Below are 121,896 nucleotides of genomic sequence, written 5' to 3' on the forward strand. Positions count from 1 at the left end.
ATGGTCAGTGACCTCTCTGGTTACTTCTCTTTGGTCTTGCTGACAACCATGGCTATAAGAAGAAGTAACCACACAGGGCAGTCTGTTCTCACGGCCAGTACTGGCCTTGTCTTATCCATTGCTACTCTATGAAACTCTCTGATCCCCTTTCCTCTGAAAGGTTTTCAGTGAAAAAAATAAACTTGCAAGCAAAGGTCAATTAGAAAGACAACATGCCAGGAAACAATAGACTACTTTTTTTCTCATTGTATATTTCTCCAAAACTTTCTTTCTCCCCCTATGATTATATGTCAAAGGAAAAAATGCCTGTTTTTAATATGAAAAAGATGGGGCTTGCATTGAAACAACTGTTTCCCAAAGTCCTAAGAATAAACCCAAATGGAATTTTTTGTTTATCAATTTAATTTATTATTATTATTATTATTTTGAGACAGAGTCTTGCTTGCTCTGTCACCCAGGCTGGAGTGCAGCAGTGTAATCTCCACTCACTGCAACCTCCACCTCCTGAGTTCAAGCCATTCTCCTGCCTCAGCCTCCTGAGCAGCTGGGACTACAGGTGCGTGCGCTACTGTGCCTGGCTAATTTTTGAATTTTTAGTAGAGACAGGGTTTCACCATGTTGGCCAGGCTGGTTTCAAACTCCTGACCTCAGGTGATCCACCCACCTCAGCCTCCCAAACTGCTGGAATTACAGGTGTGAGCCACCGTACCCAGCCCCAAATAGGATTTAAATTCAAATAAATTTAAAATGTGCTTACCTTAAATTTTGAAAAATCTAAATAATATCACTGAAGAACATAAAACCAGATGAAAAGCTATACTATGTTCTGTGATAGAAATAACTTAATATTATAAAAATACCAATCTCCTCCAAATGAATATACCAATGCAATGTAGTTTCAATTAGAATGTCAGCCAACATGGCAGACATGCATACTGTGCATATCTCCTCTGCTTGCTTACATTCTTCATTGTCCCATCAGATTTCATTTAGCAGAACACAATTTCAAAGATAAAATTATCAAGAATTGCAAGACGGTGACAGCAGGGCATTAAACCAAATATAGACTCTTCTGGAGGCTAGTGAGCCCTGGGCAACTGCACAGGTCACACAAATATAAAGCTTACCCTGCCATTCTGGCCACCATATTTAAAACTGAAACTCTTTCTCATCAACTCTTCTTTTTCTCTGTTCCTTGATCTATTTTCCCCTCCCAAAACACTTATCACTTTCTAATGTATTGTATAACTGGTTTATTAATTATGTTGATTGTCTGCTTTCAGCTGCTAGGATGTAAGCTCAGCAATGTCTGGAGTCTTGTTCATTGATGTACCTCACATGCCTAGGACAGTGCATAGTAGGTGCTCAATAAATATTTACTGAATTGAACAAATGACAAGATAAACCCTTGAATGCTAATTGGGCATCTATCCTAGGATAATAAGAACTTGTGCGGTAGAGTCTTGTGGTGATGGTTAACTGGAAATGTGTGCATTGACTTCTGAACTTTGGGCACCCTTCCATGGAGAGCAAAGGAGACACTGGGGGCTCTACACACACACACACACACACACACACACACACACACACACACTTGTTCTGTTGCTCATTTGCTGGTTTGTCAGATAACTGAGTAAAAGCAACCTTATACTAGGGCCATGTTGTCATTATCACTCATCTTTAAACTTGGACCAAGCTTGAGGGTCTGGCAAACTAATAAAGCAAACTTCAGATCAGGCTCTGGGGCTGGCCTAGTCCAACATTCAGGCAACATTATTACCTACTAGCCCATTAATTCTTACCCACTAGCTCAGAAAGTGTGTACTCTCTAAGTAAGGAAAGGATTACTCCCTAAACTCTACATGTTTGTGCAGGTGTTTCTAACCTCTGCTCATGCTATGAAGGGCCAACATTGGTATTAAACATGCTGCATATTTAAGCATGAAAAGTATGGATTTTCCAAGAGTAAGGAAGAGTTTTGGAAGCTATGTCAATCAAAATTTGTGGCACGACTATTAACAGGGTTCAGCTCTGAGGGGCAGGATTATTGGGATTTTTCACTTCTAAAATTTTGTTTAAGTGATCTGCTTTTTAGGGGATTGCTGGATAGTTTGGGCTTCTGATAGTAGATACATCCATTATATTCTGAGAAGTTCAGTTTGTTTGAGGAAACTTATCCAGAATAGGCTCTTTTGTCATACAAAATAAATTTATTAATTTTATCAGTTGATCTTGAAGGAATATGTGAAGTCACAGAAAATCCAAATCCCAAAATTACAATCTGAGCAACTGATTTTGCAAATGCAGCGAAGTGTTCAATAGAACAGGTGCCAATGTTTGACTGCCCATGTTCAATCCTCTACCTGGGTGGATTCGCATTGGGTTTTACCTTCTTGTACCTGGGTGGATTTGCATTGGGTTTCTCCATGCCTCAACTGATGATAATAATGTTTGCATCTACCTCATAGAATTTTTGTGTAGATAGAATATGAAATCATTAAAATAGCATCTGGCACAGAGTAAATGCTCCATGAGTGTTAGCTGTCCTCATTAGGAGTTCCGTTTAGTACCTGGATATGGAGTTGGCTGTGCTGGGCTCTTGAAGCTCTGGAGATGTGCTTTCCTATGTGTAGATTTAGATAGTGTTCCTATGTGGTGATATTAAAATGAACTAACTTGAGATATGAGAAACCCACTCTACTGTGACTGACCTTCTGGTCCCATCTCAATCATTTTAAGGCAGAAAAATGAACGGGTCTTGAAATCAGGACTAATGGGGTAGGGCAGAAAGAGCTTCTCTGAGTCTGGATTTGGAGCATAAAAGTTCTCAGAGAGTTTTATTGGTGGGCATTAAGTTGACCTCAACATGTGGAGCCTGACAGAAACTCCAGAGGGTCCCTGATATTAAATTTGGGGCTGTTGAACCTAAGAAAAATCATTGCCAATGGCAAAGTAAATCACTTTGGAGGTATACTGTGGTTATCCCCCAAGCATGCAGTAAAACTTTATTAACCACTAAAACCTCAGATTTAGGGGGAATTCAAGGTGTTGGATTGGAGTTGTTACAGTTTTAATATTTGTTTAAAAATTGACCTTTTATAGCCCAAGCCAATAAAGCAGGAATACACTACACTATCTATTTCTGGTTATACTATACTGCATATTTCTATAATGTTTGGAGTATTTATAGCATGTATAATGAAAGGATAACAGGAAAAAATATATTATTAATACAAAAATATTATATATACATATGTTTTAACCCATCTACAGGAATTACTACAATAGTTTTTATGCTTTGAGGTCAAATTATGTTAATTATTAACAAGTAGTACAAGCTAGAAGTTGTATTATATCCAGAAAGTTCTAGAAAATGTGACTTTAGGTTCTATAGTATTTTTTACAGCACCATTAATGGCTATGAATAAAAAACTGAAGTAGTTATGTTTCAGTTACTTTTTTAAAATAACCCTTTTATTAGAATGTAACTTAAATTAATAAGTGAACAAATTGTAAATGTATTATCAATGAATTATTATCAAGTGAACACACTCATGTAACTCTGCTCAGATCAACAAATAAAACATCCTAGAAGCTACCATCTTGCCATCCTCAGACACCATCCTTCTTTTCAAAGGAAAGAGTGGAATTGCTGGGTAGGCATATGCAGTAGAAACAAACATAGTTATCCAAATAGCAATATATCTATCTATTCTCACCAGAAACATACATGAGTTTCACTTGCTTCACATTTACAAACACGTGGAATTGTTAGGGCTTATTTTTTGCCATTCTGGGGATGTGTAATGGCATCTCACTGTGGTTTTAATTTGTAATTCTCTGGTGACCAGTGAGGTTGAGGACCTTTTCATATGTCCATTGGGCATTGGATATTCTCTTTTGTGGATCAAGTCTCAAATGTTTTGCCCATTTTCTATTGGATTATATTTTTCTTAATGACATATACATTTTTCATATGTTTTGGATATGAATCTTTTGGCAACTATATTTTATATTGCAAATACTTGTTTTGCCTTTCAATTCTTAAACTCCTATCAACAAAACTTTTCAAGAGTCTTTATACCTCTAAATCCAGTTACCCAACCTCTTGGCCCCAAAGATTCAGAGGCTCTTTTGCTCCTACTTCTTCACTCTTAATTCCAAAGTCTATTCATTTTCTGCCTTAGGATAACTGGTAGTGGGAATATTTTTTTCCTTCCAGATGAAAGCTTCTGTCCTACCCACCCAGAGGGGGATCTGATTCCCACAGTCCAAACGGTAAAATTCTACCATAGCAGAAGGGATTTCTCAAAGCCCAGATAAGTCCACAAATTGATTTAAGCAGAAGTTCCTAATTTTAATTTAATTTAGTTTTGTTGTTTTTGTTACCTATAAAGATATCTTTGCTTACACCATCATGAAGATATTTGCCTATGTCATCTTCTAGAAGCTTTATTGTTTCATCTTTCATATTTAAGTGCATTATTCACCTAGAATTTATTTTTGTGTATGCTATTAAGAGGGGTCAAGATCTAGAGTGAGAGACAGTAGACCATTTTTTAAAAACTGCCTCTCCCCCACTACTCTGCAGTGCCAATTATGTCATAAATCAAGTATCTGTGCATTTGTCAGTCTATTTCTGGACTTCCTATTTTGCTCTATAGTTTTATTTCTTTTTCCTTGGCCAACATCAAATTGTTTTAATTATTGTAACTTTTAAATAAGTGTTGGTATCCAGTGGCTATTATTGGACCTTTGCATTTTCATATGAATTTTAGAATCAGCTTGCCAATTCCCATGACGAATCTGCTGATTTTAATCAGGATTTTATTAAATGTTTGGGTCACTTGGTGGAGAACTGATTTATAATATTGAGTCTTTCAATTCATGAATATGGCCTTTCACTCCCTTAATTTCTCTCAACGATATTTTACAGTTTTTCACAAACCTATATATTTGATGTTTTGGTGCTTTTGTAATTGGTATTTTTTAAATTTTATTTTCAAATTGTTTATTGCTGGTGTAAAGAAATAATTAGTTTCTTGTATATTGATTCTGTATCCAGCAACCTTGCTAAATTCATTTAATAGTTTATCTTATATGAACTTCCTATGTACACAATCATACCTGCAAATAATGAGTTTTATTTCTTACTTTCTGCCTTATTGCATTGGCGAGGATCTCCAGTACATTGCTAAGCAGAGGTGATAGCAAGGATCCTTGCTTCATTACTGACTTCTGGAAGAAAGCTTTCAATATTTCACCATTATAATAATGTTTGCCATATATTTTTTGCAGATACTTTGGCATATTAAAGAAATTCCTTTTAATTCCTAATTTGCTATGTTTCTTTAAAATAATAAATGGATATTGAACTTCACTACCTGCTTTTTTCCTGCTTCTATTGAGATGATTTTTTCCTAATTCTTTAAATATGGTAAATTTCATTGACTTTCAAGTGTCTAATCAACCTACTTTTGAAGTAAGTCTGATATGGTTGCAATGTATTCTCTATTTTACATACTACTGGGTTTGGGTTGCTAATATTTTGTTCAGGATGTTTACATCTATGTTCACGAGAGAGACTGCTCTGTAATTTTCGTTTCTTGTAATGTCTTTGTTAATTTTTCACATCAAGGTTATGCTGGTTTCATAAAATGTGTTGGGATGTTCTCTCTCCTTTACTACTTTCTGAAAGAGTTTAACAATATTGGTATTATTTTTCCCTTTAATGTTTGGAGGAATTTATCAGGAAAGTCATTGGAGCCTAAGTATTCTTCATAGGAAAGTCTTTAATTATGGATTCACTATTTTTGACATAGACTGTTAATATTTTCTAGTTTTATCTTATATCGATGTTGGTAAATTAAACCTTTTTTTGAAATAAAATAACCACTTAATCTATTATTTATGTTTGGTGGCAAGAGTTGGCGATAACCTTTTTTCTTTTTAATATCTGTAGAACAAATGGAAGCTTCCATTCTTATTCCTGAGGTTGGTTGTGCTTTCTCTTTTTTTTCTTGGTCAGTCTTGCCAGAGGTTTATCAGTTTTATTAGTCTTCACCAAAATAATAATAATAATAACCTTTGGTTTCTCCTTTCTATTTGTTTTTGTTTATATTTTATATTTGTTTATATTTTATTATTTTGTTCTAGTTTTTGTTTCCTTCCTTCTTTCCTTCCTTAATGTTTAATTTGAAAGTTTAATATTGAAGTGGATATTTAAATAATTGCTTTCAGCTTTCCTTTTTTCCTAATATATGCATTTTGCATCCCACAAGTTTTGATAAATTGCATTTTATAATTTTTTCAAATTTTTTAAAATTGAAATTGAAATTGAAATTGAAATTCAATTTAAAATTGAAAAATTCAAATATTTTAAAATTTCCATTGTAATTTCTTCACTCCTAGGTTAAAATTGCATTAATTCCCTAATGTATAAAAAACTTCGGTAAGCTTTTTGTTATTTTTGGCTTAATTCCATTGCAGTCACTGGAACACTCTGAATAATTTCAAATTTTTAAAAACTGTTAGGACACTATGGTCCAGCACATAATTTTGTAAATTTCCATGTACACTTGAAATGAATGTGTATTCTGTGGATATGTGTGACATTTTTAGTTTTATATAATCTCCATCACAGAAAAATAAAAAATTAAAATCTAAACATGTTTCTGTTTACTAACAAAAGTTATACATTAAAATTAAAATATTGACTAAATTTTCAGAATTTTAATGAAGTTTGTATCTATAACTTTTAGCTATTAAAATATTCAACATTCTGTAAATGCTCTTTTGGTCAAAGCCATTAGTAATCACACCAAAAATTATTTCATTTTGTTGTATTAATATAATTCTTAAAGTAGAATAGAAACCATAGGCAATGTAAGAATGACAATGTGGGATATTTTCCAACTAGATCTGAAAATAAAATTACCTCCAGAGTAATCTGGTAATCCTTTGGTTAACTAGCAGCCTGCTTTAAATAACCTGATTATGTTAAACCTCTAAAGGATTTTTTTTTTTTTTTAGACAGAGTCTTGCTCTGTTGCCCAGGCTGGAGTGCAGTGGCGTGATCTCACCTCACTCCAACCTCTACCTCCCAGATTCAAGTGATTTTCCTGCCTCAGCCTCTGGAGTAGCTGGGATTACAAGTGCCCACCACCATGCCCGGCTAATTTTTGTATTTTTAGTAGAGGTGGGGTTACACCATCTTGGCCAGGTTGGTCTTGAACTCCTGACCTCGTGGTCCACCCGCCTCGGCCTCCCAAAGTGCTGGGATTACAGGCGTGATAAATGATTTTTTTTTAAGTGTACTTTCAAAACCCCTATCTGAAATCCATGAAGTCAAAGGAAATGAGTTTGTGGTATATCCATAATGTGTCATTACACTTCCCACATAATATTGCCAAGGAGTCATTTTGTTGACCTTACTGAGATAAACATGCAACCTATGGAATCATAGTTAAAATATAATGGCTGATAATTGTGTTCTAGATCTGCAGGGTCTCAAGGTCTGCAGTATCTTCCTGGAAGAGACTACTTGATGTCCTAAGTGATAAAGTGGAAGATTTTGGCTTAGAATTTGAATCAGAATGTAAAGCATTCCTAGCATGTGAATAATCCAACCAGAGAAAATCATATTTAGACCTTCCAGTGTACACTCTCTAAAGGACTGACATCAAAAAGGGCAACCGGTGTTATTCCATTTGAGTCTACCCATTATATTCGAGCACTAAAATGTTGGAAAGCTTTTTAATTCCTTTTTTTTTTTTTTTTGGCTTTAAGTAAAAAACAATGCAAACAATTATATATAAAAATCAAATTATATACCATTAAAATTTAAAAATCATTCTCCTATTTTCAAAGCCATAGATGGAGTTTTTTTTCTCCTGCCACAACTTCTAGCAGATTATGAAGTTTAAATTTTTTGCATGACCTGAACCAAGTTCTGGCAAAAGAGATGTTCTTTCAGTAGTCAGTGGCATTCCTCCTAGACCTACTTTTCCTAAGGTATATATTTTAAGTCCATAGTGTTGGTATTCACCAAGATATGTAAACTAAGAATCTCGGAATCATCTTTGATTCCTTTTCTTGCTTACCCCCCACATCTAATAAAGCAACAATTAATAAGTCCTATTGGTTTAATCTTCCAAATATTCCCTGAATCCATCACCTCCTCTTCATTCCTGTGCTACTCCCCCAGTTCAGGCTTTCACCAGATTAATGCAGTAGCCTGGTTTCTGCCCTCTCTTCTCCTTTAGTCCACTGCATACATTCTGACCAGTTATCTTTTTCTAAAACACAGAATTGTTCATGTCATTCACTTACTTAATTCTCAATAGTTTTCTGGTTTTATGATAAAGCCTAAATTAATTGGGATACCATTTTAAAGACTTTGTTTGTTTTTGAGACTAAGTTTTGCTCTGTCACCCAGGCTGGAGTGCAATGGCACAATCTCGGCTCACTGCAACCTCCGCCTCCTGGGTTCAAGCGATTCTCCCACCTCAGCCTTCCGAGTAGCTGGGATTACAGGCACCCGCCATTTGTATTTTTGTAGAGACGGGGTTTCACCATGTTGGCCAGGCTGGTCTCGAACTCCTGACCTCAGGTGATCCACCCGCCTTGGCCTCTCAAAGTGCTCGGATTATAGGCATGAGCGACCACGCCCGGCCTAAAGGCTCTAAATAAGCTAACCCCAATCCAAATATTCGTTTTAACTTGCCCTTTTTGATGGACCCCACACATTGAGCTCTACTCACACAGCAGTTTTTCCATTCAGTGATATACCAGTGACTCATGCCTCCACACCCTGCAAGTATAAGTTACTTCTGCCTAGAATTCCCCTTCTCCTCCACCACTGATGAAATGCTACTTGCCTTTTTAAAGCTCAGCTGAAATGTGACCTCTTTTATGAAATCTTCTTAGAGGTAACAGAGCAAAGTGGTTAAAACATAGGCTATAGAAGCCTAAGGATGTAAGTTTGAATTCTATTACTTTTTAGATATATAATTTTGGTGAAGTTATTTAACTTCTTTGTGCCTCCATTTGACTCCTATTTCACATTAAGTTTATTGTAACATCTATTATAATAGATCCAGCCCAGAGACTCCTTTCTCACATGAAGTCTATCCTTCTTAGCATATATATTTTTAATGGCCTACAAAAACAACAATTGTATGATCATTTTTCCTTTGAACTTTATTAGTAAAAATATCCTATTGGTATTCAGTGCTTAATGGTCAGGTTTCCATTCATACAGTTTCTCTGATGCACTCTTATTAAATAGCAATTACAGTAGCAAGGAGATTGTATAATAGAAAAACATACGGTATGCATTTCAAATTTAATTCTTTCAAAATGTAAGTTCTGTGTCTTGGGCATAACACTTTACCCCCTCCTCAATTCAGCTTTACTAATTTGCTCACTACATTAAAAAAAAAAAAAAAAAACTTCCACCAAAAATATAGTTGTTTCTGCGTGATAAAATTGTAATTTTTAAATTTAATATTTTAAAATTTTTACAGGATTTCTGCAATGACCATTCTTATTCCCTCAATTTGGTCCTAAAGCCAAAACTTCAAGAGCTATGTGAGATGAGGATGGTCTCCTCCAGAGAGAGGGGAAGCCCAGTATGGAGTATGGAAGCTCAAGTGAGGTGAGGAAGATGTTGCAGAGGGGCGCATGGGTGTGGGTGTATATTTAAAATATGCGTGAGTGTGTGTGTGTGTATGCACACATAAAGCCCCCTAGCATTATCTATTGAGAAAGAGTAGGGTGAGACATCTCAATAATAATAAGCACATCTCATGCACAAATCTTGATTTCTAACTGCCAATTTCACTAAAAGGTGGAGGAATGGCTGATTCCAGAGCTGGGGCAAGGCAAGTACAAGATGACCTTGGAAAATCCTGTTGTGCCCAGAATAAATTGCTGTAAAAATGATGGGAACATGCCAAAACGACACAGGAGACAACCTGAAGAGGCTACTTCTGACCAAATTTGGGATAATTTGAGATTTGGTAAAATGACAGATTATAATTAGTTGAACAGAAAACTATGAATACATAGTGATATCAAGAGAATTCTGATTAGTATATATATATACACACACACACGTGTGTATATATACACACGCGTGTATATGTACACACACGTGTATAAACACACGTGTATATACACACACATATGTATATATATACACACACACCACACATATACATATATTTTTATATATATTAATATTATATATATATATATATATATATATATAAAGGATGGCTGGTTAAGGTGGCTCACACCTGTAATCCCAGGACTTTGGGAGGTTGAGGTGGGCAGATCACTTAAGGCTAGGAGTTTGACACCAGCCTGACCAACACGGCAAAACCCCATTTCTACTACAAATAGAAAAATTGGCCAGGCATGGTGGCATGTGCCTGTAGTCCTAGCTACTTGGGAGGCTGAGGTGGGAGAATCGCTTGAACCCAGGAGGTAGAGGTTGCAGTGAGCTGAGATCACGCCACCGCACTCCAGCTTGGGCAACAGAGCGAGACTCTGTCTGCAAATAAATAAATAAGGGGGACCTATATATGTCTGTATCTATTAATATATATCTACCTCCAAAATATTTACAAAGGGAAAAGTAATAGTTTTAAAGTGGAGAAGCCTGGTAAATAGTACCTTAAGAAAGTGATAAAAATGAACATCATCAGAAATGGGGCAAATTGAAATTGTGTACTATGTGATAGGATGCAACAATAACACAGAGTTGCATCCGTGGTATGTCTGCCAAAAAGCACAAACAGAATCTAATTACGTGGAAACAGAAATCCAAATGTAGGGGTGTTTTACAAAGTAACTACCCTATAATCTATAAAAATGTCCAGAGTCAAAAAAGTCAAGGAAAGACTGTGGAACTGTGTCAGAATGAATGAGACTAGAGCCACTACAACCTAAAGCAATACATGATTTTGAACTGAGATCCTTAAAAGGAATTAGGACAGCTAGTAAAATGATTGGTGTCTGAGGATTAGATAGTAGTAATATGTCAATGTTAACTTCCCAATTTTCATGTATTGTAGTTATACTGAAGCATTCTTTCTTCTTGGAAATACAAAAGTATTGGAGGGTGGTGCAGCATCATGACAGCGACTTATTCTCAAAAGGGAAAAATTTTATTTGTACAGTATTTACAACCCTTCTGTTAAGTCTGATTGTTTCAAAAATTTTTCTTTAAAAAGCAGAATGTAGAACACTAATCAGTAGATTCTTATTAGAGTTGATAAAGGAATTCAATGTGATATATAACTAAGAAAACATAATGTTAATCATGGTAAACTTTGTTCAATTCCTGTGTCCACTGTGCACATGTTCTTCAAAACTGTTTTGGTTTTGTTATTAATTTCCTTTGAAATTTTTCTCATGCAAGACTTTCAGAATCTTGTTTACACACATGCACACACACACATAATTGGGATAGCAAAATGTTCATAGATGCTGTAAAGTTGTGTGAATTCTATTTTTAAAATAAAAAAATGTACATATTACTATAAAAATAACTTCTCCCCCTTGTGGCAAAAATTGAAAATACATTCTACTGGAGAACTTAAGAGAGGCACTTAGGTATTATTCCTTATAAAATATTTTCACATAACTTCATGTGAATCCCCCATGTTATCCTCTAAATGGTACACAGTATTCACAAACAATATGCTTAGAGGTAGCTTCACAGTTTTCTTTACATCCAGCATTGTCCAGACTCTATTTGGATATTTTCTATAGCAAAAACCTAAAGGTTATTTATTTTTCTAAAAACAGGGACTCACTATGTTGCCCAGAGTGGTCTTGAACTCCTAGCTTCAAGTGTTCTTCCCACCTCAGCCTCCCAAGTAGCTGGGAAGCTGCAGACTTGATAAAAGTGCTACAATAAAAGGCCAGAGTTGAAAGGAACCAGTTACAGTATAAAGATTAAAATGATAGGCAGGCAAAGAGGGATGGCCTCACTTAGAGGCACCTGCCAATTTAAGATTACAGGGGCATCAGGAAGGCTTCTCACCTCTCAAAGTTTAATCTCAAAACTCTGGAAGTCCACCAATGGAGACTAATTCCTTTGTTAGTTCTATCCAAACTTCACTTAGTTTATTAACATAAAGATAACTGGAAGGGATACGACACTTTCTTCATTTAAGATTCCCAGTGGTGAAAACAAAGAAAGTCACTCATTGGAACTATAAATGAAACTTAGCTTTCTTATTCCAGGTTCCTACTTCCTTCCTTAACCCTCCATATTTCCTCCTATTAAGTCACTAGGCACTTATAATTCTACATTTTACTGACCTTTCACTGATTATAAAGTAATTTAAGTGATTTTTGAAAGTAAACTTAATTCCAGTTTCAGACTTTTAAATTAAAAGTGGCTCAGTTGGATACTGTCTCTTAAACACAGTAATATAAATATTAGTATCTTGGCTAAAATGAATTATTGACAATTTTAATACATGTTGCACAGTACATATTAATATAGAAAAATACATGTTATCAGCAGCATGATGTTGACCATGTTCTAATCCATTCCACCTGCTCAAATATTAGTGCAAATAATTATATATTTGTAATGCATCACTGCTGTCTAGCAAAATCTATGCCTTCTGAATAAATGACTTTCCTCTGAGGTTGACTGCTATGTGAAGTATGATGTGATATATTCCTATTTAAACTGGCTTTGTATGGTGAGGCAGACTGCAACCTTCTAAACCACTTAGAAAATGGGCGAGTGTGTTTAATTACTCATCTTTCCCCCCAAAAGTCGATAATCACAAAACAAAGGTTAATGGTACCTATCAAATAATAATGATAAAATACCTCGGGTCTAGTTCAAAAATAGGAATTTTGTTAAGCCCAGGGGCAGCCTAGCTGCTTTAATTTGGCAATTAAAATTTCTGTTCTCTAAATGTCAGGTTTCTGTCCCCTATACATTTGAACAGTTGTTTCCTCCCTAAATTTGTAAAGAGAAATGATTGATCACTGGTAGAAATAAAAGGTAAGAGTTATGACAGCTTTTAAAACCCTTAACATGCAATTCTGATTACATGAAAATGACTATCTACTGTTAATATACTAAATATTTTGCCTTACATTTTCACTCCAGCATTAGTCATTTAAAAACTACCAATGTACTAAATAGTTAACACAATTGGCAAGCCTATGACATTTAAAATAGTTTTTGAACATAAAAACACTGATTTCTTCATATCTTCCAAGGTAGAGTTGTCATTTACTTCTATGTCACAAAATATAGTACAAAATATTTGGTCTCTTTCTATTGTGAAAATTATCAAGCTGGAAAAGTATATAAAATAATACCAATAAAGATTTGTGATAGACATATTTCTATTAGGTACAAACTTAACATTAAAATTTCATGACCACTTATAATATTTAAAAAATCAAATTTAAAAAGTATGACCATACATTGAACATATTAAGAAAAACACAACAGTAAATTAGATATTGACCCTGTATGCCAACTTTGTAATATAAATACTACAATAAGAATCATATTGGAAGCAACGATTAAGCAAAACTAATGAACCTATCAAACTAAAGGATCTATTTAACGTTACGTAAGGAGAATAGCATATAGAACCTAAAAGTGAGTGAGAAAAGATTTAGGTTTCAATCTGAGCATTTTACTAGCTGTAGACCTTGACTGGTCTACTTATCTTTCTATGCATTAGGTTTTTCATCTGTCAAATGGAAATAATAGTACCCAAATCCTAGGGTTGCTCTAGAATCCAATAATATGTGCAAAGGACTTATTAGCACAGTGTGTGAGACTTAAATCAATACATGTAACTATAATTATCTTTATTATGCAGCAAAATTTTTTAAATTGCTAACTTTTAACTTCATGTAGAATTATTCAGTCTAACAATATGAACTGATCTTTTCTTCTAAAGTATAGAATAATTACAGGATAGATCAGAGAGAAATAATACAGAAACTGAATATAGTTAAACTAATTGAATGAAAGCACAAAATGCTTTGTATGTAAAATTCAACAATATATGGGTAATGTGCAGAATATTTTTGCGTTAAAAAAAGTTAATCTCCCAGATGTGAGCTTTGTTAGTCACCAACAAATTATGTACTGACTGAACTGCTGTCTCTCAAACACAGTTCAAGCATGCCTTAGCCACTACCTTAGGTACTTGACCACTTTAAGGGGTTTTGTGGCATTTCAAAAATCAAAATCTCTTTATCCAGATCCTTGTAAATATTCACCATTACAGGTAAGAAAAACGCATTTTAGGGAAGCAGTGAATTCTCCACTTGGAATCAATCTACTGATTGATAATTAAATTATTTCACTGTGAACCAGAAGGCTAGTATTTAGAAAGCAAAATATTTAGAAGTGAAAGAGGGGGGAAAAAAGAATGATCTACAATGTAATATAAATTAACCTAATTTAAATTAGATTTTAATTTAACCTACTTTGATAGTTTTTTAAAACAAGGAAGATCCTAAGGACTTGCAACTATGGCAATCCTCAAAATGGGACCAAAAATTGTCCTGGAATGGTCAGGTGGTCATCCATCTAAAGATCCATCCAGCTACTATTTAATAATTCTTCATAAGGACACTTCATCTACTCTGGTTGACTGTCATTTTCAACATCATAATTTACATAAGGTAGGCTTCCTTTATTAAATTCGTATTCTGTATTTCAGATATTTCTCAATTTTAGAAAAACAATGCACAGTGTGTTAAGAGCATATTTTCAACTTCATTCAATGCATTACCTAAATACTGCATATTAGCTCATGCGGTATTGTGTAATACTGCAAAGACCGTACTTACGTAAATGTTGGTTAAAGTTACCAATTATACAAAGCTCCACTCTCTACCTAAAATTTTACCATGTGCAAAACGAAAAACATTTTAGTTATTGATCATCTCTTCTGAGCCATACACTTTGGGCAAAATTTTGTGATGGCTATAAATATGAAAACACTTAAAAAATCAGAATACAAAGAATGCATATTGCCTCACATGACACATTTTTTTTTTTCCCTCAGAGAAAGACCATCTGTTTAGGATAAATTTCTAGTCTTGTTTATATAGTCAAGTATTTTTTGCTAAAAAAGAAAATGAGAAGACCTGTGCTGTGAAAAATTTTAAAAATCTCAAATTTTTAAATAAAAAATCATTTATAAAATTCAGGATGGATGGCTCTAAAATATAAAAAGAGTGAAATAAAAAAAACAACTGCAGGGAATTTGTTTATTGAGCATTAATGTTAACACTTTTAAATTAAGTATTCACTTACGAATTTTGTCACTGTCCTATCAACGGACATAATAGAAAATATTGCACAGAACTCAAACATGAAAATAATAAACAAAATAACTAAGCAACAAGTATATGCTTTACATTTTAAAAATTAATCCAAACAAAATAATTTGAAGCACTTCTCTGATTTGGAAGTCTTAAAATGTTATCTCATGTTTTATTTGAGATTTTTTTTCGTTTTTTCTTTTTTACAAATTGACACTGTACAAAGAGCTTAAATGGCCAGTAAAACTACTGCCTTAAAATTGTTGGCTTTAAGTAACAGAGGTAAAATTTGAATTCACATCAGAGCTTTCTAAAATGGCAATAGTACAAGCAAATGACTTTCTCTAGTATCCAAAACCTGCGCTGGCTCTCCCTTGGCTAGAAACAAGACAGCCTTCTAAAGCTGCCATAATGTCCTAAAATGCTCTGAAAGAAGTTGGTATACTTCATTCCCCAGCTTACCTTGGTAACACTGGACTAAACAGAAAATGAAGAAAATTCAGTCAATAGTAACTTAAACAGTACTAAGTTAGCTCTGGACTTAGAAGGTTTGGTAAAGTTGATGACATTCAGAATAAGGTTCTCAGAAGAAAAGCAGTTTTCCAAAAATAGGCTAAAAAGCCTATATTAAAGAAAAAATGCCAAGAGTGAATTGAATACTTAAGTTTATCTGTTCCTAGAAGACTATGAACACCACAATGGGAGCTGAAACACTATATATAATTTAGAATGCATTCTCCCAGAGCAAGTTTATAAGGTTTATAGAATAGTAATGGCCTTTCTAAATTTTCACTTGATATTTAAAATTTTATAAGTGATTTATTATGTCATCAAATTAAGCCAATTCCATTAACTATATCCAAGTAGGAATAACTTCAGAAATGCTTTGAAAAAGGACAATGACAGACCTATAGACATGAAAAGCAAACAGCCTTTGCAAAGCTCATCTCCAAATCTATCAATTCTCAATTCTTCTTAAAATAAAAGACTAACCACATGTTCAGCCATTCCATCTTATTCAAGTTTAGCATTACGACAGAAATCTCAAAGGGCTGCATGTTGCTAAACACTGTCAGTATTTCCTATATGCACCATTTAGACTATACCTCACTTTTTTTTACTTCCCTTATAATATTAAAATAATGAATAAATATGGTCCTTTAGTTAAGGTCCTCCACCTTAAGTGAAATACAAAATAAGGTAGTTTTATTAATTTCTTACTAGAATTGGCTTAAAATCTATTTACCAAATAAGAAATAGTAAACTTTTAAGTTTTACCCAGAAAGCAGAAGTATTCCGATCCACTCCTAATGTCTACATAAAATAGTTCATCATTTTAGTTCAGTTTATGACATTTTTTGGACTAGTATTAATGCTGTACCTCAGAAAAAAATCCAATCAACCAACTGCAGAAAGTATGCTTAATTGTTAACCTTTTGAAAGAGGCAAAAAAATTATTTACGAAAACCTAAAATAATCTGATTAACAATTGATGCTGAAAAGGTCATTAAAAACTGAGGAATAACAAATGTAGTTTTCCTGTATTTCACCTATTATTAATGGAAAACAGAATGGCAAAATTTCTAAATGGAATATGTTAAAAGTACAAGAACCGAAAACACTGGTAACATTTCCTTTGCCTTCTGACAGCAACATTTTCTAGGATAAAAACAGTGACATGTAGTTTTAGAGAATCTGAAATTTCTACATTCAAGAATGGAATTAAAATTCAATGTGAGGGGAAAAAAGCAAAATATAGCTAGTGGTATCCAAACTTTAAATAAAACCTCAAAGGTAAGTATGGCTGCTGTTTTGTTCCAGTCATTGTTTCACAAAATGTTGGCTGTGTCATAAGGTATCTCCTGTGCTTTCTATCAACCGAGGGCTGCTGAAGTATAAGACATTCCTCTGTAAAGGAACTGACACTGAATTCCTTTGTAAATTCAATCTCAGCTGAAGTGTCGAGCAAGGCGGGCAGATCTATAATCAGCACGAAGTTGTACGAAGGAGTGAAGTATATTCTTGTCCAGATTAGCAAGTTGTTCTCCTGAGCAGACTTGCTTTAAATTATCTGGGGCAACTACCAGAAGATTGCAAAGAGCATGCAGAGTATCAAAAAGATGTAATACCATTGGAATCTGAATTGAGAGAAGAAAAAAAGTAACATTGAAACAAAACAATTTCCAGTTTTACAATTAGCTTGTAACTTTTTACATACTGTCAGGTGGGACTTACTAGTGTGGGTGAAGTTCAACATATTAGAATTTTTTAAAGATCACAATGCATTAAAACTTAAAGATTTCAGTAGTTAAATAAACTTGCTATAATATTTCAAAAAGATTCATGTGTCAATTCTCTTCAATAGTAACAATCATATATACTTCAGAGGACTAAAACTAGTTATTAACATACAGCATTTTTCATAATTTAAATGTTACAGAAATATTCAGGGGGACATAAATGAAGACAACATTTTTTTCCTAATGTGTGACATATATAACATTAGTCATGGATGTCAATAAGTCAAAGACTGTGGAACTGAAAATACACCATAAAGCAAAAATGGGTTTAATATTAAATATATGGGCCAGATGTGGTGGCTCATTCCTGTAAACCCAGCACTTTGGGAAGCTGAGGCAGCAGATCACTTGAGCCCAGGAGTAAGAGACCAGCCTGGGCAACATCATGAAACTCTTTGGAAAAAAAATAAATAAAAATTTAAAATTTAAAATAAAAAAAAATAATAATTGGAACAACACTGTTTCAGGTAGAATGTGATAATCTATCTCATACAATATCAACAAAAGTTATAAACCTTTCACTAATTATAAGTAAATAGTGATTTTTAATAATCTGACTTATGCTCCTGGGCCTATTTGCAAGTTTGATGTTTTTGTGTACACATACCTTGAAGTCTTTGGCACACTTCCTATATTCGGCTACATCACAAATGGCCAACATGCCACCCATACAACTGTAGGAATATTGTTGAAGATGCTCATAGATAAGTCGATGAAAACGTACTCCAAGTTCCATCAAAACTGTATCCACATTCTTCCCATCCATGGAATTTTTAATCTTCTCCACTTGTTTTCTTACGTAAGCACAGACTTTTACACAGGCCTATAAAAGTTTTTCTACACTCATTACACAGGAATGTATACCAGCTTAGCTAAAGAGGAAATACAGTTTCTCATTAATCTTTAAGTATAAAAGAAAAAAATCTAGGGCACAGTAGGATACACCAATGAAAATGTTAACAAAGTATTAACAAACTGAATGATTTTACTCACATTAGTATATTGAATCAAAACATTGTTTTCATCTTCTGGCTTAAAATCTGTTTTCTTCTGTTCTGCAGCCAAAATATGCTTCATCTGTCCAATCATACAATTTAATGTCCTAGAGAATTGAGAATACAACATTCTTTAACCCATCTAACTTACTCTATGTTTATGTTTAATTATATTATTTATGCTAAATTAAATCAGTTATTTAATTTCCTATCACCATGAAACTCTTTTACTATTGGTAAACTTTAGATATTAGAAAAAGTCAGCTCTAGGTCTTAATATGAAAGAGCTCTTGGTTTTATTATCTGTCTGCTCAAAACAGAGGGCAAAAATTCTTTGTGCAATACTTCAAGATTCAAAGATCTCAGAAGTCTGTCATTAATTTAATTCCTTAACAACTAAGGATTTTCAAAGGCAAAACCATATACAAGTTGAGTATCCCTTTCTCAAAATTCTTGGGACCAGAAGTGTTTTGGATTTTGAAATTTTTCAGATTTTGGAATATTTGTACATACATAATAAGATATCTTGGGGACGGGACCCATTCTAAACACAAAATTCATCTATGTTTCATATATATCTTATACATGTAGACTGACGGTAATTTTATAAAATATTTTAATAGTTTTGTACATGAAACGTTTATGTTCATTGAGCCATCAGAAAGCAAAGATGTCACTATCTCAGACACCCATGTGGACAATCCGTGGCTGTCTGGCATTACCATCACTCCTGACTCTGAATTTATATGCTACCAATAAGCAATCATTTTCTTATACTCACTCACACATAAGTACTTAACAGTAAAAAAGATGACATGTCATTCATACAGAGAAAAAATAAGATATTTAAGGTAACCAAACAGCACAGTAACATAACCACAATACCTGTTTGCCTGTTAAACAACAACAATGTAGCAGGTTTTCAGTCTCCACCTACCATGCTGTGCTTTCATGAAAAGGTTACTCTATCCTATATTTTATTTTTTTAGGTGACAAGAAACAACAGAAGCAATTGAGAGACCAGAAAGCAGGACCTCTTTGGATGAGGAGATATTCTGCTGGATGGCTTCTTAAAAGTTTCCTCTGGAATTATCTGCCTCATTAATAATGGTTTTTGTCTTAGAAGTCTCTGTTTGATTTTGTAAACTGATATGACTTATTGTTCTGTTATGAATGTACACTGCTGTACCTTTAATAAGTCCATTGCACATTTTCACCATGTAATCTATAGGCATTTTTTCTGCAGTGTTAGCAACGTCACCTTGTCACTATTATCACAATCACCTTGATTTGGAACCATTTTGGCTATTTCACTACCAGTCCATGAATGAGCAACTGGAGTCTCACTGATGTTAAAAAATTCTTTTGATATTCACTTCATCCAACTTACTGATGGACTCTAAATGTATTATTTTTTGTATATGTAAGAAGTCAGACGTCACTTTTTTCTCACTTGAAATATGGAAATCTTCAAAGTCACCACCTTGTTCATCCTCTTCACTGAACATAGTTGAAGGCCAGAGGTTGTGCCAGGCATGCATAACTGTCTTTAGTTACTGTGTTCCAAGCACTGGCAACAGCATATACAGCATCTTTCATGCTCAGCTCATTTTGAAAACCTTCCATACTCCTGCCTCTGTTCACCGTTGCTAGTATGCTGTTCAAGAAAGTGTTCTAAGAGGCCGAGGTGGGAGGATCACTTGAGGGCAGGAGTTCGAGACCAGACTGGCCAACATGGTGAAACCCCGTCTCTACTAAAAATACAAAAATTAGCCAGCCATGGTGGTGGGTGCCAGTAGTCCCAGCTACTCAGGAGGCTGAGGCAGAAGAATTGCTTGACCCGGGAAGATGAAGTTGCAGTGAGCTGAGATGGCATCACTGCACTCCAGCCTGGGGCAAGACTCTGTCTCCAAAAAAAAAGTGTTCTGAGACAGGGTCTCACTCCATCACCAGGCTGGAATGCAGTGTGATGATTGCTCACTGCAGCCTGGACCTACCAGGCTCAAGTGATCCACCTACCTCAGCCTCCTGAGTAGCTGGGACTACAGGCACATGCCAGAACACCTGTCTAATTCTTAAATTTTTTGTGTGTAGAGACAGGGTCTCACTATGTTGCCTCAGGCTGGTCCCAAACTCCCGGGCTCAAGTGATCCTCCTGCCTCAGCCTCCCAAAGTGTTGGGATTATAGGCCTGAGCCACCATGCCCACCCAAGAAAGTGTTTCTATATTTACTCTTCATTGATCTAAAGAAACCTTGGTCAGAAGACTGAATAAAGTCACATTGGGAAAGAGTATGACACGAACAGTTGTCAAGGAATAACAAAATCTTGTAGTTGTTATCCAGTCCAGCTTCCCTGCAGTATGTGTAAGCCACTAGTACAAAATGTTTGTAAAACCAATCAGAAAAGACATCCCTGGTTATCCATGCCTTTTTGTTAGCATAACGGTGGACCCAACAAGAAATTCCCTCCTTTGAAACAATGAAGATGCAAGCTTTAGCCTATTACAGCAAGCTTACACTTATACATGCCTGCTGCATTAGCACACTCTAGCACAGTTACTCTGTCCTTGGCATCCTCAATTTCTGTAGGAGCCATCTTATCACCTGTATTGTCAGTGTCTTCTTGGGGCAGTAATGCCAACATAGTGGTGTTTCATCAACATTATAGACTTATTCTCACACCAGATTTTCATCAGCAACAACCCTGGCAAACTCATTAAGGAATTTCTCTGCTGCTTCATGACCAGCAGATGCTTTATCACAACAAACCTTTAAAAACATAACGCTGTGTCTGTTCTTAACTTTTGGCAAACGGCCCATTGAACAGCCACGATTCCCTTCCATTTTCAATTCATCATGATAGATCTTTGCTTGTTTCATGATCACCATACCATTAAGTAGCAATGTATTCATTGCAATGCTGATAGATCCACTCTTTCGATACATAATCAAGACCTTCACTTTTAACTTTATGCAGTGTTTTTATATTTTTCATTAACTTCTGTTCATCACTTTCAGCACAGAGTTTCTCCTTCTGTTTCTTCAGGTAATATATGGTGGTCATTCCAATACCATACTCTTCTGTAAGACATTTCACACTTACACCGCCATCCTGTTTGTCCAGCAGCTTTGATAAACGTAAGTGCTGCTAGGCATGGTGACTCACACCTGTAATCCCAGCACTTTGTGAGGCTGAAGTGGAGGATCACTTGAGCCCAGGAATTCAAGAACAGCCTGGGCAACATAATGAGACCCTATCTCTACATATAAAAAAAAAATGGCTGGGTATGGTGGTGTGCAGCTGTGGTCCTAGCTACTCAAGAAGCTGAGGTGGGAGGACTGTGTGAACCCAGGAGTTCAAAGTTGCAGTGAACTATGATTGCGCCACTGCACACCAGCCTGGGTGACAGAGCAAGATCATATCTCTAAACAAATTTTTTTTTATTTTTATATATTTATTTATTTTTTTGAGACACAGTTCTGCTCCTGTTACCCAGTCTGGAGTGCAGTGGCGTGATCTTGGCTCACTGCAACCTCTGACTGCCAGGTTCAAGCAACTCCCCTGCCTCAGCCTCCCGAGTAGCTGGGATTACAGGCTCCTGCCACCATGCCCGACCAATTTTTGTATTTTTAGTAGAGATGGGGTTTCACCATGTTGGCCAGGGTGGTCTCAGTTCGAGACTGAGCCACTGTGCCTGGCCACAAAAAAAATTTTTTTTTAAAGATAAACAGGCTGAGTGCAGTAGTTCACGCCTGTAATCCCAGCACTTTGGGAGGCTGAGGTGGGTGGATCACTTGAGGCCAGGAGTTTGAGACCAGCCTGGCCAACATGGCAAAACCCTGTCTCCACTAAACATACAAAAAATTAGCTGGGCATGGTGGTGCGCACCTGTAGTCCCAGCTACTCGGGAGGCTGAGGCAGGAGAATCACTTGAACCCAGGAGGCATGGGTTGAAGAGAGCCAAGATCACACCAATGCACTCCAGCCTGGGAGACAGTGAGACTCCACCTCAAAAAACAAAAACAAACAAAAAGATAAACATAAAGTTTCCTCTTGTTCTTATCACTGTTAACCTCAGGGGTATCTGTAGGCCTTTTTGAGATTCCACAACATCTTTATACCACAGAGCACAGAATAAGGAGAAAAAAAAGCACACACACAGGTCTTGGCTGCACGTGGGGCATTGTGAGCCACCTACCATTGGCATGTCCAGCCTACACACATGCCATTTTATTATTCTTTGTAGGCATGCTTGTTGTAGGGGGGGATTTGGACATGCACAGAAAATATTTATCACAGCTGAAGAGGGTTGGGTGGGTCTTTTTTCCCTTGTGGATACTCAAATAAACCGTGTGCTGTGCATCTGTATTTTGACTGTGCCCTGTCACATGAGGTCAGGTGTAAAATTTTCCACTTGTAGGGTAATGTCAGCACTCAAAAAATTTCAAGTTTCAAATTTTGAAGCATTTTTATTTCGGATTTTTGGATTGGGGTGCTGAATGTGTACAGAATGCTGCCGGTGGAGATAGGGAACTTATGAAGAATGGCCAAGGTTGGGAAAAACAGGTAGGAGCAACACTGAGTCTCACAGTACAAGGACAATCAGAAGGATGGATAAGCGGTACTAAAGATCCAACTGAGAAATGAGAGCATAGATTTGCAGTGGTACCAATAACGTACATGTTATGTGATATTCTCCAACAGTGAGGAGTCAACCAGTTATGGGAATAAAAGAGACTGCATCTATCAGAGGTTAGGGTCTGTAAGACAGTTGTGATTGAAGGAAATGTACTTTAGGGTATTTCAAGAAAGTAATTCAAAAGATGGACCAAGTGATATAAGCACAATAACTAAAGAAATAAAGCTAGGAAAAGGATAATAGATTGGCATAAGATGAAGAGATTAAGAGACAGAGGTCCTGCTGAAGTCAGAAAAATCCCAGGACCAGATGGCCTTACTAGTGAATTCTACCCAACATGAAGAGAAGAATCGGCTGGGCGCAGTGACTCATACCTGTAAGCCCAGCACTTTTGGAGGCTGAGGCGGGTGGACTGCCTGAGGTCAGGAGTTCAAGACCAGTCTGGCTAACACAGTAAAACCATGTCTCTACTAAAAATACAAAAAAATTAGCAGGGTGTGGTGGTGTGTGCCTGTAATTCCAGCTATTTGGGAGGGTGAGGCAGGGGAGCTGCTTGAACCAGGGAGGTGGAGGTTGCAGTGAGCCAAGATCGTGCCACTGGACTCCAGCCTGGGCAACAGAGGGAGACTCCGTCTCAAAAAAAAAAAAGAAGAAGAAGAATTAACACCAATCGTTCTCAAACTTTTTCAAACAATGGAAGAACTGATTACACTTTCAAACTCATTTTACAAAGACAGCATTACAGTGATACCAAAGCCAGAGAAGGACAATATAGGAAAGAAAATTACAGGCCAATATCCCTGATGAATAAAGATGTAAAAAAAAAAAATAGCAAACTGAATTCAATAGCACACTGAAAGGATCATACACCATAACCAAACAGAGTTTATCCCTGAGATTCAAGGATGGTTCAGCATATGCAGATCTATAAATGTGACAGACCACATTAACAGAATGAAGGATAAAAATCACATAATTGTCTGATGATGTGAAAAAAAAAACGCTTCTGGTAAAATTCAACACTCTTTCATGACAAAGACTTACAAACAAATTAGGTTTGAAGGAATATACCTAAAGATAATAAAGATCATATATGACAAGCCCACAACTAATATCAAAGTGTGAAAAGCTCAAAGTGAAAAGCTCAAAGCTTTTCCTCTAACATCAGGAACAAGAACAAGGATGTCCACTCTCACTACTTCTATTCAACACAGTAGTGGATGTCCTAGCCAGAGCAGTTAGGCAAGAAAAAGAAATAAAAGACATCTAAATTGGAAAGAAAGAAGTAAAACTGTCTCTTTGCAGATGATATGATCTTAGATAGAGAAAACTCTAAAGACTCCATCAAAAAATAGAACTAATAAACAAATTCAGTAAAGTTGCAAGACAGAAAATCATCATACAAAAATCAGTTGTTTTTATACATTATCAGCAAACTATCCAAAAAAGAAAGAAAAAAAATCCCATTTACAATAGCATGAAAAAGAATAAAATATTTAGGAATTAACCAAGGAAGTAAAAGACTTATACACTGAAAACCATAGAACATTGCCAAAAGAAACAAGTAAATGGAAACATATCCCGTGTTTAGAGCTTGAAAGAATATTGTTAACCTGTCCATACTACTCAAAGCAATTCAATGCATTCCCAATCAAAATTCCAAAGGCATTTTTCACAGAAATAGAAAAAAAAAAAACACTAAAATTCTTATGGAACCAGAAAAAATCCTGAATAGCCACAGCAATTTTGAGAAAGAACAAAACTGGAAGCATCGTACTTCTTGGTTAGAAAATATATCATACAGCTACAGTAATTAATGCAGTATGGTACTGGCATAAAAACAGATACACAGCCCAATGGAACAGGATACAGAGCCCAGAAATAAATCCATCCATTTATGGTCAACTGCTCTTTAACAAGGGTGCCAAGAACACACAATAGGGAAAGGATAGTCTCCTCTATAAATGGTTCTGGAAAACTGGATATCTACACACAGGAAAATGAAATGACACCCTTATCTTATACTCTACACAAAAAAACCCAACTCAAAATGGATTAAATTTAATATAAGACCCACAACTATAAAACTAGTAGAAGAAAACGTAAGAAAAAAGTTTCTTGACATTGATGTTGGCAATGACCTTTTGGATATGGCCTCAAAAGCACAGGCAACAGAAACAAAGACAAATGAGACTGCATCAAACTAAAGAGCTTCCGCACAGCAAAGAAAACCATCAACAGCCTATGAAATGGAAGGAAATATTTGTAAACCATACATCTCAGAGGTGTTTAACACTCCAAACATATAAGGAACTCAAACAACTCAATAGCAAAAAAATAAATGATCCAATGATTAAAGGCAAAGAACCTGAATAAAAATTTTTGAAAGAAGACATACAGATGGCTAACAGGTATATGAAAAGGTGCTCAACATCACTAGTCATCAGGAAAACGCAATCAGTTATCACTTCACACCCGTTAGGATGGCTCTTTTCAAAAAGGCAATAGATAACAAGCGTTGTCAAGAATGCAGGTAAAAGAGGACATTTGTACACTGTTGATGGGGATGTAAATTGGTACAGCCATTAAGGAAAAGTACAGAAATTCCTCAAAAACTTAAAAACAGAGCTACTATATGATCCAACAACCCCATTTCTGAATATCCAGGCATACCTTGTTTTATTCTGCTTTGTTTGACTGTGTTTCACAGATACTGTGGTTTGTTTTGTTTTTTTACAAGTTGCAGGCTTATGGCAACGCAAGTCTATCCGTGCCACTTTTCCAACAGCATGTGTTCACTTTGTGTTTCTGTGTCACATTTTGGTAATCCTTACAATATTTCAAACTTTTTCATTACTGCTAAATCTGTTATGGTGATCTGTGATCAGTGATCTTTGATGTTACTATTTTAATTGTTTTGGGGTACCATACCCATATAAGACAGTGAACCTAATTGACAAATGTAGTGTGTGTTCTGACTACTCCAGATAATGGCTGTTTCCCTGTCTCTCTGCCTCTCCGTGGGCCTCCCTATTCCTTGAAACACAGTAACATTGCAATTAGGACAATCAATAATCCTACAATGGCCTCTAAGTGTTCAACTGAAAAACGTCACATATTTCTCACTTTAAATCAAAAGCTAGAAATGATTAAGCTTAGTGAGGAAGGCATGTTAAATGCCAAGATAGTCCAAAGTAAAAAACTTCAGGATCCAATAAAAACAACACTCTAATAAGGATGAAGGCAATATGTAAAAATAAAATCAAATGTAGCAATATGGTGGAATTAAGATAAATATTTTTCTTCTCTACAAAGTATTTTCATGCTGCTATAATATGGTGTTTTTATAATTTAAAAAAATGCAAGAGACAAAACCAACAACTTGCCTATCAATGCCAGTATCCAATTTCATCTCCATTTGTTCAATTATTTCTTTTTTCTTCTGAAGGCATTCAGATAACTTAGGAGAAGAGCTATTGTATATTTAAAATGGAAAAAGAATCATATTAATAGTCTAATATTTTCTAAAAGTTTTTCATACACCTATGTGTATTACATTATATACATTTATAAATATATCCATATATACACATTAATATTGTTAACAAATCCAAGAAGCATATAAGAAGCAAAGTAATTATTTAGCATTCACTATGCCCAATTCATTATAATAGACTAAAAACAACCGATTAAAAGGGAAGGAAGAGGACCACTTAAATTTGTTATTTTGATCTCTGAGGAGACATCTCTCAAGAATATAAATGTGACTTTAAAATTTTGGAATTATTTGGTTTTCTTTATAAACAAATATCTAGTGTAATACCAAGAAAAGTTATAGACTATCATCACCAGAGTTTTAAGAATACAGTAAATCATACTATAAAATTTGGAGGGTAACAGCCAATCCAGTTGTACTTTTAAAAACCAGACAACCATATTTGCCTTCTGAATGCTATCAGAATGTCAAAACATTCAAAATATTAAGAAATAGGCAACCCTAATAATTGTGTGAATTCTCTGCTTTGTGGCATAACAGCTCTTAAAAAGTAAATTTCCTTTCAAAGTATGATTCAGGGATTACAAGTGACTGTTATCTTTGAGACTGTTTCTGGACTAGTCTCGGCATATCAATGTTTACAACAAAATGTCAAAAAATTTTATATGAGTATTTTTCCTCTTACATAATAGTGTTAAACAGATAATTCTGTAAAGCATGTTCACATATACACCATCTTATTTAATTCTCAAATGCTTTATAAGTTCACATAAATTGATATGAAGATATAAACCAAACCTTACTCTAATGCCTCATTAAAATCTGTCCCATTAATCTCACAAAATTTTTTGTATGTATCTTTACATTATAACAAGTGGGTACATGGACTTTGTCTATCGGATCTTTTAAAAGATGTCAAATTTGCTGAGTTTCACTAAGCTGGAGGTCCTCTTTCACATGAGATTTCAGTTTTAGGTTTGTGACAGATTAAATCTTTTGAAATACACCAAAATTAATAATATAGTGGAAAGAGAAAACAGAAATGCAAGAAGAAACAATATCTAATGTTTTATTTCCTAAGAACTTTTATATTTTTATTTCATTTCACTTGTCCAGTTTGACATTTTTTGTGAAAATGTACTTTTTAAATTTAATGAAAATATATATAGATTATGTAGAATGCTATAATAGTCACTGAAATATCAATGAAAATCAGATAATTTGACTAACCTTATTAGTGGCATAAGGTGATCATTAAACTGTTTGTCAAAAAGATGAAAAATAGTATTGGCCTGTTGCACAACGTCCAAAAAATAAAGATTTGCATTCCTAGAATCTGAAGAGGGAATTCCTAAAACCAGAAAGCATACATATGTTAGAATCATCCTTGAAGAAATTCATCTTGGCAACAGAAAAAAAGAATGTGGTTTTTTAATCTGTAACATAAAATAAATGACACCGCTATTTTAATACATCAATAATGACTTCTGTGGACAGAAGAGGAAAATCAAGCTTAAACTTATACTAGTAAAACTCATCCAAAGTTATTTTTATGCCCAATGTTCACCATCTACTTAGCCTTCATGATTCACGTGAGCCATGAATACACCTCCACATATTTCTTATAACCAGGCCTCTTTATCTCTGATAACAGTTCGAATAATTTTCTCATTGGTCTTCCTCATTCAAGTCTCTTTACCTTTTATCCTAGATACTGCTGCCATAGTAATATCCCTAAACTGACACATTTCACTTACTGTGCTCTACACTATCTCCTCAAAAATACTCAAAATGTCCTATCTACAGATTACATTCCTGATTTTATTCTGGAATTTATTCAGAATAAAATAAAAAGGGAATCAAGCCACTCCATATTCTGACCTCAAAATGTCAGCTGACCTCTCTGGATTTCCATTTCCTCCTTTTTGTAAAGAATAACAGATGAACTCTAAGGTCCTAGATGTTTATGTTTCTAGCTAAAAGTAAAAGACTTAAGAGACTAAAGAAAATATGCATAGCTAATGAGAAAATACAGGCTTGACACATAGAGTTCTTTTTAGAACAATGATTTTTTTTTTCTCTTAATAATGGAAAACAAAGGTGTTTCCCTCCGCCCCCCCTGCCCCCGCAAGTAAAAGACAAGATTACCAACTGGTAAGAAAATTGAAGGCTTGAATAACAAATGAACTTTACAAGAGAAAAAAACAAAATCAATACATATGTAGAAAATATGAATCATTGTTATTAATGAAAGACATAAAAATTAAGGCAATATTGATGTACTTTTTTTCTTTATAGGCATCAGAACTCAGCTACAGTGTAAGTTTTTAACCACGAAATTAAAATTTTTAAAGAATATTCAATAATTACAGAAAAACTGGCACACACAAACAGTCCAGCAGCGGCATAAGTTACTGGGAAAAGAAACCTTTAGGAAAATAGCTTAAATCAAAACAAAAAATTCTTGGGAGGCTGAGGAGGGAGGATCGCTTGGAGCCAAGAGTTCAAAAACAGTCTAGGCAACAAAGTAAGACCCCAACTCTACAAAAAAAGAAAAAATTAGCTAGGTGCAGTGGCATGCACCTGTAGTTATAGCTACTCAGGAGGCTGAGGTAGGAGTATTGCTTGAGCCCAGGAGTTCAAAGTTGCCATGAGCCATGACTATGCCACTGCACTCTGGCCTGGGTGACAGAGCGAGATTCTGTCTCAAAAATAAAAATAAAAATAAGGGCATATCAAAATTATTATATATACACACTTTTTTTAATTTTTTAGTCCCTTACTCAGTTTTACTTTTCTTCATTGCACTTTCTAATCATTTGTCTATCTTCTCCATAAGAATATAAACTCCACAAGTACAGGAGTAGGCATTTAATAAGCATGTGTTAAATGAATGAATTCTGATGAGTGGTGGCAGACATTAACAGATAAAAATTTCATTGTGATAAGTGCTATAAAAAATTTAATGCAATGAGAAGATAATAAGGATAACTGGGCTGGGAGAAGAGGGCTACTTTAGCTAGGGTGATGATCAGCAATGCCTCTCTGAGAAGATAACATCTTAGTTGAGATCAGATGATTGAAAAGCCAGCCATGAGAAAAGCTGAGGCAAAAGGATTTTGGGGATAGGGAAACACCAAGTGCAAAGAGACTAAGCAAGGAAAAACAATAAGGGTCAGAGTGACTGAGCAGTGAGAAGAAATGCAATGAGAGATGATCAATACATACCAGGCCAGATAAAAAGTCATGCTTCTCTACAGTTTGCTGTTGTTTTCCCCTTAAGAGTAATAGGAAACCACCACAGAGTTTTAAATAAGGAAATAATTAAACTGGCTGTTAAATGAAGTCAGTAATGTGGAGAGGCAAGAATGTACACAGGGAGACCAGTTACAAGTAGACAGAGATAATGGTGTTTAAATTAGGGTGGCATCAGTGAAGATGGAGAAGAGTACATGAATTTGACTTATGCCTGGAAGTATACTGACAGGATTTGCTGATGGATTGGCTATCAGGATTGATTTCTGAAAAGGAGGAATTGAGGAACTCCTGGGTTTTGTTGGGGATTGAGCAAGTGGGAAATGGTAATGCCTTTTAAAAAACTGACATACAATAATCACGCATATTGGTAACGCCTTTTAATGACAAGGGAAGAATGGGAAAGGAACAGGTTTAGAGGGAAGATAAAGAGTTTCATTTTGGATATGTTAAGTTTGAGATGACCATTGAACAGGTGAAGTAGACAACTGAATTAATGAGACGGGACTCAGGTCATTATTATGCTACCAATACTAACTACTAAGACCAAAAGACCAAAAGCAAAATAAGAATTTTAATTTGAATCTATTTTTTTCCAGACTTAGTTTTTAATACTTCTCTTTCTAAATTTTACATTACTCAATTCCCCAATCAGAATTGTTTTCGCCTTCATTTTGCTCCTCGACATTTTCTAACTTACAGCATTGTAAGACATTGTGTCATACATTGTAGTGACTTAAGTAGCTTATTATTCTATTATGCCATATGTAAACAATATGAGAGAACCATTCAGTATAGCTTTCAGCACCTGGCAAATCCTTGCATTATAAAAGCTCAAACTTCATTGCACCGAACTGAATTTGAGACACAGAGATGATTATAAGCAAAACAACATTATGCATATAGTTTAACCAAGCAGAATCAAAAGAATTTAACACAAGTGTAACACAAATATACTTACCAGCAAGTCCTGTTTCCAAAGCATAATCAATATGCTCAATACATAAAAATTCCACAAGAATGGTAAAAATTCTGAAGGCATTCCTTGGTAAGTCAGAAGGATCAGAGAGCTTAAAAACAAAAATCAAACAATATCACTCCTCAAGTCTACCTTTTGAAAATGCCAATTTTTTTTAAGCAATCAATTTTTTATAGGATGTAGTCAGTGTTTCAGGTATGAAAATAACTCACAGCTCCCCCCATACTGCGTGTGCATGCACAAATACACACACACACAATTACAATGCTCCATATTTATCTACAACTCTCCTGACTTAGAGTAATGTTTTTCAAACTTGGATTGCAATCCATTAGTGAAATCCAAGTATACTTTCATAAAATGTATACCCCCATATATATATATATATACCCCCATATATTATATACACACACATATATATATACACACACACACACATATATATATATATATATGTATACACACACACACATACACACACACATACATACATACACAGGGCTAACATGTAAAATGCATTTCTTACTGTGGGCCAAAGAGGTTTGAGAGCCACTGACTGAGCAAAGAACAGTCTAGTAAAACTCAGAACAAAAAGAATTCTTTGTTTTACTGGGGAGTAAAGATGGAGAAATTAATAACAGATGCACCATAAAATATAACTGGTTCAAATAATGGTTTTACCATTTCCTGATTAAGTGAACCTTTGAGATGTTATTTAACCCCACCATGCCTCAATTTCTTCATTTGTAAGATGGGAATAGTATTAACAGTACTTACATTCTAGCCTTGAGGTAAGAATAAATACGAAAATAAGCATAAAGTGTTTTTAGCACAGTATTTGCACATAGTGAGCTTACAATATTCATTTTGGCGCTGCTGTTGCTGTTAAACTAGCTATTTAGTAAAATTATTAGTTATGCTGGGAAAATAAAATCCTTTTTTAACAGTCAAAAAATTACTCCTGACTTCTTATAATTGCTTTCTATATTATTTATACATTGATTTCTGCTTCTGTCAAACCTATTTGTAGTCTTAATTCATGTGTCCTCTTGGGGTTAATACTTATTATCTGATGTATTAAATTAGAAGTTGATAGGAATTCTATAACCCCCTTTGAATTCCCACTGATTATAAATACTGATTTGGTATTACTCAGCTTCCTTCCTGGTCTTATTAATACTACCCAACCTTTACCCCTCCCTCATCAGTCTCTCTACTCCAATATTCACCCTCCTCCTCTAATCACTGATGCTCAAAAAATGCTCTTACCTTCTTCACAAGCTATTCTTACATTCCTCCTATTTACATCCAAACATCCATGAATAATAGACAGAAGAGGCAGATGGAAAATTGGTAAGGATATAGAAGACTTGAACAACATAATCAACTAAGCCTAACTGACATTATACAATACTCCATCCAACAACATCAGGATATATATTTTTTTCAAGTGCATACAAAAAAGATGGACCATATTCTGGGCTAAAAAAACCACAAGTCTTAATAAATTTAAAATGGGTTCACATCATACAAAGTAAATTCTCTGACCACAACGGAATCAAATTTAAAATCAGTAACAGAAAGACATCTAATAAATTCCTAAATATTTGGAAACTAAATAACATATTTCTAAATCACGTTTGGGCCAGAACAAATCAAAAGCAACATTAAAAGGATTTGAACTGAATAAAAATAAAACACAACATACAAAAATTCTGGGGATGCAGCTAAAGTAGTATTTACAGGGAAATTTGTAAGACAAAACACCCGCATTAGATTAGGAAAGAAGAAAGTTCTCAAATCAATGACCTCAGCTTCCACCTTAGAAAACTAAAAAAACAGGGGGTTTGGGGTGAGGGGTGGGGATAAAACCCAAGTAAGCAGAATAACAGAAGTAATAAAGAGTAGAAATTGATGAATACAAAACAGAAAAACAACAGGGAAAAATTAATGAAACCAAAAGCTGGTTCTTCGGGGGGAAATAAATCAGTAAAATGAATAAATCTCTAGCCAGATTGATCAGAAAAAAAAATAACACAAATTACTAATATTAGGAAAGTGGTGACATCACTGTACGCATTCTACAGCTATTAAAAGGATAAGAAAATATCATGAATATAATTTTATTCCAACAAATTCAACAACTTATGTGAACTACACAAATGCTTAAAACATACAAACTACCAAAGTGGACTTAAAAAGAAGTGGATAACCTGAATTGTTCTGTATCTACTAAAGAAGTTGAATTTGTAGTTTAAAATCCTCACACACAAAAAAATTCAGGCCCAAATGACTTCACTTGTGACTTTTACCAAAGAAAGAAAGAAAGAATACCAATTCTACTCAAACTCTTCCAGAAAATTGAGAGGGGTGGTGGAAATATTTCCCAACACATCCTATGAGGCCAACATTACCCTGATACTAAAACCAGACAAAGACATAAAAAGGAAAAAAAGCTGGGCGTGGTGGCTCACACCTGTAATCTCAGCACTTTGGGAAGCCGAGGCGGGCGGATCACCTGAGGTCAGAGGTTCAAGACCACCCTGGCCAACATGGCGAAACCCTGTCTCTACTAAAAATACAAAACTCAGCCGGGCATGGTGGTGGGCGCCTGTAGTCCCAGCTACTTGGGAGGCTGAGGCAGGAGAATCGCTTGGACTGAAGAGGAGGAGGTTGCAGTGAGCCGAGATCGTGCCACTGCACTCCAGCCTGGGCGTCAGAGTGAGACTCCGTCTCCAAAAAAAAAAGGCCAATATCCCTCATGAACACAGATGTTAAAATTCTTTACAAAAGTTTAGCAAACTTAATCCAACAATATATAAATATGACAAAAGGTCAAAGGTCAATTGATGACCAACTGGAGTTTATCAAAGAAGAAATGCAAGGCCAACATTTGAAAATCAATCACTATAATTTACCATATTAACAGAATAACAAAGTTTTGCATAACATCTAACATCTAATCCTCATAAAACCACTCAGCTAAGTAGGATAAAATAATTTTCTCAATCTGAAAAAGAACATCTATGAAAAACCCAATTAGTATCATACTTAATGGTGAACGATTAAATAATTTATTCTTAAGATCAGAAATAATGCAAAGTGTTCACTCTCATCACTTCTATTCAGCACTGTACTAGAAGTCTGGCCAGTACAATAAGGCAAAATAACAAATAAAAGACATCTATATTGGAAAAAATAAGTAAAACTGTATTTATGGGCTGATAATATGATAATCTACACAGAAAAGCCAGTGGAATCTACAAAAAAAAAAAAAAGGCAAATAGAACTAATAAGTGAGTTTAGTTAGGTTGCAGGTCTGAACCCAAAAGTATCTGAGACAAGTCTCAATCAATTTGGAAAGTTTATTTTGCTAAGGTTAAGGACATTCCTATGACACAGTCTCAGGAGGTCCCGCCAACACATGCCCACCTAAGTTGGTAGGGGCACAGCTTGGTTTTACACATTTTAGGGAGACATGAGACATCAATCAATAGGTGTTATGTACAGTGGTTCTGTCCGGAAAGGCGGGACAACTTGAAGGGGTGAGAAGGTGCTTCCAGGTTACAGGCAGATAAGAGACAAACAGTCGTATTCTTTTGAGTCTTTGACCACCCTTTCACTGAATATACAATTTGCATGTCAGAGGTGGGTAGAGGAATAATCACTTGTGCCTTAATCTGGCTCGGTGAATCTACATTTTTACATAAACAATAGGACAGAGGAAGCAATCAGATACGCATTTCTCTCAGGTGAGCTGAGGGATGACTTGAGTTCTCTCCTTTGTCCTGCAACTGTGAAGATAAGTTATCAATTTACATTGCCAAGGTGAAATTCAATAAAACTGTTTTAGGGGAAAGATCTTGAGGCCCACAAGGAATTCCTATCTTACTTAGGAATAAAATGGGAGGCAGGTTTGCCTGATGCATTTCCCAACTTGAGTTTTCCCTTTGGCTTAGTGATTTGGGGGTCCAGAGATTTATTTTCCGTTCTCACAGGATATAAGAGCAATATATAGAAATCAACTGTATTTCTATAGACTAAGTAAGTTAAACTAGAAATTAAATATAAATCTTAAAAAGACCATTTACATATGCTTATAATGGCATCAAAATATGTGAATTCTCCCCAAATAGAACTACAGAGTCAATGTAATTCCAATCAAAATCTCAGACTTTTTCAGAAACAGACAAGCTATTATAAGACATAATACAAAATGATTTATATAAAAATGTTAGAGGACTTAGGACTTACACTACCCGATTCAAGACTTATTATAAAGTTACAGCAATCAAGACAGTACAGTACAGGCATAAAGACAGACCAATGGAACACAAGAGTCCAGAAACAGACCCACATATAAATGGTCCATTGATTTTTGACAAAGGTTCTACAGTAATTCAGTGCGGAAAGGATAGTCTTTTCAATAAATGAAACTGAAACAACTGGATGCCTAATTGTAAAATTATGAACTTTGATCCACAATACTGTATAACTTAACTCAAAATTGATTATACATCTTAACATAAAGCCTCAAACTATAAAAGAAGAAAACATAGGAGGAAAACTTTGTAACCTTTGGTTAGGCAAAGACTTCTTATATATGACACCAAAATCACCATCCAGAACAGAAAAGTATTATTAAATTGGATGTCATCAAAATTAAGAACAGCTATCCTTAGAAATACTGATGAGAATAAAAAGATAAGCCACAGGCAGAAAAAAAATGTGCAAATCATATCTGATAAATTGTAACAATATAGAGTGCTCCAAAAATAAAACACACGATTGATTTAAAAATGCACAAAAGATCTGAACAAACACTTCACCAGAGAGTATATATTGACGGCAAATAAGCACATGAAAAGATGCTCAACATGAATCATCACTGCATTAGGAAAATGAAAACTAAAACTATAATCAAATATCACTACACACTATTAGTTTGGCAGCTTCCTAAAAAAAAACCATATGATTCAGTCATATCAATACTAAGTATTTTTCAGATTTATTCATGTTGACACATGTAACTCTACTTCACTCATTTAAATTGTTGTATAGTTTTCTACTGTATGAAAAACACCAGTTTAACAATTCTCTTTTTCATGGACACTGAGAGTTTGCTTTTAATTTTTCACCATGAAAAAAATGCTGTTATGATGTTATACATATCACATGAACCTATGAGTTTCTCTAAGAAACTGCCAAATTAATCCTCAAAATAACGGTACCAATTTCACTCCCATTGGCGGTGTGTGACAACTGCTTATTGCTCCACTTCCTTAACAACACTTGGTCATCAGACTTCTTAATTTATCCCAACCTAATGAATAAGTTGCATTTCCCTATTAGTGAGACTGAGTATTGTACTAGTGATTTACATTTTCTTTTTGTAAACTGCGTATGCGTATTCTTTGACTTGTTTTCTATTGATTTATATTCACATGTATAATTTACTGTCTCAATATAAATACAGATTATATACATCAACATAAATAATTAAGACTGCCTCAACTCTCAATCCACTACCTAAAAGCCAAGTATCTCAGTTCTTTATTTGCAAACTAACAACCTCACAGGGTGGTTATATGATGAAATAAGTTTACATACATATATATATACACACACACACACACACACACACACACACGTATGTAAACTACATACAAACAAGATATATATACATACACACACACACACACACACACACTTAAAATGCTTAGAAGAGTGGCACTTCTCAAAAGAAGACATTTATGCAGTTAACAAACATGAAAAAAAGCTCATCATCACTGGTCATGAGAGAAATGCAAATCAAAACCACAATGAGATACCATCTCACGCCAGTTAGAATGGCAATCATTAAACAGTCAGGAAACAACAAATGCTGGAGAGGATGTGGAGAAATAGGAATGCTTCTACACTGCTGGTGGGAGTGTAAACTAGTACAACCATTGTGGAAGACAGTGTGATGATTCCTCAAGGATCTAGAACCAGAATTACCATTTGACCCAGCAATCTCATTACTGGGGTATATACCCAAAGGATTACAAATCATTCTACTATTAAGACACATGCACACGTATGTTTACTGCAGCACTATTCACGATAGCAAAGACTTGGAACCAACCCAAATGCCCATCAATGATAGACTGGATAAAGAAAATGTGGCACATATATGCCATGGAATACTATGCAGCCATCAAAAAGGATGAGTTCATGTCCTTTGCAGGGACACAGATGAAGCTAGAAACCATTATTCTCAGCAAACTAGCACAGGAAGAGAAAATCAAACACCACATGTTCTCACTCATTAAGTGGGAGTTGAACAATGAGAACACATGGACACAGGGAGGGGAACATCACACAGTGGGGCCTGTTGGGGGGGTGGGGGACTAAGGGAGGAATAGCATTAGGAGAAATACCTAATGTAGATGAGGAGTTGATGGGTGCAGCAAACCACCATGGCACGTGTATACCTATGTAACAAACCTGCATGCTCTGCACACGTATCCCAGAACTTAAAGTATAAAAAAAAAAAAAAAAAAGGAGTGTCTGGAACATATTATGTACTATAAAATTATTAGCTACTATTATTTGTTTCATACAATCTTTTGCTAGTAGTATCATTTACAAATACTTTATCACTCTGACTTATCTGTTTATTTTGCTAAACTGTGTTTATTAGAGAGGAAAATCTAAGTTTTAATGGAGCCAAATCTTCACTCTTTCCCTTTGATGTTGATGCTCTTAAAACATTGTTCTTTCCCTGATGCACCATTTCTTCATGAGAAAAGTCTAACTGTCCCTTTCACATCTTCATTTAATCCTACATAACAAAAATTTGATCTGCTCAACTTTAATTTAAAGTTATATTCACATTTATTCCTAATTTTAAAATTATTCTGTTCTCCAAAATAAAAATCCTATCTTTTATTACAAAAAATAGTTGTTCCTAATCAGAGTAAATTTATATCTTAGTAAAACAAGGTAAGACTTAAAATACAACTACATAGTCAGTTCTCTCTAACTGTAAGTTCTGTATCTGTGGGTTCTGCATCAGCAGATTCAACCAGCCACAGATCAAAAAATATTCAAGAAAAAAAAAGAGAATGGTTGCATCTGTACTGAATATGTACTGTCATCATCCCCTAAACACTAAAGTTACAACTATTTACAGAGATTTACGTTGCACTAGGTAATGTAATAATATATATAAATAATTATAAGTAATCTACAGACTAATTAAAGTATAAATGAGGATGTGCATAGAATATATGCAAATACTACACACTTTATATAGCAGACTTGAGCATCCACGATTTTGGTATCCTCGGAGGTTCTGGAATCAATTCCCCACAGATATCAAGGAACAACTGTATATGTAAAATACATTTACAATCACTCTTACCCTATGACATCTTTCAAAGGCTTGTTTGGTTTCTTGTAAAAGATTAACCACCACTTCTTGGGATAGAAAAGTCTCCCCATGAGTATCGATACTTGGCCCAAGTGGTAAGTTGGTACGCTGTCTAATTCTTTCCTTCAAATCTTGAATACTAGTACATCATAAAGACAAATGAAAAAAAGAAAACATTTTACTTAGATTTCAACTTTGAGTACTTCCAAACTTAGTATATATCAACAACAAAAATGGACCAATAGCCAAGAGACCTAATTTCTAATTCCAATAACTAGTTTTGTGAAATAAAGTTAGCCCTGATATCTAAACGGAAGATTTTCATCTGATAAATGAGTAGATTTGGACTTCTAATTTCTGAAGTTGCTTTACAATTCAGCCTTACAATTCTGACTCAATAGTAAAACTTGCTGGGTTTCCTTAGAAAGTGAGCTATTCCAAATAGGTTGGCATTCTAAATAACGAAATAGTCCTGTTTAAAAAGAAACCTTTAAAAGTTTAACAATTTTAAAATATAGTCATTTTAAGATTATGCACATTTATTCATGATATTAAAGAAGATATATTAAACATAATTTAGCTATTCTTAATTACTGAGGGTCACCTGAAACACTTATATGGGGTATCTTTGGAAGGTTAAACTTTTTTTGCTCTTAGGATATGTAACTTGAGACTACCGTAAACACACACACACACACACACAAACACACACACAAATTCCTATTATTCATTAGTTTTCCTCTTCCCTTCCTTGCTACTACCTTTCAGGTATTACCTCTTACTACTAATTTTAACTCTCTCTAATCATTATTTAATACACAACAAAATGGGAAATAAGAAAACTGGTTTCGATATATACATGTGGGGATTCTGGACTTTGAGTCCACCAATGTCATTCTGTCTCTTTTTAGAATCTGGGTTCCAGGCAGTTAAAGCCTGGTAGCTAAGATGCCAACTATTCTTGGAGCAAGTTATTTTCTTCTAGTCTGTAAATAATTGTAGGCATTAAGGTATTAATTTAATAGTTTTTTATGCTAAAGTCTCTGAACAAAACTCATCAATTCAAGGTACTTAAACTACAAACTATTTTCTATTTTTTTCACACCTGCAACAGTAACAAAAAAAAGATGCGTTTCCTGGTCAATAACCTGGAACTTATTCTATCGAGAAAAAAAAAAATGAAAGAAACTATGGAACTTTTTATATTACTAGTGTTCTGCTCGATAGTTTTAAAACATTATTTTTTAATTGACAAATATCTACTTTACTTTTTTTTTTTTTTTTGACACGGAGTCTTGCTGTGTCGCCCAGGCTGGAGTGCAGTGGCGTAATCTTGGCTCACTGCAACCTCCGTCTCCCAGGTTCAAGTGATTCTCCTGCTTCAGCCTCCTTAATGGCTGGGATTACAGGTGTCTGCCACCACGCCCAGCTAATTTTTGTGTTTTTAGTAGAGATGGGGTTTCACCACGTTGGCCAGGCTGGTCTCGAACTCCAGACCTCAGGTGATCAGCCCATCTCGGCCTCCCAAAGTGCTGCGATTACAGGAGTGAGTTACCACGCCCGGCTTACATTTCAATCATGTTATGTTAGGTCATTTCAACATGTGGTTTAAGAACAAGATTTGATCAATAATATAACAATCTGGATTAAAAGAACTCTTCACAGAAAATTCTAATGATAGTCAACATTTGATAATTTGCCCAAATATAATGAAGTTATTAATGTCTTCAGTTTTAACAGAAGTATTTAACAAAAATACTCACCCTCCTGTGCCAATGGATCTCTTTTGATGGTTTTTCGAATCATAATAGCGCTGTAGGATCATAGCACTTCTGCTTTTCAAATATCCAGTCTCCACCTCAATATAGTTCTCCAAATAGGAAATGAAAATGGATTTGATAAGCTTAGACAAGAAAGTCTGTTTATCAGTACCTAAATTAAACTCCATCAGCTTGCTGGAAAGATTGGTGGTTCTTTTCATGAAAAAGGGGGAGAAAAAGATTAATATACATTTTAGGTATAGTAACAATATTAAGGAATACAAATTTTTACAACGTGACTTTCATGACTTATGTTAAGCCACCATTTCTTAAACTCTGGGAGAGTACTTATGATGCAGAGATCAACTCTACAGGGTTACATATAAATACAGTGAAATATTACGAACAACTTTACGGTTTTGAGAACTGTTATAAATTCCTAGGAAAAGAACTTGTGAGGCAATTAACTAGTCCAGAAATGGCGACAGTGGCAGATTGGCCTCAAGTATGTCTAATGCCATTCATCACATGGGACCCAAAACAGAGTACTGAAAGATCTACTGTCTGTTCACCCTCTTTTGTTTTGTCCTTGTGGACTTTCCCTCTAATTTTCTATTTCCCATTGCTGAAGATAGGGTCATAACAGTGTTGTTGTTGAGATGGACTTCCTCATTACGGTAACTTTGGAAAAACCTTCTCCCAAAATGAAGACACTGAAGAAGAGTAATAGGGTTGGGAAAAGTCAAGGAAAAAAAAAACCCCACAAGACTCCATATGAAGCTTCTGAGACAATCTCTAAGAGTAACACTGACATTTACAAAAGCACAAGACAAATTCCTACAGAAGATTTAGAGCTGAAATTGTCATTTGTTAAGATTACATCACTTCCTTTTGCAGTTTCTAAAGTTTTGACTGCAGATAAATGTAATTACACTAATGCTTAGAGAAAAAATAAAGCATAACATCCAATTCCTGACGTTAATGTATTAAGAATGTTGTACAATACAGTCTTGTACAATATAACTAGTCTATACAGCTAAGCATTTAATGCTAAAAGGTAAACTGGTGACAAACTTATTCAAAAATACCTGAATACTTCCTTGTTTTTATCAAAAAAATTTAAAAAATCTGTTATCTATTATTTTCTAATCATTAAAAATTTACCTTGTATACAGATCATAGAGATTTTTGAGATATTGCTCTGCATCGGACTTCCTACATTCTTCTAACTGCTCTTTCACAAAACTCTAAAAGAAAAAGGTTAACATTCTGTTAATTAGGTAAATATTAAATTCTACAACTTCTCAAGATATTTTTCTTTTAAAATTCACTCCACAGTTTTGAACCTTTCTGACTTACAATCCAATCAAAAAGGCAATTACAGAAAACAAACCAATCATAAAATATTTTAAAACAGGTTTTTACATTTTACCACTTCTCATATTTACCTGTAGAGGATCTTTATCAGTCTTAGGAATAATACCTTTTCTGTTAAATTGGCCTATTCTGCTCTGTGAGGTGCATCAAAAAAACAAAACTGAGAGTACAAACAATAGAGTCAATTCCTTAAGGCAGCATCTCCCAAACTGAGTTCCAGGTAACACTAGTGTTCCTTCAGATGTCTATAGGCATTACTCCAAAACAGGGTTTCTTAGACAGTAAATGTGTGAAATGCTGTACATTACATCCCCACTTCTAGAGAATGACAATACTATCAAAATTCCTGAATTGTGTTAAAAAAAAAAAAAAGCAAACATTTATTGAATGTTGTTTAATCCAGTTGTAAACAGCTTAGGAAATGTTATCTGAAAGTACAGTGATATGGGGGTAAATTAAATTTCTGTGTTTTCCCTTTTCAGGTTAGTACCATATTATTAAAAATTCTACAGACTGCTCTTGTAATTCTTGTTCAGTTTCACAAATGACATCTATTGGTGAAGGCAGGGACCAAAAAAAAAGAAAAATCTTCAAGGCTATCTTACCACAATATATTATACTACTACTACGAATACTACACAAATTTCAAGCATGTTCTCTGATGATACTTATTGATTAGCACTTTCTTCTTGGTGAATACAAAACATTTTTTAAAAAGCATGAGGATTCCTTTCTCCTTAACTAGATTACTATTTCTAAGGTCATTACATAAGTAAACTAAATTTTAAAAATACTTTTAAAATATAGGGAAAAAATTACATATTGCTTTAAGAACTATTTAATTTGTTACTATTTAAAATTACCTGTAGTTTGATTTCAAATACATTTTGAATAAGTTTAGCCAGGACTGTTTCTGGATTACTGAAGATATCTCCAACTTGTTTGTTCACTCTTTGACAGAGTATTCCAGCGTCTTCAAATATATCATTTCTCAAATAAGCACCCTAAACAGCAGAGACATTTTATACAGTGAACATATAATTTCTACATGATTTTAAAACAACAATTAGCATAAAATAATATCCAACAAAGTGTACTGTTATGTTACCTCCTGGCACTGCTTTATATAAACATCAACACAATGGGAATAACCCTACAAGGAAGAAACACATTGTTATTATTCTGATTCAATTATAATAATTATTATTTCAAAAAAAGAAGTGTTATATGTCATAAAGCTATGACTATTTACCAGTAAATGGCCAATAGCAACACCTGTTGGACTTAAATAAAATTAACTGCAGAAAACCAGTAACTTGATAAAGGTATCGTCTCCCTAGTCACTTTCTATGATAAAATTTATCAGTTGGTACATATCCTTGTTGAACTTTAGACTAAAACAAGAAAGATGAAGTATGTAACTGAGTTCTTTAGAGTAATTTTTGTCCTATGATCATCTAGCCATCTCCTTCAACTCCAAAACACACCCACTCACACCCACCCACACACATACACACAAACACACACATACACAGAGAGTCAAGGTCTTGGGAAAAGGTTTTACATATATATATGTATGTGTTTTATATACATATAAATATATTTATATATATTAAAGTGTGTATATATACGTGTGTGTGTGTGTGTGTGTGTGTGTGTATATATATATATATGTGTATATATATATTTCTTTTTTTTTTTTTGAGACAGGATTTCACTCCTGTCACCCAGGCTGGAATGCAATGGTGTCATCTTGGCTAACTACAACCTCTGCCTCCCAGGCTCATGCGATCCTCCTGCTGTAGCCTCCCGAGTAGCTGGGACTACAGGCACATGCCTCCCCTCCGGCTAATTTTTGTATTTTCTGTAGAGACAGGGTCTCACCATGTTGCCTAAGCTGATCTCGAACTCCTGAGCTAAACTGATCCACCCGCCTCGGCCTCCCAAAATACTAGGATTACAGGAGTGAGCCATTGCGCCTGGCCTTCTCTAGCATTTGGTTTTCCTTGCAAGAATCTGGACAGTTGTATTCAGCTGGTAGTTTGGAAATTTACTTTTTAAACTAAATGTATTTTAATAAAATGTGTTTAAAACAAACTGATTTGTCATTAAGCTCACCATAATGAGATTTTTGCCTATTAATAAATCATACATAAAAACCAGTAAGGAAAGCAATATAAAGTGCACTACTGTCTCAAGAGCCATTCTCAATACTCATTCAGATTTTACCAAAATGAAAAGTCCAACAAATAGCTTCCCCTTCCCTAATCTGATACAAATCAAAGAAACAGATTGAAGGAAGAACCATTTCTTTAAGCACTTTCTTTGCAGAAATATACTCCTACACAGGGATTCTCTCCCGAGTTCAAATTCTAGGTAAACAATTCCGTAATACAAAATTCTTTTGTATTACCTCCTGAGGTCCCCTGGATTTAAGTCTCTTACTAGTCATGTTCCATCTACTCTCTGGTTCCTATATCCTACAGATATTTACGGTCACGTTTTCTTTCTTTTCACCTATATTATAATATGTGGAAGCAAAAAGGCAGACAATATGATTTTCTTTATCAAAGTATAAAAATTCATCAATATTTAATTGATCAATTAATTTTAATTCAATATTAATATTATTGAATATAAAACCTTAAATATTAAATATATAACATTCAATACCATTTACAGAGTATCAAATGTACAAATTACTCAAAACAGTGAAAATTATCACTGTGATAGTTACATAATGAATGGGGGAAATCAGAGACTATAATATATAGAACTTACGTAATTTCCATAGCCTTGAACACTATTCATTTTTAATTCCTACTATTTACCTTAAAATGAAGTAAAACTGCTGCTACTTCTCTCATTCTGGAGATTTCACCTCTTCTTTGAGCACTGGTAAACTCCTGAATCAGCTGGCATTCTAAATCATGGTATTTACCTAAAAATAAAGTCATTCAGCTACACTGAGGCATACAAGGCATCCACGTTATTTAAGAGTATCTACATTATTTACAAATATAATGACTATGAATATAGCTTTCTTTTGAAGGAATTACAAAAACAAATGAGATTATAGGCCGTGAACCCAGCCCCTGTAATATACTGTGGCATATAAATCTATATTTTCAAGACAAAAAACTTCCAAACTGGCAAAATTACTGAGCTTTCCAGGGTCTGACTGTCATATGCCATTGTTACTTAAACCAGTAGCTGACTGGAAAAAATCCTCCAGATGCTATTTCTGATAGCAACACACATGAAAAATCCTACACATGGAAAGGGTGAAGAGGACTACAGAACTCTTTACTAGAGTTCTGATGCCTCTACCTAGAACAATAGTGGACTGATGACTGAACACCAAATCTCATCCTGATAATATGCAGTATTTATATTTTTTTCATTTTCTTTTTTTTTTTTTTTTCGAGACAGAGTTTCTCTGTGTCACCCAGTCAAAGTGCAGTGGCGCGATCTCGGCTCACTGCAACCTCCACCTGCTGGGTTCAAGCGATTCTCCTGCCTCAGCCTCCTGAGTAGCTAGGATTATAGACACCCATTACCACACCCAGCTAATTTTTGTATTTTTAATAGAGACGGGGTTTCACTATGTTGGCCAAGCTGGTCTCGAACTCCTGACCTCAGGTGATCCACCCGCCTCGGCCTCCCAAAGTGCTGGGATTACAGGTGCGAACCACCATGTCCGGCCCTATTCACTATATTCTTGAGGCTAGTATGGTTCTTAACGAACACCTGAACTTCAGACCAATCTATTGTGATCAAAAATATTCCCAGGAAGTCTAACTAGCTGTGTCATCCTTATTCTAAGACTTTTTGGGAATATAGATGAATCTTTGAATCTTCTATGCAGTGGCCTACTCTAAATAGTGACCCCAGCTACCACAGAACCTGCAAATTTAGTGGTCTTTTCAAAAACCTAGAATGATCTAACCTAAACTAAAATCCAAGACTGGCAAGAACCAAACTAATCATGTAAGGAGTTAAATAGATACTGAAATGCTTATATAATCTTAAAAAAAAAAAGAGAGAATCTTATTCAGAGATAGATGTATGGAAAGCACAGGATTTCCAAAATGCACTATTAAATTAAAAATGCAAGGTATAAAGCTATTTATATAGTATGGTAGCAATTATTTAAAAATAAATGAGGATAGAAGTACATATAAATATCTATACATACACATACATATGTACACACACACATATATAGAATTTATGTCTTATGCTTGTATATCCATAGATTATTCTGCAAGAATATCCAAAAAAACTGGTAATGGTTGTTTTGAGGGAAGAGAAATCAAACTCAGGGATCTTCTATGCAGTAGCCTACTAGGGTAGGAAGATGACATTGTTCCTGCTTTTTCTCCTTTTGCTGTTTTATTTTTACACAAGTAGTTTTTTTACTTATTAAAAAAAAGGTAAAATAAATACATCACTTACTTGCAATTTTGGATTTAACTTCTGAAAATCTGAAAGACAAAAACCAACCATGAGGTTTGTTAGTTGTGATAAACATCCTATGGCAATGTAAGATGCTAACCAAATGGGAAACTGGGTGCAGGAGATACGAGAACCATCTGTACTATCTTTGCAACTTTTCTGTAAATCCAAAACCATTATAAAGTTAAAAGGTTATTGTAAAAAGAAAAAAGACAAAATCAGAGGAGAGAATTCTGATAGGAAGCATGCCAGGTGATAAAACTTAATGTAGGTAGGTAGCTGGTTCTCATTTAGGAAATTCACATTGAAAATCAATTCTCTTTTTAAAGAATCAACTGCTCTGCATAAGACACTAACAACCCAGCCAGTCCCAAAACTGACTTACTGTTCTTACTTTTATTTGCTGGCATTTTAAATACACTTGATTATTTGTCTCCCTCCCCATTCCCATGGTTGGTATTTTTAAAAATAAAGTTCCATCATTATTATTCAAAAGAAAAAGATGATCAAATAATATATTATATGATGATATATTAATGACAAATGATAAGACCCAGCAATGTGCCTAGCAGAGTAGCCATTCAATCTTTACAAATTAAAAAACTAAAATACCACGCAGTAGAATTTTTTCAAATCTCAAATATCTAAGTGAAATGCATAGCATGAAAAAGAAATATTTTAAGATTGTGTGCAATTGTTTGAAGAGAGAGGAGAGTGGCTGGCAAAAGAGATGCCAAAGACAAATGAAGAAGGAAACAAAAATCTAGAGTGTTATACAAAAATGATGTATCAAAGTCACAGTAGATCAGATCACATATAAGGCCATATTAATCTGTGTGAAAAAATTGAATCTATTTAGGATATATATTCAACTCCACATATATATACACACACACACACACACACACACACACACACTCATATTCACCACCACTCAGGTACATACTTCTCTTATGGTTTTGTTTTGGCCTCTTCACCAAGCCTTGGAGTTGAATATATATCCTAATTAGACATATATATATATATATATATATATATACACACACACACACACACACACACACACACACACATATTCATATTCATATATATATGTATATATGCATGTGTGTTCTGGAGTGGAAAAATAGGATGAAGACAGGGTAGGGGGATGCAGTCAATAATTATTATGAGCCTATTTTGAGCTAGACATTTTACCCATTTAAGTAAATAGTCCAATTCTGAAATGACATAAAGTTAAAGAGAAGTTTTGGTGGGTGACTTTAAAAAGTATTACAGTAAGTTAAATCATAATGCTGGGCAACTACCAGATTATTATTAAGAATGATAGATGATCATTATTGCTAATTCTTCATGATAATCAGAGTTGAGAATAAAATAGATACATTTTTAGGGGGAATTCATTACATGTTTGGGAGATAATGGTTAAGCTAAGTATAGCAATATATCCATATTTTACCTGTTCCTGAAGATCTTCAAGTATGAACAAAAATAACATATTATATGTCTATTACTATGTATCATTTATAATATATTAAATCATATTTCTTTCAAATATTCACATGGAGGAAGTACTATTTTACCAACAGTTTATTAAAGAGTCTGACATTCCATACACTAGAAGAAATCATGAAAAAATTTCCTTCTCAGTGGATAGTTTATTTTAGGATGAAATCTAACTTAGTAATGGCTCTGGGGCCTTGCATTTTAAAAAAAAGGGGTTCTTAACCTGAAGTCCCTAGGAAGAGTTCTGTGGATAGGCTAGAGTCTAAAACTCCATGAAATTGTATACAATAATCTGTGTGTATCTTAATTTCCTGAAGAAAGGTGATAGCGTTCATCAGCTTTTCAAAGGTGTCCAAGGCCTCCAAAAGCCTAAGAACCTTCATCAGGAAATAGGAAAAGTGTTCTCTCTATCCCCTACCTGGTTCTCAAAGTCCAAAGTATGAAAATCCAAATTTAACCTCAGTCGATTTCAAAATTCTCCTTCATCAAATTTTTTTTCAGGAGACAGGGACTGAAATTATTTCAAGGCCTATCATTAAATTTAGATATTAAGAAGAGACTGTATTTTTTCAATAAACTATTTTACACTGCATCTTGTACAAAGTGAATAAACTAGCAAGTAAATGAACCAGCAAGTGCTCAATAAATTTCCGTTTAATTAATGGGCAAAGAAAATCATACAGGAAAAGATACTATTTTATTTTATAAATTATACCACATATTCAAATTAGCTCTTGAGAAATGAACTTGCCTATCAAAAGGTAACTCTTGGGCAATTAGGTGCAACTTCTGAATGATGTCTGCTGCTTCCTTTATCTATGAAAAAATAAATAAAAGCAATAATTTAAAAAACTTTTAGGCATATCAAAAAATAATTATATATCTGAAATTAGTAATATCTCCCTGCATGTGCCCACAGTCCCTTCCCTAAAAAAATTTCCTTTAAAAATCCACAACAAATAAAACTTTATGAGCAACAAGAATACATTTGGGGTGTTACCAATAATGAGTCAATAATAACATAAACATTTAGCTTTCTGGTACTGAAATTCTGTGATTTTTTTGATGCCACAATCCCTTCCCAATGAAACCTGTAGTTCAAGTTTATTCCAAAGAAATTTAAATCATTGCTTGCTGAAAGCCAGGTGTAAATCTCAGAATTCTAAGTTTATGAACCCGAAAAGGATAAACGAGATTTATAAAAATAATTTAGAGCATACTGCCACATATATCCTACTGTAAGTTAAATGCCTGTCATTACTGATCATATGAATTTATAACACTTGTTCTAAAAGAAAATATAAAGTTTAATGTAAAGCCCCATGATGAAATATAATATAGAAATGTGTATATTTCTTTTCTTTCTGTCTTTTTTTTTTTTTTTGAGACAGAGTTTCACTCTTGTGGCCCAGATATCTCTTAAGGCCACAGATATCTTGTGGCCTAGATATCTCTTGTGTGTAAAGCACAGATATCTCTTAAGGCTGGAGTGCAATGGCGCGATATCTGCTCACTGCAACCTCCGCCTCCTGGGTTCAAGTGATTCTCCTGTCTCAGCCTCCCGAGTAGCTGGGATTACAGGCGCATGCCACCATGCCCGGCTAATTTTTGTATTTTTAGTAGACACGGGGTTTCTTTATATTGGTCAGGCTGGTCTTGAACTCCTGACCTTAGGTGATCCGCCCACCTCGGCCTCCCAAAGTGCTGGGATTACAGGCGTGAGCCACCGAGCCCAGCCAGAAATGTGTAAATTTATTCAAGTTGTGGAACTAAGGAACTTAGGCAAGAGTTCTAAAATTCTTTAATGCAGATATCTGTGCTTATTTACACAACAGTTCAGGGGAGTTTACAATGTTCATTTATTCTTTAAATCTCAAACTAGTTCTCAGTTTTACTTTGGCACAATTTTAATAATTCATTTTATGAAGATTCATTTTCTTTTACATTTGAAAAAACAGTGAGACTCATAAATACGAAGGAAGAGCTAAGAACATCAATATAGATTTTTTTTATTTTCTCTTTTTTTTGAGACAGAGTCTTGCTCGGTCACTCAGACTGGAGTGCGGTGGCATGATCTTGGCTCACTACAATCTCCACCTCCTGGGTTCAAGCAATGCTCATGCCTCAGCCTCCCAAGTAGCTGGGATTATAGGCATGCACCACCACACCCGCTAATTTTGGTATTTTTTTAGTAGAGACGGGGTTTCGCCATGTTAGCCAGGCTGGTCTTGAACACCTGGCCTCAAGTGATCTGCCCATCTTGGCTTTCCAAAGTGCTGGGATTACAGGCTTGAGACACCACGCCCTGCCCAATATAGATTTTTCTAAGTAGGCATGTGAACTCTGACAAGCAACTGTGAATAACAACAGCAGAGCCTCTTCTCCCTTCTTGCTCCAAATTATAGTGAATATAGCATTTCTGCTTCAGTCATCCCTTTTCTCCTAGTCAGCAGGTCACTATCATTTTCAACTACCAAACACTCACTCTGTCCTGTTGTATATGGGCACAAATATCACTGCAGTATCTGTCCTCACCATGCCATTTAGTTGTATTAGCAAAATCCATCATTTTCTCCTCACCAATACCCCCTTAATACCCACTTCAGAAATAATATACTTGGCACACAGCCTGCTCTATGCTTCCATAAGGAGTTTTTGTTCTTTTAAGAAGTCATCATCATCATTGTGCTATTGCAAACTTTGTTTAATGTACTAACTAGTATAGGGGTAAATGGCACTTGTTTATATTGAATTTCCATAGCAAATTATTTTATAAAAATTGTGTAAAGCACAGATATCTCTTAAGGTTACAATATACAACATTTAGTCAGTTAAAACATACTACAACAATAAGTAACAAAAGCTGGCAAAACTATATTCTAATAGTTATTGACATTTGGGTGAGGTGAGAGACTACCCTTGCTAATAGTGTTAAAGATAATCACAGTCATCAAGTATTATCCACATGAGGAACAATAAGCTGCCATTCTAGGTAAAAAAGAAAAACAGACCAGGTGCGGTGGCTCATGCCTGTAATCCCAGCACTTTGGGAGGCCGAGGTGGGCGGATCACAAGGTCAGTAGATGGAGACCATCCTGGCTAACATGGTGAAACCCCATCTCTACTAAAAATACAAAAAATTAGCCGGGTATGGTGGCAGGCGCCTGTGGTCCCAGCTACTCAGGAGGCTGAGGCAGGAGAATGGCATGAACCCAGGAGGCGGAGGTTGCAGTGAGCCGAGATTGCGCCACTGCACTCCAGCCTGGGGGACAGAGCGAGACTCCGTCTGAAAAAAAAAAAAAAGAAAAAAAAGAAAAAAAAACAAAACCAACATATGTGTAAGGACAGAGGTAAACACATAATAGGGTTTTTTTTGTTTTTGTTTTTGTTTTCAGAATATGAGAAGATTCTTTTTTTTCTTGAGACAGGGTCTGTCTGTCACCCAGGCTGGAGTGCAGTGTGGCAGTCACAGCTCACTGCAGCCTCAACCTCTGGGGCTCAAGCAATCCTCCTGCCTCAGCCTCCTGAGTGCTAGGATCTATGGACATGTGCCACAACGGTCAGCTAATTTTTTTTTTTTGGTAGAGATGCGGTTTCACCATGTTGCCCGGGCTGGTTTCAAACTCCTAAGCCCAAGCAATCATCCTGCCTTGGCCTCCTAAAGTGCTGGGATTGCAGGCCTGAGCCACCACACCCAGCCAAGATGCCAAAAAAGAACAATTAAAAAAACAAAAATGACTAGGGGGAAAGAAGGAAAAGAATATGATGTGTTGATATCTTATCCCATTCTAATTCCTCCCACAATCACACACTGGTCTAGCTCTGTGGGTGCTTTTTCCTTTTCTTTCCATTGGGAAGGTGATTGGTACAGAGTCCAGAAATTGAGACAGCTAGGAGTTTATCTAATAATTGGCAATCTAATACTATATGAGTTCTTAAGGATGGCTAACTGGTAGAACTAGGCCAAAAATTAATTCAACTGCAAAGATATGGAACCAACCTAAGTGCCCATCAACCAACGAGCAGATAAAGATAAATATGGTACGTTTACACCATGGAAAACTACTCAGCCACAAAAAGGAACAAAATAATGTCTTTTGCAGCAACTTGGATAGAGCGGGAGGCCATTACTCTAAATGAAGTTACTCAGGAATGGAAAACCAAATACCATATGCTCTCATTTATAAGCGGGAGCTAAGCTATGAGGACACAAAAACATACACAGTGATATAATGGACTTTGGGGGCTCTAAAGGCGGAAGTTGAGAGGGGAATAAGGGGTACAAGACTACATATTGGATACAGTGTACAATGTTTGGGTGACAGGTACACTAAAATCTCAGAATTTAACACTAAAGAACTCATTCTTATAACCAAAAAACCACCTGTACTTGAAAAACTAAATTTTTCAAAAACACCTTTTCTTTAGAGGAATTATCTGTACACACATAACTATTTTCCAAAGAACTCTAAAAATTATAAATTCTATAACCCTATAGAGTTCTATTAAAAAAAAGTGTTGCTTAATTCAAAGTGAGTGTCAATAATACTTAGCTTTTACATTCCACTATCTGAAATATTCTATGGAGTAAATCTGGAATAATTCAGGAAGACTGTATTCAATATGAGTGGACAATGTTGCTATGTACATACAAGATCCATAAGAATGTCCATTTTCTTGCACATTTTGATTTTTTTTCCCCTGAGGGGAAGAAAGTGAGCTAAATTACCTTCTTTCAAGATTGTAGAGCAGCCAATACCATGTACCCTTAGACCAGGAGTAAGTGACTAGTGCTATGAAAAGGATTAACATAAACAATTAATTCAGAATTTTTTTCAGCTCTCCTTGGTCCAAACTGCTTTAATTCTTTATAAGAGATCTTTATTCAAGTAATAAAAACCAGAAGTTCTGAATTCCTTATTGCTTTACAGAAAAGCATCTCAGCTTATCAATGATTTAGGTCAGACCACCCCACCACCACCCAATGGACTGTCACTATTTAAAAACTATAGAAATTCTGTTAATATTGAAAGAAATCTATGGTAAAGAGATATTTATGAACACAGCTACCACAGCATTTTTAAGCCACAAAAAATTTCATTAAAAAAATGCCAGGAAACCCAATTAAACATCTCAATATTAACACTTCATCAGCAATCTACAAGAAACTGTATTAGTTTACATTTCAGAACAATAAAAACTTTTAATAAGTCAGCTACTCAGTGATTTGAAGTCTAACTCTGGAAAGCAATTATTGCAGCTCATAATTAGGGCACTGTTATTAATGCTGTGATTTGGTTTTATCCTCTGACAGCACTTACCTTTTCAGAATTTGTAAAAACATCAGATTTCAATTCTCCATCTAGAAACTCATTAAAGTATTTCATCAATTTCTGAGCCTCCACTGCCCGTTGTCTGGGTGTGTTTACCCCCTCTAACTGGTCTCCAAGGTGACAGACTTTAGTTGCTACATAGCTAATGTGCTCATCTAGTTCTTGGAAATGTTGGAAGGCAACCTAGGAAAAATGTGCATAAGCATAAAATACAATCAGTGTGCTCAGTTTATAATCTAAACTACTACTCTTATTGCTACTAACTAAAGATAACAGAAGTTATATACGAGATGATCTACAAAATTCATGCTCATTAGTGTGACATGATCTGAAAATCTGTTAACCAAACTGCAAACTTTTATACCATTAACTATTAAAATAATATTTATCGTGAGTACATTAATCAACAAAAAAGCAAACAAAAAAAGCTGTTTACTCCTCATCCTGTTTTAAAAAAACACTCAACACCATTTAGCCCCAAATGATGATTCTGAAAACAATTAGCTAAGTATGAAAAGGACCAGACATCTAAAGAGCTCTCTTGCTACTAAACTGAAAAGAATAAAAAATATGTCAGTAGGAGGCCGAGGGAGGCAGATCACTTGAGGTCAGGAGTTCAAGACCAGCCTGGACAACATGGTAAAACCCAATCTCTACTAAAAATACAAATATTAGCTGGGTTTGGTGGTGGGCCCTGCAACCCCAGCTAGCTGGGAGGCTGAGGCAGGAGAATCGCTTGAACTCAGGAGGCAGAGGTTGCAGTGAGCTGAGATTGCACCACTGCAGTCCAGCCTAGGTAACAGAGTAAAACTCTGCCTCAAAAAAAAAAAAAAAAAGTCAGTGGTAAAATATACCAATTTATTTTAAATATTTAAAAAGTGATGTTTATATATAAAGTAAAATAGTTCTTTCCCAGTTTTGAAAACAGAAAAGTAGCAATTATTCTACTAAGGCAAAGGTATATTACTTTCTAGAATATTCTTTCCCTTCTCCCAGGGTACACTGATTGTCCTGTGGCATATGGAAATTGAATGCAATGAATGCCTTGTAATTGCCAACAGTGGAATTGCTGATAATCTAGTGTGGGACGTTTTTCCAACCTTAAACTGAGGTGGGGAAGAGCTGTAAACATTTATTAAGGACTTTCTCTGTGCTAGACTAGACACTGTTCTAAGCATATTACATGTATTTACTTATATAATTCTCTCAACAACACACTTTACAGATTAAAAAAAAACCTGAGCCATGAAAAGGTTAAATTGCTTGAGATTACACAGTTCATAAGCGGCAGAGCTGAAACTCAAACTCAGGCAGACTTGTCCCAGAGTTTATTAGCTTAACTATTATTATTATTACCAAGGGAAAACTGCATTAAAAGTATTTAGAAACTGTCACCTTAACTCTTAAAAATGCATTCCTTATCTTAAATTACTGACTTCCTTATTTCTCATAGCCACATATGTTTAAGAAAAGGAATCTAAAAAATTGAAACTTTAGCAGCAATCAGTTTGCTAATCCCTAACACTAAAGAACTAATGATCCCTGAGAGGCAGCAAAGCTAAACAATATTCCAAACTACACTAAGGGAAATCAAGGCCAGGAGCAGTAGCTCACACCTGTAATCCTAGCACTTTGGGAGGCCGAGGCAGGCGGATCACCTGAGGTCAGGAGTTCAAGACAAACCTGGCCAACATAGCAAAATCTCTACTAAAAATACAAAAAAATTAGCTGGGTGTGGTAGCATGTGCATGTAATCCTACCTACTCGGGAGGCTGAGACAGGAGAATCACTTGAACTTGGGAGGTGGAGGTTGCAGTGAGCCAAGAACACACCACTGCACTCCAGCCTGGGCGACAGAGTAAAACTCTGTCTTAAAAAAAAAAGGGGGGAATCAAATTCCAGATAAGGCCCAGCCTGTGAATGGGATTCAGAGGTTCCAGATTAAGTCTAGGACCTAAGAGTGACTAAGAAGTTTGGCCTGCTGAGCCCCAGGACCAATCTAGTGATTTGGTTTTACTCCAAAACAGATCAAGGCAGTTTTTCCTACAGTTACACTAGAATTCTCATTGGAGCATACCCTCATGACTTTTGTGAAACTTCCCAGACCAGGTTTTCTCAAGGGAAAACCTAATTCAGACAATAGCTGCTTTCATATTACTTTGTTTTACGATTAAAGAGAAAGCAAATGACTACCTAAATATCCAAGCTAATAAAGAGTTCCTAAAACTAGGGGTCTACTGAAGTGTCATTCTTCAAAGTTCGCATTGTTAGAGGAGAATCAAGGACCACACTAAACTGGATACCACTCTATCCTAAGAAGAGTACTGTGATCCTAAACCAACACTCTGTGGAAAGCCAATGCCAAGAGTACTTGATAACAATTCATTAACATTTTACCCCATGGGACTAAAGCAGTAGAAAGAAATCTTGACAGTTACTATCATCTGACTAGACTTTTTTAAGAGCTTAAAACTGGAAGAAAATAAAGATATTATAGCCTATATAAAATACCCATTTCTTAACAAAACGTTTACCTGATTGCTTTTCTGCAGCTCTTGTACCTTCTTGGCAAATTCCTTGGCTTCTTTCTGACATTGTTGCTCTAGTTTCTCTACTTTCCTCTGAATCCTTTCATCCATTATCTGGAGTTCCTGAATATGATTTACAAATTCTTCTAATAATCTAACAGAGGAAAGTTTGAATATGTATCAATCTACCTATTATTAATCCTTAGGAACTGACCAGTTAACTTATAATCATAGTCTTAATAAGAAGAGTTCCTTGAGCTTGAAATGATCATGTTAATTTTTTCTATAGCATCTTGTTAGAAATTTCTTCATCAAAAGATAAAGTCTTTCTGTAATTTCATAACTTCCTCATAGTTTTGTCCAGGCCACATGGCTTTAAAGCAAACATGACATTTGAAAATATAGCCAGGCTTTAACTATTGACTTTTTCGTGGATCATCTCAGAGGTGAATGAAAACCTCACCCAGAATCCCCAATAAACCCCTAGAATAGAAATACACTTTATAGCCTACTTAAAATAGTCAAGAAGGCAAATGTACTATATAAAAATAATAATATACATTCCAGAGTTCAGTGACTTTGTTCCCCCAATTTACAAATATATTTAAAACAATGTATTTAATGTTTTTATTTTAGAAGTATAATCATTTCTAGTTTATGACTCATTAGAAGAAATGTCAAATTCTTATACTCAATAAAATTACTTCCTGCATACCAGTTAAATTGCTTCTTTAAAAGAACGTCAAAGAAAAAATCTCAAACTTTTAATGCTCTGTTGTATTGTCTTTTATTGGCCAAATGTTAACTAAAATCCTTGTAGAGGAATGCTGAAAGCAATCTCAACAGTCATCTCTATTCTAACACTAATGTGTACCAGATTAGATCTGTGGGGAAAAAAATTTTTTTATTTCACCTTTTAGGATCAAAAGCTTCAGGTCCACCTCTAGAGCCTCCTCCTGGGGTTCTCCATACAAGACGTTCAATATATTCATCTGCCACAAAAGGCTCCTAGTTTACAAAAAAATACGCTTTAACAAAGTTTCATATACAAGTACTTAATATTACTTATAAAATTAAAACAGCTTCTACTAGGTAAAAACTTAAAATGAAATTACTAATTGTTTAAATACATCTATATTATTAAAATGTACAGATTTTTTCAATTAAAAAATCTTCAATAAACAAAACAAATTACTTAATGAAAATTAGGATATTAAAATACTAGAACAGTATTAATGACCAACTGGAACAACTCAACAGAAAAATGAGCAAAGTAAACAAACAAGTAATTTGTAGAAGAAATAAAATGGTCAAAAAAATTATTTTTAATGTACAGCCTTACTAGTAATCAAATAAGATCAAATTATCCTTTTTTAAAAATCTCACAAAGTTTTTTTTTTTTTTAATTATAATGAGCAAGGCAAGAAAGGATAAACTGAAATTTATACTCTCAGTATTGTTAGAAATGTCAACAGGTACAATCTTTTTGGAGGCCAGCGGGTAAGTATTAGGTAACATCAGTGTGTTACAAATGCTCGTATACCCTAACAGTAATTCCATTTTTAAAATCTAAGGGAAAAGCATATATGAATGCAAAAATCTCTGCAGAATGTTCATTGAGCATTATGTATATTACTAAGAAATTGTTTACATAAATATTCACAAAGCCATAGTTGACAAATTAGGGTAAACTTACAGGATGAAAAACAATGTTCCTTTTAAAATCATGATAATGTAAAAAGTTTAGAAATGAGAAAAAAGTCTAACATATGATAGCTGATGAAAAAAGCAGGATACAAAATCTTTTAATTTTCTTAAAAAAAAATTGTTTAAAAAAGGATATTAGAGAAGGCTCAATCAAGAAAATAAAATTTCAAATGTTCACCATCAACAGATAATACATTTTTTAGACTAATACACACTAATTTACATACTTTTCATACTACCCTCTTTCATGTAAATGGATACCACATATTGCCTCCTACCTAGCATGTAACTTAAACTAGTTGGTGATTACAATTTGAACTTTTATATCTGCAAAGTTTTTTCTTAAACCTTTAAAGATATAAAGTGCTGACATGTTTGAGAATTAAGTCCCAAGGATGAATTAATATCCTTCAAAGTAAAAAATATGCCACCCTGAAATACAATGAACTCATTTAGCAACATATTTAGATAATCAGCCTCTAGTCTGCCTCACTTCTGTCGAAACAAGAGTGGATGCGAATCTAAAGATTTTTAACGTCATCTAAAATTGAGAAATATTGACTCAAGATGAACTTATATTTAGAGCTACTTAGAACTTTAGAAACTAAGCTACTTAAAAATTTTAGAAAACTTGACCATCACATGAAATACCCCTATATAATGAAATGGTGATGACAGCTAAAATTTTTTAAGTACTTACTATGTGCCAGGCATTGCCTAGTATTTTACATACTTTATCATATTCAATATGTACTATGGTAAGTAGTAAGTCTACAAGGTAGGTTCTATTAATACCAATTCAATTTACAGTTGTGAAATTAGGAAGTAGTCAGCCCTTTCAAAAATCTACAGTACTTCCATTAAAAAACTTCATATAGTAATCATATCCCTTTCCCTATCATTTTCTTGGCATACACATTAGTATACTTAATAATCTTAGTTCTTATGTGTTATTAATTTTATGTGTTAAGTAATCATAGTTTTCAATTAAACACGTTATACTGTTCATCAATTTTAATATATTTTTATTAAATGACATACACTAAAGACTTATAAATAGCAGGTATTTACTGACAAAAAATTAAGGATTTTTTCATACAAAATATTTTCAATTACCTGAAAATATAGTATTCCTTCATTCAGCAAATATTAATTGAGGACCTACTACGTGCTAGAGACTATTCTAAATATCCAGGAAATAGTAAAAAAAGGAGGGAAAAATCTCTGCTCCTCTGGATCTAGTGGAGGAGAGTGACAGATAAACGAGCACAAAAAATGATACAGCAAGAAGAACCATGAAGAAAATGAAAGAGGATACAGAATGATGGATAAGAGTGGGATGATGATGATGATGATGATTTACTTATTTATTTTTTTGAGACTGAGTTTCGCTCTTGTTGCCCAGGCTGGAGTGCAGTGGCATGATCTCGGCTCACCTCAACCTCCACCTCCTGGGTTCAAGCAATTCTCCTGCCTCAGCCTTCCTGAGTAGCTGGGATTATAGGCATGCACCACTATGCTTGGCTAATTTTGTAGTTTTAGTAGAAACGGGGTTTCTCCATGTTGGTCAGGCTGGTCTCAAACTCCCAACCTCAGATGATCCGCCCGCCTCAGCCTCCCAAAGTGCTGAGATTACAGGCATGAGCCACCAGGCCTGGCCAGAGTGAGATTATCTTTGAAAGAAGTCACCAGGCAAGGCCTTTCTAAGAAAATAAATTTTGAGCAAAGATCTGTATGCAGCTAAGTAATAAGCCATCTGCGGGAGGTAGACTCTAAGCACAGGGAACACTCTTGGTATACAATCCATGAAAAGAGGCCAGTGTGACTAAAAGAGAGTGAATGCAGGGGAGAATAATTGTGGATGAGGTCAAGAGAGGTAATGAGACTCCAGAGTTTATACCAAAGTCTTATAGGATGTACTATGATATATTCCCTGTTATTGACTGAAGAAAAGGCCAGGTTCTCAAGAAGATAAGGTATTACCTTCTTCTTGGGAATGCCTATACACAATAATAATTCTCCTATTCCTTCTCCCAAAAGGAGCTACCACCATTTACTTTAGTACACTAAGGAAAGAAAAATATGCAAATATTTTGAAGTCTATTGGATATACGGTGCTAGTTGGCACTGGCACCTGATTGACCCAAAGCATCATGGACCGTGTCAGAGTGAGAACACATGGGGGCTGGGTAATAGATTCCTGGCCAAGATCTGGCAGAGTCAAACCAATATGTCCATGAGCATACCTAGTGGTCATTTCTGCAGTCTACAAATGTTTAACAGGTATAGACACACTTAGGGGCTGATATGGGTCTACAGAATAAGAACTATTATAATGAGGAAGCCCAGGTAAAAATCCTAAAGTCGCCCCTGTCCAGTTGAGGTAGCTAATCATGCAGGATGGCAAAAATTAATGCTACCCTTAAGAATATAAAGTAGAGATCTACAATGTTTTTCTTAAAAGACCAGATAGCTAGTATTTTAGGTTTGCAGACCGTACAGTCTCTGTTACAACCATTCAACTCTGCCACTGTGGTGCAAATGCAAACATACACAACACATGAATGAGCATGGTTGTGTATCAATAAAACAGACAGGATTCTGGGAAGATGGTGGAGTAAATCTGTCTCTCCATCTAGGTAACAACTGCACTCGCAGAATCTTTCTATTTTGGAACTCTGTAGGCTAGTGAAGGCTTATATCTTCCCAGGGGAAGGCTTAGACAAGAAAATGTGGTAATTTTGGTCAATTTCAGCTCTTAGCACAATAGCAGCTACCCAGGTCCCACCCTAGCCCTGTGGCAGAGTGCTGTCCAAAAATTCCTGGAACAACCTGCACACAGCTTGTAGGGGCCAGCATGTCCAAAAAGGACCCTGTCCTCCAAATATCTGAGATCCCTGCTCTGAGGGCTAATTGCTGCTTCAGACCACAGAGGCATAAAGAGGCTGGTGGCCTTTCTTGTTGCACCTTCCCCATTTTTGCAAGCTCCTCTCCCTCTGGATAAAGTGACTGTCAGAGGATTTAAGTAAATGGATCAAAGAAGAAATTACAAGGGAAATTGTAAAATACTTATGAATGAAAATAAAAACACAACATACAAAAACATAGGACACAGTGAAGGCAGTGCTAAGGAGTAAATTTGCAACTAGAAACATTTATATTAAAAAATAAAGATCTCAAATCAACACAACTTTAAAACTTAAGTTATTAGAAAAAGAAGTATAAACTTAAGTAACAAGAAAAAAAAGAAAAACTAAAGCCAAAGCTAACAGAAGGAAGGAAATAATAAAAACTGGAGCAGAAATTAACAAATTAGAGAATAAAGAAACAATAGGAAAAAAATTAATGAAACCAGAAGTTGGTTTTCCGAAAAGATCAACAAAATTGAAAAGCCTTTAGCTAAACAGACTAAGAAAAAAAGGGAGAAGGCTCAAATTACTAAAATCACAAATGAAAATGAAGACATTACTACCAATTTTATAGAAACAAAAAGGATTATAAGACAGCATTACAAACAATTGTATACCAATGAATTTGATAACCTAGATGAAATAGAAAAACTCCTAGAAACACAAAATCTACCAAGGCTAAATCCTGAAAAAACAGATAATATGAATACACCTATAGCCAGTAAGGGGACTGAATCAGTAATCAAAAATCTCCCAACAGAGAAAAGCCCTGGAACTCATGCCTTCACTGTTGAATTTTGCTAAACATTTTACAAAACTAACACCAAGCCTTCTCAAACTTTTCCAAAAAACTGAGGAAGAGGAAACACTTCCTAATTCACTGTATGAGGCCAGCATTACCCTGATACACGAAAGCCATACAAAGACTGTACAAGGAAACTACAGACTAATATCCCTTTATAAACATTCATGCAGAAATCCTCAACGAAGTATCAGCAAGCCAAATTCCATAGCATTATTAACATGATTACATACAACCCACAGAACAGGAGAAAATATCTACAAACTATACATCTGATAAGGGGTTTATCTAAAATACATAAGGAACTCAACTCAATAGGAAGAAAACAACCTGGATTTTAAAAATGTGTGAAGGGCAGAAACAGACATTTCTCAAAAGAAGACACATAAATGGCCAACAAGTATACGAAAAAATGCTCAACACCATTAATCATCAAGGAAATGCAAATTAAAACCTCAGTAAGGTATCACCTCACACCTATTAGAATGTCTATTATCAAAAAGACAAAAGATAAGTGTTGGTGAAAATGTGGAGAAAAAGGGAACCCTTGCACACTGTTGGTGGGAATGTAAATTACCACAGCCATTACGAAAAATGTTATGGCGGTTCCTGAAAAAATTAAAAACAGAAATACCATAATGATCCAGCAATCATACTACTAAATATATATCCAAAGGAAATGAAATCAGTATGTCAGAGATATCTGCACCACCATGTTTACTGCAGCATTATTCACAAAAGCTGAGATATGGAATCAATCTAAGTGTCCATCAATGGATGAATGGATAAAGAAAATACAGCATATATTCACAAGGGAATACTACTCAGCCATTAAAAAGAAGGAAATCCCGTCATTTGCAAAAATATGGATGAACCAGGAGAACATTATATTAAGTAAAATAAGCCAGGAATAGAAAGACAAATGCCACATGACCTCACTCATATGTGGAATTTTAAAAATTTGATCTCATAGAAGTAAGAGTAGATTGGTGGTTACCAAAGGCTGGGAAGGCTAAAGCGGAGGCAGGGAGCAAGAAGAGAGCCTGATTAACAGACACAAATATGTAGTTAGATAAAAGAAAAACTGAAAAATTAGTTGCCATTTCTATATACTAACAATGAACAATCTAAAAAGGAAATTATAAAAACAATTCCATTTACAACAGCACCAAAAAGAACAAAGTATTTAGGAATAAAATAAGAATTAACAAAGGAGGCTAAAGACTTGTACAGTGCAAACTATAATACTTCGAAAGAAATCAAAGAAGTCACAAATAAATGGAAACACATCCTATGTTTACAAACTGGAAGACTTAATATTGTTACAACGTCAATACTACCCAAAGTGATCTACAGATTCAACTCAATCCTTGTGAATATCCCAATGACTTTGTTTTATTCAAAAATAGACAAACCCCGAAGAGCACAAAACAATCTTGAAAAAGAACAGAGCAGCAGGACTCACACCTTCTAATTTCAAAACTTACTACAAAGCTACACTGATCAAGACAGTATATGGTACTGGCATAAAGACAGACATACAGAACAAGTGAACAGAATAGAAAGCCTAGAAAAAAAACCCTCACATATTTGGTCAAACAATTTTTGACAAGGGTGCCAAGAACATTCAAAACAGAAAGGACAGTCTTTTCAGCAAATAATGCTGGGAAAACTGGGTATTCAAATGCAAAAGCATCCTTACCTAACACCAAACAAAAATTAACTAAAAATGTCTCAAAGACTTACTTGTAATACCTAAAACTATAAAACCCTTAGAAGAAAATACAGGGTAAAGCTTCTAGATACTGGATTTGGCAATGATTTCTTGAATATGATACCAAAGCACAGGCAACAAAAGAAAAAAATAGACCAATCAGACTTAATGAAAAATTTTAAATTCTGGACTACATAGAACTCCTAAAATTTAATAAAAACAAGTAATCCAATTCAAAAATGGGCTAAGGACTGAACAGATGTTTCTCCAAAGATATATAAATGGCCAATAAGCACATGAAAAGATGCCTAACACTGGCTGGGCGCAGTGGCTCACACCTGTAATCCCAGCACTTTGGGAGGCAGAGGCAGGCAGATCTCTTGAGGTCAGGAGTTCGAGACCAGGATGGCAAACACAGCAAAGCCCTGTCTCTACTAAAAACACAAAAATTAGCTCGGTGTGGTGGCGAGTGCCTGTAGTCCCAGCTCTTTGGGAGTCTGAGGCAGGAGAATCACTTGAACTCGTGAGGCAGAGGTTGCAGTGAGCCCAGATCACTCTACTGCACTCCAGCCTGGGTAACAGAGTGAGTGAATCTGTTCCAAAAAAAAAAAAAATGCCCAACATTACTAATATTTAGGGAAATGCAAATCAAAACTACCATGAGATGCCACCTTACACAGGAAATGGCAAAGGGCCTAGCTATCAGAGAAGTAAGTTAAGATTGGAAGACCAAGGACAAGAAAGTCTGGAGTAGAGAGGCATATGGACTATACAATGAAAGAACTGTCCTCCCAAAATTCATAGGTTGAAGACTTAACTCCCAATGTGATGGTATTTGGAGATGGGACCTTTGGGGAGGTAATCAGTGTTAGATGAGGTCACAAGGTACAGGCACTCATTATGGGATTAATGTTCTTACAGGAAAAAGAAATCTCTCTCTGCACAAAGAAGAGATTACGTGAGCACAAAGTGAGACGGTGGTGCCTACAAGCTAAGAGAAGAGGCCTCAGCATGATAACTACCTTGCTGGCACTTTGATCTTGGACTTCTCAGCCCCCAGAACACTGAGAAATAAATTTCTGTTGTTGAAGCCATCCAGTCTATGGAATTTTGTTATGGAAGCCTGAGCTGACTAAGACAGACAGATACATGAAACTGGATGCAAAGTATGAAGTTCTTTGTATAACATGTTAGCACCAGAGAACATATACCATGAAAGAGGAACTAAGCAACCAAGTAGAAAAAATGACTTTGCTTGGCATTAGCACTCTGAGCACATGAACAAAGCAGACACAGTACAGACAACATGGCCCCAACTGCAAGGGGTCCTACTTACCAAGGCTGATCCAGCTACTGTGAAACCAAATATCTAGCCTAACAGTGACAGAGACCAACTCTAAGCCCCTAAAATAGCCCCATTCAAGACTAATCACATGGTTGGCAAGTTGACTACACTGGGCCCTTTCTACCCTAGAAAAAAGAATATTTTACTTTGATAGAAGTAGAAACATTTGAGATGGATTTGCCTTTCCTCAGAGGCAGTGTTTGTTCCTCTGGCACAGGACTCCACATACCATATCACACCAAAGGACCCAGGCACCCAGTTTACAGCAAAGGAGGTAACCATGGGATTCACTGGTCATATCATAAACCACACCAACCAGAGGTAGGCAGACTAACAGAGCACTGGAACACCCTGATGAAGGCACAGCTGAAGCACCAGTTCAGAGGGCATACTCTATTAAAATGATGCACTGATCGGGTGTGGTGGCTCAGGCCGGAGCTCAGGAGTTCGAGACCAGCCTGGGCAATACAGTGAAACCCTGTCTCTACTAAAATACAAAAAATTAGCTGGGTTGGTGGTGGGCACCTGTAGTCCTAGCTACTCGGGAAGCTGAGGTAGGAGAATTGCTTCAACCCAGGAGGGAGAAGTTGCAGTGAGCCAAGATCACACCACTGTACTCCAGCCTGGGCGACTGAGCAAGACTCCGTCTCCAAAAGCAAAAAAAAAAAAAAAAGGAAGCACTATTCTCCAAGATGCAGTATATATTCTGAATTAAAAGGCTTTATATGATGCTGTGACTCCCATAGGAAAAACACATGAGTCTGGCAACAAGAGGTAAAAGCAGAAAGTGGGTTCACTTATCATGACTCCCAGTTTGTGCTTGGGATCCCTGTAACTCTAGGTTCTTCCGGAATAGTCTTGGTGCCCAAAGAAGGAACACTTTTGCCTACGAACATAGTAAGAGTGTCATTAAACTATAACTACAAGTACTGCCTGGTCATATTGTCTCTTTATATCTAGGGAATAAGAAGAGGAGTGATCATCTTTGGCTAGGGCAATCAACCATAATGATCAGGATGAGGCAGGGCTGCTAATACACAATGGGGGCAGAGAGCAGTATGTTTGGCACACAGATGATCCTCTCAGGGATCTCTTAACACCCCCTCAACCAATTCTGAAAATGTATGGACAAGTGTTACAACCCTGGCCTAAAAAGGGTATTATAACCAGTTAAGATACCAAGAACATCAGAGGTACCAGTTGAAGGTAAGGCAGAGTTACAATCGATAGTAGAGGTGAGAGACAGTGAATATCAGTTGCAACTCCGAGACCAGCTATAGCAGTGGGGGCCACAGTTCATCTCACTAGCCTTCTTCTTCTAATTTTCCTCCAGGATGAGACCCAACCAGAATGTCAGAAGAGCTGCTCCCCAAATGTATATGAAGAAGTAAAGTCTAATAGTGGAACAAGGGTTGTCTGTGGTGAACACAATAATGTGCCATCCAGATTGCCCTTCAAGAAGGGACTTGCTCTAACTGCTAATAGTGCTGTCAACAAAAAGCCTTCATGGGCAGATTTTCAGGGACCTCATCAGATGCAAAGAGACACTTCACCCAATGTCATGTCTTTCCCAATGTGATCCATACCCAATGACTGATTAAGATGGGAGTATAAGGGCCAGACCACTTTGGTCCAAAGCAGGACAACTCTGACAGGTCATTTTAGTTTCAGACCTCCCCACAGAAGCCATCAACACTGCCACTGGACGAAAACTGTAACTCTACTTCTCCACATGCTCAATCTTGTATCCTTGCTCTGCCCCTCATAAATGTTCATCCAAGGTTACTTCCTAATAAATATTCTGCATACTAAACTGTCTCAAAGTCTGCTTCCCAAAAGACCCAACCTGCAACACCTTAGTAGTCCAGTCAAGAGATGGCAGTGACTCAGATGAAAGTGGCAGTGGATGAGGTGCTGAGAAATAGGTTCATGACGTCTTAAGGCATGCATTCATATAAGTTGCTGATAGACTGGATATGTGGAGAAAGAAAAAAAAGGAATAAAAGATTACTCATTGAGGTAGAGGTTTGCAGCCAGGACAACTTTGTGAATGGTGGTGCTAATTACTGAGATGGGAAGATCAGGGAAGGAGATGGATGAGGGAGCAGTGAAACAAGAGTTTTGTTCCACATATGTTAAAGTGTAGATGCCTATTAGATATGTAAGAGAAATATAGAGCACATAGATGGAAAAACAAATTTTTACTACACGGAAGAAGCTGGAGCTTCACAAAATTTGAATCATCAACATATAGATGGTTACTTAAGGACTGGTTGAGATCTACGAGGAAGAAAGGCATGCCAAGATTTGGAGATAAGAGCAGGAAAACAATCCAACAAAAGAAAGCAAGAGGCACCAGTGTAGGTGGAAGAAAATAAGAGGTCAGTGTCCTGAAAGCAAAGTACACATTTTATCCTCAGAGACAAATTATCACAAGGGTTTACGAGAAGTCAGCAATTGATCCCCAAGGGATGGAAGTTCCAAAAAAGCAAAAAATAAAAAATAAATAAATAAATAAAAATTTAAAAATTCTGCTTATATAAGCAAATAAATCCTAATGCCTTGCTTTCTAATACTTTATCTTGCTGCAAAGGCGCTTACAGTGACAAAAAGCCAAATTAACAAATCCTAAGACCTCCAAATGACCAAGTCCTCCCAAAAGACTTCTCAAACAATTCCCTGTAATACAAATACCTGTAAAAAAATTTTTAAATCCTTCAGAATTTTATAAGGCTGACAAAGGTTTAGCTTCACTTTGTTTTGCTATAGTAATCAAAAGCAAAAATTACCAAGCCAAAACAAAAATCTAGAACTATGCACTAAGATACTACCATATGAAATTTAGCTTTACATAATTGGTTGTTATATTGCTCCATTAAACTGATTTTATATGCTTTACAAATGTTACCAATTGTAACATTAAAATATGATGTTTGTCATTGTGAGAGACAGTGTGACGATTCCTCAAGGATCTAGAATCAGAAATACCATTTGACCCAGCAATCCCATTACTGGGTATATACCCAAAAGATTACAAATCATTCTACTATAAAGACACATGCACACGTACGTTTACTGCAGCACTATTCATAATAGCAAAGATTTGGAACCAACCCAAATGCCCATCAATGATAGACTGGATAAAGAAAATGTGGCACATATATACCATGGAATACTATGCAGCCATAAAAAAGGATGAGTTCATATCCACTGCAGGGACATGGATGAAACTGGAAACCATCATTCTCAGCAAACTCACACAGGAACAGAAAACCAAACACTGCATGTTCTCACTCATAAGTGGAAGCTGAAAAATGAGAATACATGGACACAGGGAGGGGAACATCACACACCAGGGCCTGTCAGAGGGTAATGGACTAGGGGAGGGACAGCATTAGGAGAAATACCTAATGTAAATGAGGGGTTGATGGGTGCAGCAAACCACCATGGCATGTGTATACCTACGTAACAAACCTGTACGTTATGCACATGTATCCCAGAACTTAATGGTATTTGTGGTCATTTCTACTGAAAAATCTCTTGGATGTCAATCCCTTGGACAGGAACATAAATCCCTAATTAAATAATGTTGCTTCCTTGACACAAATTCAATTTTTATATTTTCTTGTATCTCCATTCCCAAAAGCAGATCCAATACAATGTGTTGGAACCACCCAAAAACTCAAAGAAGCTAGGATATTTCCCCCAGCCTAGGTAAAAAAAATAAAGTAAGTCTCAGATCGTTTCAGAGAGATATTTCTGTATCTTGTTAAACCAACTAACCCATCGGTTCAAAAGTACTGCCTATCATGTATTTTCCTTAAATTTATTATGGATACCACTGTCTAACAAATCATTAAAACACTACCTCCTTTTAGTGAGAAACTTCCCTATATAATTCCTACTACACTATCAAATTCACACACACTTTTCTTTTTTTTTTTTTGAGATACAGTCTCACTCTGTCACCCAGTCTGCAATGCAGTGGTACAATCTCGGCTCCGCCTCCTGGGTTCAAGCAAGTCTCATGTCTCAGCCTCCTGAGTAGCTGGTATTACAAGTGTGCGCCATCACATCCGGCTAATTTTTATATTTTTAGTAGAGATGGGGTTTTGCCATGTTGGCCAGGCTAGTCTCTAACTGCTGGCCTCAAGTGATCTGCCCGCCTCAGTCTCTGGAAATGCTCGGATTACAGGTGTGAGTCACCACATGCAGCCAAGTTCACACTCTTATATCTACCCTTTAGGGTTCTTATCTTGTACCACCTACCCAAATTTCTCTGTACCTCAAAACAAACAGCCACACTTCCGTCAGACTATTCCAGTCTTCTTTTCAAGCCCATGCTACTCCTGCTTCCTAACCTGTGGCCAGGTAACTCACCCCACCAAGTATGGCCTTTCTCCTCCAACAATTCAAACACTGCTATACCATTATTCAAAGCCTGGCTCTATTCCCGTTTCTTCTTTGAAGGGTTCCTTCCTTACATGGTCTCCATTAATTTCTCCACTCTTAAACCCCTATGAAGCTTAAAAATTCAAATCCCAACACAGAACATTACTAATTGTCATTTTGTCATTTATTGATTTAGAATCATTTTCATAAGTTTCACTCTTTTCTCCATACTTAAATTGAAAGCAAGGGGATGCTGTGTCATACATTTCTCTTGCTTTCCAGCTGTAGTCAACAGAACAATGCCGAGCATACCAAAACACTAGCTAGTTGGGGCCATGGCTGAAACCCCTGCAGAGGGTCTTGAAAGTCATGCTCTTGATCCATACATCCAAAACCAAAAAGGCAGGACCACCACCCCACAACCCAGAAATAAAGAACAGGCATTACATGGTACTATCAATCAAAGATTCTAACAGAAACCAAATATGAGCCTAATACAATTCTGGCACTACAAAGAACTAAAAGAATTTTATAATATTCGGCCTCTACTTTCTAACCCCATTTTCTTTGATTTTTCAGTGAGATTCTTTACGTGTTTTCTGTATATTAATAAATAAGTTATATTTATTGAATACTGAGTTTTTAAAAAAGCACCACAAAATATTTTGTCTCAGGCTAGCAAAATGGATTTCAAAGGTAGTATGAAAAGGTAGAAAAATAAAGCTCATTAAGACACTAATATAACTAAAGCAAACTTTGAAAAAGTATTTTGAAAACTACTTGCACAAACACTACAAAATAAATAATTTTACTTTTTAAAATTAGTCAATGTTAACATTCAATCTTGAAGCCCTTTAAACTATGAAATTAGCCAATTAATCATGTTATCAAAATTGTTTTGAAGACTATTTAAACGATGGTAGTTTAGAATCTTACAAAATATTTTAGATTCTCTTAAGCAAAATATTTTTCCAGGATAGAATATATCTCATTTCGAACAGTAAAGTTATATATATTATGTCTATGTCCAAAAGGGAAAGGTAACAAATGTTACAATTCCTGTTACACTAGTCTCAGCAGAATCATATAATTAGATTTAAAATTCGTAATGCAAGAATGTTCTTTAAATATCATCACAGCCCAGCTCTTTCATCTCATTTTTATAAATAAAGAAACTGAGGAAATGAAATTTAAGTCTTATCAAGGTACTAAACCAGGATTCTAACCCAGATATTTTTCCCACTCTATTATAGTGCCTTTAACATTTATAGACTGTGAAATTACTTTAAATATTTAATAAAATCTGCCATTAGCATTTCAAATCAAATTAAGTGTATTGCCAAATACACACGTTAAATATTCTTACAGGCATTTAATAGACACCTTGGAAATGAAATTAAACAAGTGAAAGAATCATTTGCTTCTTTCGTTTATTATAACTTGAATAAGCAAAGATATGTAAATAACTATATTTTCTCATTTTCAAATTTCGGCTTCAAGGAAGTAACATCAGAAAAGTTTGCTAAGTTTTAAAAATATATATATACATAAACTATTGACAATCAAACTTTTAAATTATTTATCACTCAACTAGAACTTTCGTTTAATTTGTAGGTTATGTTTATTTGCACGGTGTTACATGAAATTGCAATCCACTTTTAAGAGAACAAGGCAATCAATCACTCTTTCAAATCTCTCTCACACATGTGGGCACACACACACCTCAACTATCTAATTTCCTGGGAACACCAGGGACTCAGTATTTTAGATTAATTACACACATGTGCAGTCTATAATACTGTCCTCAATTTAATGACTTGCTTATTCCAAAAGTTCACTTCCAAGTTGCTTGGACTGGAGAACTCCAAAGCATAAAATACTTAAATGGAACTCTATTACTCTTAAGCATCAACCTCTACCTCTACCACTGTCTCCACTAAGACCAGCAGAAGGCTATTAGATCTTGGTGCAGGTAAGAAATTGATCGGCCTCTGTTACAGTTATCTATTGCTGCCTAACAACCACTCAAATAGTTAGTGGCCTAAAATAACAATAATCATACTGTTCACAAATCTGATTGGAGGAGGGCTCAGCAGGGAAACCTGGTCTCTGCTCCACATGAAATAAGCTGGGGCTGCTCAACTTGGCTAGAAGATAGTCTTCCAAGATGGCAAGTTGGTGTTTACTGTTAGCTGGGAGTTCAGCCAGAGCCAAGGGCAAAGGGCCTTGGTTCTTTCAAAGGGCTGCATGGGCTTTCTCTTGGCATGGCTGCTAGAGTCCAAGAGGTTACCTAACCTTGCAAATCACTACATAGCATCACTTCTATAGTCATAGGCCTGTACAGATTCAAGAAGTGAACACAGAACCTACTTCCTATGGGAGGGGCATAAACATCACAATGTAGGATGGCAGATCTTGTGACCATCCTGAAAAATACAACCTTCCACAGCCCCTTTTTGTAATCCTCTCCTACTATAATCTCCTACTTCTTGGATCATTTACTCTGAGTCAACTGAGACTGAGAAGGCTGAAGTGTTCCCTCCCTGATAGATCTCTAATCTAGTTCTCATCTCAATCCACTTAAATTGAAAGTGGCCAACACCTAATTTTTTAAAATGGATACTACTCTCTTAATAGTATGCTTCTAAGCAATTTAAATTTCTCAACTCAATTTAGTCATCAAAAAAACCTTCTGAAGTAGATACCATTATTTCCCCCATTTTACAGATGAGAAAACTGAGGTACAAAGAGGTTGGGTAACTTGCCAAGATCACACAACTAGTAAGAGGCAGAGCTGAGAGATGTCTTCCACCTCCTGGCTAAATTACCACCCACATAAAGTGATACTTCCTAAACTGCTATGTCTAACTGTGATCTCTTTCTGAGTTACTAATTCATATTTCCATTTGCCTTGTGGACTTCTTTACCAGGATGTCTTGCTAAAAACTCAAAGTGTAAATACATATGTGTGTGTGTGTGTGTGTGTGTGTGTATATATATATACGTATATATATACACATATATTAAGTATATATATACATATATGTATATATTTATACATTAAGTATATATACATATATACATATATACATAAGTGTATATATATACATTAAGTATATATGTATATATATATGTATATATATGTGTGTGTATATATACGTATATATGTGTGTGTGTATATATATACTTAATGAATATATTATTTCTTCCCCCTGCAAGGGTCCTTCTAATTTTCTCTGTCACAGTTAATGAATCACCAACCACCTACTTTTCAAAGTTTACAAATTTGGAATTTTAACTCCTCAGTAATCAAATTCCTTTAATTCTTCCTCCAAAATTCTTTTCAAATTTCTTCTCTGTCACCATTGAATTAGGTTAGACTTTCATCTGGCCAGATTAATCAGTCAACAGATAATTCTGGAACACTTACCAAATGACAAGAACTATGTCAGGTTGCCCACGATCCCTATTTTCCCAGCTAACAATTTCTTCCCCCATAGAAGGCCATTCTTCACACTAACATTAAAATTGTCTGTCTCCCTGACCCTTACCCAAAAAAAGTAAGGTCAGCCCTCTTGCATGAGGTATAAAAAGCCTTCTTAAAACTTCCCCCAGGCTGGACCCAGTGGCTCATGCCTATAATCCCAGCACCTTGGGAGGCCCTAGGTGGGAGGACCACTTGTGTCCTGGAGTTGGAGACTAGCCTGGGCAATACAATGAGACCCCGTCCCTACAAAAAATAAAAAATTAGCCAAGCATGGTGGCACATGCCTGTAGTCCCAGCTACTCAGGAGGCTGAGGTGGGAGGATCGCTTTTGCCTAGGAGGTCGACGCTGCAGTGAGCTGTGATTACACTACTGCACTCCAGCCTGGGTGACAGAGCAAAACCCTGTCTCAAAAAACAAAAAAACTGGCCAGGCACGGTGGCTCACGCTTGTAATCCCAGCACTTTGGGAGGCCGAGGCAGGTCGATCATGAGGTCAGGAGTTCGAGACCAGCCTGGCCAACACAGCGAAAGCCCATCTCTACTAAAAATAAAAAAATTAGCTGGGCATGGTGGCAGGCACCTATAATCCCAGCTACCCAGGAGGCTGAGGCAGGAGAATCGCTTGAAACCAGAGGCAGAGGTTACAGTGAGCTGAGATCACGCCACTGCACTCCAGCCTAAAAAAAAAAAAAAAAAAAAAAAGCAAAAAAACAAAAAAACTGCCCTCGAACTCCTATGGTCTCAATGCCTTGCCACCACTCCCTATTCTTAAAATATGCACATACACATCCTAACTCTTCTCAACTGCCTCACCTTACAACAAACTGGAGCCATCTTGTGTCTCTGCCTTGGAATGCCCTTCTCCTGTCTGAAAAATCTCTACTCATCCATCAACATCCAATTTCTATATGCCATTACTAAATGAAACCTTTCCTAATAATCCCTGGAAAAGATTCTATACTCCCACTGCGCTGTATTAATGTATTAACATGTCTGTCTTCCTCAACCAGATGCTTAACTCAACATCTTTTAACTCTAGTACCTGGAATGTCTGGCCTACAGATTCATTCAACGTTTGCAGAATGAATACATTCTATCATATCCATGTTACTACAATTGGTAGCCAAGGTCTATAAACACTTAACAACTAATATGGTTAAAATAAATAGCATTTCAGCACCTTGACAGTAACGGGGTGCTCCTTACTTGTGTATCTCATGTTCGTTAGTATATACCTGGCTAGCTAATTGAACAAGAGACATCATTTTCAACAACTCTGTTTAACTAGCTTTTGTAATTTAGTTTGAAAAATTAAGAGACAAATAAATGTGGGAAAAGGTGTTCTTCAATATTCATACTCTAATTTGGAAGTCAAACAGCCATTGCTATCATAGCCAAATTACCTGACCTCAAGCACTATTATCAAGGAACCTATATTTACAGAAAGAAAAAAAAATGAAATTTTAATCCTGGCATTTAGGACCTCCAAAATTAAACCCCGATTTACCTTACATGCCACTCTTCCTCTTTATGTGTGCTATATATACTCCAGCCAAAATGAATGCTCCCCTTATCTCCAGGGCCTACAACCCTCCCTTTATGTCTTAGCTTTTATTGTCTGCTTTACTGAAAAGTCCCTCCATCCAGTTCCACAAACTCAAATCTAATTTATCCTCTGTAGGTAATTCAAATGCCACCTTCTAATCCTTTCTTTCTTCTAGAGGCAATCTTCCCATCCTCTCAACACCTATGGCACATCTAGACCTCTTTGAAACCATTTATAACCTTATTTTTAAGAGTATAGTATCATATATCCACCTTCTCTCCCTCTATTTGATAAGGACAAGTTCTATACTTAATTCTATTTTCCAAAATATGTACCTTGTAATTCACAAAATTAAGTTAACAAGCAGTAGAAAATAAAAGTCTCTTTAAAAAAGAAAGAAAACAGTCTCATGGTGAAAAAAGTTGGGGAAATGGACTTCTCATCATCTTTAACATATTAAGGTATACCGCAAATCTCCAACGAAACAGACTATGCTCATTTCCATAACTTACTTGGTCACTGAACCCTTTTTTTTTTTTTTTGCGACACATCTCATAGGATTAATATTTCTATGGCATGCCCTTTGAGACATGCAGCCTCGTCAATTTCAGAACTTTATCTTGAACTTAAAAGGTACTCAACAAATATCTGTAGAATGAATGAATAATTAACCCTAGTTACTAACCAAGAACTCTCCCGTAATGGTAGCCCAAACAGAGAAAAGCGAAGATTCTTGAAGAATTATGGGGGAAAAAATTAAGCAAATGAGGAAAGAATGTCCTCAGTAGTACAATAAAAGGAGAGAGGAACATTTGCAACAACATAAAAAGAACTGGCGGGGCACGGTGGCTCACACCTGTAATCCCAGCACCTTGTGGGGCCAAGGTGGGCAGATTGTTTAAGCCCAGGAGATCAAGACCAGCCTGGGCAACATGGTAAAACCTTATTTCTGCAAAAAATTTTTAAAAATCAGCTGGGCATGGAGGCAGGCACCTCTAGTCCCAGCTACTCTGGAGGCTAAGGTGGGCAGATGGATTGTGCCAGGAGGGTAGAGGCTGCAGCGAGCAGTGATTACCCAACTGCACTCCAGCCTATGCGATAGAGCAAGACCCTGTCTCAAAAACAAAGAAAAGGAATTTCTGAGCCCAGCCACTTTGTATATGTAGAAGATACAATTTATCTACACCACATAAGAATCCTTACTCAGAATGTCTATCCTGAGGAGATTTTAAAACACTGTACATGGATCTTTTCAGAAAGATCTGTCAACAAAAGTTGAAACTAAGAAGGTATTCTGAGAAACTTCCAGGATATACACTATTACAATAGCCAAATCATCTATTACTAAATCATTTCGGTCAACTGAGGAAATATATTACAGTTTGATTTTGTTATATGAAGTTGTTTTCATTGAGAGTCATGGGACCAATAAGATTTTAAAAGAAGCAGAGTTAACATAATGAAATGTCATGGATTCAAAAGCTTAATTTTGTTTTCATTTAACTTCTCCTAACATGAAAAGTGAAAGCATAATTCTATTTAACAGTGCATGAAAATCAGGATGCATAAAAACCAAACATCCTTGACTACATCCTGCCTTCCGTTTTCCACAGTTCTCCAGCTGGGACTAAGAAAGGGAAGCAGGAGAAAAAGATACTTCCCGTGACTCTTACTACAACCTAGATGCTATGGCAGTAGTTACAGGAAACTGAGCAGTGACAGGATTTTTTTTCCTCCTCCCTCCAAGGCCAAGAGATCAACTTTTCACTTGGGGATGAAAACTTACTCAAGAGTAGAGTCCACTGTAGGGCTGGATTCATAGCAGTACCAGAAAAGATAAATGCACTTCTTAATTATAACTATTGAAACTTAATTGTAACTATTATGCTTTTAATTATGATGAAGCAACAAGCTACATATAGTCAAGAAAAAAAGTCACGTCAGTTTTAAGATCTATAAATACGTTTAAATTTGTCCTAAAAACCCTCTGGCCTAAGGGTAGTCTAAGGGCTACTGTCTCTATTATCACAGAATCTTACTGGCTACCATGTAACTAGAGTCACTAAATTACATTATATATATGTATGTTATATATACGTTATATATATATATGTGTATGTGTGTGTGTGTATATATATATATATATAAAACGTATATATATACTACTTAACCTAATAGCAGGACCCCAGAAAGCAAAATATATATTTCCCCACCTCCTCCCCTTCCCCGCTAGGGAGAGGGGAAAAAAAAAAATCAAACATATTTCCAAATAAGTTACTGAAATCATGTGGTCAAACATTTAAATAAAAATATACATAAGATGGTCCAAGGTACAACTGGAACTGTCAAGCAGGATTAACTCAAAGGATAATGTCTTATGAACTGTATGACAACATATATAACAGTTTTCAGTTAAGAGCTGGCTTGCCGGCAAATACCTTAATTAAAGATCTCATACAACTTCATCGTTTTCTCCCTTTTTAAGATGTGAAAAATAAAACAAGGAACCACAGCACTACTTAGTACCTAGGGACACAGTAAAAGTTCCTAGCAGGAAAAATGTCTCCCCGTTCTTGTGTCAATAAACAGATGGCACAATTTTGGAATTACAGAAATTAATGTAGCATATCTCCCAACACTTAAGTGAGAAAATACAATATCTCTGAAGTCTTTCTTGTAATTACAATCCTTCATTCACAAATTACTGTCTTATTACAACTTATTATAACAATAACATATATTACTCCTCTCAAAAAAAGCATTATCTATCCAAAAGCTGACTGATATGCAAAATATAGTAACAATAACAAATGTAAATTTCCATTTGTTATTAAAACTGTGGCATTCAAATTGTAAGCCACAAAAACTGCTGAATCTTACGCAGAAAAAGGATACCATTTTCACTTATGGAGAAGTTCCCTATTGTGGATTACAGTCTTCTCAATTATTACACTTTTGTTACTCAATGTGAAACACAAGCACACACACAAAAAAGGGGTCTTTCTTTCCTTTTTCTTATCCGTTTTCATTTCTTTCACACAAGGAGATGCTTTATACGTGTCATTGTTTTGTAGCCTAATTAGAGTTTTCCTATTCTATTATCTCAAACTTTTATCACAGCTTCTTACAACGGACTTCACGAAATTAAATTTTAAGGTTTAGATACTGTAAACGCTCGAGGAAAGACATTAGTATTCTCACTATTACATATTAAGGATTCTCTAGCTTGCAGTTAGGTGATTTTATAATACATGTAAATGCATATAATACACTTAAGGTGCATTATATACATGAAACGAAGTGTTCGTTTTATTTTATAAACTTTTTTTATTTTATAATACACGTAAATGCCTCGAGTGTATTATTATGTATTACATGAAATAAAGTGTTCACTTGAATTTTGCCTCCCTTCAGTCTATCTCTCTTCAGTCGAAAGAGATAAGTAGGCCTTTATTGTCCAAAAAAAAAAAAATTGTCCCAGCCTTTTCAAATGTCAGGTTAAACTGGCAGTCCTATGAATGCCACCTGCAACCTTACTAATGGAATAATTACTCAAAACGAGAAGCCCCCAAGAGTCCCGATCTCAAGTGGCTTCCTCCTATTATTCCCGCGAGGACCCCAGCGACAAGACTCGCCCAACCTGAGGCTCCTGGCTCTCTTTCCTCGTCCTGAGTCAGCCCTTCCCACTACTCATCCGGAGTAGACATCTTCCAACACCCGAACCTTCCAGACTTTCCCTCTTGCCCCCACAAACAAAAGCAACCCTCCTCCCTTGGGACACCCGGCTTCCCCTCTCTGCCGACCGGCCGCCCAGCCCACCTCGGCCCCAAGCACCCCTCCCCCATTTCACGCTCCGCCCGCGCTGACACGGAGCTGCCACCCCAACCCTTCTGTTTCGCACCTCTCTCCCGAGGGCTCCTCCTGGGCAGCCAGCAAACGCCCGCTCCTCGGCCCGCCCACCCAGCTGCCTGCAAACCCCGGGCCTGCCACTCCCTGTAGAGCCGCCGGGGCCCACCTCGAAGAGCTCGGCCGTGGTAGCCATCCCGGCCGGCTGAGAGGCTCGCCCCCCACTGGATGCCGTCTCCGCTTCACATGCTGCGCCTCAGAGGCGCGGCGCACAGGTCTCCGCTCGGCTCGCCAGCTCCGGCTCCGGGCCGCTGCGGGCTCCCCAGCTCCCCACAGATCCCAGGAGGGGCGGGAGAGCGGCCATGAAGCGAAGCCGCAAACGCTTGTCAGCTGCCTCCCGGCGCCGCCCGCGCTGCTCCCATTGTCACCGCCTCATACGCCGGAAGTGGAACTGCGCGCGCCAGGGAGGTTGTCGGGAGGGGCCGGCGAATAAAACGAGCGGCGAAAGAACCGAAAAAAGGCTCGACGCTACCGTGTATGAGGAACTTTGATCCTTGCGGGCCACCATTCCGGAAGTAGAATTTAGAGGAAGAAAATACCGGAGTTGCAGGGTATAGGTAAATTTCTCAAGGTTATAGGTTGGGGTTCTTAGAACTTTTTGTGGTGTGTGTTGGCCTAGAGCGACTCAGAAGCGTTAGTGACTTCACCTAAAAAAGCTAACCTCTCTGCTGAGCGCGACCGGTATGCGGCGCAGGATGAGCCTCAGGGCTTCTGTTAAGAGTCTGTCTGAGAAAGCCGGTCTGCGCTGTTCCTCGGTGGCGACCTTAATTATGAGATGAGCTAATGCTTTACTGACTTAACCATGGCGCAGCGGGCAGTGTGGCTCATAAGCCACGAACCGGGAACTCCACTTTGTGGCACCGTGAGATTCTCCAGGTAAATGCAAATCTGAATCCTCAGGGATGATGGATCAGAAGATCGATGAAGTAGCATAGTTTTGTGGTGCTTCGTGGCCCAGGTTTGCCACGAATAGCTGCGTGACCTTGGGCTAGCCAGTTAACAGACCTCTGTTTCGTCTGTTAAATGGAGATTTTAATAGTCCTACCTTACAGTGTTGTGAGAATTGAGTTGATGACTGGTACATATTATTTACGGTATATGTTTTCTATTAGTATTGTGTTTTAAAATGACCTCCGTCTGCTTAGAATTAAAATGGAGATGACTAAGGGAACGGTAGAAAATTTACTGAGCACTAAACATTTTCAGATTTTTCAACATGCATTGACAAAATCGTTCCAGAACATTTTAACTTATTCTACTGAAAAATCCATGCTAAGTTATATCAGACTTTTATTTTTTTGTTTTTATTTTTTTGAGACGGAGTCTCGCTCTGTTCCCCAGGCTAGAGTGCAGTGGTGCGATCTCCGCTCACTGCAAGCTCCGCCTCCCGGGTTCATGCCGTTCTCCTGCCTCAGCCTCCCGAGTAGCTGGGACTACAGGCACCCGCCACCACGCCCGGCTAATTTTTTGTATTTTTGGTAGAGAGGGGGTTTCACCGTGTTAGCCAGGATAGTCTTGATCTCCTGACCTCGTGATCCGCCCGCCTTGGCTCTCAAAGTGCTGGGATTACAGGCAGGAGCCACCGCGCCCCGCCCAGGCTTTTATTTTTATCTTGTTAATATGTGTCAATGGTAGAAATCATCAGTTTACAGTTCCTAATTGTTGAAGAAAATAGAAACACAAAAAAATGTATTCACTATTTCATATATTGTGTTAAGTTGATCTGGTCCCACTATTAGAATTTGCCCTGTGTAATCAAAATAGCTCTGTTAAGGGAATTGTACAGTAACTCATTGTAAAATGTTGGTGGCAATCGAGTGGGTCTATTTCACCTTTTATTCTCTGGCCATTGATAGTTCTTTTTTGTCACAATTCGTTCTTCCCTGAAGAAAGCTTATAGTGAAGTAGTACCATAGTAGAATTGAGATTGAGGCAGAAAAAAAAGATTTTAATTTTAAATGAAAATTGGTTGGCAATGGGGATATGAAAAATTCCTTCTTTGCAACCTTAACAGTTTTTGTTCCTGAGGGCATCAGAGTTGGAGTTTACCATTTCCCCCCAGGATTTCTGGCTGACACTAACCCCAACATTTGTTGTTGGACCTCAAATACAGGAGATTAATAATATTCTTTAGTACGTGGTTTTACCAGGCGCATCAGTCCGTACAAAGTATCTCTCATTTTACTTATATTCCCTTTGGTTACCTATTTCTAACTGCCGTTCCCTTCCCACTGACAGATAACTCTTAACATCTTCGATGTTACTCTTTTTCATTGTATGCATTTTTCAAATTACATAATTAAGTGTGCTTTAGACTTCACTTCCTAATGTTACATTTGTCACATTTCTCAACACTATTTTAAAGAAACATCCATGATACTTTGTGTTCATCTAAGGCAGCATGTCCAATAGAATTCTCTATGATGATGGAAAGGAGAAATGTTCTTAATCTGTACTGGCTAATACTGTAGCCACTAGCCACAAGTACCTATTGAGCTTTTGAGCTGCAGCTAGCATAACTGAGGAACTCAATTGTTAATTTTGGGTAATGTTAATTGATTTTTATTTAAGTTTAAATAGCCACATGTGGGTAGTTCTACTATGTTGGACAGTGCAAATCTAGGCCATTGTTTCTTCTTGCTCTGTAGTACTCATGGTTCACATCCTACACATTTACCTGTCCCCTTTACCTAGTGATGACCTCTCCCAAATTTGCCTCCAAAGAACACTGCCAAAGTATGCATCCTCAAATCTGTCCATGGGGCATGTCTATGCCGATTTTGACTAAAGACTGCCAAATAATCTGCTCCACAGAATGCTTTCAGCCACCTACGCACTCACTAGCAGCAAGAAGGGGTTCCCGTATCTCCATTCTTTCCTAACATGTAATTTTTGCCAATAAAGAACATCTTATTTTCGTTTGCATTTCTGTATGTAGCAATGATTGTTAGTCCTTTAAGTTTCCTCTACTGTGAATTGCCTGTACATGTCTTGTCCTTTTTTTCTTTGAAAGTTGCTTATTTTTTCCTCTGAATTTGTAGGAGTTTGTTTTGTATTCTTGGTATTAGTCCTATGTCATTTTTAGATAGTACAGATATTTTCTTTAATTTACCATTGTCAATTAACTTTATGTTGCCCTTGGTTAAACAGAAATCACTAATTTTGATGCAATCAAACTAGTTAATTGCTTTTGGGAATTTGTTGAAGTTTTTTCTCACCCATATTTCCCAAAAATATCTTCCTACATTGTCTTCTCTTTATAATTTCATCTGCTACATTTAGGTCTTTAACCCATATGTAGTCCATCTTTGGATATGATGTTAAGTAGGAATCCCATTTCGGTTTTCTCTGTAGTGTGGGTCAGTTTTTCTGACATCATCTTTTAAGCAGTATGTCATGTCTTCATTAATTTGTGAGGCTACTGGTAGTGTTAGTTATGTCCCCTCATATAAATGTTGGTCTGTCTCAGTTCTAGTACTTTGTCTTTCTTGTACCAATACAATATCTGTTGCTTTGTAGCTTATCTTAATATTTCATAGAGGTGAACTTTTTACTGCTTAAGTAAATAAGTTTCTTAAATCCTAGTTTTCAGAATGTTTTTTCACTGTGTTCAGGATATTATTTCAGAATAAAAAGTCAGATATGTTTGGATGGGCTTTTCAATACATTTATGGAGGTAGCAAGTTGTGTTCAAATAATTTAATTCTGTATCATTGAATGACTTAGTTAAATTTTATTATATTTTCAGTTTTCTAACCTCTTGGGGGAGGTGTTAGAGCTACACAGATAGGCACTGACACTTTATAAGTGTCAATAAGTGGCCAATATTTAAGATTTAAGAAGGCAAATGATGTTTTCTCTATCTAAGTACTTATTTCCTATAACAAAACTTGGTTAAGATTCTGGTTTAAAGGTTTGCTTTCCAGATAATAATAGCATCAGCTTACATCTGGCTTAGGTCGGTATCATACCCCATAGTTGTAGGCCCATTTAAGCCTTGAATCCTGTTTTAGAAAAAGCATATAATAAATTAGAAATGATAGGTTGAGTCATCCAACAAAATATTTATTGAACACATATTGGGGTGTTGTGTAAGTTCCCAGATTAACTTATCTTCACAGTCAATTGTGAAATTTTTATACTTAAGAACTTTAATTACCCTCTGGAAAACTAGATAATAAGAGATTGGACTAGAGTTTAGTCCAGAGATCTCTACTATTCATATACAGAGATTTAGAGAAATAAATGGCATTTACCTGCTATGCCATGCCATTACTGGTGTGCTACCTGATTCTTCCCCTTTCTTAATCAAGAAAATGCATCAGAATGTAGGTGATATTTACCTACACATGGGTAACTGCTTTTGGGTTTTTTGTTTGTTTGTTTGCTTGCTTGCTTGCTTGGTGTTTTTCTTTTTGTTTGTTTGTTTTTTGAGATGGAGTCTCACTCTGTTGCCCAGGGTGGAGTGCAGTGTCACAATCTCGGCTCGGCTCGGCTCGGCTCATTGCAACCTCCACCTCCCGGGTTCAAGATTCTCCTGCCTCAGCCTCCCGAGTAGCCAGGATCACAGGCGTGCACCACCACAACCAGCTAATTTGTGTATTTTTAGTAAAGTCAGGGTTTCACCGTGTTGGCCAGGCTGGTCTCAAACTCCTGCCCTCAAGTGATCTGCCCACCTCAGCTTTCTGAAGTGCTGGATTAGCCATTGCACCTAATCTACATATGGATAACTTTGAATACATTCTTACTTATATTTTTTTAAAATATTAGTAAACATCAATATTTTTTAATAAAAAACTGTTTTAGCCAGGTATGTTTTTGACTGTTGGTAAAAACTGCTGATTTGTTGCCACCCCTTTATTTACAAACGAGAAAATAGGCAAAGGGAAGTTAAGTGATTTACTCAAAAGTTAACAGCTGATAAATGACATTGTTCTGGACTTTGGAGTGGAGGCAGAAGGAATGAGGAAAAGTACATATTTTGGAATTGAGAAACTGTGATCTAACAGATTTCTGTAAATAAGCAAAAGCATCTTCTGTTTCCAAGCAAAGAAAAGATAAATTAGTAACTGCTTACAGTTCAACTCAGAATATGCAAAAACATTCTGATTTTATTCTTTTTTATTATCTAAAAGTATCTTCCAGGGCCATAGAGATAAACCATTATTACTAAAATGATCTTCCATGTTTTTGTAGGGATTGGCAAGAAGACTCAGGGTACCTGTCATTCACTATAAGTTAAGTAGAATAGAACATTCCTTTTAAAATTGTACCATCTCAACTAATGAATCCAAAATTATGGAGGGTTAAATTGAACCACTTTGTTAGCCCTACTCTAGCTACTAAGATAGAATCAGAAGAAAAAAAATTCTTATAGATGCCTAAAACGGTTCAAGTATATACTCCTTGCTGACCAAGATGGTATCTGAGTGGCTGAGAGACACGGATTTTGAATTACAATCATGTACTCTACCTAAACTAGATAACTAAATTGAATTAAGCATTTTGAATAACAGATTATATACCAGATATGAAACAGTCACTCTAATAGTAACTTAATGGTCATTATAATTTTTTGGTTGTTGGCTTTTGTGGATGTGTGTATATATTTGTTTCTCGTGTATTTTATTGTTATTACTGTTTGCCTTATATTTGAGAGTTTTAAAAAAATTCTTTCATCTTGATTTTACTTGGAAGAATCATTTATAATGTTTCTGTTTCCGTAATGCAGACGGTATCCAACTGTTGAAAAACGAGCCAGAGTCTTCAATGGAGCAAGTTATGTGCCTGTTCCTGAAGATGGTCCCTTTCTTAAAGCACTGCTCTTTGAACTTAGATTATTGGATGATGATAAAGACTTCGTTGAGAGTCGTGATAGCTGTTCACGCATCAATAAAACATCCATTTATGGACTCCTGATAGGAGGTGAAGAACTCTGGCCAGTTGTTGCTTTTCTGAAGAATGACATGATATATGCTTGTGTTCCACTAGTTGAACAAACTCTGTCCCCTCGTCCGCCACTAATTAGTGTCAGTGGAGTTTCACAAGGCTTTGAATTTCTTTTTGGGATACAGGATTTTCTTTATTCAGGTCAAAAAAATGACTCTGAGCTGAATACAAAATTGAGCCAGTTGCCTGACTTGCTTCTGCAGGCTTGTCCATTTGGTACTTTATTAGATGCCAACTTACAGAATTCATTAGATAATACCAATTTTGCATCTGTGACTCAGCCACAGAAACAGCCAGCTTGGAAAACTGGGACGTACAAAGGAAAACCACAAGTTTCTATTTCTATCACTGAAAAGGTAAAATCCATGCAATATGATAAACAGGGTATAGCAGATACATGGCAAGTTGTTGGAACAGTGACTTGCAAGGTGAGATTTTTCTCTGGTACTTGCTTTATCGTTTTATTTAACATATGGAGAAAAGTTAAATTTGCTAGTTGTATTTTAAATAACATTTTTTATTTTCATCTTAAGCAGCAGTTTTTAAATGGGAGAGTCATGTAAAATTTTATGTTATCTTTTTGCATTCCTTACCAATTATATTAGTTATCTGTGGCTGTGTAAAGAATTGTCTCATTGTCCCCAAAATAGACATTTATTATTTTCATAGTTTCTGTAGGGATTAGCTTAGCTGGGAACTTTCAGGGTAGAATCACTCATGAAGTTGCAGTCAAGTTTTCAGTTGAGGCTATAGTCATCTGAAGGTCTGACTGAGGCTGGAAGATCTGCTTGCAAGATGACTCACTCACATGGCTAACAAGTTGGTCCTAGTTATTGGAGGAAGGCCTTAGTTCCTTTCCACATGGACTTCTCAACTGGCTGCTTAAGTGTCCTCACACTTGGTGACTGGCTTCCCTCAGACCAGATGATGAGAGAGGGGTGGGGGGGGGAGAGAGAGAGGAGAGAGAGAGAGAGAGAAGAGAGAAGAGAGAGAAGAGAGAAGAGAAAAGAGAGAGGAGAGAGACAGGCAGGCAGGCAGGCAGAAGCGATTATTTTTATTACCTAGCTGGGAGGTTACACTTCCACTACTTTCTGTTCATTAGAAGCAAGTCACTAAGTGGTCCATATTCAAGGGGCGTGGAATAAGGCTCCACCTATGAAAAGAGTAATGTCAAATAACTTCAGAACATATTTTAAAGTCACCACTGCTGTTTTCCATTTTCTTTAGAGGGATGAAATTGACATCTCTGACATATCTAAAATCATGTTGAAGGGCTCTTATTTAAACAAGTCGTTAGGTTAATATTGGGTTCTCTGTAGAAATAGAAAACAGGAAAACACAACGTAAATAACAATACAGTTAGCAGTGATTAATGCCATGTTGAATAATGATCAAAAATAAAATCCTCCAGGTAAACTTCCTACAAGTTTATATTAATAGTATTCTCATTTCTTTATTTTTCTATCTTCCTTTATTCCCTGCAGTTACGTATACTTTTTATATGTCAAATTTAATGTTGTGTGGCTATGTATAAATATTATAGAATAAAACTAGAGTTCAAGAGCAGAGAATTAGAACAGTCCTGACAGAAAAATTGGGTCTGTCTTTTTTTTTTAATCCTGTTTAACGTTAAAGTTACCTAAAAGTTTTTGTGTCTATTTTAAACTCATATCTATCATGGTCAAAAATATACTCCAGTTACTCACTTTATTAGAAATAACTATTGTAAATGGCTCCAAAATTGAGGTGTTCATGGATTATGTCATTCTTAAGTTTTAAAGTAGTTAAATCTTTTTTCTCCTAAGTTCAATGAAATGAAAATAGAAAAATATGGCCTGGCGCAGTGGCTCACTCCTGTAATCCCAGCACTTTCAGAGGCCAAGGCGGGCGAATCACTTGAGGCCAGGAGTTTGAGACCAGCCTGGCCAACATGGCGAAACCCTGTCTCTACTAAAAATACAAAAATTAGCCAGGCATGTTGGAGCATGCCTGTAATCCCAGCTATTCAGGAGGCTGAGGCATGAGACTCGCTTGAACTGGGAGGCAGAGGCTGCAGTGAGCCACAATCATGACACTGCACTCCAGCCTGGGTAACAGAGCTATACTCTGTCTTAAAAAAAAAGAAAATAGGAAAATTCACCAATTCTGTTTTTTTTTTTTTTTTCATTCTGTAGCAATAAACAGGGAATATGTTATTTATTATATAAGCTAATTAATATCATGGCATTTAATGTCTCTGTTCATCGATAGGCTGACTCCAGTTTACTCTTAGGAGAATTTCAGATTGGTTCCTACTCTTAGTCCTGATACAGATTATCATGATGGACAACTTCCTTATTTAAAAAATGTTTTTAAGTGGGGAGAAAATGGGGCTATACCTTAACCTACATACTAAATGTTTCTTTAAGGTTGTATGTACATAGTATAACTGTTAGCCAAACATTCTTTAAGTACTTCAGAAAGTTACTGTTTAAAGGAATTGTATTGTGAAGCCCATTATAAATGGAAATAATCATCTTCATTTTATCCTACTCGGTAGAAAACCAGAGCCAAAGGCCAGTGGTCCAAAGTTCTAGACCTCACTCTACCACTAATTTTCTGTATGTCTTTAGAAAGTTACACAATTTTGTGAATCTTTTCTCATTTTTAAAATGAGATAAACTCTTAGGTGCCTTTTTTTTTTTTTTAAATAACTTTTACTTCTAAAGTTGGGTTACATATGCCAGATTGGTTTAAAGGTAGTACACCAATTCCTTCTAGAATGGATGTTCTCAACCTATAGTAAATAACTGATGATCCGGCATTTTAAGTGTGCAGATAGATTCATCGGCAGGTTCCATGATGGTTGATCTTTCTCTGACCCTTTACGAATGTTAAGAGATTAATTTGCTAAGTATAAACTGAATATTATTAAATTTTAATGGTATTTACTATTGATGTTTGCTTATTTTGTCTCCATAAATATCTATCAAAAGCAAAACTACTTTTCATTTATTCTTATTAGTTCACATATAGAAAATAGCAGATGGTTTAAAAGTTGAAACCCTAAAATTTTTTTTAAGTTTTAAAGTAAGATTATTTGGCATATTTATTATTAATGTGACTGACATTATTGTAATTGTCACTGACAGACCTTATAAAGGCACTAATTGTATATACTACTCTTCGTAATGCCTGCCTGCTCTGTAAGTACTTACATTGTAAAGCAGATACATAATGAATTCCCACACATGTCAAATAGTAGGTAAAACATTAAAAGTGAAACATTTCACATTAGAAATTGAAAACAAAAGTAGGTTTATAATTAGAAAAAGATAGCCACTCAGCAAACATTTTTTATTATTGTTTTCTACGCATAGAAATGTGTCAGGCACTAGAGATACTAAGAAAAATGTAACGATTCTTGCTTTCAAAGAATTTAAAGCTTGAAAAGAGAAATGGACCAGATACCTGTAGATAGTGGACAGTTAATGCGTGGTGCAATCTAATATATGATAGTGCATTAGGAGCTAAGTGTTATGCTTTGAGAGTTCACTAACTCTTAAAATATTTCTGCTGAAACAGAAGATATCAATAATTCTTATGGGGCCCAGTTGGTCAGTTTGATCCAGGCTTTAATAGAGGTGAATTTCAAGATAGAGGTACAAAGACCCTGACTACCTACACAAATACAAGTAAAGTATATCAGTCTGGTTGGGCCAGAAGAAGCCCAACCAGATTTATGGGAATAAAGATGTCTAATATAGAAATTAGGGCTTATTCAAGAAGCACTGAGGAAATAAGTCTTTGATCCTCTAGCCGTAGCCTTTCGGAAACAGTCACTAAAGACTTCAGTCTGGAGACTGGAGGAGATAGACAAATCAAAAGTTCACAAAGAAGTCTGAGAAACTGCCATATCTGTCTGTTATGACCTCACAGTGGAAATTCAAGGAAAGGTCCGCAGAAGTGCAGCATCTGGCCACTTTGGCCTTAAAGTAGGAGCTCAAGGACAGGTTTGAGAGGCTGTCCTGTCTGGCTTCAAAGAACTTTCAAGAAAAATTACTTCCTTTTTTCTTTTCCCTTGTGAATCTCTCATGAGTACCTCTCATTGGCAAACTAACCCAGACTACATAGGGAAGAAGATCCTGGGCTTCTCTACATAGCAAAGGTAGGCTGTAGAGGTGATACAGAATGTAAGGCTTCACACATAGCATCTAATGAGCTAAGACATGAAGAATGAAAGCATTTACAGGGAGAAAAGAACATTGCAGCTGCAAGGAATAGCACATGCAAAGGTGCATTTGGAGGTATAAGACAGTATGATTTATTTAGGGAAATGCAAGAATCCAATATGACTACGTGTAAGTTGCAGGGTAGAAAATTTTTAAGCAGGTAGATGAAGAAAAACAACCCCATTAAAAAGTGGGCAAAAGGCATGTACAGACCCTTCCCAGAAGAAGACATACATGCAGCCAAAAAACATGATAAAAAGCTCAACGTCACTGATCATTAGAGAAATGCAAATCAAAACCACAATGAGATACCATCCAACGCCAGTCAGAATGGCTGTTATTAAAAAGTTAAAAAACAACAGGTGCTGGCAAGATTGCAGAGAAAAGGGAACACTTTTACCGTGTTGGTGAGGATGTAAATTAGTTTAATCATTGTGGAAGACTGTGGCGATTCCTCAAAGACATTGAGGCAGAAATACCATTTGACCCAGCTATTCCATTATTGGGTATATACCCAAAGAAATATAAATCATTCTGTTATAAAGATACATACACACGTATGTTCATTGCAGCACTATTCACAATAGTAAAGACATGGAATCAACATAAGTGCCTATCAGTGATAGACTGAATAAAGAAAATGTGGTACATATACACCATGGAATACTGTGCAGCCATAAAAAGGAATGAGATCATGTCCTTTGCATGGACGTAGATGGAGTTGGAAATCATTATTCTCAGCAAACTAATGCTGGAACAGAAAACCAAACACCTCATGTTGTCACTTATAAGTGGGAGCTGAATGACGAGACCACATGGTCACAAGCGGGGAACAACAACACTGGGGCCTGTCAGTTGTGGGGGTTAGAGGAGGGAGAGCATCAGGAAGAATAGCAAATGGATGCTGGGCTTAATACCTACGTGATGGGATGATCTGTGCAGCAAAACACCATGGCCCACGTTTACATATGTAACAAACCTGCACATCCTGCACATGTACCCTGGAACTTAAAAGTTGAAGGAAAATAAAAAGGAGGTAGATGACAGTCAAACAATGAAAGGCTTTACAGGTAATACAGAATTGAAGTAGAATCACTGAAAGGATTTGAGCATGGAAAAAATATAATAAAAATTATGTTTCATTAAGATAGCTCTGGCATTAATGGAGGATTAGAGGACTGATTAGAGGAAAGCAAGTCCAGAAATATTTAGAAGGCTGTGGCAGAAATTGTAAGGGCCCATGTCAATGTGTTTCAACAGGAATGGAGAAAATTCAGCAGATTTAAATTATCTTTGTAAGAGCTTTAGAGATAAGCAATGGAGTCTATGAGGGCTCTCCTGGTCTCTGGCTTGGGTGTCTAAGAACATGATAAAACCATTAATAAGAACACAGAAAGCAAAGAGAACAATACCTAGAGAAAAGTGAGTTAATTGGGGAAAATGACTTTGATAAATTTTGAAAAGCCTCAAACAGACATTTGCTTCTGAGATTTTGGTGATAATCTTTCTGTTTGCATTTCAGTGTGATTTGGAAGGAATCATGCCAAATGTTACCATCAGCTTGAGTCTCCCCACCAATGGATCTCCACTTCAGGATATTCTAGTTCACCCTTGTGTAACTTCTCTTGACTCTGCAATTCTGACTTCTAGTAGTATTGATGCAATGGATGACTCTGCATTTAGTGGGCCTTACAAATTTCCATTCACTCCACCTTTAGAGTCATTCAACTTATGCTTCTACACTTCCCAGGTAACAACCCTAGAATAGTTGAGAGTTTGCTGATCTTTATATTCATAAATACTATTGATAAGTAGATAATTCATACTCTTGGTATGAGAACTTAGAAAAAGTTCTATTTATCAGACAATAATTGATGATTGAAGATGAAGATTTAGACCAGGCACGGTGGCTCATGCCTGTAATCCCAGCAGTTTGGGAGGCTGAGGCAGGTGGATCACTTGAGGTCAGGAGTTCGAGGCCAGCCTGGCCAACACGATGAAACCTTGTCTCTACTAAAAATACAAAAAGTTAGCCAGGCGTGGTGTCATGCACCTGTAATCCCATCTACTTGGGTGGCCGAGGCAGGAGAATCGCTTGAACCCAGGTGGCGGAGGTTGCGGTGAGCCAAGATCGCACCAGCGCACTCCAGCCTGGGCGACAGAGTGAGACTCCATCTCAAAAAAAAAAAAAAGATTCACTTATTTGAATAAGATACCTCTTATCTTTGGTGTCGGTAACTATTTGTAAATAGCTTTCAAAATAATTGAACTTTTTTTTTAATATTCCCTAAAAAGGAGTTCATGGTCATGGGATAGATTTTGGTATGATTTAGTCATGATTTTAACCATGAACATAAAATACCCCTCATCGCAGGCAACCTGAATTACAAATATATATTATTATTAATAGCTATTTATTGTTTATTGAATAATTGCTTGTGTGTCAGACATTGTCCTAAGCACTTTACATGTATTTTCTCTAGTACTGTAGTACTGCTAACAACCTTTAGATTAAACATTATCCCCATTTTACAGCTGAGGAGAGTCTCAAAGAAGTGAAATGACTTGCACCACGTCTATAGTTGATAAATGAAACTGCCTGGATTTGAACCCCAATTTTTCAGACTTCCAAACCTCGTTTCTACTATACCATTTATCTCTTGTCCTAGTTGTGAATGAGTAGGTTAGAAAAACCTACTCAAGCTAGCTTAAGTAGAGCAAATTTATTTTGAGAATGCAATAGGCAATCTCATTGCCATTTAAGGATAAGAAAAGAAGCAGACACAGTTCTTACTGGGACTAGAACCAGAAAATTAGTATCAGCCTGTACTCAAGGTCCACCCTGTCTGTCACATCTCTGCTTCTCAGTCTCCTCTTTCAACTGGCTTTCTCTGCTTACACATGACCTTACAGCTTTAGGGCTTGCCCTGTATAAGTAGTCTTTCTGTGTCTTACTTCACATGTACCAGAAATAATGATTGGCTCACCCCAGCCTACAAGTTGTTTCCTCTTCAGTCAGTCATTGATGACCAACCAAGTAAGTTACTGCTGAACGATGGGATTGGAGAACTCATGGGATTCAATTGGAGCAACAGGAGCTGTGGGCAGGTTGGCAGTAATCAGTATGCCTACTGCATGCCCTATGCGGCAGATCAGAGAACATGGAGACGGGGAGCCTGGACGAGCAAGTATAGGAACAAGAATGCATTGTACACCTTTGTAAAGCGCTTTTCTCATCTCCGAAAACAAAGAGAGAAGAATCCCTATCCTTAAGATGAATATAGATTCATCATTGCTGTTACCAAAACAACTTGGAATAATCTCCAAGTCATTAAAAGTAACTCTTTTCTCAGTTACTTTTGTTGTTTTAGACTCATTAACCTGAGAATTATATAGACATTTATGTTTCTTTTTAGGTCCCTGTCCCACCAATTTTGGGTTTTTATCAAATGAAGGAGGAAGAAGTACAACTAAGAATAACCATTAATTTAAAACTTCATGAAAGTGTGAAAAATAATTTTGAATTCTGTGAAGCCCATATACCTTTTTACAATAGGTAGGAATAAAATGCATATTGCCATAATTTCTGTCTTCCTTAATACATTTCCACTGTCCCACAGTAAATTGTCTTTGTCTTTTACCTTATTTTTAAGGTCTGAACAATTTTATTTTATTTAAATGAATGCTGATTTTCATGATATAGTCATAAAAATAATCTGTTTACCTTTAAATATGCCTTTATCTTTCTAGTTAAACTTACTAGTAAATTATACACTTAAGCCAATGTAGCTTCCTCAGGGATTATTTTTCTACCGGATTTATTTCTAGCAATTTTTCCATATACAAGTCAAACCAAACTATCAACAACCTGGTGAATTAGCCAATTATATCATAATATTACTTTATTATCAATTCTACTTTTAAATTTATTCTGTAGCATAGTTTTTTGTCAAAATATATCTACATATATAGTAAAATCATAGTCATTGTAGCAACCCATGTGACCGTATTAATACATTTCGTATGATTTCATAGTTGTCTTAAGGATTAATAATGAAATACACATCATCACCAAAAATGTTTATGTGTGCTTGTTGTTTTTCAAGATTTAACATTCATTATTTGTTCTATTCTGCAAACTTGAATACAGATCTGCTTTTATGCTGTCCTTGTATTAAGTAACAGTGGCCAAGTTTGACTTAGATCTCTTAAAACTGTTATATCTATGATCTTTTTCTATTTTATCCTTTTCTTTTTAAAGAGGTCCAATTACACATTTGGAATACAAAACTAGTTTTGGCCAGCTTGAAGTATTTCGAGAGAAAAGCTTATTGATCTGGATTATTGGTGAGCAAGTTTTATTTATTGATTTTTTTTCTTTTCATTTACTGTAGAATCTACTTAATTTAGAATTGTTTATTGGTATATTTGTGTTTTAGGCCAGAAGTTCCCAAAATCAATGGAAATTAGTCTTTCTGGAACTGTAACTTTTGGAGCCAAGAGCCATGAGAAGCAGCCATTTGACCCAATTTGTACTGGAGAAACAGCATATTTAAAGGTAAACATATTTATACAGCTCACTACAGTAGCACCCTTCCTTTGTTTATAAATTGCATATTTCTAGTTGATTTTTAATGTTTTCCACCAATTGTTTTAGAATTCTGTTCTTTTAGTCTGGGATAAGTTCTCTTTTGGATTTTTGTTTGATTTTTTGTTGTTGTTTAGTATTAGTCACTTCTATTTCACTTAATACTTGAACATTTTAAAAAGCCAGGCATAGTGGCGGGATGTCTGTAGTCCCAGCTATTGGGGAGACTGAGGTGGGAGGATCGCTCAAGCCCAGGAGTTCAAGGTTACAGTGAGCTAAATTGTGCCACTGCACTGCAACCTGGACAACAGAGTGCGACCAGATCTCTTTTAAACAAGGGTTTTTTTGTTTGTTTGTTTGTTTGTTTTTAAACGGAACCAGCTAACCTAATACCCAACTTAGTCTAATTCTACTCAGCTCTTGGTTATCAAATTTGAGATTTGGGCCAGGCATGGTGGATCCCACCTATAATCCCAGCACTTTGGGAGGCCAAGGCAGGTGGATCGCTTAATCCCAGGAGTTCAAGACCAGCCTGGCCAACATGGTGAGACCCCGCCTCTACAAAAAATAGAAAAATCAGCTGGGCATGGTGGTGCACACCTTTAGTCACAGCTTTTTGGGAGGTTCAAATAGGAGAATCACCTAAGCCTGGGGAGTTCGAGGCTGCAGTGAGCCATGATTGTGCCACTGCATTCCAGCCTGGGCGATAGAGTAAGACTCTGTCTCAAAAACAAAAAAATTGAGATTTGTATACAGAAAATAGAAGATGTAGTCCTTGCCCTCCAGGAATTTTTCAGTGTTGCACATCAACAATTTATCAGTGCTAACAGCTTTGGTATTTCAAGAAAAAGGTGCTACAGCTGAAGTTGTGGAAAGCTTTACAATGGAGGTGAAGTTTAAGCCAAACTCTGAGGCCTAGTAATGCATGAATATGAAGACTTGAAGATTGACTAACATTTGTTTAGGTAAAGAAATTACTTAAAAGAGTAAAGAAGAATAAACAAGGCATGCTTAGAAACCAGTGCTAAAAATAGTAGTACTATGAGAGACTGGATACATAATTTAGATTAAGATTATAGAGGGTTTGAATCTTACTTTTATTCCTTTGGTTGATGGTGTACTTTTTAAAGTAGGGGATAGTCTTTCACAAGTGATACTTTATGAATGTTAATCTGGAATGGATGTAAGGAAGGTGAGTAAAAAAATTAGAGACAAGCCATTCTGTAACATATTAATATTCCATATGAAAGGGTAATATTGTAATAAGTTAATAATGCTGAGTTAGTGTAGTGTCAACAGAAAGAGAAAAGAAGGGAGAAGGGAGAAAAATGAAGGGACTGCTGTAAAAGCTGTGATAAAATAAAGCCTTGACCACTAATTAAATACAGAGACAAGGAATGGTGTTGTTCCAAGATGATATTGTTTAAAAAAAAATGGAACTTAAACCAAACTTGACGCTTTTTAAGAGGGTAGAGACGTGAATCTCATTCATTCATTGTTTTATTCCAAATATCTAGTCCAGGACCTAACACATAAATATTTGCTGAATGGATGAATATACCTAAATTATTGATATGGAGAAAATTGGGAAGAAATGGGTTTCATATCATATTTTTTGCTGGCAATAGCAATATAGCCCATTGTAAATGTTCAGTGGGTAGCTAAAAATCTAAAGCTTGATTCTTAAGAGAAGGCTCAGCTGTATACAGGATTTAGGAATTAGCCACAGAGAACAAATAGTTGAGGCAGTGGAAATAAATAAGATCAGAAAAGGATAAAATAATACAGGAAGATTAAAAAAAACAAATGAGGGAATTGAAGGAGTGATTAGAAAGGTAGCAAGAAAACATAAAAAATGTATTAAAGACATCAAGAGAAATACAGACAATTAGGGGAAGTGGTAGTGAAGTCAGAAGTATACTGATGATAATTCATTTCTTCTATCTTGGCTTCACTTATGTCCAGAAGCTTTGTTTCAAGGATTATTATAAAAATTCCTACTTCAGATACCTTTCAGAAAAAAATGTGGAATGTTACCACACATTCTATGTCCTTCAAAAGTAGGAATTACGATTTTTCTATTCATTCCCATCACCAACCAGTTACACTCACATTGAAAGCATGTAGCACATATTTTTGTTGACTGAATGATCTAAGTGTGTTTTACAGTATTTCAGTTGTATGGAAATCAGTCTTGTCATAACTTCCAGCATTAAGAATTATACCAAAAAAGCACGCAACAGCCTTTTATTATCAGAGATAATTTGGGTTGCAAAAGGAAAAAAAAAAATTGCTGAGAAGATCTGAAAATTACATTACATTCTAAATCACATCTTATGCATTAGTTCTGTAAAAGTTAAATTTCACCCTTCTGGAAAATTAGCGCAGCTCATTCCCTCTAAACACAAGATAAACTGATGTTTCTGTTTTCATAATTAAATTATATTTTATTAGAAGGTGTATACTTTCCTGCCTGTAAAAGACTTATGATCTAGAATATATCATAGCCACATAGCCCTAGGGATAGAAGAGAATATAGGGCATGCAAGACAGTAGCACGGGGGAGACAGCACCAGCTTTTGGAGTCGGTAAGGTCTGAGTTCAAATGCCAGCTCTGCTGCTTACGTGCTGGGATACCAATTGCTTCCATCTTTGCACGTCAGTTCACTCAGCATACCTTGCAGTATGGATTAGAGCTGTTAGTGAAGTGCGTATTATGTGTTAAGTACTTCATAATGACAGCCTTACAAAAAAATGGCCCTAATGCAAACGGAAAAAAAAACTGTGTGTGTTTTTGTATATATATGTGTGCGCACACACACAATTCAAGTTTAGTACTTGTGGTTTTTATTTTGTGAACTGTGTAAAATAAATTCCCTAAGACTGGGTTAAGGGAAAAAATGTAACCATGCTTTTTACCAAATAATCACCTTAATTTGGTACATTTCTCTCTTCTTTCTAGCTTCATTTTAGGATCTTAGATTACACACTTACTGGATGTTATGCAGATCAGCATTCAGTTCAAGTTTTTGCATCAGGAAAACCAAAAATAAGTGCACGTAAGTTACACAGATTCAAACTAACTTAAGGGAATTAAAATGGTGTTTGCAGTTATTACCTAAGGTAAAATTTGAATGTAACAGAACTTAGAGATTAGAGAATAATCCCAATTTATAAAATTCTGGGCTGATTCTACCCCACATAACAGTTTGTGTACTTTACACTGCCCTCTGCCGCCTTCTTGTTTATAAAGTGGTCTGGATAAGCAAAGATTGGGATAGAGGGGAACTTCAGTGTAAAATTGGATTTGTTTTTCTCTGGTTATTCAGAGATGTGATTCACAGAGACTGTGATGTTGGACAGACAGGGCTTAAGCCTGGCTCAGCCATTTCATTAGCTGTATAACTTTGGGCAAGTTAGCGAACTTCTTGAAGTTTTAATTTTCTTGTGTATAAAATGGAAATAATAGTGCGATTTACCTCAGGATTGTTATGAGGTTTAGATAAGATTATATTGACTTAGTATGATGCTTAGTGTATAGTATAGATTTAGTAGATACTAGAGATGATTCTTATTTAAAACTTTTAAATATCTTTAGCAAATGTTGCAATCAATAAGCATTATTTAGCACCTTCTCTATTCTATCAATAGGAAGACAATAAAAAAGACGTTTCCTGATTTTAGTATGTTTAATGGTTGGTAAAGTATAGATCTATATGTGTGTACACACACACATACACACACACACACACACACACACACACACGAAACATATGAAAATATGAGACAAAAAACAATTTATAAATGAATCAAAAGTATTTAATTCAGATCAAATAGAAATATGTAACATCGAATAGTAGCTAAAATGAGGTAGAGTTATCTAAACTTAAACAACCTTTTTGCCTCATACATTAAGGAGAATAAAGCTGTTATATATGTGGATAAGAATAATCCCAATTTACACACATTTTTATTATTATAGTTAGATAAATATTTCTTAAACTAAGGATTAGGGTTCCTAAAATAAAAAGAATAGGAAAGGACTCTCCATGTACATTTCAAGAGAATTAGAGAACTCAGAACTACAGAATTCTAAGCAACTATTTGTGCTTGTCAATATAATTTCTACTATGTAATGTAACCAGAATAAACCAGTATTCTTTACTTCCCTAGGCTTGCCCTGTGTTTTCTCTTACATCATTTTTTTGTTGTATATATGAGAGACTGAAAGCAAACAGACCAGTATTTTAGATTGTCTATGGGAAAATAATTTATTTATGTTAACTAAACATACTGCAGTAATTTCCAGAGAACATAATACAAGATAGGAACATACCTGCTTCTTAATACAAAATATGTTGAAAGAACTCATTTTAAATTAATATTATGACCCATCTTTTCTTTCCTCTGTTAGTTTCAGAATGTGACTGCCAGTTTGTGCAATTATGTAAAACTTTATTTTGCCATCATCTTGACAATAAAATCTATTTTCATAATATACAACTTAGTTTAAAAATAGTTTAGTAATAATAATACCAATTTAAATAATAATGGCTAATATTTATTGCTTACTATATGCCAGGCAAAGTTCTAAGTGTTTTATGTGCATTGTCTCATTAATCCTCACAGCACCCTATGTAAGTGTTGTTATCTCCATTTTACAGATGAGGACACTGATGGAACTGAGAGATTAGGGTCCCATAGCTTGCAAATGGCAGAACTGCGAGTCAGATACTCAAGCATTCTGGCTCTGGAATCTGTCCACTTAACAGTATGCTGTCTTGCCTCTCATTGTTACTGCGTTCTCAAACTTTGAAGAGAACAAAAAAGACAATATAGTCTATATTCTTTTCATTATGAAGAAGGGCATGAAGAAGAAAGGTAGAACAGGCTGAATTGGATAATTATATTTAATTGGATATTTAATTATATATATATATAAAGAATTTACATGTGTAACTCCAAATGAACATTATTATCTCAACTTTACATATCAGAAAACTTTAGTTCAAATAGGTTGCCATTTTTGTAGAGTTTCAAAGCTATTTTTAAAAAGGCTTAAATTGATCAGAACTATAATAAGAAACCAGTGAAGCAAACTATTTAGAATGTTGCTAGGAAGTTAGGTGTTAATTTATATCTCTGACACTTTGGGTAAAGAATAGCAAGACCCAGAATCAGGGCTATGGTGATAAGGTTATAGAAGAGAAACCAATGAAAAATTTTTAATGTTTTTGCAGTCAGAGTAATGGTCCATACGAAAAAGATTTTAGAGAAAATGTGAAGATAAAATTGGCAGATTTGGCATAAATGAGAGATATTTCATATAAGGTCAAAGATGGATTCTTCAAATATTTAATGAGTCTATATTTGTAAAATGGTAAAAGTTATAATAAAGTCTTGATAATATGAAATTAAAATGAATATTTCAAAGTATTGACTTGAAATAACTGCATTCCACAATTTCAAAAATCATGACTTTGCTCTCGTTGAATTTTTGCTGAAATAGTCTTATCATTAATTTCTTTTTCTTTTCTTTAGACCGGAAACTAATTTCTTCTGATTATTACATCTGGAATTCTAAAGCCCCTGCTCCAGTAACATATGGATCATTATTATTGTAATAGTCTCATGTTTAAATGGGATTATATAATGATAACAGTTTAAAGAAAATCATAATCTTATATTTTTAATGTGGATGCATATAACCTGTGAGTGAAAAATCACTGAATGATTTAATTGTAAAAGTAGTCTTATGTGGTGTTTGTAGTCTGATAGAGCTTGAAAGGACATTTTAAAAGCTAATGTCTCCAATTTTGTTAACCTTCGATTTTATGCCAGTATAATTCAGAACATAGAAAAGTAATGATTCACTTGGGCTCATTTTAGACTGGTCCTGGGTCACCCTGCCACACTTGTTTCCTAGTGTTTCTGTGGCAGACATTGCTAATCAATTACAGCCCTTTTCTGTACTGAGCCTTGGATAAAGGGTCAGGCTCCTTTTTAGTTCAGAGATTCAGGCAGCCACTCCCAGTGGGTTGTAGATAATGTGCAAGATAAAAACTATTTTCTCTTCCAAATCTAAGTACTAAGCTCCTAGTATAAGGTGTTGTTACAGAATACCAGAGACCATGTTAGAGACAACTACATCTCTTCAAAAAACAGCCAACAGAGACAAAGGAAAAGTGTTTAAATAGTAAGCTGTTCTTCTTAATCAGAACTATCCTATTGACTAATAAATAATCTGCATAATTCTACTTAAGGTGTGTAATCTCTGTTCTAGAGTTAGTTTTTAAGTAAGCTTGTTAATCTGCCACTTTGACATTTTGCTTAGGATGTCAGTAGCCATATTAAGATGTGTAGAATACCTTCAGAAGATGATCATAGTGTTTTGTAATCATTTAATGTCTGCAGCCAAATTTTTAAAGGTAATTTAGACCTAATACTGCTCTTGCTGTGTCTTATTAAGTTAAAATTAATGAATGAATTCTGGTAAAAATTCAAAAGGCACTCTGTGAGTAGAGAGTATCATTTAAGCTTATTTTAGTCACATGTAGTATATATCTCCTTAAAGCTGTCACTCTCACTTTCTTACCATTCTCTTGATTTCTTCAGAAACCATCTAGTCATCATCTTTATACTCTACCTGCTTCTGCAATTATATATCATATTATGTTTTCAGAGCAGTTCATTGTCAAGTTGGACTTTAAGTGACCATTCAAGAAAAGATGAAATCTCACGAACCTCAAAACTTCATTCATGTCTTTTTACAAATGAGAAAAAAAAATGCATTAAAGATTAATACTCAATTTGATTATATCTTGGGTTCTGTTTTTTAATGAGTGTTCTAAGGAAAAGCTTAGAAAAGCTGCTAACTCCTCAGAAGAAAGCATGATAGTTTAAAGGTATAGGGCATATAAATTTAGGATTTGAAATATGATTTTTTAATTAAGGTCAGTCCTACTCATAAACTCATTTTCTGCAAAGCATTATCATGGCATAAGGTTCTATGTTCAAAATTATCCCAAGTAACAAAGAAAAAAAGAATAACTGCCTGACCAGGATTTTAACTTGTTATTCTAGCTTAATCATAGATAATCAGCAGTGAAAACTTTCCTTTTGAAAGAAGAAAATATCATTCCCTATAAGTTATTTGATCTCTCTTAAACTCAAAGCTTAACATTTCACTTATGTTGATAAGTTAATGGTAATGGAGCCATTTGGAATCTTGATTGTATAAATGTTTACCAAATACACTAAGGTAAGCAAGAGGCATTTATCTAGTGAGTAGGCAAAGATTTAATATAATAATCCCCTAGGCAAAAGTTTATAAGCAGTTAGAAAAATCAGTGAATCTTCTATTTGACATTTCTAGAAACCGGAGGAAAATCTAGGGTGTCCTGGAAAAGTGATGAGGTGTTGGGGAACCTGATGCCATCTGTTGCCATTCCATTCTAACATAGTGCTACAGAACTGAACCAACTTAGGTTTTCATCCCATTGAGATCAGCTGGGCACACTGTGATGCTTTTGATTTTGTCTAGAAACCTGTCACTTCAGGATAATTTCTGAAGACAAAGTCTGTTTCCCGTTTGGTAGGTGACCTGTTTAATGTTTTCCCTGTGTCTGGGAACTCCTTAGTGTAATTAGCGACCTTTGAACTCCACAACTAATCCTGAGCTATTTTGTATTCCTTACTCATCTTTAAGGCTGGACCTTTCCTTTCTTCAGAGTCCGTTGCCACAATTAAAGAAGAAACAGCTGCATTTCAAAGGGATTCCGATTCCAGAAGCTTAATCGTGATTGACATGTTCTTATTCTAAGCTATAAGACACTCTAAGAGTCCTTTCTTGGGTTAAAACTTCAATCATTTTCTAAAAAATTATCTCACTATGGATTTTATTCATTTTCTTTGATAACTATTCTTTGCATTTTTTAACTTGAAAGATGCTTTGCGTTTGCAGTGAATATGAGCAACTACTTCCAGTGAAAGATTTGGATAGTGTCAGACCTTCTCTAGATGCAAAATTGCTAAATTCCCTTTTAGTGCCAAAATATGATTATGAAATCTGATGTCTATCACATAGGTAATTATTCTTCAATAAACTCGAAAGGTTAAAAAAAAAAGTGTTAATTTTTTAGAATGAACTCCAGAAAAGATCGTTCATGATTTTGTAAACGCTTCTTTTCTCCATTTTTTACTAAACAATATTTTAAAAACTTTTTAGAGCCAGCAATATAGTACTTAGGCAATACCCTTACGGTGGTGGCAATTTTTTTTTAACTTTTTAAGTAATTGATTCAAATGTCAAGTTTGAAGCAGTCTTGTCAGGAATTCTGATGACAATTATTTGTTTAAAAAATTTTTTTTATTAAACATTAGTCTGTCCCATAAAATCGTTTTCATTTTTTTCACACCAATTCAGTATTTCTACTAGGTTAAAATTATGGTGTTTTTATACATTGTATGATTTAAGATCTTTCAAGGCAGACATTTATACTTGGTAACAATTGCCAATTTTTTTTTCTGGTTTTTGTTGTAGTATTTCAAAATACTTCGTAGACATTGATAGACTCCTACACTACCCCTGGGAGCTAGGTAGGTGGAATTATCATCCAGGCCTTCTGTAGGGACTGCTGCCACAACAGAGTGGTTGTTCCTAAGACAAAGGTCAAAAAAAGGGGTGTTAATAAACAGTCCTCAGGTTTAAGGGACTTTTTTAGGATTACATCTTAAATTCCAACAAATCAGATTTAGGAGTTACTGAAAGTGAAATTGATCCATCCCTCATCCAAACTTTGCAATACTTTCCTGTTCTGACATCATTTAGATAGTTAGCTGTATTATCAGATTAGAAACCATTGTACCAGGCTGCTGAAAGGAAAAGGAGGCAAAAAGCTAAACATGGGATGAATTCTGAACCTTTTAACCTGGCTGAAGTACGTTGGTCCCTGTTATGCAAATACCTTCAATCCTCTGCTAAGTTCAGTGGAAATAATTTTCTTGAATGACAGGTTTATTCAGCAAGGATTCAGTTGGTGATTAATCCCCCTTTGATCTAGGGTATTTCACTTAACTACCAGTTACCTCGTTCTGACAAAGTGCAACTGAGATTAGGGAGATCACTAGAACACTACCAGGGTGTGCGTTTATTCTCTATAACCTTTTAAAGCAAGGGCCAAGAATGCAATTTATTTTCAGTATTTGAAGATGTAAAGTCCTGTCTGCTAAGTTAGAAAGTCAATTGAATACCAAATGAAGTTTATTTCTTACGTAATAGAACAAACATTTCTTTTTGCTTCGCCTAACAATGATATTAGGAAACATAGGCTTTGAAGAAAGAAGAAACAAAGACTACATTCTAAGTATTGCTTCTAGTTTTGTTTCATGCACTAGGGTATACTTAACTGGCCTTGACATAACCAAAAATCAAAGCAGTGGCTACAACTTAGACTGAGAAAATGCTTCTGTTTTATTAAGCTGCATGGTTTCTTCTCACCTTTCCCCCTACCACCACCACCACCATTAGAAAATGTCATACTGTGTGGTAAAGAAATCCAGTTGAGGAAAATGTGTTGCAGTACACAGTTATCCACCTTAAGACTAATGATTTCGAAGCTTTGTTAACTATTTCTTTTCTTGAGGCAAAGGAGCTTCTTGTGTTTCCATTATAAGAATAATTGCATTCATTTTCAGAATGCTTTTTTAAAAAAAAAAAGTGACAGCATTACCAAAATAGCCGAGTAATTAAATTTTTTCTGCCTGCCTTTTTCTCAGTTATCTGAGTACCTCTTCTTCCATAATTTTAAATTTTGAAATATTATATGGAATTTTGCACAGTATTTTGAGAAAGAAAAGGTAATGTTTCATGGTAGGTTTCTCAATTTGCTGTTTAAAACTGTTTCAATAGCAATGTCAGTCTTTATCTTGTAAGATGTCAAATCGGGATTTATTCCTCCAGTATATTTTAAGACCTTTAAAAAAAAAGTATAGTGATTTGTTACAAAATATGTTTTTAAAGATTAGATTTTGATTAATGATTTAGTTATATACAGCATTTTAATGCTTAGTAATTACTGTTCTAGTAGCATTTTGCAATACAAGGGATGTATTTAGATTATTATACTTTTTTTGGCTCAGACTTTTTGTGATCTAATTTATAAATTGAAACAATGACTCAAAGAAGTGCATACCTAACTTACGTTTGTGCCAAGCCAGCCTCCTCTAGTTTCAATTTAATAACTAGTTTCAAAATATATTTTGATAGCAAGTTCCTAAACCACAGCAGAATTGCGGATCAGGAAAAATACAAGATAACGGCATTCTATAAAGATAGAGGGCAGGTTCCCATGGCTATGTTGCTAAGAAACTAGTGTTTTTAATCATTACACTCCGTGCAGTCATATTTAATCAATAAAACAGGATATATTTTGAAATTCACCATCACAGAATATATATATATATACACACAACATATATATACAAGTATATGAATTTACGTAAATGTGTACAACACTAGTGTGTCTGACTTGGTGGGTTTCCCTGTGAAACATGTCAGTATCATGTAAGATGAAGAATATTTTAAGGGCAAATATTCAAATATCTTTCCTCCAAACACAGTATTAGTTAATAGTAATGAAATGATTCATTAAACTGAAAATTGCAAAGGAACTCATGAGTTCCTTTGTGATTGAAACAAAGTGATTAAAACTCTTATGACCTGAAGGCTTTCCAACTAGCCTCCAACTGTCCGCACCAGCTGTTTCATGGATATAACATTAGTGTTTGTGTATAGCCTGGAACAATACAAGGCTGTATCTGTATCACTAGCTTCTTGCCTTATAAGCAGGATACTGCAAGGTCTGGTTGATTTCTCTAATGCCCTAGCTAATCTGCCTAATTGACATCAGTGTCATGTTAATGTATGATGCACAAGCATTTACAGATGGACAAATGCTCCACACTAAAAACCACCTGCTGAATTTTTTTTCCAGTAGGATGTGAAATTTTGCACTTCTAATCTGTTGAACATTTAAAGTCAAAACTACATGTTTCCTTTAAATGGCCTCTTTAAATGATATTTTATGTTTATAAATTTTGTTATGAAAAATTTAAAAATTAGTTATTCCTCTTAAATTTTTACTTTTTCCTTCAAAGGACTTGGGTGCCCTCTGCAGGTTATAAAGAGATAATTAGTGACTATATCTATTTTAAAACCCTGTGATTTTTCTCTTTCATACACATAGCCTGCTTACACCCAATTTCAAAGAAAGTGTGAGCTAATTTATTTATATTAACTCTTATTAATTTGCCAGTGGTTGAAGTTGGAGTTTCTTTTCTCCACTGGTTTTATAGGTGTGTTTAGTGTGAAGAATGTGATACCATTGAACTTCCAGACTACTTAGCTGGGGCTCTTTAAATGTTGGAACTATAGTAACACACATTCCCTCACAGAAAGGAGATTGGGAAAATAGCTATTTTGAAAGTTATTGCAGATGTAGGGAATAGCTTGTTTCCCATTATGTTTCTAGAATATTACACATTTGGAGTAAGCCTTGCTTTTTCAACATGCATCATGTAAAATTACATGAAAGAAAATAATTTGAAAATTACACAAGATTTCTCTTTCTTGATCTTGTTGATGATGATTGTGTTCTAGCTCAAAAAACAGACCTTCTTAGAATTTCTTATTTTTTAAAAAAGTGAGTACTCAACAGATAATACTTTGGTACTGCCCGTTGCAGACATGGGCCTACTAAACTAGAAAGAGCATTTGAAGAGCAAAAGGCAAAGGTTCCATCACCATCCTGTGGAAATACGTGAGTTGTTCATTTCAGTACACCCATAGTTTCTCAACAGGTGTAGCAGATTTGTTTCTAAAGGACATAGGAGTGCATTTTTTATATGAAACCAGAACTGGAGTGGTAATGGCACTTCTGATTCAATTAACTTACTTGGTGAAGCTGCCAGGGAAACTAAATATGATGAGAAGAAGAGGAATGACTGGATCAAATTAATAGAAATAGATCTTTTTGCAAGCAACATAATGATTCTGATCATCAACCTTGAAAAGTAAATTAGAACAAGCAAATTGCTGTTGAAAAATTCTTTCAGCACTCTGCTGTTGCTACTCAGCTAGTCATAGCTCAGCCAGAGGGAAGGAAAAAATGCACTCGGTTTTGCATTAACAAAGGAAACATTATTAAAGTGAATGTTTACATTGTGTTTATTGAAGTGTTGAAAGAATATTTGTTGCATCTTCAAGCAACCTGCTGCTCTCCAGACTGTTACAGTGCATGAGTGATAATAAAAATGAGTCAGTCACTTGTACATTTTAGAAAATAAATAACTTTTAACATAGTATTTCTCAACTATGTTACTTCAAAATGTTTAAGTGCCAAACTTAATGTTACCTTCTCTGCTAAAGATTTTTGTCTCTAGGAAATATATTCCATTAAAAAAAAAAAGAAAGAAACTCATTTATTTATTTATTTGGGTATACCTTCCAGTTACTTCCAGATGCTTTATGTAACTTTCCTCCCAGAAGCTGCAATACATAAGAAATAATAAGCTGAAAATAATCAAAAAATGAAAACAATTGTGAAATTACTGAAATGAGTATGTAATTGAGTATGTAATATATGCATTGGAGAAATACCGGTTGATTATTGTGATAACTTTTGAGAGCTACAGTTATTTTGAACTACCTCGTAAAGACTACATTGAGAATGAAAAAGCCATTGAACAATAGATGTACCAATTTGACCTTTAAAAGTTCAATCTTTATTATATGCATTGATAAATGGGAAAGTTAGTAATTAAAAATTTAGAAGGAATTTTAGCCTTTACCTTTCTAAAATGAACAATTTAAATCACTCTTACACTTTAGAAATTGAAATATAGTATTTAACAGGGATTAAAATGTTTTACTTGGTCTCTTAGTGTTACTGAATACAAGTTTAGTATTCTGTAATCCCTTATGGATTGGCTGATTTTTGAAGAACTATTTTCTTAGATTTACCAACAGGACAAGTTGTCGGCCTTTTCCCACATTTCAACCTAAAAATGGTATCTATCACAGTTATCAAAGATTACCCCTTGCTAAAGGCTCTTAAGAAACTGTTAGCCTGTTACTTTATTACTTACCATTTCTATAACATGTACATTTATAGAGCATCATATATTTATTTTAAGTCTAGAATCAGTAAAAAGTTATGTGTTTGTCAATAATCAAAAAATGTTTAATCTAAAATAAAGTAGATGCCACGCTTCTAATTCTGCTTTTGCTAAGGCAATAATCAGTAGAAGTGGTTAGTAATATTTGTAGCTTGTTAACCAACTGGAGCAAAAGGACTTTTTAATATGAATAACAGTGGTCTCGTGCCATAAGTATTTCTCTCATACATATTAAAATAGCATGTTATTTTATTTAATATTGAAGGCCTAAACACAATTGAACATAAGGTATGGCTTGGAATTTAGAACTGCTGAGCAATATGGTTGAGAGGGAGACCTTAATTTAGTCAATAAAAATTCATAATTAATGTTAAGCTTTGTGCTCATATTATATGCCACTCTGGGATTAGACAAAAGACAAAAAACAGTTCCATATTTTGAACGATATATTCTACCTCCTGCAGTGTATTAGCATTGTAGCGTAGGAGACTATTTCTGTATGTTATTAGTACAGAAACTGCCCAAAAAGGTGATGGTTGAAGTTCCCCAGCCAGTTAAAGGGCACACCGTGGGGGCAGCATATCTCCATGGGTCTATCTCTAGCAAACAGAATCCCAGAAACTTGAGCACCTGATATAGCAGAAGGAAATAAAGATTATAGTAAGTATATTCATGAGAGAGAATTTTTTTTGCCTCCAGATGTTTGGGGTTTGGATATGTAGGGTAAATATAAATGTCTAATGAAAGTAATTACTATTATATTTGATTTGATATTTAATTTATTATACTGAAATACTAAATTAAATACAAAAAAACTCCTACATACTAACTATATGTTTCTCCCACTGATTCCCCTCCTGCCTCCTTCACTGATTTTGAATGTGTGCTCAATTTGCTAGTATGAGATTTACCTCTGCCTTATCAGTGAAGAAAATATGATGTCTATATAGAATTATAAGGAAAATATATATGTGAAGAAATGTTAGGTAATCTAACATTTGTATGCTAATGTGTCTTAGATTTACCAACTATCCTAATGTGTAGTCAATTGATAAACTAAATTTTTCTTTAGGATAGTTCACATCCAGTAGAACTTCTACCTTGGAAAACATTCTTAGCCTTGTTTATTTTGAATGTATGTGTGTGTGTGTGCATGTGTGGAAAACAAGAAAAATACAAGCTCTAGAGTAGTGGCCTCACATTGATTTATATTAGTGTGCCAGTCTTTCCCCTACCTCCCTAATATTTCAAACTTCTTGTGGACAATGACATTCATTTTCATACCTTTATATTTCCAGTGCCACCAGAAACACAAAAGCAGCTTAGTGTTGATTTAATGAAGTAGCAAAATGTTAAATACATAACAAAACAGATTGTCCTGTCACCTAAAACAAATTAGTGATGTTTGAGTAATTAGGGTTTTGCATGTGTATATAGAAAGGCTATTTTGCAAACAGTGGTTCAGTCTGTATTGGGCACAGGTGAATTCTGCCCTGCGATTGCCATCTTTAGCACTTTTCAGAGAATTTGTTGCCATTTATGACACTGATCTTCAGACACACTGTGTAGTGCCTTGGCTTAAACTGTCAGACTGGCAACAGCTGAGGCTGCCCATCATAGGACACGTTCCTTGCAGTTATGCTTCAGTGAACTTTAAAACATTTGGCACTCGTATCTTAGAAATGTCCTTCCGAAACTCACTCTACAACAGCTTTGTGGGCTCCCTACTATTTACTAGAGTCAATCCTGATTTTGTTTGGCATAATGAGACCTGATATGCTATGACTCTCCCTATCCTATAAAGCCACAGCTTTCAGCGGTCCCCGTATACTAATGAAATGGAGTCGCCAGTATCCAAAAGTTCCAAGTGATTATTTAGAACATTTCCATTAACCATAAAGGCAAAGTGGTATAGAGAAAATAATACAGTCTTTGAAGTCACACAGGCCTGATTTCAAATCCCAGCTCTGTCATTTACAAACTGGGTGGTCCTGGATAAATTACTTAACCTCTGTGGTCTTCAGTTTCCTCCCAACTTTGTAGGGTTATTGTGAGCATTGAATGATACCAAGTTATAAGTGCATAGGTATTCAATCAGTGTTCATTCCCTTCTGTATCAAAGACTTATAATGGCCTTTTCATGGAATTGTCTCTACCTATAATTATGTGACTGTGCCTTCAGATTATCAAAATTATATGAATTGTCCATGTGCCCTTGGTTTTGAATGTTCAATTCTGTATTGCAGGAATGCCTACTCAGTTGCTTGAATGGGTGTTTGGAGTTAATAAAATGGCTGTACAATTGAGTGGGTGTAAGTGTTTTATAAAGTTTGCTAAAGTTTAACAATTCGTCATTATTCATGGAAAGAAGTTTTCTCAAAATTCACAAATTATAAGAAAACAGTTATATTCTACCCAAAGTGGGATTGAGTGAAAATAAAATTCTTCCACAGGAACATTGAACAAATGTGGTAATAATGCACAAACTATTAATAGAGCTCAATTAACTTCTGGAGGTCTTTTACATTGTCCAACATATGGTCCGTACCATTCATAACAAATTGCTGTTTGTGGAAGTCATTTCTTTTTAAGATGAACCATGATCAAACCGGAGTTGGATGTCTGGTAAAGAGATGAATATGTTCAGAATATTCTAACACACATTGCATAAAATACTGTACTGGGGCCTGTTTGGTGGTGGGGGGGTGTGGGAATGTACAATTAGAGTAAGTACCTGCTTTCCTAAAATTTACAATCTAAAAGATGTAGAAATGCTTTGAGTACCAGCTGTTATCTCTTGGGGTTTCTTGACTTTTTTTTCATAAAAAAATAGAAAAATATTGACAACATAAAATGTTTTAATATCAGATTGTTTGATTTATTCATGTGGTGAAACATTTGAGTTGTCAAATTTTGCTTCCTGAAAATCTGAAGTTTCAGAACAAGGGCACTTAAATCTCAGTAATGCTAAAAGGAGTGGGAGATAATTTGTTCTCATCTCACAGAAAAGACACATTTTGTTTTGTTTTATTCTACCAGCATTTTGCCCAAATTTGCTCCATTGGATAAGGTATCCTAGGCTGCAGCTACACATTTCTGATGGCAGTGGGTATATTCCTTCATCTTCCCTGGGTTGCGTCTCTGCCACAATGCCAAGTTTCTCTCATGTTTGAAAAGAGAAAAATAAATGACATCGAAGCCTGGATTTGATCCTCAGAAACTCCCGGAGACCACTCCCCTACACTCAAGGAGCTTCCTGACTTCCCAGTCCTGCATAGGAGGGCCCCCACCCTCCAGGGAGGCACAGTTGGTAGTGCCAGAGAGCTTCTTAGGAACTACACATATTCCCATCTTTTAATAGTTACTTCTCTTTGTGTCTTCTATTTCTGGCAAACACATTTGTTTTACATTTTTAATAGTGATTTAAAGTTCTCTTTAAATAAATTTAAAAGGAATTCATATAAAGAAAATGAGTAAATCATTTGGGTAGAGTATAGCTAACATAAAGGTTAAAACTCAAATGAGTGCACAGTAATCTTGGGCCTTTGTGAAAACCAAAGATTGATGCTTAGGGAATCCAAAAGAAAGATAACTTTTTATTATCCTACGTAAGATAGTTTCTCAATAAAGCCTTTGGCAGGCTTAGTAAGCAATGTAGTCAGTGGAGAATATACTCTGGCTGTAGCATTAGGCAGGCCACAGTTCAAATGCCATCTCTGTTTAAGAAGGTCTCCTGGGGCCCAGGGACCTCATTTATAAAATAGGAACCTTACATCTTAAGACTGGTGTATGAATTAAATGATGTAGCACATACAAAGTGAATGCGACATAGGTGATGCCTGTTCATTCCCTTTGACTCCCCTCGAATATCAATGTCAGCTGTTTCTATTAATGACTTATGAACTGAAAATAGGTCATAATTATTTACATTCCAATTATTGTTTGTAATGTATTCTAGTATAATAGGGAAAAGCCAAGTATTAAATCCTCATGTTTACTGCAACACATAGAAATCAAAAGTTTATGTCAATGGCAGAGTCAGGTTTAGATTTTCATCTAGTTAAGCTAACCAGTGCCACCTCACCTACACACACACACACATATTAGTATATATATGTTTTGTAACAGATTATTTTCCTCTCTGGTTTGGTAACTAGGAAACTGACAGCTGAAATTCTGATCTTTATTAGAGGTATGCAGAGGCTTTTCATTTACATGCTTTGTTAATAGCTTTGTATTGTCTTCATTTTTCTATTCTATCCTTATTTTCCCTTTGCCTCAATTTTTTTTTTTTTTTTTTTTTTTTTTTTTTTTTTTTTTTTTTAGCTAGGGTCTTGCTCTGTCACGTAGGCTGGAGTGCAGTGGTGTGATCACGGGTCACTGCAGTCTCAATCTTCCAGGCTCTGCATTCCTCCCGCCTCAGCCTCCCAAGTATCTAGGACTAAAGGTGCCTACCACCATGCCCAGCTAATTTTTAAAACCTTTTTTTGTAGAGATGGGGTCTCGCTATGTTGCCCAGACTGGTCTCAATTTCCTGGGCTCTAGCAATCCTTCCACTTCAGCCTCCCAAAGTGCTGTGATTACAGGTGTGAGTCACCTCTCCCACCCTCAATCTATTTTTTATGTTGCATCCTATTGTACTACCCTATCATATTGTACTGATCTTTATTAATGATATACTACTATATCTCTTATAGTTTTCTCAAATCATTTTTGGAATAAGGCTGAGGATAATTATATATGCAAAATAATGTCAACCCACTGCTGAGTGATGTTCTAGGCCAAATTTAGAAAAAAAGATTGGGGAAAATGTAGTGTGATCCTGAAACTGATGTCAGATAATTCCCTGGTGGCTTCTAAATTTAAGCATTTCATTCTTGCCCACACACGGCTGTGTTATGCCACTGATTGTTGCTTTACATCAATAGCCATTAAAATCTATTTGACTATTAAAAGAAAAAGGAGGACTCACATCATTAACAACTCTACCAGTTCAAATACATGTCTTTCAAATTAGTCTCCTCTAGATATGATTCCAGTGTATCCTAGCTAGAAAAATATTCAGGGGACCTCTCTTGGAAAAGTCTTCGAAGCTAATTTAGAAGCTACAAAAGAAAAATGAACCTCATAATTTCCTCTTTTGTTTAAATAAAAACCATTTTATCTAACATAATTAACCACCTTATATTCATGAGGCTCAATACATCAAATATTTGGAAGAATATGCTACATGGTTTAAAGGCCATTCACAAAGAAAAAAATTCCCAGAAAGATTTGGGACAATGGCAGAATCATTGGAATAAGTGTGTAGTTAACCAAAGACGACTTGGAGGCTCAGTTGCAAGTTCTGATGTGTTTGTTTTTAAATGAATCTCAATAGGACACCCCATACAGCATAATCCTACATGTTTCTAGGGAGCCAAAATATTCTAAATATCAAGATTTTTTTGGGTTTTGTTTGTACAAAGCATAAAGATAAATTATAAAAATAAAAACAATTATTTGGAAGTCTTTTGTAACAAATATTTTGACAGGAAAATTACAGCAATCGTAGCTGTAGCGTATAGTCTAGGACTGGGACTGCTTTGAATGAAGGGAAAATAAAAGAGTATTTGTATATGTGTTTTCATATTCTAATTTGAAATAGTCTATCAAGAGAAACTAAAAATTATGTTTTATAGCTCATTTTCACTCTTATGACAATCTTGGAATTATTTTTATTTAATGTTAAATATTTTCTGGCATTTTTACTTTAATTATTTTTAGCTATTCACCCACAAGTGCAGTAAGGCTGACATAATTACCTCCTTTAATTCACAAAAGACATGTATTTACCTATTTGTTATAATGCTTCCTATGCTAGCATGCTGTTACTATGACAAGACTACTCTGAACACACAGTAGGTAAAATAGTACCGTATATTGCACAGCAACCCCAATAACTGAATGTTAATTTAACCAATCAAGACAAAGTAACTGCAATAATAAGAATTCTTATCTTTTAACCGAATTAAACGGAGCTCAGATTGGTCTTAAGTAGCTCATTGTTTTAGCAATCACTAGAAAAATCAGCCAGTGAAGGTACAAAGTGTATTTGCAAAGCTGCAGCTAATTAAGAGCTCCGAGTAAAAGATCTCATTGTAGTACCAGTGTTGTAGGTATTAGTGTCATATCTAGAGTATTTGACACCTAAAGTGGATTTTTTTAATACCCATCTTCACAGGACAAAATTATTTTCAGTAATAATCATGAAAGGAACGAGAATGATGGCTGAAAAATGAGTGCAGATACTAAAAATGGTCTTTTATTGAAAATGTGTGTGTGTATGCATAATAATCATGCCAGTACAAAAATTTAAAAAGGAAATATTACAGAATAAAAAATACCAATACTTTTAAATTACATTATATATCTCAAAAAGAGGGGAGAGTTTATACCTACATGTTAGTCTGTCTCAGTAATGCATACTAACATTACAGTAACTGGTAACTGAGTTTTAGTAAAACCAAAACATCTGCAAAAGGTACAATTTAGACAACTAGATTACACCACTGACGTAACATTCTGTTTTCTTGAGTTATTCTTTAGTTAAAAAAAAAAAAAAATGGTTAGGCCAGACACGATGACTCACACTGTAATGCCAGCACTTTGGGAGGCTGAGGTGGGAGGATATCTTGAGACCAGGAGTTCGAGATCAGCCTGGACAACATAGGGAGACTATGTCTCTAATAATAATTTTTAAAAATTAGCCGGGTGTGGTGGTGTGAGCCTGTGGTTCCAGCTACTTGGGAAGCTGAGGCAGGAGGATTGCCTGAGCCTGGGAAGTCGAAACTGCAATGAGCTGTGATTGTGCCACTGCACTCCAGCCTGAGCAACAGAGCAAGACCGTGTCTCAAAATTAAAAAAAAAAAAAAGTTAACAATAAAGTAATACTATTCAAATTTAGTAAAAGATGATGCTTGAAATAAAATTTGCACTTGTCAAAAACATTAAATTTACACTTGTGAAAAACATGCCTCAGACTTGGCATGCTGCTTCACTATTGTAATAAAAACTACACAGAATGACCTAATTGAAGTAACTCAGGTTCTGTTTCTTCATCTTTAAAATCACAGCGCTAAATTGTTAATTTCAACTATACTGCTTAAACATAGAAATTGGCTTCAAAGTGAGTTTCAGCACTTCACAATTGTTACTCTCAAAAAGAATGGGTATAGCAGAGCCCTTTTGTGGGGGATTAACTGTACAATTGGAAATTCTCCAAATTAATTTACATGTAGGATACAATGTTTATTAAAGGGTAAGTTATCAAGATGTGCTCATTTGAAACTTTCATATGTTTTATTTCAACTCAACCACAACCAGAGCAATTGTTTAGAATTTAACACAAGGCAGTTTACAGGAGGATTATTTTATTATTCGCATAGTTTAGAATTGGTGGCACATAGTGATAATGAAAAGCAGACAAATTTTGGTCAGTTTTATTACGTGTACTTCTCTACAGACATTGCATCCCCTTTTGCCTGCATCAGGAGGGGACTACCCTGCCCTCGACACATTACTGCATTCCCTCATTTCATCTCTCTCGACAAAAACGTGCTTTGTTTTGTGCCAGGGACATCCAACTGCAGAAAACCTTCAAAGATGTGCTGCACCAACCTTGAACGTTATATGTTCATCAATATTCACTTAGTAAGAAGGAGATCCAAGGATGCTATCTATTAGTAAATTAACAATTCTCAAATAATTGTGTGTCAACCACATGCTTCCAAGGGCGTTTATACAACGTGATTAGTTCTGCATCATATTCCACCATTAACACTATGCAGGCTCGTTTGACCCATTTTACTGGGGAGGAAATTCAGAGCTGGCCTTAGGTGGGCAGTTGACCCTCAGCATTTTTGCTTTCTCTTTGAGTACATTACTAGTATCCACTTTGCCCCTTCTCCATACCTAAAATCTCAGTACTTCTGTGTGCCTAGATTTTGGGAATCACTTCCAAGTCTCTGTGTCCCCACTGAAGTATTAGCGACTTCACGTGCTCTAATATTAGAGGATTCGCTTTTCAGATAGAATGTTGCAAAGTGAGTAAAGCTGAGCAAAAAGGCCAATGGTGCGATTTCTGACATTGACAGTGTTCTGTATTTGGGGCTATAGGGCCTCCATACTGTTAGATACCTTTCAAACTATGCTACATCAGCACCTCCTTATTCATCCTACTCATGTGGTCCATCCACCTTGATAAAGGGACAGCCAAAATTATTACTCGTGATTGCAAACAGGGAATTAGGGCTCATGAGCTTATGGGAGCATCTATCCTCATGAGCACAGGTTATCAAATCTTTTTATAAAGTCACAGGGCTTTTCCATCTTAAAACTAAAACAACACTCCCCCACTCCCCAAGATCCACACAGTGCAAGTAGCTGTGCAATCACAATTATATCTATTTTCAGTTTCTAAATCTGAAAAATGTGGAAGCAAGACGATTAGATTATCTGTTTTTTTATCCATCTCTTTTTAAATCTTTTAAAAAGTCAACCTCTTTTTTTTAAATTAGATCTCTTTTTAAATTAGTGTAGGTATCAAATTTTATTGTTAGTAGCCATGAGAGATGAGACAAATTAAGAAAAAAGTAATGATGACAATGATGACAGGGTTCATAGTTAAGGAAGTTGAGTTATAAAAATCTTCATCTATAATTTTGGAGGTTGGGTCACAATTTTAAAAATTAATACATTTTACCTATAGATAACTATTTGTTGAACATCTACTATGTGCCAGGCATTATTCTAGTCACTGGAGATCAGCATGAATAGAACAAAATCCCCTGATCTCAAGGAGCTTAACTACAGTAAGATGAGATAGAAAATAAAGATGTAAATAAGTAAAATACATAGTATATGAGGTGGTGATAAATTCTTTGGAGTTAAAAAAAGAGGGGAGGGGTAATCAGGACAAAGAGTCCTAGGAATGGAAGTGGGGTACAATTTTTACAACGTAATGTATAGTGGTCACAAAATGGGGGAGAGCCAGGTAGCAGGGGGCAAAAGTGAACCCTCTAATGATTGGGAAAAGAGAAGCAAGTGCTGTGAAAGGCAAAATCCACACACCGGGAAAAAGAAGTGGCCCAAGCTTAATCATGACAAGGACATCTAGGTGTCACAGGACAGGCAAAGGTATCATTGAGAAGTACTTCTATTTCTCAAACTCAGTATCTTGCTATTTTAAAAGATTTTTTAAAAAAACAACTGTTGTAGTTTCACAAAACACCTAAAGCCTAATTGCAATTGCCAACTACCTTCTGAAACATCAGTGTAAAATCCACAGGTATGAAAGATAATGCTTGAAATATTGTATCCTAAGCAAGACTGTTTCTCAATAAGATAGTCTGCTATTTGACTTTTTTTTTAAGCTTTCTATTAGTAACTATAATTGGAAGTCAGAGGTTGGAAATTTTCAATTCAGGAGATCCACTGAGAGTATTTTGAGCAAAATTATGGGGAGGGGGAACTGCATTCATGAGGTGACTGATCTAGAGTTGCTGAGGCCAACTGCTACCCTGGAAGATGTGGGGTATAAAAGAGAAAGAGGCGTACGTTAGAGCTGCACCATGGTCAAAGTCAGCTCCAAGGAAGAGAAGTTGGGCTTTGTCTAAGAGCTGCTTTGTCTTGCCCAGAGAGATAGGCAGTAGACCACCCACTTTTCAACAGGCTCTGGCTGCAATAAGGGGCAAGAGAAGTAGTGGACTGGTGTGCTCAACATCAGTATTCCATTTAATTGGGTAAAGAAGTTGGACCAAACAAAAGCCCCTTATGTTTTGGATAATGAGAGAAAAGTCCATTATTTGCCCATATTTATCCATATATTTATGATCAATTTGTAGAACAGTTCAGACATGTTACATCTCCAAATTGTATAAATATTCTACCCTACTTCTTAAATTGAGAGGATCTTAAGTAAACTATTTAATTACACCCAAGTAAAGTTTGAACATGGAAATTTTGGCAAAGGAAATGTTGAGAGTATTCATTATCACACATATTTACTTATGCTATACAAATGCATGGTGTTGTAGGCTAATTCTGAACCTAGATAATAATACCTAACATTTGTCAAGCACTTACTATTGATTAATCTCTATGGATTTTCTCTTTTAATCCTCCCCAAAACCGTGGAAGTTTGTTCTACTGGTACCTCCATTTTGCAGAGGAGAAAAATCGGGGCTTGATGAGAGTAGAGCCAAAATGTGAACACAGGGCAGCCTGTCTGGGGAGCCTGATTTCTTCTCCCTCTAATACAAGGCCTGCCAGGAGCAAACCTGACTCTTTGACAGTTGCAATGCCAGGACTTACATCTATTTTTATTCTTCAGTGGTCTTCTTTCTAACGCAAATAACACTAAAGCTGAAGTACTCACATTGATCCAGTTCATCTTTTCCCTAATTAGGTTGGTGTGAACATTTCTCTGCAGATCTTTCACCTTTCTTAACCCTCCCTTCTACTAACAGGGGCATTCAGTTGATGGGTGCTCTCTGGCAAGCCTGCCAATGATGCTTTGTAGCCATCTGTAAAAGAAACTTTTGCCCTGATGCCCTCCGTTTCCACAAGCAAATGACTCAAATTTCAGAGGCAAGAGGTGAGAAAAATGTAAATGGGATTCCTTGAAATGTCTCCTTTAGGTTCAGAGACCATACCTTGCAGGGGCTAATTGTCAGAAAGTTTAATTGTTACCCTGGAACTTGAGCTTCCCTCCTGTGCTGGGGCACACCATGGGTGCTAATAGTGAGGAAATTTGTGGCTCTGCCGTGTTCTCTTCATTAAGCTAATGGAACATTTTCCTCTCATTTTCGCCCTAGGGTGGCTGTAGGAGTACAACCTTATAATTGTTACTCTTACAGTAATTGGAGGTAGTAGGAGTATATATAATCTTACTGTCTTTTCTATGTGATGGTAGTTTATTTATGACCTATTGATAATCTCCAGCCAGCAGCAGAAAACTCAGTGAGTATTACATTAGCATTCCCTCCTAGGAGAGTGACTACTAAACAAAGACTATTATTAACCAAAAGAACATATATGAGGGATGGCCCATCATCCCAAATATAAACTTCATTACTGCAAAGATTGACCCCTCTGCGAATCATGGGCGTTCATTTTTTCTGCTAGAATACATAAAGCCTTAATCTTGACCTTTCTTTAGATATATGACTAGGCTTCATGAATCATTTTGGGAGGCTCTCAAAGTCCACTGCACATTCTTCAATGTGGTAGCGTGTTCTGTTTTGCCATTAAAGTCCTTGGAGTATAATAGGCCAGGAGAAAAGCATCAAAATTCACCATTCAACCCCCTGAATCAGAGCCACTGGGCCATGCTGAGTATAATTTTGGGCCAGCAGGACCCCCCCCAAAAGAAGGACACTGCGATGCCCTTGGAACCTGTTAACCTAAAGACAAATGGGGAGATGTGCTAAGGTACAAACACCTGTACTGCCAAATCTTGACCTCCTGCAGTGTACCTTGATGAATTAACTCTTTTATTGCCATCTATAAGATGGAACATTCTTTAAGACATTGAGTATCCTCTGAAAATTCTCCACAATCCATGTGGTACATTTGGTCTTCCTTACAGAGTAGCTGAAAAGAATGTGCGTGTTGGCAATTTTGCCGCTTAAAATAGTTCCATCCAAGGACTGCCCTTTATTTTTGGATAAACAATCTCTTTCAAGTACAAAGAGCTCATAAGTATAAAAAATTAGGTTGGTATTCATGGGAATATAATATTATATATTCTGCTCTACCAGGATATCAAACATCCAAAAATGTAAGGCTAGACAGGATGCATGGTCAAATATCTGAATTGATAAAACTTAGAAACTTAAAATCAGCATTAATCTAGTATCTAATATGTGGCAAGCACAGTGCTAAGAAAATTCACAGACATTATTTCATTTTCTACTCTGGTGGTAGGCAGAATAATGGTCCCCCAAAGATGTTCATATCCTAGTCACCAAAAACTGTCAATATGTTACCTTACATGGCCGATGTTATTAAGGATTTGATATGAAAGATTATCCTCGATTACCTGGTTGGGCCAGTGTAATCACAAGAGTCATTCTGAAAGGAAGGCACAAGGGTCAGAGTCAGAAAAGAAGATATAACTGTGAGAGACATCAGTGATATGGCCATGAGCCAAGGAATGTAGGCAGCCTCTAGAAACTGGAAAGGGCAAGGAAATGGCTTCTGCCTCTAGAGCCTCCAGAAATAATGCAGCTCTGCCAACCCATTTTGGACATCTGACCTCCAGAACTGTGAATAATAATTTTGTGTTGTTTTAAGCTACATTTGTGTTCATTTGTATTGCAAATTACACAAAGTGTACAAATGCAAATTGTACAAATGCAGTACAAATTACCACAAACATGGCCACCCAATTGACTAAGTAGGATACTGTCTTAATCCACTTGGGTGGCTGTAACAAACTACTGTAGACTGAGTGGCTTACAAACAGTACAAATTTATTTCTCACAGTTCTGGAGGCTGGGAAGTCCAAGATCAAGATGCCAGCAGATTTGGCATCTGGTGAGGGCTGGCTGCCTGGTCCATAGGCAGACATCTTTTCATGTAACATCATGTGGCAGAAGGGAACAGGAACTCTCTGGGAGTCCCTTTTATAAGGGCACTAATTCCACTCATGCAAAGGTCCCAACTCCCAACACCATCACACTGGAGGTTAGGATTTCAATGTACAGACTTTGTGGAGAGAGATAAACATTCAGTCTATAGCAGACACTAATGCAGCTCCCAACAATTTTATAAAACAAAACTATCATCTCAATTTTAAAGACAGAGAAACTGATATTTCAAGGGTTTCAAGTGGCTTGATTCAGCCTTCAAGAGAGAATTTAGGTACACTCAAAAATAGCCACACCTTATGCATTGTGAGAGGAATCAGTCCTTGAAGCAAATGAGTTTTCCCCAGGTCCTGAAAAAGCTGCAGGATGCATAAACTAGCTAACTCACTGACAGGACATTCATTCTTTTGTCTTCAGTCATCAGACTAGATGACTTTTTAATGAACGTAGCTGAGTTTTTATTTTTGAAAAATCTGTCAAGTTGGTGAACATTAATTCATCATTTCTGAAATCTGAGCTTGCTGTATTGCTTCTTCTTTTCTCTCATCATTTTAGTTTGGGCTTTCAAACAATTTATACCTGAGTGAAATAAACAATCTGTGAGGAAAACGGGCTTACTCTGTTTCCTGGTATGCAAAATAGCAACTTTAATCAGGTAGGGGCCTAGGAAAAGATGTCATATTCTAGTCTCATCTTTGCAGCCTATGTAAATTGCGAGTGTATTTTTGGAGGATTAATGGTCATTTTCCATGCACCTGGCATCTTGCAGCTCCCTGAGTTCTGCAGCAGGTCTTTAATAAAGATCTGAGCCACAGGGTTTTAGAAGGGTTGCTTTAACTTTGAGCCCATTTGGTTCTATAATAGATTTGTGTTCATGGCCCATCACCCCTAGCTTTAGGGAATATCCCTGCCCTTTCTATGTGGTACAAGTGAAGACAAGCTAAATATCCCCATGTGACCTAAGCCTAGCCAATCAAAGTGCTCTACCTTCTGACCATAATGATTGGTTCAGGGATCAGGGATGGGTATGTAGCCTAAGATGATCCAGAGTTCTTTTTTGGACTTTATTACCAAAGAAGAAAGATATTTTCTCTTCCTCCTTGGCAATCTATAATAATAGATTGTAGCCACTGTAGGCATGTGACTCATACATCTTGCAACCATTTTTCCAGAATCTTAGGGGGCAGCATCTGCTGTAAGAGAATGCAGCCAACACCCTCAAACTGAGAGTTGAGAGTTAGAGAGGAAAGAAAACAAAAGCAAAAAAGTCCTAATTTATCCAGCCATGCCTTGTGCAGCTAGTCCTGCTCCTGGACTCTTCAGGTACATAGGGCAATACACCACCCTTTTCAAACTTAAGTTAGTTTGGTATGGATTTGTGATTAAAAGAGAATAGGTTTTTTTGTTTGTTTGTTTGTTTGTTTGTTTTTAAATTTGAGACAGAGTTTCACTCTTGTCGCCTAGGCTGGAGTGCAATGGTGCAATCTCAGCTTATTGCAACCTCCGCCTCCCGGTTCAAGCGATTCCCCTGCCTCAGCCTCCCAGGTAGTTGGGATTACAAGCATGCATCACCATGCCTGGCTAATTTTTTGTATTTTTAGTAGAGACGGGGTTTCACCATGTTGGCCAGGCTTGTCTCAAACTCCTGACCTCAAGTGATCCGCCCGCCTCGGCCTCCCAAATTGCTGGGATTACAGGCATGAGCCACTGCACGTGGCTAAAAATAGAATAATTTTTAATTTAACTTTTCAAAAAGATGATATCATAACTCAAGGAAAAGGTATATAATGAACGCCTTCTCTCCAGTTTGTTCCCATCTGCCCATTTTCTTTTTCTTTTTTGAGACGGAGTCTCGCTCTGTCACCCAGGCTGGACTGCAATGGCGCAATCTCTGCTCACTGCAAACTCCGCCTCCCGGGTTCACGCCATTCTCCTGCCTCAGCCTCCCAAGTTGCTGGGACTACAGGCGCCCACCACCACGCCCGGTTAATTTTTTTTTGTATTTTTAGTACAGACAGGGTTTCACCATGTAAGCCAGGATGGTCTCAATCTCATGACCTCGTGATCCGCCTGCCTCGGCCTCCCAAAGTGCTGGTATTAAGGCGTGAGCCACCGCGCCCGGCCATCTGCCCAGTACCCCACAGGTCGTTCCTAATTTTTAAAACGTAACCTTTTAGATTTTATTCATGCATATACAAGCAAATGGACAAATATGTCTCTATTTTCCTCTATTTTAACACAAAAAGTAGCACACTAGACATTGTTCCTCACCTTGATTTTTTTCACCTAAGAATATATATTGGCAGTCCTTTCCTAACAATGGATAGAGAGCTTCTTCACTCCTATATACAGCTGTACAGCATTGCAAGATCAATTCTGATCAGAGGCAGGGTGCGGTGGCTCACGCCTGTAATCCCAGCACTTTGGGAGGCCAAGGCGGGCAGATCACGAAGTCAGGAGATCGAGACCATCCTGGCTAACACGGTGAAACCCCGTCTCTACTAAAAAATACAAAAAATTAGCTGGGCGTGGTGGCAGGCGCCTGTAGTCCCAGCAACTCGGGAGGCTGAGGCAGGAGAATGGTGTGAACCCGGAAGGTGGAGCTTGCAGTGAGCCGAGATTGTGCCACTGCACTCCAGCCTGGGCGATGGAGTGAAACTCCGTCCCCCCCCCCCAAAAAAAAACAAAAAAATTCAATTCTGATTAGAAGCACTGTGAAAAAGCTGGCGGGTTTTGAGAAATGGAGTCAAAACTCTTTGTGAAAAAATAGTGTAACTCTTATGGCAAACAGCATATAGGATTTTTGGCCCACTTTTTTAGTAAGTCGGAATCTCCCATTTTTGCATCCTGCTAAGCCTAATATTTCCAGAGATGAATATCAATCTTTGGGGCTACATTTGCCATGACAATTGTGAATGGCCCTATATAATCTTGAAAAATGAATCCAGGGCAAATAGAAGACTATGGCACAGGTTGCAAACTGGAGACCTACAACTCAGCCTGCTTCACAAATACATTTTCTTTGGCCTGCACAGTATTTTTTTAAAAAAAGTTTAGCTACTTTTTAATGTTTAAAATGTTTTAATTGGGCTATTTCATATTAACATTTTAATATTTTGTTTTAATATCTTATTTTAAATTTTCATATTAAAAACACAGATTTCTGGTTTCCCTTGACAACTTGGATTGTTCATTTCCACAAAGCAGCAAGAGGTTGAAGTTCAATAGCGAGGACCCTCTTTAAATAGGGTATGCCCTGTTCAGTTCTCCACAGTTCCTGCTGCTTTCTGTGGTCCCTCAACTCTAAGGTCAAGGGCCTTCTGCCATATATTATGTCTCTTGCTCTATTGCTTCTCTTTATTTACACCCAGGTAGCTTCTATGGACATTTGACTGTGTGACATCAAGTTTATTATATTTGAATCCTGGGGGACTTTAACACCCCTTCAAAGGAGAGTTATTTTCACAAGACTATCTTGAAAATGCTCAGGGGGAAAAAAAAGTTTTTCTCTTTTTCATCTTAATTAGTTTTTTGGGTCGAATAGTAAAAGAAAAGAAGAAAAAAATTACTACAGCATGTAGAAATCTCAATACATAAAGTACCTAAGGAAGATTTTTCTTACTCATTCTAACAATTATTACACTATGTTTTTTCCATCTTTGATTTGACCTCAATCATGGGAAAATCAGCATCTTGAATTACTCAGTCTTTCCTAAGGCCAATTCTAAATTTCAGGTTAAAACTGAGTCCTGACAGTGATTCAATTTCATGACTCGAGGGAACATCTTTATATTCCCCATTGTTCCTAGCACAGTCCAGTCCATGGTAGGCCCTCTATAAAGACATATTGGATCACTATCTAAAGATGACAGGTTGAACATGTGCATGTCTTCTGTCAGCCTTAACAAAACACACAAAAATAACAGGAAAGGGTGTTTTTCTTTAAAAAAAAAAAAAAAAAAAAAAAACACAAGAGGCACCCTCACGCAGTGGCTCATGCCAGTAATCCCAGCACTTTGCGAGGCCGAGGCAGGTGAGTCACCCAAGGTCAGGAGACCCTCAGGTCAGGACAAATAGAAAACATAAGAGTATTTATTTAAAAACCAGAGGAGAAATACAGGAGATTCAACATCTGAATAATGGGATAACAG

The 121,896-nt window shown here is 36.0% G+C and overlaps 2 protein-coding genes across 6 annotated transcripts, besides 3 other annotated features; one reads left to right on the plus strand and one right to left on the minus strand.

The window, feature by feature from the left end:
• Positions 1-9,183: 9,183 nt before the first annotated feature.
• Positions 9,184-77,582, minus strand: EXOC5 (exocyst complex component 5). 3 transcript variants are annotated; one of them, NM_006544.4, is made up of 18 exons: positions 77,299-77,582; positions 56,295-56,389; positions 55,388-55,535; positions 52,842-53,036; positions 48,272-48,336; positions 46,015-46,043; positions 44,388-44,497; positions 42,665-42,709; positions 42,420-42,560; positions 41,344-41,426; positions 40,183-40,392; positions 38,411-38,558; positions 30,985-31,093; positions 27,999-28,119; positions 26,659-26,745; positions 18,630-18,738; positions 18,244-18,459; positions 9,184-17,474 (listed from the first exon to the last, which is right to left on the minus strand). In NM_006544.4, exons 1-18 carry the CDS (start codon positions 77,323-77,325, stop codon positions 17,286-17,288), a joined length of 2,127 nt encoding a protein of 708 aa, NP_006535.1. In that variant the 5' UTR covers positions 77,326-77,582; the 3' UTR covers positions 9,184-17,285. The 3 variants fall into 3 exon arrangements, with proteins under 3 accessions (NP_006535.1, XP_005267329.1, XP_047286838.1); XM_005267272.4 differs by having other exon boundaries at positions 77,185-77,582; XM_047430882.1 differs by lacking the exon at positions 77,299-77,582 and adding an exon at positions 76,924-77,043.
• Positions 77,013-77,072: a silencer, noted in NCBI's record as "silent region_5791". NCBI's record gives its function as "represses an Ori minimal core promoter by ATAC-STARR-seq in GM12878 lymphoblastoid cells {active_cell/tissue: GM12878}" and the evidence as "EXISTENCE:reporter gene assay evidence [ECO:0000049][PMID:35858748]".
• Positions 77,382-77,965: an enhancer, noted in NCBI's record as "NANOG-H3K27ac-H3K4me1 hESC enhancer chr14:57735423-57736006 (GRCh37/hg19 assembly coordinates)". NCBI's record gives its function as "activates a minimal SCP1, AML or CMV promoter by ChIP-STARR-seq in naive H9 embryonic stem cells {active_cell/tissue: H9 hESC(naive)}" and the evidence as "EXISTENCE:reporter gene assay evidence [ECO:0000049][PMID:30033119]".
• Positions 77,613-77,812: an enhancer, noted in NCBI's record as "active region_8438". NCBI's record gives its function as "activates an Ori minimal core promoter by ATAC-STARR-seq in GM12878 lymphoblastoid cells {active_cell/tissue: GM12878}" and the evidence as "EXISTENCE:reporter gene assay evidence [ECO:0000049][PMID:35858748]".
• On the plus strand, positions 77,648-107,419 carry AP5M1 (adaptor related protein complex 5 subunit mu 1). Of its 3 annotated transcripts, XM_011536940.4 has the most exons (9): positions 77,648-78,065; positions 82,386-82,427; positions 82,921-83,566; positions 88,872-89,099; positions 90,766-90,905; positions 91,611-91,696; positions 91,789-91,907; positions 94,900-94,996; positions 97,479-107,419. In XM_011536940.4, exons 1-9 carry the CDS (start codon positions 77,992-77,994, stop codon positions 97,559-97,561), a joined length of 1,515 nt encoding a protein of 504 aa, XP_011535242.1. In that variant the 5' UTR covers positions 77,648-77,991; the 3' UTR covers positions 97,562-107,419. The 3 variants fall into 3 exon arrangements, 2 of the variants coding, with proteins under 2 accessions (XP_011535242.1, NP_060699.3); NM_018229.4 differs by lacking the exon at positions 82,386-82,427; NR_026895.2 differs by lacking the exons at positions 82,386-82,427; positions 82,921-83,566.
• Positions 107,420-121,896: the final 14,477 nt, after the last annotated feature.

The sequence above is a fragment of the Homo sapiens genome, chromosome 14 (assembly GCF_000001405.40).
Source record: "Homo sapiens chromosome 14, GRCh38.p14 Primary Assembly".
Lineage (NCBI taxonomy): Eukaryota > Metazoa > Chordata > Mammalia > Primates > Hominidae > Homo > Homo sapiens.

What these genes read in the sequence shown, in the direction of transcription:
- EXOC5 (XM_005267272.4), bottom strand. Translation starts at nt 77,325, where the DNA reads ATGGCTACCACGGCCGAGCTCTTCGAGGTGGGCCCCGGCGGCTCTACA. An exon ending in TTTTTACAAATTCTGAAAAG is followed by an intron (nt 48,337 to 52,841) that starts GTAAGTGCTGTC and finishes ATTTTTTCATAG; the next exon opens with ATAAAGGAAGCAGCAGACAT. An exon ending in TTTTGATTCAATATACTAAT is followed by an intron (nt 18,460 to 18,629) that starts GTGAGTAAAATC and finishes AAACTTTTATAG; the next exon opens with GCCTGTGTAAAAGTCTGTGC.
- AP5M1 (XM_011536940.4), top strand. Translation starts at nt 77,992, where the DNA reads ATGGCGCAGCGGGCAGTGTGGCTCATAAGCCACGAACCGGGAACTCCA. An exon ending in CTTATTGATCTGGATTATTG is followed by an intron (nt 91,697 to 91,788) that starts GTGAGCAAGTTT and finishes TTTGTGTTTTAG; the next exon opens with GCCAGAAGTTCCCAAAATCA. An exon ending in AAAACCAAAAATAAGTGCAC is followed by an intron (nt 94,997 to 97,478) that starts GTAAGTTACACA and finishes TCTTTTCTTTAG; the next exon opens with ACCGGAAACTAATTTCTTCT.